This window comes from Scyliorhinus canicula, chromosome 12, assembly GCF_902713615.1.
Source record: "Scyliorhinus canicula chromosome 12, sScyCan1.1, whole genome shotgun sequence".
In the NCBI taxonomy this organism is placed as follows: domain Eukaryota; kingdom Metazoa; phylum Chordata; class Chondrichthyes; order Carcharhiniformes; family Scyliorhinidae; genus Scyliorhinus; species Scyliorhinus canicula.
In genome coordinates this window covers 68,287,431-68,431,609 of record NC_052157.1, presented here as the reverse complement: position 1 = coordinate 68,431,609, position 144,179 = coordinate 68,287,431, and the positions used below count along the sequence as shown (strand labels likewise).

The window sequence follows — 144,179 nt, the reverse complement described above, 5'->3', positions numbered from 1 at the left end:
GATGCCTTACAGATCAGATCCACTGGGCGATATTGGGGGAATTCTGAATATTTGAGAGGAATTCGGCTGGTTTTCCAGATATAAGTTAAACATCAAGACAAGGGGGCAGGAGAGGAGGTTGGGTGAGCTGCCGTTTAAGGTGGTGTGGTTGAAGTTTAGGTATTTGAGCATCCAGGTGGTGCGGGGATGGGAACAGCTACATAAATTGAATTTGGCGCGGTCGGTGGAGCAGATGAAGGGGGTTTTTAAGGGCTGGGACGTGCTCCCATTGCCATTGGTGGTGAGGGTACAGACAGCGAAAATTATGGAACCCCAAGGTTCTTATTTGTTTCCAGAACCTCCCAATCGTCACTCCAAAGTCTTTTTTCAGGAAAATTAATGCTCTGATTTTGGGGTTTGTGCGGGCGGAGAAATCGCCATGGGTAAAGAAGGTGCTGCAGGAACAGGGACGCGGGGAGGTGGGGGGGGGGGGGGTGCGGCGGGGTGGGGGGGGGCTGGCCTTGCCGAATATAATGAACGATGAACAGCGAATAGAGCCATGGTTAGGAAGTGGGTGGTGGGGGAGGGGTCGGTGTGGGAGCGGATGAAGGCAGCCTCTTGTTAGGATGCAAGCTGAGTCACTGTTGACGGCCCCTCTACCATTCTCGCTGGCCAGGCACTCCATGAGCCCTATGGTGGTGGCGGACAGTGGCAGCAGCTTCTGACGTTGGAGAGTGCCTCTCTTTCTCACCATCCCCCTTTCTATCTCCCCATCTCTCTCCCTCGCTCCTCTCTTTTCCTCTCTTTCCCTCACCTTCTCTTTCCCACTCTCTCTTTCATCCCCTCTTTCAAATTCTTTCTTCCCTTTCTCCCTCTACTTCCCCCCTCCTCATACCCCTTTCTCCCTCTTCCCTCACTCCAAGCTAAATTAGTTCCTTTCCCACATTCCATCTTCCTCGGCGAAGAATGTGGTGAGGGGTGGGGGGTGCGTTGGAGGTAGAAGGAATCCCCAGGCAGGGCTCCGAAGACAGAAGTCGGGACAATGATTGCTGTCGAGTAAAGGGTTAATTTTAATACGAGCTCACTGAGTATGCGCGAAAGAAGCTTTATCGTATCTCTGGTGCCAGCTCTTGCTGTACATTAACTTATGTAAATAGAAAGCTTCAGTAAACCTCTGAAGCGAAGCGAACAACTCCTGTGGTAAGAAACCCATGTTGTAAGGGTGCTTCCTGTTTGTTCCTGTTTATTCCCTTATTTCCCCTTTCTTTTTATTTTTGCCGTTACATTTTTGATCATGGTTGTTCAATGGACTTGTGACTTTATGGAAATGTGTCAAAACAAAGAACAAAAAACAGTGCAGCACAGGAACAGGCCCTTCGGCCCTCCAAGCCTGTGCCGATCACGAGTCCCATCTCATAATAATAATGAACTTTATGGTGAACACCACTAGTGGTATATTATATGTATTACGGCACTAGCTGTATATTAAAGGTACAATGGTAAGTCCCTGCCTGCTGGCTCCTCCCAGCAGGTGGCGTACAAAAGTGTATGCTCTCCTGCGCTGCAGCCATTCGGGTTGGGTTCGGCGTCGGGGCTGGCCGAAAGGCCGTCGCCGGTTCGTGCATGCGCCGGTGCATTGATAAGGGGGGCCGTGCCCCGGTATGGGGGTTCTCTTCTGCCTCCGCCATGGTGGAGGCCGTGGCGGCGGCGGAAGAAAAAGAATGCCACCACGGCACAGGCCCTCCCGCCGATCGGTGGGCCCGATCGCGGGCCAGGCCACCATGGGGACACCCCCTAGGGTCTGATCGCCCCACGCCCTTCCCCAGGACCTCGGGGGCCCGCTCGCGCCGCCAAGCCTGCCGCCACCAGAGGTGGTTGAAATGACGTCGGCGGGAGAGGCCTCTCAGCGGCGGGACTTCAGCCCATCGCGGGCCGGAGAATCACCGCAGGGGGCACGCCGATCGGCGTGGGGGACACGCTGATCGGCCTGGCATGATTCCTGCCCCCGCCAATTCCCGGGTGGCGGAGAATTCAGGCCACGGTGGGGGCGGGATTTACGCCGGCCCCGGGCGATTCTCCGACCCTGCCGGGGGGTCGGAGAATTTCGCCCCCTATCTCTGAGATTCTTTACCAACAATTTCATCATCACTGACGGCAAGCTCACTGACCTATAATTACCCGGATTACCCGGGCATTCGGAGAGGTGGCAGAGAGCATAGAGACTCGCTCTATGCGGATGACCTGCTCCTCTACGTGTCAGCCCCCCTAGCCAGCATGGGAAGATAACTGTGAGTTCTGTACCTTCTCAGGTTACAAACACAACCTGGGAAGGAGCAAAATATTCCCGGTGAACCCTGAGAGGACGGAGCGGAGCTGGAATATCTATCATTAAAAGTGACAAAACCAAGTTCAGGTACCTGGGGATCCAGTGGCCCAGACCTTGAGGCAGCTCCACAAATGGGACCTCTCCAGCCTGATGGAGGAGGTGAAAAGGGGCCTGAAAAGATGGGACTCACTGCCTCTTTTGCCAGCTGGAAGGGTACAGATGGTCAAAATGAACATGCTGCCTAGATTCCTCTTCATATCCAGATCACTCTAAATCTTAAACCCCAAATACTTCTTCATGGTCAACAGGTTACTCATGGCCTTTGTCTTGGGGGAAGAATCCATAGGTTATGTAAGACCATCTTACAGTGAGGACATACGTGGGAGGCCTGGTCCTTCTGATCTTCTATTCTACCACTGGGTGGCAAACACGGAGAGGGTGAGGGGATGGCTAAGGGAACCGGAGGTGGACTGGGCTTGAATGGAGGAGGCTTCCTGCACGGGGATGTCTGTCCAAACGCTGGCCACCACACCACTCCCTTACCTCCCACACACAAACTCCAGGAGCCCAGTGGTAGTAGCCACACTATGGACATGGAACCAGTTCAGGGGCCATTTCAAGTTTGACGAGACGCCCAGAGAGGCCTCCTTTCTGCAACATCCAGGTTCACACTGGCGAGGATAGACACCACATTTGGAGTATGGAGGGAGGACAGAGGAACACTGAGAGTGAAGGAAATATACGTAGACAGCAGACTGGTGACCCATAAGACCATAACACCAGAAGACATAGAAGCAGAATTAGGCCACTCGGCCCATCGAGTCTGCTCCGCCATTCAATCATGGCTGATATTTTCTCATCACCATTCTCCTGCCTTCTCCCCATAACCCCTGATACCCTTATTGATCAAAAACCTTTCGATCTCTGTCCTAAAGACACTCAGTAATTTGGCCTCCACAGCCTTCTGCGGCAAAGAGTTCTACAGATTCACCATCCTCTGGCTGAAGAAATTCCTACTCATCTCTGTTTTAAAGGATCATCCCTTCCATCTGAGATTGTGCCCTCTGCTTCTAATTCCTGGGGGAACTCGGAGAGAGGATCCAACTCCCAAAAGGGAATGAGCTTCGGCACCCGCAGCTGTGTGAACTTTCTCCCCAAAGAGACAAAAACATTCCCCCAGAGACATGGACACACATTTCTGGACACAATGGTGTGGCTGGACTGGTTAGGGGACGACAAATGTGCCAACGGACAACTCAGACAAAAGATCTGGACCCCACTAGGTGAGACAAAATGGAAATGGGAGGAGGAGCTTGGCATGGAGATAAGGCGAGGACTCTGGATCGAGGTGCTTCGCAGAATCAACTCCACCTCCTCCTGCGCCGGCTAAGCCTGATGCAGCTCAAGGTGGTGCACAGAGCCCACCTTACGAAGACACACATGAGCAGGTTCTCCCCGGAGGTGGAGAAGAGGTGTGAGTGGTGTCAGGGGGGCCGGCCAACCACACCCACAAGTTCTGGTCCAGCACCAGACTCGGGGAGGTCTGGATGACCTTTTTTGAGGCCATGTCCAGGGTTGTGGTGGTCGAGATGGAGCCGTGTCCGTCTGTGGCAGTCTTCGGCATATCAGAGCAGCCTGAGCTTTGGACAGGGAAACGGGCGGACGCCCTGATCTTCATCTCACTGATCGCCAGGCGGAGACTTCCGCTCGGCTGGAAGTCGGCAGCGCCACCCAGGATCATGGAGTGGCTCTCAGCTCTCAGACCCGGCAGGCTTCCTGAAACTAGAAAAAATAAAATTTGCAATAAGAGGGTCCGAGGAGAGATTCCACGACCCGTGGAAGAGTAGTTCACAAACCTCTTTGCAGATTGTTCGCAACCAGGGGGGCAGATAGGAAGGGAGGGGGCAGGAAACACCGCCAAGATGAAAGGGAGCTTGCCTATAGCAGAGGAGACATGGGGAGAGAGGCCATTCGCAAGAGGGTATACAGATTCCTCCCACAAAGCAGGGATCAGGGCATTCCACCCCCTCCCCCCACCCGCAGCAAAACAAATGTAATTAAAAACAATGTAAAGAGTTCTGGCAGTAATTGCAAATTCAAATGTAAAGTTGTATTTAATTCTTATTACTAAATGTTAAAAATCTCAAGAAGAACACTTTAAAAAATACATGATACACACTGATGTAAATAATGTGGGGAAATGATAGTACAGGAACTATTGTCACAGCCACGGTGGCAACATGTGATACTTGTGTTGGTATTGTGCTTGTTTTGGTATTATTGCTGCTTTTCTGTTGTTCCGCAAAGTTTTGACATTAAGTGCAAAAATTGAAATGAAAATATTTTAAAAATAAATGATGGGCGCGATTCTCCGCTGCCCACGACGGGTCGGAGAATAGCGAGAGGGCCATCCAGACATTTTTCCCGCCCTCCCGCTATTCTCCCCCCCCCCCCCCCCCCCCCCCCCCCCCCCCCCCCACGGCCTCCCCACGACACAAATCGCTGCTCACCGTTTTTTACGGCGAACAGCGATTCTCCAGGCCGATAGGCCGAGTTCCCAGGCCTTTACGAACGCAATCACACCTGCTCTCACCGTTCGTGAAAACGGCCGCAAAGTGCCGTCCCGGACAACCATGCCACCGATTGGCACGGCCGCACCACAGCCGTGCCAAGGGTGGCATGGGCCCGCGATCGGTGGGCACCGATCACGGGCAGCGGGTCCGATACCCGCGCACTATTTGTTCCTCCGCCGCCCCGCAGGATCAGTCCGCGGGGCGGCTGAGGGGCATGACAGCCCGCGCATGCGCGGGTTTGACGCATCTGCGTGATGACGTCATCCGCATATGCGCGGGTTGGAGCCGTCCAACCCGCGCATACGCGGTTGACGTCATCGTGCGCATCAGCCGCCGTGACGCTTAGCGCGCGGACTTAGCGACGGTCGCTAAGCCCGCGATGCCATGCTTCACGGGGCCGCACTGCTAGCCCAGCCCGGGGGGGAGAATCGGGTCCCGGGAGGGGGCGCGGAGGCTGCCGTGAAACACGGCCAGTTTCACGGCAGCCTTTACGACTCTCCGCATTTGCGGAGAATCGCGCCCAGATTGGTTAATTCACTTGTGTTGTGACTCTGGGAAAAGTGGTACTGGAATTGACCGCGCACTTGCCCAGGGTGTTATAGCAGTGAAAACACATGGTGGAAGCATTAACAACTTCCACAGCAGAACGGAAAAGCAACAGGAAAAACCTCAAGTGAAGCACAGCAATGGTGCAGCTCAGTGAGCGAGGAATTTGTGGCCAACCCAGCAACTGCATCAGAGACCATCGAGAGACCAGTGCAGCCCAGAGACTGCCAGGACAAGCAGTGCAGTTAAAGATGCCTTCAGTTTGCTGTTTTGGATAAGAATCTCTTTGACTCCTCACAATTATGTGATGATTAATTTAGGTAAAGCTGTAAAGGTCAGAGGTTAGAATAAGGACTTTGTTTGAGATGCAAAGGAAGTTTCCCAAGACCAGCATGATAAAGTTGTTCAATTATTGGGCGATAAAAATGAAAGTACAGCAAGGCAACAACCAGGGAAAGTCCCTGGAAATCTGTCAACCGCCATTGCCCAATGCCCCTGAGGTGGCGGGAAGAAATGTCACGAACCGGAAAAATGCCCAGCCCGAACTGCCTTGAGTGCCGCCATTTTAAACTGATCTGCCACTTCAGGAAATTTGTATTGATAAGACAGAGGGAATATTCTGTTAAAGGAACCTCTGCTCTTATTTCATATGTCCCTACGGTCGTAAACCTTTGGCCCATCAGTAGCTCTCATGTGGCAGATCCATTATGTAACAGTGTTGAACGATAGCTCAGCAGACAACACATAGGAACAAAGATAATAGGAGCAGGAGCACCAGCATTGTGACGTGTAAACGTTGTGGCCAAGCCCACCCAGTGAAAAAATGCTCAGCCTTCGGGTAAGTATGCACAAAGTGCCACAGACAGAATCATTTCGCTGCGCAATGCCAAACAGGAACTACATCACCACAGTATAAAAAGAGAAGTTCAGTTACCAAAGATATAACTGTATAGGTTGTAAATGCAAATAAATGTGCAATTAAAGTGATCAAACCCGACCCTGTTCCAGATGTTAACGACTTGGAAAACACTTTCTCTGTCACCATTGTAGAACAAAATTAATACTGTTCCAAAGGTTACTTCTACAAAGGAAAGCTTAAAGTCAATATTGATTGCCAATAGTAAAGATGAGTGGACAATTCTATTGAAGCTAGAGGAACGGGCGTTCAATTCAAATTGGATACCAGTGCTCATGTTAGTTTGATTAATAAATTAGACTTAGCCAAATTGAACCAAAAGCCTCAGATACATAACAATGACTGTCAATTGTGAGACTATAGTGGTAATCAAATTAATATGATGGGAACATGTTGGGCTGGATTCTCTGCCCAGCCGCGCCACATTTCTGTTTCAGCACGCCGGCAGGATGCTCCGTTATGCTGGCTGATCAATGGGGTTTCCCATTGTGTGGCAGCCCCACGCCGTTGGGAAACCCCCGGGCTTCCGGCAAAACGGAGCATCCCGATGGCGGAGAATCCAGCCCCTATCTCACAGTACAAGTTAAAGACACGGGGATACTTTTAAAATTCGAGATAGTGGGACCGAAGCGTTCATCACTACTAGGCATTCAGTCATGTGAGCTACTGCGGCTGATGAAGAGGATTCACAGCACAGACAAAATCTCAGTCCATGCACAAGATCAAATAGATGCCATAATTGAAAAACTTCCAAACATAGAACATAGAACATTACAGCACAGAACAGGCCCTTCGGCCCTCAATGTTGTGCCGAGCCATGATAACCCTACTCAAACCCACGTATCTACCCTATACCCGTAACGCAACAATCCCCCCCCCCAACCCCAACCCCAACCCCCAACCACCTTACTTTTATTAGGACACTACGGGCAATTTAGCATGGCCAATCCACCTAACCCGCACATCTTTGGACTGTGGGAGGAAACCGGAGCACCCGGAGGAAACCCACGCACACAGGGGGAGGACGTGCAGACTCCACACAGACAGTGACCCAGCCGGGAATCGAACCTGGGACCCTGGAGCTGTGAAGCATTTATGCTAACCACCATGGGTATGTTACCATTTAATTACAAAATACAGCTGAAGGAGAATGCCAAGTCGGTTATTCACCGACCAAGGAAGGTACCTGGTCCCTTGAGGGAATGCCTGGAACTGGAACTCAACAACATGCAGCAGCTGGGAATCATCACAAAAGTGATAGAGCCCACTGACTGGGTTAGTTCAATGGTATGCATCAAAAAACAGAATGGAGATCTCAGAATCTACATTGATCCGAAAGATCTCAATCAGAATATGAAAAGAGAACATTCCCCTATTCTAAAATGTGAAGAGATCACAAGTGAAATGGCACACGCCAAGATTTTTTCAAAACTAGATACCTCGAGAGGGTTCTGAAACTGGATGAAACCAGCAGAAAGGTATGCACATTCAATACTCCCTATGGTCGATATTGTTTTAACTGAATGCCTTTTGGTATAATATCAGCCTCAGAGATATTCAACGGTGCAATGGAGCAAATGATTGAAGGAATTGACAGTGTCAGAGTCTACACTGATGATATAATTATATGATCAGCATATAATTGTGAGGGACACAATGCAAGATATCTTCAAGTAATGCAATGCATAGACAAATTTGGTTTGAAGCTCAATCAGACCAAATGCCAATTTGGTATATCCAACTCACATTTTCGGATGACCAGATTTCTGTTCGAGGTGTGCAGCCAGATAGCGAAAAATTTGCAGCAATTAACAAGATGTCTTAGCGCAAGGACAAGAACAGACTCTAGGTGTCGTAAACTTCCTTGGAAAGTTTATTCCAAACTTATCCTCAAGAATAACATCTTTGAGACAGCTGATAAAAAAGAATGTTTTGTTCACATGGACGGAAGAACACAACAAGGAGTGGTCTGATTTGAAGACCGCACTCACAGCAGCACCCGTACTATCATTCTTCGACCTAATGAGCAAAAGAAATATATCAACCGATGCAAGTAAGGATGGCATAGGAGCTGTGTTACTTGAGAAAACTTCAGAAAACAGATGACTCCGACTGAACAGTGCTACACACACATAGAAAAAGAATGTCTCGGTCTTCTCTCAGGAATGGAGAGGTTCCATGACTATGTATATGGGTTACCAACCTTAACTGTAGAAACAAATCATCATCCACTTGTAAACATCATCAAAAAGAATTTGATGATGGTATGTCACCGAGACTACAATGAATCATAGTGAAACTGTGATGTTATGACTGGATATACTCCCGGTAAGGACCTTGTGGTAGCTGATTCACTGCCATGTGCAACTGAAGAAGATACTGGGATGAATGACATAGTTCAGGTATTAAAAGCTCAAGCTAATTTCTTCAAAGAAAATCTCCTGTCTTGGATGAAAAGATGAAATTAATAAAAGAAGAAACCACCAAAAATGACACATTACAGTATGTAATGGGTTATATGAGAGATGGTTGGCCTAAAGGAAGGTGTTCTAGTTATAGGAACATTTGAACTGATCTTAGCAGCATCAATGGATTCCTGCTTCGGCAAGACAGCATAGTGATTCCAACTATGCTCAGGCAGATGATACGAACCAAGGTTCACGAAGGACACTTCGGAATAGAAAAGTGCAAATGAAGAGCTCGACAGTCAGTCTACTGGCCAGGCATTAATGCAGACATCATTAACTTCGTGTCAGAATGTGAAACATGCCAACACAACCAGTGGCAGCAACAAAAAGAAACATTGACAATGCATGATCTTGTTAAGACTCCAAGGTCAAAGGTTCACATTGATCTATTCTACCTCCATGGTGAATATTATTTACTAATCATCAATTACTATTCGAACTACCCTGAGGTGATATGCTTACCCAATTCTAGTTCACAAGCAGTCATCAAAGCCACCAAAGAAGTGTTTGCTCGACATGGAATCCCAGTCACTGTCGTGACAGACAACGGAGCATGCTTCGAAAGCTGCGATTGGACGGAATTTTCACAGCAATATGACTTTAAACACATTGGGCGGGATTCTCCGCCGTCGGGATTCTCCATTTTGCCGGCAGCCCGGGGGTTTCCCGACGGCGTGGGGCTGCCCCACAATGGGGAACCCCATTGACCACAGGCGGAACGGAGCATTCCACCAGCAGGGTGAAACAGAAGCGTGGCGCGGAGGGCGGGGGTGGGGGGGGGGGGGGGGGGGGGGGGGGGAATGCGGAGAATCAAGCCCATTATGTCAAGTCCATTAATCCACAATCGAATGGAAAAGCGGTAATAGGTGTTCACATTGCAAAGAAATTCCTAAAGAAATGGTTTGATTCAGGAAGTGATCCATTCTTAGCACTGCTCAGCTACAAAGCTACACCATTAGCTATAGGTTTGTCACCAGCTCAATTGCTGATGAATCGACAGCCACGTACAACGTTACCATATTTAGAAATAGCAGTTCCTGAAGATGTAAACAAGATGAAGCAGAACAAGCAAATGCAATGACAGGACAGCTAAGGAACTAGCAAAGTTGAGAAGTAACAGGAGAGCACTTCTAAAAGTGAAAGCCACTCAGCCGATGTTTCCAAACATTGAGTTTAGCACAGAGCTACTCAAGTCAACTACTAAACCTTCAACATCATGAAAACGAGATGTAGTCACACCGGAAAAGACAGAAACATCTGTTGCTGAACAATCAAGATTGAGAGGGTCGACTCGAATCAAAAGAAAGCCAGACAGTCTCAATCTATGAATTGTAAAAAGTTAATAAATTGTGAACACATAACAATATTAATTTAGATATATAAAGCATACATTGCTGCCATGTATATATGTTTGCCGTAATATCCAAACACCTTCAAAGAAAGGGAGATGTAACAATATGTATATTGTAAAGAAGACAAAGTGTTAACAATTTCATATTAATATTCTCACCACCAGACTTTCGGTTGCAGCAATGAGTGAGTGAGCCGCACATTCGGGGGCTCTCACTCCGGCGGGATTTGAGGACCTGGTTCCCTGGTTTTGCGGGACTGTGGAGCGGTGAAAGGACGGCCACGGACGTGCGGAGGAGCGGGCAGAGCTGCATGGAACCGCGGGAGGGCAGAAAGCAGCGGAAACGGGAGAGGAAGGGACAAAGGCAAGGTGCAGGGGAAGCTGACCCGGGAGCAAAGATGGCGGACCTGCGGACCTCGGACCCAGCAACCCAGCAAGCGCTGGAAGACATGCAGCAGGTGATAAAAAGTAGTTTTGAGTCGTTGAAGCGGGATAACTTGGACCCACTTCAGAAGGCAGTGGATCAGCTGAACCAGAGGCTGTTTGCCCAGGATGAAATGTTAAGGAGTTGGGAGAGGCGGTGGAGGAGCAGGCGGACGCGCAGACGATTGCGGTGCTAGAAGCCGACGGGTTGAAGGAGAGACAGAGAAGACTGCTGGACAGAGTAGAGGAGCTGGAAAATAGAGCCCGCAGACAAAAATCTGAGGATCATCGGCCTCCCGGAGGGGGCTGAGGGTGCTGACGCCACAGCGTTTGTGGCGGACCTGTTGATGCAGCTGAATGGAGCTGAAGCCTTGCCGCGACTGCCAGAGCTGGAGGGGGCACACAGAGTGCAGGCGAGACAGGTGCGTCCGGGGGGTTCCTCCGTCCGATGGTGATTAGGTTCCACAGGTTTGTGGAGAAGGAGCGGGTGCTGCGGTGCGCAAAGAGCGCCAAGAGCAGCACGTGGAATAACAGTGTTCTTCGCATTTACCAGGACCTAAGCCAGGAGGTGGCTCGGCGGCGAGCAGCCTTTAAACAAGTTAAGGAGGTGTTGTTCAAGAAGCACGTGAAGTTTGGTCTGCTGTTCCTGGCCCGTCTTTGGGTTACGCATCAGGGCCAACACCACTACTTCTCCGAGCCCGAAGAAGCGATGGACTTTGCGAGGGATCAGGGGCTGGTCTCGAAAAAAGAACCCACGGGGGGGAGACTTTAATACTGTCCTTGACCCGGGGCTGGACCGGGCATGTCCCAGAACGCGTAGACTCCCAGCAATGGCAAGGGAGCTGAAAGGGTTCATGGAGCAAATAGGGGCAGTGGACCCATGGAGAGCCAGACAGCCGACGGGAAGGGGCTACTCGTTTTACTCACATGTTCATAAAGTATATTCTAGGATTGATTTCTTTATCTTGAGCAGGGACTGTGTAGGGGAGGTAAAGAATATGGAATATTCGGCAATCACTATCTCGGACCATGCCCCGCACTGGGTGGACCTGCAGGTCAGGGGGGTGAATTACCAATGCCCGCAATGGAGGGTAGACGTAGGATTGTTGTCAGAGGAGGGGACATGTGAGAGACTTCGGAAGTGTATGCAAAACTACTTGCAGGTGAACGATACGGGGGAAGTTTCAGCAGCGACCCGGTGGGAGACGTTGAAGGCAGTAGTGAGGGGGGAGCTGATCTCAATTCGGGCTCACAGGGTCAGGGCGAACAGAGCAGAAATGAACAGATTGGTTAGGGAAATTTATCGGATAGACGAGGAGCATGCGGAGTCCCCGGGGGAGGACCTACTCAGGGAGAGACGGAGATTGCAGGCGGAACTGGGGGTGCTATCCACGAGTAGGGCCGTGGAGTAACTTAGGAAGGCGAGGGGAGTGGTGTATGAGCATGGGGAGAAGGCCAGCAGATTGCTAGCACAGCAACTCAGAAAGAGGGAGGCGGCCAGGGAAATAAACAGAGTGGTTTATGGGGAGGGGAGCAGAGTGAAGGACCCAGCAGGACTGAATATGGTATTTCGGGACTTCTATAGTAAGCTGTACACTTCAGAACCCCCGGAAGAGCGGAGAGGATGAAAAGGTTCCTGGACAGACTAACCTTCCCAAACGTAGGCGGGGGACTAGTGGACGGGCTGGGGGCCCCGATTAGAGCAGAGGAGGTATTGGGGGGGCCTAAAGGCCATGCAGTCGGGGAAAGCCCTGGGGCCGGATGGATACCCAGTAGAGTTTTACAAGAAGTTCTTGGAGATAGTGGGACCGGTCTTGACTAGGGTTTTTAATGAGGCAAGGGACAGAGGGACCCTGCCGCCGATGATGTCACAAGCCACCATCTCGCTGATATTGAAGCGGGAGAAGGACCCGGAATCCTGCGGGCCATACAGGCCAATCTCCCTGATCAATGTGGATGCCAAGTTACTGGCAAAGGTCCTGCTGATTAGAATTGAGGACTGCGTACCGGAGGTGATTGGGGACGATCAGACAGGGTTTGTGAAAGGCAGGCAGCTGACAACTAACTTGAGAAGATTGCTTAATGTGATCATGATGCCCCCCGACGGGCAAGGAGGTGGAGGTAGTGGTGGCAATGGACGCTGAGAAGGCCTTCGACCGGGTGGAGTGGGGCTATTTGTGGGAGGTGCTTGGACGGTTTGGGTTTGGGGAGGGACTGGTGAATTGGGTCAGACTATTGTACCAGGCCCCAAAGGATAGCGTTAGGATGAACAGGGTAATGTCAGATTATTTCAGACTACATCGCGGGACCGACAGGGTTGGGAGGAGGAGCTTGGCGGGGAGATGGAGGACGGGCTGTGGGCAGAAGCCCTGAGTAGGGTAAACTCAACCGCAACATGTGCCTGGCTCGGCTTGATTCAATTTAAGATTGTTCACCGGGCCCACATGACGGTAGCTTGGATGAGCAAATTCTTTGGGGTAGAGGACAAGTGTGCTAGATGCGCAGGAGGGCCAGCGAACCACGTTCACATGTTTTGGGCATGTCCTAAGCTTAGGGGTACTGGGAGGGATTTGCGGGGATCTGAAAACAAGGGTGGTGACGAGTCCAGGGGTGGCAATTTTCGGGGTTTCGGAAGACCCGGGAGTCCAAGGGGAGAAAGAGCCTTTGCTTCCCTAATAGCCCGGCGGCGAATACTGCTGGCATGGAGGGACTCAAAACCCCTGAAGACCGAACTATGGCTTTCGGACATGTCAAGTTTTCTGGGTATGGAAAAAATTAAGTTCGCCTTGAGGGGATCTGTACTGGAGTTCGCCCGAAGGTGGCAACCATTCATCGACTTCTTCGCGGTAGAGTGAACCTCAGCGGGGGGGGGCGGAGAGGGGGGGGGCGTGGCGAGGAGGAAGAGGGGGGAGGGGATAGATTAGAGTAGGAAGGATAAATAGGCAGTTAGTGCCATTGGGAGAGGAGCAGGCATGTGCAGTATGGTTTGATTGAAGTATTGGTTTTACGTTGATTTTTGCACATTTCTGTTACCTGTAACTGTTTACAATGCCAAAAAATACCTCGATAAAATTGTTTGTTAAAAAAAAATATTCTGACCACCAGATGGGGATAAGGAGCAGACATATAAATATCATGTGACTCCTGGGATTCTGGGTGAAGGTGTTAAGACGTGAGAGAGATTAATTGTACAGTTGAGAGATCTGTAGCTTAATTTAATGACCTTTTATCTCAGAACTTGTTCAAATCTTATTTAAATAGTGTAAATAAATCAGCTTTGTTCATTTATTTAGCTCGATATTCTTTGTTCAACACTACGTACTCAAGACATTCTGATAAACACAGCAGAGAACATCACACTTATCCTAGGAGTGTTTTGATGAGAAGAGTGGAGAGGGAGCTTTACTCTGGATCTAACCTCATGCTCTAATTGTCCCAGGAGTGTTTGATGGCGACAGTGTAGAGGGAGTTTTACTCTGTATCTAACCCCGTGCTGTACCTGCCCTGGGAGTGTTTGATGGGGACAGTGTAGAGGGAGCTTTATTCTGTATCTAACCCTGTGCTGTACCTGTCCTGGGAGTGTTTGATGGTGATAGTGTAGAGGGAGCTTTACTCTGTATCTAACCCCGTGCTGTACCTGCACTGTGAGTGTTTGATGGAGACAGTGTAGAGGGAGCTTTACTCTGGATCCAAATGTTATTACCTGTCCGGATCCTATTGGCTGGGGACAATTGGTTACCCATGGTACTTGAGGAATCTGTGCTCCCAATGAAAGTGCGATGGGGTGGAGCAAACACTACCAGCACAGCTGTATAAAGAAGGCTGGCCAGTGTGGTATCAGCGAGAGGCTGAATCAGTCATGAACTACTGGCCCTGTGTGCATATTTTTGTGAATAAAATTACTTTCTGCTTGACCTCACAAAAGCGTGCTGGATTCTTTGTGGCGCTCACAAAACTAGCCTTGTGCTGGACCTGAACTGGCAGTGTTTGATGGGCACATTGTAAAGGGAGTTTGACTCTGTATCTAAGCCTGTGCTGTACCAATCCTAGGAGAGTTTTATGGGGACAGTGTCAAGGGAGATTTACTCTGTAACTAACCAGTGCATTCTTGCCTGGGGTGTCTGATGGCGAGAGTGTGGAGCAAACCTTACTCTGTATCTAACATTGTGCTGCAACTGTGCCGAGAGGGTTTGAGGGAAACGTTTAGTGGAGCTTTACTCTGTATCTAACCCCATGCTGTGTCTGTCCTGGGAGTGTTTGATGGGGACAGTGCAGAGGGAGCTTTACTCTGTATCTAACCCCGTGCTGTACCTGTCCTGGAAGTGTTTGATATGGACAATGTAGAAGGAGCTTTACTCGCTATTTAACCCAGTGGTGTGCCTGTCCTGGAAGTGTTTAATGGGGCGAGTGTAGAGTGAGCTTTACTCTGTATCGAACATGGCCTGGGGATGTGGGGTTTCATTTGGTCAAATATAAAACACAGATATTAAACTGTTGGAATGTTTACTGATGACCAGCTTTCAATCTTGTCTGGAGAAGTTGTACACACAGATTTATTGCTCCGACAATGGTGTGCTGAAATCTTCCTCACTTGGTATCTCCTCCTCGCTCCTTATACGCAAAGTGTGGAAGGTACTGACCGACACACAGTGGGACATTGCAGCGTCGCTTAGAGACCCTGGCAATTCCCATCCCAACCCCCCCCCCCCCTGCGAACAACATTGTAGGTCCTGTGAGGGTGATCCAGATGAAGTGGGGGTTGAGTTGGGTCATGTAGTCGACCTGTTGTGTGGAGGGTGCGTGGACTCCGCCTCATGTTCCCTTTCCTCCTCACTCTCCCTCCCGTGCAGCTGCTGCCATTGCTTTACCTGTTCTCAGGCCATCCCCCATGACCCAGGCTTGTCATCCAGTTCCCCCATGACAATAAAGATCACCCTTATTCTCTGGTCGCTCTGCTGAGGTGGAATAGCACTACACTTTCCAATTCATTCAATCCCATTGAGAATTTACAAAGTAAATGCTCCTTTTGTTATTGGTTGAAGTGCAGAGAAACAATTGTTTCTCAGTACGGAGGGAGTGCTGCACTGTCAGAGGGTCAGTACTGAGGGAGTGCTGCACTGTCAGAGGGTCAGTACTGAGGGAAGAGCTGCACTGTCAGAGGGTCAGTACTGAGGGAGTGCTGCACTGTCAGAGGGTCAGTACTGAGGGAGTGCTGCACTGTCAGAGGGTCAGTACTGAGGGAGAGCTGCACTGTCAGAGGGTCAGTACTGAGGGAGTGCTGCACTGTCAGAGGGTCAGTACTGAGGGAGAGGTGCACTGTCAGAGGGTCAGTACTGAGGGAGTGCTGCACTGTCAGAGGGTCAGTACTGAGGGAGTGCTGCACTGTCAGAGGGTCAGTACTGAGAGAGCGCTGCACTGTCAGAGCGTCAGTACTGAGGGAGTGCTGCACTGTCAGGGGTCAGTACTGAGGGAGTGCTGCACTGTCAGAGGGTCAACACTGAGGAGAGCTGCACTGTCAGAGAATCAGTACTGAGGGAGTGCTGCACTGTCAGAGGGTCAGTATTGAGGGAGCCCTGGACTGTCAGAGGGACAACATGGAGGAGAGCTGCACTGTAGGAGGGTCAGTACTGACAGAGTGCGGCATTGTCAGAGGGTCAGTACTGAGGGAGTGCTGCACTGTCAGAGGGTCAGTATTGAGCGAGTGCGGCACTGTCAGAGGGTCAGTACTGAGGGAGCGCTGCACTATCAGGCAGACATTAGTGAGGGACTGCTGACTGTCAGGGAGCCATTACTGAGGGAGTGCTGGACTGTCAGAGGGTCAGTACTGAGGGAGTGCTGCACTGTCAGAGGGTCAGTACTGAGGTAGTGCTGCACTGTCAGAGGGTGATTACTGAGTAAGTGCTACACTGTCAAAGGATCAGTATTGAGGGAGTGCTGCAATGTCAGAGGATCAGTATTGAGAGACTGCTGCACTGTCAGAGGGTCAGTACTGAGGAAGTGCTGCATTGTTGGAGAGTCAGTACTGAGGGAGCGCTGCAGTATCAGATGCATTACCAAGATAGTGCTGCACTGTCAGGTAGTCATTCCTGAGGGAGTGCTGCACTGTCAGGGAATCATTCCTGATGGAGTGCTGCACTGTCAGAGAGTCAGTACTGAGGGAGTGCTGCATTGTCAGAGGATCAGTACTGACGGAATGCTGCACTGTCATGAGGGTCAGTACTGAGGGTATGCTGCATTGTCAGAGGGTCAGTACTGAGGGAGTGCTGCACTGTCAGAGCGTCAATACTGAGGGAGCGCTGCACTGTCAGAGGGTCAGTACTGAGGGAGTGCTGCACTGTCAGAGGGTCAGTACTGAGGGAGCGCTACACTGTCAGAGCGTCAATACTGAGGGAGCGCTGCACTGTCAGAGGGTCAGTACTGAGGGAGTGCTGCACTGTCAGAGGATCAGTACTGAGGGAGCGCTGCACTGTCAGAGGGTCAGTAGTGAGGGAGTGCTGCACTGTCAGAGGGTCAGTACTGAGGGAGCGCTGCACTGTCAGAGTGTCAGTACTGAGGGAGTGCTGCACTGTCAGAGGGTCAGTACGGGGGAGCACTACACTGCCACAGGTGTAGCACTGAGGAACGTTGCCAAATCAGACACTCAGTAATGTGGGAAAGTTGCACTCACAGCCAGTTAGTACTGTGGGGCCTCTACACTGTCAGCTGGTCAATGCTGAGGAAGTGTTGCACTGTGAGAGGGTCAGCACTGAGGGAATGCTGCACTGTGAGAGGGTCAGGACTGAGGGAGTGCTGCACTGTTATAGGGTCAGTGTCGGCGGGAGCAGGGGCCTGTCCGGGAAGGTGAGTTTAACCTTTAAATAAACTTACTTTACAGCAGGAGCAGCCTCCAGATTTTCGGCGGGTGCAGGGGCCTGTCGGGAAGGTGAGTTTAACCTTTAAATAAACTTATCTTTAGAGCTGTAGAAAGTCGGCATTTCTGTCAAGATTTGTTAGTACCTGTATATAAGTTGGGCTGGTGCTAAACCCGAGACACTACACTTGTAGTGTCCCTCACCCTTCCACCTTCTCTAACCTAAGGGGTTGAGGGAATATCAGGTAAGTTCCTCCTTTCTTTTTCTTGTTTTATCCCGAGGGGATGGCAGGGAAGGCAGTTCAATGCTCCTCCTGCAGAATGTTTGAGGTGAGGGACGCCGTTAGTTTCCCTGCTGATTTCATCTGTGGGAAGTGCACCCAACTCCAGCTCCTCAAAAACTGCATTAGGGAACTGGAGCTGGAGCTGGATGAACTTCAGATCATTCAGGAGGCAGAGGTGGTCATAGATAGAAGCTTCAGGGAGGTAGTTACACCAAACAATAAAGATAGATGGGTGACGGTGAGAGGGGCTCGGAGGAAGCAGTCAGTACAGGGATCCCCTGTGGTCATTCCCCTTAGTAACACGTATACAGCTTTGTATACTGTTGGGGGGGGGGGGGGGGGACTTACCATGGGTCAGCCATGGGGTACAGGTCTCTGGCACAGAGTCTGTCCCTGTTGCTCAGAAGGGAAGGGGGGAGAGGACAAGAGCATTAGTCATTGGAGACTCCATAGTTTGGGGGATAGATAGGAGATTCTGTGGGAACAAGAGAGACTCGCGGTTGGTGTGTTGCCTCCCAGGTGCCAGAGTCCGCGATGTCTCGGATCGTGTTTTCAGGATCCTTAAGGTGGAGGGGGAGCAGACCCAAGTCATGGTCCATATAGGTACCAACGATATAGGTAGGAAAAGGGATAGGGATGTAAGGCATGAATTCAGGGAGCTAGGGTGGAAACTTAGATCTAGGACAGAGTTATTATCTCTGGGTAGTTACCCGTGCCACGTACTATCGAGATGATGTGCGGGTTAGGTGGATTGGCCATGCTAAATTGCCCGTAGTGTCCTAAAAAGTAAGGTTAAGGGGGGGGGGGTTGTTGGGTTACGGGTATAGGGTGGATACGTGGGTTTGAGTAGGGTGATCATGGCTCGGCACAACATCGAGGGCCGAAGGGCCTGTTCTGTGCTGTACTGTTCTATGTTCTATGAGGAAGAGGGAGAGAGAGCAGGGCTGCAGGGATGGTGCAGGAGGGAGGGTTTCAGATTCCTGGTGTTGCTCATTTTGGTGAGTGTGCTTTACACTCAATTGGCTCTGTTTTATTCCCTTGCTCTAGAGTCGCCAGGTATCTTCATGATACCACCACGAGGTTCAAGTTCAAGTGCTGATCAATAACTCAATACACCAGTTAGTAAGGTTCAAATCAAAACACATTTATTATATACACAGTCAATCGCTACTCATGCATAAATACTACAAAACTAAGCTACTTCTACCACTACAGGCCACTACTTATCTTTGGAAAAGAACCCACTGGGTCAGGGAACAATGGCCTCTTGTTCAATCCTGGGCTGCAGGCTTCCAACTGGTATAGACTAAGGGTCAGGAGTGCCTATCTCGTAGCGTGCGTTGACTGGACACTTACTTGGCGGTGCAGCTGCAAGGCAGTTCAGGGTCAAGTGTTGTTTCGGTCTGCTGCATGACCCTGCCGAGAAGTCTATCGAGAGAAACTGCCAAGAGACCGAATTGAACTTGGGATCTGTCTTTTATAGGCCCCAGGGGCTTCGCGCCCTTTTGGGCGGACCCCGTACCTGACTCCAATCGATTGGATCACGTACCAATCGATCAGTTTGAATTCCCCAATACTGGGGCTGTTTCCTGATCGCTGGGCGGTCCTTAGGTGCTCGTTAGCCTATTTTGTCTTGGACTCCTGCTGGCACCGAGAAGTCTGGTTTTACCTCGATTATCCTAACTGTTGCTATTGTGCCTGGGAATCGCTCATTAATATTCAGATTGCTGGTTTCAATGCTGTCTGCTTTCTGCAACTCGAATATACAGAAGAACTCTGCAAACTGCTTGTTTTCTCATACTGTCCAATTTTCCCTGCATTCTTTGCGAATCTCCATTTTAAGTCGGGAAGTGGCCAACCCAGGTGGCTACACTCCCTCCTTGTGATCCTAACGCGAAGCGTGAAGGATCACACAACTATGACGTCTTCATTCCCTGACCTCAGCGAGCACTCCTCCATGGCCTCTACACTGTCCTCAACTATGCAAGAAAATTTTTTACCTAACAATTTCTAAGTGGCGCTATGTCATAAAAGGGACATGCACTACAAAACAAAAACGGTACCTCTAACTATCCTCCATAAACTACACTCACTTACACATCCAAACATACTAGCTCCCTAACAATACACAAATAATAGCAGCAATTACATTTTTCTCTGGCTTGGCAGTCAAGCTCAGACGAATACATTCTTACAGTCGCAAAACGAAACACATTTCTTTATTTACAAAACGCAAACGGTGAATGTCCTTTATACATCTCTAGGGGTTCGGGGACTTGGTCAAAACTGAAAATAGGGGATCTCATCCTGTAAACTGGGGTGCGGAGAGCGGTAGGCTCTCCTTCACCATTTTCTCATTCGGATCGTCTGCACGATGCGCAGAATATCGCCAATACTAAAAGTGATTCGATACATAGGAAAGGGAGTACCATGTTATGAACTTCTCACACCATGATGGTGCGTCGCTACTGTTATTGGCTCCGGGTGCTATGGGAAGTGAATCATAACGGCGGGGGGGGGGCGGTTGGGGTGAGGGAGTTCGCGTTTCCCGTGCAAATGTACATAAATCACAACTAAAAACCCGAGTCGCTTTTTGTCATCTTTTCTTCTTTCTTCTGTTCTCTTCTCTTCTCTTCCTTTGATCTCTCCTTGGAGCTTCTGGAAATCTGTGGGATCAAGCATAGTGTCTGTTACTATCTTGTTTAATATCTCGTGCGTTTGCATGTCTGTCCTTTAGTGCCAATTTCCCTTTTACAATTGGTCACTCTCTGTGACTCCCTCATTTTAAAAAAAAAATGAATTTCAGGACCAGACATACTCCAAAATACAGTACCAGTGCTAGCCATCTCGCAAGCTTTGCGATCTACCATCCAAATGTTCGTAGATGTAAATGCCATGGGGAGTGGCAACCGAAGGGTCACCTGATAACAAAACAAAACTTTTAGAACCAAGAGTGACGAAATGAGGTGCGTATGGGCCGCGACGGGTAAGATTTGGATGGAATCCCCGGGTAGGGTGGGCTGTGCTCTACCCGAGCTTGGCTGACCAGAGGGGGGTCCTCAGACAGGGCGGGAACCATTGCCGTTTGTCCACTGCCTGGGTAACCAACAAGAACGGGCAAGAATGTAGTCATCGTGGTAGGTTGCTGTAACGGTTCTACCGTTGAACCAGAAGGGCAGTTATGAACAGAGTTCTGGCAAGCTCTCAGTGATTTCTACTGATAAGTGTATCCTCAAATCAGAAGAGCAGTTACGAATAGGAATCTGGCAAGCTCTCAGTGGTTTCTACTGAGAAGCCAGCTGGCAAGTTCTCAGAGGTTTCTGCGGAAAAATGGGGCGTGTTGCGCGAGCTGGTTTAACTGAAACAAAGAACACATACAAACACAAAACAAACAAACATGCAACGTAAATTGTGCAGGTTCCAGGAGTGGCGGCGTGGGGCTGTGAAAAGCTGTTTACATTTAAACACTGAACATTTAACAAACATACAAAAAAACATGCAACGAATATCGTACAGGTTCCATCAGAAAGAAGGATACCGTAAATTACATTTGGCTGGGGGTGTAACTAGCATAGGAGTGGTGCAGTGTGACCGAGAAGAGAAGAAGGAGGAAGGAGGAGAGGAACAAAAATGAATGGCATTGCTGAGGTATCCCTGCCATGAGAAGTGGTGGGTAAGCGCTCATAGTTTGCATGGGGCAGCTGGGACCTTGCAGTGCTGTGGGTGGTGTTCTCTTTCATATCTGGGGGTGGGTCTAGCTGGTGGTGGGGGTCTCCTGCAATCTCGGGCGAAGTGTCCTGGCTGCCTACAGTTGTAACATGATGCTGGGGCACATAAGGCGGAGCATTTCTCCCTTGGGTATGGTTCCCTAGGTGGGGGGGTCGGGGCTGTTGGTTTTGTTGCTGGTTCGGGGGCATTGGTGGGCTGATTCCGTTGCTGTTTCAGGGAGGCTTGACATTCTCGAGCGTACTGTCCTAATTGTCCGCAACTATAACACTCCTGGGATTTGGTCTGCTGTGGGCTGTTCCTTCCCTCATTTACACATGCGGGGTTTGATGTGTTTTAACTGGATGCATGTCTGCATCTGCCTGTCCTTCCTCGGGTTTTATAAATTCAGTTTTGCTTTGTACTGATTGCTCCCAACCGCGCGACAACCTTTTAAAACCCATTCTCATTAGAAGTTTCTGAGGGGTCGTAGTTAGCACAGGCTCTTTGTCCTGCTTCTGTGGCATGGGAGATAAGGGTGCGGGTCCATTTGGCCGTATTGTCTGGGGTCAAATGGGCGCGGTTTAAGTCGCCGAAAACTGCTGAAACATGTATCCACAGATGTCCTGCAAACGCTGTGGGGTGATCTGTTTTCTTTTGCCTGCACTTATTCAGGCCTTCAACTGGGTCACCTCTGTTATAACCGATCGCGTCTAGGATCGCCGTGTGCATCTCTGCAAGGGTGCCTCCCTATGCTCTGGGGGTCGGGAAGGGCCGCTACAACTGAGGGGTCTAAACTTAAAACGGTGAACTTCACCTGCTCACGCTCATCCAGGCCGTACATGGTCGCTGCTTTACTCTAGGGAAGAATTGGTGGGGGTCTGCGGTGGGGAGGAACGGTGGGATCTTCTCGCATGCGTCCCTTATTGGGTCACGGTTAAGGGGGTGGTGTATGTGAATTCCGCGTCTCCGTCCGCTGCGACTGTGCGGTGGGTGGTGACCGGATTCATTGGTGCCTGTTCTATCTGCTCTGTGGGGGGTTGGGGTGCTTTTCTTTTCTGGGGCTTTCCCTGCGCACATGTTCCTGAACATATCTCTGCGCTGTCTCACTCAGTTCCTGCCAATCAGGGCACCTCCTTCCTCTAACTGGGATCCAAAGGTGCTTTGAAACCCATTTTGTATGGAAAGCAAAGACTGCAGTTCAGCAATCTGCTTCCGACATTTCGCATGGTCTAAGGAGCTTTGTCTCTGCTCCGTGGTGGCAGCATGGAGTGCTCTTAACGCTGCCTTTAAGTCACTGCATGCTTTCGCAATGCCTCCACCTGCTTCTCTGTTTCCTCTCTTACCAGGACTGCACTGTACTGTGTTTGGAAGCTGCTCAGATGATGTGCCCTCTTGGCATCATCCACCTCTCTGTCCTTTGCTGCCAACTTCTTCCTTAATTCTATATTCTCGCTCTCTACTTTGCTAACATCAACCTTGCTCATTTGATGTTTCTCCTCTAACTCTCTGCGGAGCATCCGAACGACCTCCTTTGTGCCTCTTGTGCCAGTCAGGACACAATTGCCATCGGCTTACGGGCTTTTCCTAAACTCTTCTTGTGTATTTCGCTCAGGTTCTCCCACCAAGTATGTCCTATACTCCGAGACCATTTCCTCATTTGAGCAAAAGTCACTCCAAAGGGGCCATCCCTTCCCTTTGAGGTACTTTCTCAACTCAACTTCCCAAAAGGGACACTGACCTACCCTGCTGCTGGTCGCTGCACCACGAATTGTTGAGGGTTCATGAGGCGTTCCATTGCCTGCATAGCCATTTTTCCTATCTTAATGCTTTCTTTTAAATTTGGAACGGGGGATACTAAGGCTGTGTTATAGACACGGGTACGACTTTCGCTATTTTCCGGAATACAAATTCCCGACAGTTTTTCGCAACAAATCTATCAGTTTTAACTTATATCCCTGTTAGTACGCATGCATTAACACACTTCCGAATTATGAGGATTGATCAGAACTGCGTGAACACTTGTGGTTATCTCTGTTCCCAATTGGATTCTAATTTCAAATTTCTGGGTTCTCTCAGAGTGGAGGGGCCACTTCTAATTCGAGTCCCGTCAGAGTTCGCCACTAAATGTTGCTCGTTTTGGTGAGTGTGCTTTACACTCAATTGGCTCTGTTTTATTCCCTTGCTCTAGAGTCGCCAGGTATCTTTATGATACCACCACGAGGTTCAAGTTCAAGTGCTGATCAATAAAATACACAGTTAGTAAGGTTCAAATCAAAACGCATTTATTATATACTCATGCATAATACTACAAAACTAAGCTACTTCTACCACTACAGGCCAATGCTTATCTTTGGAAAAGAATCCACTGGGTCAGGGAACAATGGCCTCTTGTTCAATCCTGGGCTGCAGGCTTCCAACTGGTATAGACTAAGGGTCAGGAGTGCCTATCTTGTAGCGTGCATTGACTGGACACCTACTTGGTGGTGCAGCTGCAAGGCAGTTCAGGGTCAAGTGTTGTTTCGGTCTGCTGCATGACCCTGCCGAGAAGTCTATTGAGAGAAACTGCCAAGAGACCGAATTGAACTTGGGACCTGTCTTTTATAGGCCCCAGGGGCTTTGCGCCCTTTTGGGCGGACCCCGCTTCTGCCTCCAATCGATTGGATCACGTACCAATCGATCGGTTTGAATTCCCCAATGCTGGGGCTGTTTCCTGATCGCTGGGCGGTCCTTGGGTGCTCGTTAGCCTCTTTGTCTTGGACTCCTGCTGGCACCAGAAGTCTGGTTTTACCTCGATTCCTAACTGTTGCTATTGTGCCTGGGAATCGCTCATTAATATTCAGATTGCTGGTTTCAATGCTGTCTGCTTTCTGCAACTCGAATATACAGAAGAACTCTGCAAACTGCTGTTTTCTCATACTGTCCAATTTTCCCTGCGTTCTTTGCGAATCTCCATTTTAAGTCAGGAAGTGGCCAACCCAGGTGGCTACACACCCTCCTTGTGATCCTAACGCGAAGCGTGAATGAACCAAGACAGGTGTTAGATTTGGAGGTAGGTGAGCACTTTGGTGACAGTGACCACAATTCGATTACGTTTACTTTAATGATGGAAAGGGATAGGTATAAACCGCAGGGCAAGAGTTATATCTAGGGGAAAGGCAATTATGATACGATGAGGCAAGACTTAGGATGCATCGGATGGAGAGGAAAACTGCAGGGGATGGGCACAATGGAAATGTGGAGCATGTTCAAGGAACAGCTAATGTGTGTCCTTGATAAGTATGTACCGTTCACGCAGGGAGGAAGTGGTCGAGCGAGGGAACCATAGTTTACTAAAGCAGTTGAAACATTTGTCAAGAGGAAGAAGGGGGCTTATGTAATGATGACGTGAGGTTCAGTTAAGGCGCTTGAGAGTTACAAGTTAGCTAGGAAGGATCTAAAGAGAGAGCTAAGAAGAGCCAGGAGGGGACATGAATAGTCTTTGGCAGGTAGGATCAAGGATAACCCTAAAGTTTTCTACAGATATGTCAGGAATAAAGAATGACTAGGGTAAAAGTAGGGCCAGTCAAGGACAGTAGTGGGAAGTTGTGCATGGGGTTCGAGGAAATAGGAGAGGTGCTAAATGAGTATTTTTTGTCAGTATTCACACGGGAAAAAGACAATGTTGTCGAGGAGAATACTGGTATACAGGCTACTAGACTAGAAGGGGGGTTTGGTTTATAAGGAGGAGGTGTTAGTGATTCTGGAAAGTGTTAAAATAGATAAGTCCCCAGGGCCGGCTGGGATTTATCCTAGGATTTTCTGGGAAGCTAGGGAGGAGGTTGCTGAGTCTTTGGCTTTGATCTTTAAGTCATCTTGTCTACAGGAATAGTGCCAGAAGACTGGAGGATTGCAAATGCTGTCCCGTTGTTCAAGAAGGTGAGTAGAGACAACCCGAGTAACTATAGACCAGTGAGCCTTACTTCTGTTGTGGGCAATCTTGGAAAGGTTTATAAGAGATCTGATGTATAATCATCTGGAAAGGATTAATTTGATCAAAGATAGTCAACACGGTTTTGTGAAGGGTAGGTCGTGCCTCACAAACCTTATTGAGTTCTTTGAGAAGGTGACCAAACAGGTGGATGAGGGTAAAGCAGTTGATATGGTGTATATGGATTTCAGTAAAGCATTTGATAAGGTTCCCCACGGTAGGCTATTGCAGAAAATACGGAGGCATGGGATTTAGGGTGATTTAGCGGTTTGGATCAGAAATTGGCTAGCTGGAAGAAGACAAAGGGTGGTGGTTGATGGGAAATGTTTAGACTGGAGTCCAGTTACTAGTGGTGTACCACAAGGATCTGTTTTGGGACCACTGCTGTTTGTCATTTTTATAAATGACCTGGAGAAGGGCGTAGAAGGCGTAGAAGGATGGGTGAGCAAATTTGCAGATGACACTAAAGTCGGTGGGGTTGGGACAGTGCAGAAGGATGTTAAAAGTTACAGAGGACATAGATAAGCTGCAGGGCTGGGCTGACATGTGGCAAATGGAGTTTAATGCAGAAAAGTGGGAGGTAATTCATTTTGGAAGGAATATAGGAAGACAGAGTACTGGCTAATGGTAAGATTCTTGGTCGTGTGTATGAGCAGAGAGATCTCGGTGTCCATGTACATAGATCCCTGAAAGTTGCCACCCAGGTTGAGAGGGTTGTTAAGAAGGCGTACAGTGTGTTAGCTTTTATTGGTAGAGGGATTGAGTTTTGGAGCCATGAGGTCATGTTGCAGTTGTACAAAACTCTGGTGTGGCCACATTTGGAGTATTGCGTGCAGTTCTGGTCGCCGCATTATAGGAAGGACGTGGAAGCATTGGAAAGGGTGCAGAGGAGATTTACCAGGATGTTCCTGGTATGGAGGGAAGAACATATGAGGAAAGACTGAGGGACTTGAGGCTGTTTTCGTTAGAGAGAAGAAGGTTAAGAGTTGACTTAATTGAGTCATACAAGATGATCAGAGGATTAGATAGGGTGGACAGTGAGAGCCTTTTTCCTTGGATGGTGATGTCCAGCACGAGGGGACATAGCTTTAAATTGAGGGGAGATAGATATAGGACACATGTCAGAGGTAGGTTCTTTACTCAGAGAGTAGTAAGGGTGTGGAATGCCCTGCCTGCAACAGGAGTGGACTCGCCAACATAAGGGCATTCAAATGGTAATTGGATAGACATATGGACGATAAGGGAATAGTGCAGATGTGCTTTAGAGGGGTTCCACAGGTCGACACAACACTGAGGGCCGAAGGGCCTGTACTGCGCTGTAATGTTCTATGTTCTATGTGTCAGTACTGAGGGAGTGCTGCACTGTCAGAGGGTCAGTACTGAGGGAGTGCTGCACTGTCAGAGGGTCAGTACTGAGGGAATGCTGCACTGTCACAGGGTCAGTACTGAGGGAGTGCTGCACTGTCAGAGGGTCAGTACTGAGGGAATGCTGCACTGTCACAGGGTCAGTACTGAGGAAATGCTGCACTGTCAGAGCGTCAGTACTGAGGGAGTGCTGCACTGTCAGAGGGTCAATACTGAGGGATGCTGCACTGTCACAGGGTCAGTGCTGAGGGAGTGCTGCACTGTCAGAGAGTCAATGCTGAGGGAGTGCTGCACTGTTGGAGGGTCAGTGCTGAGGGAGTGCTGCACTGTCAGAGGGTCAGTACTGAGGGAGTGCTTCACTGTCAGAGAGTCAGTTCTGAGGGAGTGCTGCACTGTCAGAGGGTCAATACTGAGGGAGTGCTGCACTGTCACAGGGTCAGTGCTGAGGGAGTACTGCACTGTCAGAGAGTCAGTACTGAGGGAGTGCTGCACTGTCAGAGGGTCAGTACTGAGGGAGTGCTGCACTGTCAGAGGGTCAGTACTGAGGGAGTGCTGCACTGTCAGAGGGTCAGTACTGAGGGAGTGCTGCACTGTCAGAGTCAGTATGAGGGAGTGCTGCACTGTCAGAGGGTCAGTACTGAGGGAGTGCTGCACTGTCAGAGGGTCAGTACTGAGTGCTGCACTGTCAGAGGGTCAGTACTGAGGGAGTGCTGCACTGTCAGAGGATCAGTACTGAGGGAGTGCTGCACTGTCAGAGGGTCAGTACTGAGGGAGTGCTGCACTGTCAGAGGGTCAGTACTGAGGGAGTGCTTCACTGTCAGAGTCAGTATGTGGGGTGCTTCACTGTCAGAGTCAGTACTGAGGGAGTGCTGCACTGTCAGAGGGTCAGTACTGAGGGAGTGCTGCACTGTCAGAGGGTCAGTACTGAGGGAGTGCTGCACTGTCAGAGGGTCAGTACTGAGGGAGTGCTGCACTGTCAGAGGGTCAGTACTGAGGGAGTGCTGCACTGTCAGAGGGTCAGTACTGAGGGAGTGCTTCACTGTCAGAGAGTCAGTATTGTGGGAGTGCTGCACTGTCAGAGAGTCAGTACTGAGGGAACCGTGCACTTTTGGCGGTGTTCTGCAGTGTGTTATTACCCTTAGCCATTAAATGTTCTCTGCCGTAAATGATCCCACTGTCACTAGTTGATCAAGAGCGGGACACAGTTTCGGCTGGAATTCTGTGGCCAATATTTATCCCAAACCCAACATAATTAAAAACCTAATCTGGGTCTGTGATGCGGAGCTGTTTGTGGGATCTCCCAGTGCCCAATCCACCTGCCCCATTCCGCATATAGCAGCAGAGTCCAGTCTCACAAAGGAACACCTGAATGGCCCAGAACGTCCCTCTGGACGTCCTGATACTGTGAGAGGCGGTTCCGTGGGAAATGTAACTCACTGTGTCCCTCAAACCCCTCCGTGACTGTACATTTAACCCCACTCCTCAGCAAGTGACCTGTCAAAAACCTTTGGCTGTGAGGGAAGATCATTTGCAATTTAAATCACTTCATATATTTTACACCCTGTTACTCAGTCAGTTATCAGATTGTGGTTTGCAGGCTGTCTGTTCCGAGCCAGGCATTGTTCAGTAAGTTTGTAACACCTCCTTTGCTGTCACGCCTGAGGTATTTGATCTGCACTGCCCTTCGGTTTTGAAGCAGGAAGTGTCTGCTTGAATAATGATTTAGAGAGGTTGAAAAAAAACATGTATATAAATATATTTTGGACGGGGGACCATGGCGACACCTTGCAGGAATGAGCAGCCTGTTAATTGTGGGTCCCCTCCGTTCGTCCTGGAGTGTCCCGGGCTGACAGGCGATCCTTGGACCGGGTGTTTAAACTGTTGCAGAAGCTGGTGAAACTCTGCCAGAACCCTCGGCTCCTGCTCAAGAACAGCCCCCCATACATCTTGGAGATCGTGCCCGAGACCTGCTTGCACCTCCGGCTCGTCCTCTCCTGCTACGAGACCAAGACCGACTTGCTTTGGGGCAATGGGTATTTCACAGTCTGCCTGCAGAACCTGTCCAGCAAATCCAAACAAGCCATTAGGCTGTTCAAAGAAGCCAAGGAAAAGATGTTTGAAGAAGGCTCCTTGGCTCGGTGAGTGACAGAATGAAAATAACAAATTTTTTTTTGCCGAATGAAATCAAACTTTAACCTCATCCTTTCCCTATTTGAGCACAGCAGTCCCCCACACATACATGCATGGGCACACACAAGGACGCATTGACACACACAAACATACATGGACATACAAACACATGAACACACACACCAGCTCTCAGAAACAGCATGGGCACACAAACACACACACAAACCCATAGGCACACACACATGGACAAACACAAACAGACAGACACACACACACAAACACATGTACACACACACACAAACACATGTACCACACACCACAAACAACCATGGACACCACAAACACTCGCACACAAACATGCATGGACACACACAAAAACATGCATGGACACACAAACACACACACAAACCCATAGGCACACACACACATGGACAAACACAAACAGACAGACACACACAAACACATGTACACACACACACAAACACCCATGGACACACACACACACACACAAACACTCGCACACACAAACATGCATGGTCACACACAAAAACATGCATGGACACACGCATATATTTGTTACTTCCTCAATTATGTATTTTTTTGTTTTTCGATTGATATATGTTCAGATTGACATGTGATTAAGCCATGAGAGTTCGTTCGAATCACGCAGGAGGAGACCATTCAGCCCACTGTGCCTGTGGCAGCTCTTTGAAAGTCTGTCCAATTAGTTCTACCCTTCACCCCCCCCCCCCCCCCCCAACAACCACAGCTTCTCCACCCACCACAGTCTCTCCTGTAGCCCCAGGAATATATCAGGTTATATTAAATTACATTGGATAAACTGCACTGAACAGGCCATTCGGCCCAGTCACTCCTTGCTGGTGTTTGCGCCTCATTCAGGTATCTGAATCTACCAATGTTACCCTCTATTCTCTGCCCCTTCTTGTCAGACTAATTTCCCCCTTTAAATTCATTCAGACTATTTCACTTCAACCACTCTGGGGAAAGGTGTTTCTCTTCAATTCCCCATTGGATTGATGAGTGACTGTCTCACGCTGATATCCCCCTCGCTCTGCCCTTCTCCACACAGGGATCTCTGCAAACACCTTTCATCCTTTGAAAAGTTATTTAGACTTTTGGTTACCTTTCCTTCCTCAAGAGAGGATGCCTGGCAGTCCTTTCCCGAATTGTAATATGGCACATTCCTGCGATCCTCCTTGCGAATCTTCTCTGTGGCCTTCCCTGGTGCTTGCATTTCCTTTCTATAACAGGGCGACCTGAACTACAATGGGTGCTCCATCAGTGTGGTTTGACCAACGTTCATCACAGGGTTAATGTTACCTCTCTAACGTTCCAGTCCTCTCCCTCAGGAAACAAAGTCCACACTCTGCTTCACTCAGCATGGCTAACCGGTGGCGTTACTTTTTCTGATAGATGTATTCATATTCCCAGATCACTTTGTTCCTTAATGCCGCCAGGACCCGTACCTCCCTAAGAATGAGTGACCTCCCTATTCTCCGGATTGAAATGTACGGCCTCACATCTTATCTGTCCAACATCGTTTGCCCATTCTCTACATGTATTAATGCCCCCCTATCATTTATCACAGTCCTGCTCAGTATTGGAGCATTCTGCAAGTTTAGAAATTGCAATTTTGATTCAAAAGTTGTCGATGGGAACCGTGAGCAGTTGTGATCCCCGCCCTTATTCCTGTGGGACACTCAGCCATCCGGAATAATTGTCCTCTACTCCCGTTCTCGGAAATCTATGTCTGGAAACCACCTGGCCATTCATTCTGTGATTGACCGCCCACCTCCCACCCTCTCGCCACGTTCTTTGACCTTAAGTCATTAGTCTGTTGCATGTTTGCACCTGATAAAAGGCCTTTCGATTTGGGGCAGCACGGCCTCACAGCGCCAGGGACCTGGGTTCGATTCTGGCCTTGGGTCACTGTCTGTGTGGAGTATGCACTTTCTCCCTGGTATCTGTGTGGGCTTCCTCCGGGTGCTCCGGTTTCCTCCCACAGTCGGTAGCTCGGTAGTGTTACTGGGATGGGGCAGGGCAGTGGGCCTAGGTAGGGTGCTCTTTTAGAGGATCTGTGGAGACTCAATGGGCTGAATGGCCTCCTTCTACATTGTAGGAATTCTATGGAGGAAAGTGGGGCAAATGCACAACATGGGAGCTAAACTTTCACTTCGGTCCAGACTTGTTCCTGGGGGGGGGGGGGGGGGGGGGGGGGGGGGGGGGGGGGGGCAAGTGTTGGAAGCACCTCAAAACAAAAGAGGGTGAAAATCTGGAACTCTTTCATGGTCAACCCTCCCAGCAAATAAAATCTGTCTTCTTAAGGGGGGGAGTCAGTTGAAAATGTCAAAAGCTAAGATCAACACACTGTTGTTGGGGAAGAGGATCAGAGGCTACAGATCCGAAGAGGTTGGAAAGAGTTCAGGCTCAGGATTATGATTGGCTGCAATCCAATTAAGTGACGGGCTAAGTCCCGGTGGAGGTGAGGGTTAGCTCCCGGTGGAGCGGCTGAATGGCTTCCTCCTCCTCCTGCTCTTTTGTTCAAAATGCAGTGCTTGCAAATTTATCCCTGAGCAAAACCTTGATATTTATTTGAAAAACGGATGGTTACTCTGAGCACTGGAAGAGTAGGTTAGTGAAACCTGGGGCGAGTTCATACTCAAATGAAAAATGGAACGGAAATTTGATTAAAAGTATGTGGTTTTCCTGAATTTATTTTAAGGAACGTTCTGATTTAATTTGTGGGTTCAAGATCTTGTGTAGAGTTCCAATTAATCGCGCTCCTTCGTGTGAGGGCTGTTTCGTTTTCATATGTAGATATATTTCACAACAAGGATCGCGCTCAATTCTTTCGGATCGATTTTATGAATCTAGTCGTCAATTTTTTCTTTTTCGAAAGAAACTTTTTAAAAAAAAATAATTTTTATTGAAAAATTTTGTGTTTATATTACAACAACGAACCGCAATAAAAGCCAGAAAGTCCAGAAAAGGCTGCCACCATTTATAGAACCCTTGTACTGATCCTCTCAGGGCAAATTTGACCCTCTCCAATTTTATAAATCCCGCCATGGTCTCCACACTTGGGGGCCTCGCATCTTTCCACTGCATCAAGATCATTATCATTATCGAAAGAAACTTAAGGGCAGCACGGTAGCATTGTGGATAGCACAACTACTTCACAGCTCCAGGGTCCCAGTTTCGATTCCGGCTTGGGTCACTGTCTGTGCGGAGTCTGCACATCCTCCCCGTCTGTGCGTGGGTTTCCTCCGGGTGCTCCGGCTTCCTCCCACAGTCCAAAGATTTGCAGGTTAGGTGGATTGGCCCTGATAAATTGCCCTTAGTGTCCAAAATTGCCCTTAGTGTTGGGTGGGGTTACTGGGTTATGGGGATAGGGTGCAGGTGTTGACCTTGGGTGGGGTGCTCTTTCCAAGAGCCGGTGCAGACTCGATGGGCCGAGTGGCCTCCTTCTGCACTGTAAATTCTATTATCATTGGTAATGAGCTGCGGTGATGGCATTTGCCTGCGGGGCCGATTTATCAAGTGTCGTTGGTGGCCACACATTTTAACGATCGATGTTGATGCCGTTCTAAGTCGTGAGGGGTCAGGATGGAATGGGAACTGGGGAGGGAGTTGTACCCTTTGGTGAGGGGTTCGATGGTCAGAGGGAGCAGATCTAAGGTGGTTGGTGAAAGAAGCGACAGAGACACAGCAAGGGGGTCATGGTTGGGAACACGCTGCCTCGGAGCGCAGGGAATACAGGCTTATCGAAAGGGCATCTGTCCATTTATCTCTCTCTCTGCCTCCATGTCTTACTCATCTGTGTCCCTGCCCCCTCTCTTTCTTTCTCTTCATCTCTCTCTCTCTCTATCTCTCTCACTCTGGGTCCCTGCCAGGCCCTCTCTCTCTCTCACTCTGGGTGTTTGCTCTGCTCCCCCTGTCTCTCTCACACACACACTCTGAGGCCCTGCCATGCTCCCTCTCTCTCTCAATCTATCTCTCTCTCACTCTGGTTGCTGGCTCTGCTCTCTCTCTCTCACACCACACACTCTGAGGCCCTGCCCTGCTCTCTCTTTCTCCCTCTCGCTCTCTTTGCCTCTGTGTCTCTTTCAATGTATCCTTGCTGCCCTTTCTCTCTATCTCTTTCTGTCAGTTGTGACTCAGCCGGTAGCTCTCACACCTCTGAGTCAGAAAGTTTATAGGTTCTTACCCCCTCCACACCCAGTGTCAGTATTGAGGGAGTGCTGCACTGTCAGAGGGTCAGTACTGAGGGAGTGCTGCACTGTCAGGGGTCAATACTAAGAGAGGGCCTCCACTGTCAGGAGGGTCAGTACTGAGGGAGTTGCTGCCACTGTCAGAGGGTCAGTACTGAGGGAGTGCTGCACTGTCAGAGGGTCAGTACTGAGGGATTGCTGCACTGTCCAAGGGTCAGAACTGAGGGAGAGCTGCACTGTCATGGTGCCAGTACTGAGGAGTGCAGCACTGTCAGAGGGTCAGTACCTGAGGGAGTGTTCTGCACTGTCAGAGGGTCAGTTACTGAGGGTGTGCTGCATGTCATGGTGCCAGTACTGAGGGAGTGCTGCACTGTCAGAGGGTCAGTACTAAGGAAGTGCTGCATCATTAGAGGCTCAGTACTGAGGGAATGCTGCTTGTTAGAGGCTCAGAACTGAGGGAGCGCTGCACTGTCAGAGGGTCAGTGCTGAGAGAGTCCTGCATTGTCAGAGGGTCAGTACTGAGGGAGCGCTGCACTGTCAGAGGGTCAGTGCTGAGAGAGTCCTGCACTGTGTCACAGGGTCAGTACTGAGGGAGTGCTGCACTGTCAGAGGGGAGTGCTTGCGGGAGCGTTGCACTGTCAGAGGGTCAAGTACTGAGGGAGCTCTCCACTGTCAGAGGGGTGAGTGCTTGAGGGAACGTTGCACTGTCAGAGGGTCAGTACTGAGGGAGTGCTGCACAGTCAGAGGGGTCAGTACTGAGGGAAGTGCTGCACTGTCAGAGGGTCAGTACTGAGGGAGTAGGTTGCACTGTCAGAGGGTCAGTACTGAGGGAGTGCTGCACTTTTAGAGGGTCAGTACTGAGGGAGTGCTGAACTGTCAGAGAGTCAATACTGAGGGAGTGCTGCATGGTCAGTACTGAGGGAGTGTCGCACCATCTGTGGCAACCAACGTCTGTCCACTGGGGAGGATGTTCAACAGACCCCAATTGCCCCTATTTCATAGAAGATGGCAGAAGGGAGGGAGGTTGGAACGGGAATGGGGGTGGGGTCGGAGGGGTTCTCCAAATGTCCTCGAGTCCAATTTTAATCCCTCAGTAAAACATCCCTTCTCGATAAAAGACTGATATCTGGCCCATGGTCGTGTCCCGTTTTGTGGGATTGTGCTGCGTTGTGAATTGGCTGCCGGTGTCTCTTACATCCGACAGTCGAAGTGACTGCCCTTTGAAAAACTACTTTGTGGAGGAGAAGGCCCCTTGCAGCACATCCAGCGCGTGTGGGTGCCACTCTGAGGGTCTCAGCAATATTAAACAGGTTCCCACATCACTCCTTCTGGCTTAGCATGGCCCTGTTCGGAGAGATGGAGTGAGGGTAGTCAGACTGTGAAGGCGCCGGGCTGCGATATCTCTTATTCATTCACAGGATGTATCTAATCACTGGCACAGTCAGCGCTTGTTGTCCTCGAGGAGGTGGTTGTGACCAACGTCTCAGTGAATATCTAGGTCACTTCAGAGGGCCGGTTGGAGTCGGTTAGTGCGGGAGTCACATGTAGGCCAGGCATTTTTTTTGTCCATTTATTCGGAGGCATGTGGGTGAGTCGCTGGCTGGGCCCAGCATTTGTTGCCCATCCCTTATTGCCCTTGAATTGAGCAGCTCTTTCGGCCATTCCAGAAACCACCTCAATGCTGTGTGGGCCTGGAGCCACTTGGAGGCCAGACCGTGTCAGGGCTGCAGATTTCCCTCCTGATGGGACGTACAGTGAAGCAGATGGGGGGGGCTTTAACCTCAAACAGTTATTGACACCATCTTTCCATTCTAGAATTCAAATTCCGGAAGTTGCCCACAATGGGGATTTGAGCCTGCCCCGCCCCCATTCAAAACCTTACTCATGTCCAGAGCATTAGTCTGGCCTTCTGCAATCACAAATCCAGTGCGGTTGTGACTACCGCAGCATCATCTCATCTCCGCCCTTTCACCAATCCAAGGGACGTGGTGACCAGAACTGCCAGTGCTCTGTAACCGTGTGGCAGAACAAACCAGTCCCATCCCCCAGCGGGATTTTCCAGTCCTGCCGATTTGGATGGACTTTGGGATACTGCTGCATGTCCCGGCCCCATCATGCTCCCACCCCCCCCCCCCCCCCCCCCCCCCTTCCATCACCCCAACCCCCCCCAACCTGTCATCTCCGCTACAGGGCCCCAAAGTTCCACCACCATGGCCTCACTGTGTTTTGGTTCAGTTCGAGTACCACCTCCCAACTATCACACCTCTCCACACCGCACCCCCGCCTCCCCCACCCCTGGGCCCCTCACCATGGTCCCTTTCTCGACTGCATTATCGAGCCCCCCCCCGGCCACCCTCGAGGGGAACGTGTGGAGAGACACTCCCTCTACTCCTCCACTTGTCTCAGCTCGTGACTGGCCACTCTGCCTTGCCTTGCTCGTCCCTGCACGGGGAATTTTCTGATGCTTCAGGAGAGTGTAGGTCTGTACAGGAGTGGGGATACCAATAGCCCGCCCCAAAGCCACCCCGTGCTGGCTCTGATACTGCATGAGAACTTTTAAACCTTTCCATTGAACAGGGGTAATACCAAGTTGAACAGCAGACTGTTCATCCTGGCTGCATGGGAGGATTCTTTGATGCTCCAACCAGGGGATTGAGGATTGAAGGAGGCATTCAGCCCTTTGAGTTCTGTTGCTGTCCCTTTGAAAGATCCAACCCGTTTGTCCCCACTGCTCTTTCCCACCCTGTAATCCCTGCAAATGTTTCCCCTTTGAGTATTTATCTAATGACCCCCTTTTGAAAGTTCTTGTTGAACCTGCTGCCACTGTCCTTTCGGTCAGTACTTTCCAGATCACAACACAGTGTGTGGGAGAGACAAACTGCAGAGTGAAACCCGATGGTTCGCAGCCGCCTGCGATTGAAAGAGCAGCGGATACATAAGAAGCAGGCTGTGAGGGCTACTGCAGTCAATTGGCATTGTGAGCATTGTGAATGCTCGTTGCTGTGGCTTTTTTTTGTTGTGTGGCATTGCACTTGCTGTTCGGACTGTACGCTGGTGAAGGGTGAGGGGGGAAGGACCTGGTGCACAGAGCTTTCAAGAGCTGCAGCTATGGCTGACTGGTTGTAGAAGCGCTGCCAAGTTGCTCATGTAACAAACCGGTTTGTACAGACAAGCAGAGCAAACAACAGCTCACAGCAAACAGGTGCCCTCCCCTCCAATTTCCCCGTGTTACAACATGCCTTTCTCTGCCATTCTCTCTCTGATTCCTCTGCTTTCTCTCTCTCTGACACCTATCTCTCTCCCTCTAGACCACTCTCTGCCCCTCCCTTTCCCCCACTTTCCTCCCACTTTCTGCCCCTCTCTCTCTACCACTTACCTCATGCTCTGCCCCTCCCTCTCCACACTCCTACCCCACTCTCTGCTATTCCTTATACACAATTTCTCCCCACTCTCTGCCCTCTCCCCCATTTACTCCCACCACTCTGCCCCTCCATCTCCACCACTCCTACCCCACTCTGCTTCTTCCTCAACCCAATTTTCTCCCCTCTCTCTGCCCCTCTCTCACCAAGTCCTAGTCTGTGCCCCTCCTTACCCACTCTCTGCCCCTCTCTCACCCACTCGCTGCCCTCTTTCTCCCACACGTTCACCCACTCTCTGAATCTTGCCTCCTCAACCAATTATGGCCAATTCTCTGCGCCCTCCCACCACTATTTACCCCACTCTGTGCCCCTCTCTCGCCCCCACTTACCCACTCTCTGACCTTCCCTCTCCCCCCAATTAGCCCCCACTGTCTGCCGCTCTCTCGCCCCTAGTTACCACTCTTTGCCACACTCTCTCCCCAGTTACCAACTCTTTTCCCTTCCTCCCCTATTACCCCAACTCTGTCTTCCCTCTCCCACTTACCCCACTGTCTGCCCCTCCCAATCCCTTGCTTTCCCCACTCTGTCCCTCCCTATCCCCACTTTCCCCCACACTCTGATCTTCCCTCTCCATCCCTTACCCCCATACTCTCATCTCGCACCGTTTACCCCCTCCTCTCTGTCCCGCAAGTCTCCCCATTCACACACCTCGTGCTCTTCTCTTTTTCACTCAAAATCTATACTGACCCTCTGACAGTGCTGCACTCACTCAGTACTGATCCTCTGACAGCGCAGCAATCCCTCAATGCTGACACTCTGACAGGGCAGCACTCTCACAATACTGAACCCTCTGACAGTGCAGCACTCCCTCAGTACTGACCCTCTGACAGTGCAGCACTCCCTCAGTATTGACCCTCTGACAGTGCAGCACTCCCTCAGTACTGACCCTCTGACAGTGCAGCACTCCCTCAGTACGACCCTCTGACAGTGCAGCACTCTCTCAGTACTGACCCTATGACAGTGCAGCACTCTCTCAGTACTGACCCCTCTGACACTGCAGCAATCCCTCAGTGCTGACACTCTGACAGGGCAGCACCCCTCAGTACTGACCTCTGACAGTGCAGCACTCCCTCAGTTCTGATCCGCTGACAGGGCCAGCACTCCCTCAGTACTGACCCTCTGACAGCGCAAGCTCTCCCTCAGCCATGACCCTCTGACAGTGCAGCGCTCCCTCCAGTACGGACCCTCTGACAGTGAAGCACTCCTTCAGTACTGACCCTCTGACAGTGCAGCTCTACCTCAGTCCTGACCCTCTGACAGTGTAGCACCTCCTCACTACTGACCCTTACACAGTGCAGCCGCTTTTTCAGGTTTGACCCTCTGGCAGTGCAGCACTCCCTCAAAACTGACCCTCTGACAGTGCAGCACTCCCTCAGTATCGATCCTCTGACATTGCAGCACTCCCTCAGTACAGACCCGCTGACAGTGCAGCACTCCCGCAATACTGACCCTCTGACAGTGCAGCACTCCCTCAGTATCGATCCTCTGACAGTGCAGCACTCCCTCAGTACTGACCCTCTGAAAGTGCAGCACTCCCTCAGTATCGATCCTCTGACAGTGCAGCACTCCCTCAGTACTGACCCTCTGATAGTGCAGCACTCCCTCAGTACTAACCCTCTGACAGTGCAGCACTCCCTCAGTACTGTCCATCTGACAGTGCAGCACTCCCTGAGTACTAACCCTCTAACAATGCAGCAATCCCTCAGTACTAACCCTCTGACAGTGCAGCACTCCCTCAGTACTGTCCATCTGACAGTGCAGCACTCCCTGAGTACTAACCCTCTAACAATGCAGCAATCCCTCAGTGCTGACCCTCTGACAGTGCAGCAATCCCTCAGCACTGACCCTCTGACCGTGCAGCGCTCCCTCAGTACTGACCCTCTGACAGTGCAGCACTCCCTCAGTTCTGATCCGCTGACAGTGCAGCACTCCCTCAGCACTGACCCTCTGACAGTGCAGCACTCCCTCAGTACTGACCCTCTGACAGTGCAGCACTCCCTCAGTATCGATCCTCTGACATTGCAGCACTCCCTCAGTACAGACCCATTGACAGTGCAGCACTCCCTCAATACTGACCCTCTGACAGAGCAGCACTCCCTCAGTATCGATCCTCTGACAGTGGAGCACTCCCTCAGTACTGACCCTCTGAAAGTGCAGCACTCCCTCAGTATCGATCCTCTGAGAGTGCAGCACTCCCTCAGTACTGACCCTCTGACAGTGCAACACTCCTCAGTACTAACCCTCTGACAGTGCAGCACTCCCTCAGTGCTGACCCTCTGACAGTACAGCACTCGCTCAGTACTGACACTGAGACAGTGCAGCACTCCCTGAGTACTAACCCTCTAACAATGCAGCACTCCCTCAGTACTGACCCTCTGACAGTGCTGCACTCCCTCAGTGCTGACCCTCTGACAGTGCAGCAATCCCTCAGCACTGACCCTCTGACCGTGCAGCGCTCCCTCAGTACTGACCCTCTGACAGTGCAGCACTCCCTCAGTTCTGATCCGCTGACAGTGCAGCACTCCCTCAGTACTGACCCTCTGACAGTACAGCACTCACTCAGTACTGATCCTCTGACAGTGCAGCACTCCCTCAGTACTGACCCTCTGACAGTGCAGCACTCCCTCAGTATCGATCCTCTGACATTGCACACTCCCTCAGTACAGACCCATTGACAGTGCAGCGCTCCCTCAGTACTGACCCTCTGACAGTGCAGCACTCCCTCAGTTCTGATCCCGCTGACAGTGCAGCACTCCCTCAGTACTGACCCTCTGACAGTGCAGCACTCTCTCAGTACTGACCCTCTGACGGTGCAGCACTCCCACAGGACTGACCCTCTTCCAGTGCAGCACTCCCTCAGTACTGACCCACGGAAAGTGCAGCACTCCGTCAGTACTAATCCTTCTGACAGTGCAGCACTCCCTCAGTACTGACTCTCTGACAGTGCAACACTCCCTCAGTATAGACCTCCGATAGTGCAGCACTCCCTCAGTATCGATCCTCTGACAGTGCAGCACTCCCTCAGTACTGACCCTCTGAAAGTGCAGCACTCCCTCAGTATCGATCCTCTGAGAGTGCAGCACTCCCTCAGTACTGACCCTCTGACAGTGCAGCACTCCCTCAGTACTAACCCTCTGACAGTGCAGCACTCCCTCAGTGCTGACCCTCTGACAGTGCAGCACTCCCTCAGTTCTGATCCGCTGACAGTGCAGCACTCCCTCAGTACTGACCCTCTGACAGTGCAGCACTCACTCAATACTGACCCTCTGACAGTGCAGCACTCCCTCAGTATCGATCCTCTGACAGTGGAGCACTCCCTCAGTACTGACCCTCTGAAAGTGCAGCACTCCCTCAGTATCGATCCTCTGAGAGTGCAGCACTCCCTCAGTACTGACCCTCTGACAGTGCAACACTCCCTCAGTACTAACCCTCTGACAGTGCAGCACTCCCTCAGTGCTGACCCTCTGACAGTACAGCACTCGCTCAGTACTGACACTGAGACAGTGCAGCACTCCCTCAGTACTGCACCTCTGACAGTGCAGCCTTCCCTCAGTACTGACCCTCCGGCAGTTCAGCACTCCCTCAGTACTGAACCTCTGACAGTGCAGCTCTCCCTCAGCACTGACCCTCTGACCGTGCAGCGCTCCCTCAGTACTGACCCTCTGACAGTGCAGCACTCCCTCAGTTCTGATCCGCTGACAGTGCAGCACTCCCTCAGTACTGGCCCTCTGACAGTGCAGCACTCACTCAGTACTGATCCTCTGACAGTGCAGCACTCCCTCAGTACTGTCCCTCTGACAGTGCAGCACTCCCTCAGTACTAACCCTCTGACAGTGCAGCACTCCCTCAGTGCTGACCCTCTGACAGTACAGCACTCGCTCAGTACTGACACTGAGACAGTGCAGCACTCCCTCAGTACTGCACCTCTGACAGTGCAGCCTTCCCTCAGTACTGACCCTCCGGCAGTGCAGCAGTCCCTCAGTACTAACCCTCTGACAGTGCAGCACTCCCTCAGTACTGTCCCTCTGACAGTGCAGCACTCCCTCAGCACTGACCCTCTGGCAGTGCAGCACTCCCTCAATACTGACCCTCTGACAGTGCAGCACTCCCTCAGTATCGATCCTCTGACATTGGAGCACTCCCTCGGTACAGACCCGCTGACAGTGCAGCACTCCCTCAATACTGACCCTCTGACAGTGCAGCACTACCTCAGTATCGATCCTCTGACAGTGCAGCACTCCCTCAGTCCTGAGCCTCTGACAGTGCAGCACTCCCTCAGTGCCGACCCTCTGTCAGTGCAGCATTCCCTCAGTACTGTCCCTCTGACAGTGCAGCACTCCCTAAGTACTGACCCTCTGACAGTGCAGCACTCCCTCAATACTGAACCTCTGACAGTGGAGCACTCCCTCAGTAATGACCCTCAGACAGTGCAGCACTCCCTCAGTACTGTCCCTCTGACACTGCAGCGCTCCCTCAGTACTGACCCTCTGACAATACAGCACTCCCTCAGTACTAACCCTCTGACAGTGCAGCACTCCCTCAGTACTGACCGTCTGACAGTGCAGCACTCCCTCAGTACTGATCCTCTGACAGTGCAGCACTCCCTCAGTACTGACTCTGTGACAATGCAGCACTCCCTCAGTCCTGACCCTCTGGTATCACATCCCATTACCTAAAGTTGGGAACTTCAAATCAGTTAATGACATCAAAAATCAAAGTCAATTTTGGTATGAATGAACACGTATCCATTGTTGCCAACATCTATCTGGTTCACTAATGCCTCTTCGGGGAGGAATATCTGCCCTATTTACCTGGTCTGATCGACACTGACTGCAGACCCACGGCAATATGGGTGACTCTGATATGTCCTCTGAAATCATCCAGCAAAGTACTCAGGTACCTCACGGGCAATGAGCTATGCTGAATATGTGGCATTTCCCAAATCCTGTGAACGAATAATTGGACAAAAATTGTGTTGGTGAGTGAAAAAGGAAGCTATGAGAAGTTTAAGGTTAATTTTTCAGCACAGTATCATTCAATATATGTGAGGTACAGAGGAGATTTCAACAGAGAACGAGATGGGCAAAGAGAACATGAGAGAACACATGAGACATCAAATGATTCCCAAATATCTTTATAACGCATAACCCCAGTCTCAGCTCATCTGCTACTGAAGGCATCATCAATGTCTTAATTTCCTCGAGACTCGACCATTTGAATGCATTCCCAACTCATTTTCCCACACTCTCCCGAGATCAGCGAGAGCCAGCGCTCCACCACAGAAGTCACGGATGAACTTGTATTTGAGATCACCATTGCAGACGTCAGAGCAGCCTTCCTCAAAGGTCAACCCTCGGAAAGCCACTGGCCTGGATGGTGTACCCGGACGAGCACTCAAGTCTTGTGCGGATCAGCTGGCGGGGGTATTCGCAGACATCTTTCCACCTCTTTTTACAACAATCTGAGATCCCTATCTGTTTCAAGAAGACGACCATCATCCCTGAACCAAAAAAAAAGCCAAGCAGCGTGCCTTAATGACTATCATCCAGTGGCTCTGACATCCATCACCATGAAGTGCTTTGAAGGTTAGTCATTGCACGAATCAACTCCAGCCTCCCGGATTGCCTTGATCCACTACAGTTCGCCTACCACTGCAACAGGTCCACAGCAGACGCCATCGCCATGGCCCTGCACTCTACCCTGGAACATCTAGATAACAAAGACACCTATGTCAACTCCTATTTATCGACTATAGCTCAGCCTTCAGCACTGCCATTCCTATGAAATTCATCTCCAAACTCCGTGGCCTTGGCCTCAGCTCTTCCCTCTGCGACTGGATCCCAACTTTCTAACCCACAGACACAATCTCTAAAGATAGGCAACAGCACCTCCTCCATGATCATCCTCAACATCGATTGCCCCACTATACTCCTATATACCTATCACTGTGTGGCCAAATTTCCCTCCAACTAGGTTTTCAAATTTGCTGATGCCACCACTGTAGTGGGTCAGATTTCAAATAATGATGAGACAGAGTTCAGGAAAGAGATAGAGAATCTTGTGAACTGCTGAACCAACCGACTCAAGAACAGTTTCTTCTCTGCTGCCATCAGACTTTTGAATGGACCTACCTTGTATTAAGCTGATCTTTTCTCTACGCCTTGCTATAACTGTAACATATATTCTGGAGATTCTCCTTCCTTCCCTATGTACGGTATGCATATTGTACAACATGCAACAAACACTACTTTTCACTGTATACTAATACATGTGAAAATAATAAATCAAATCAAATCAAACCTCCCCTCTATAAACTTGAGGTCATCCAAGTTTTCCCCCCATTACCCATGTGTTGACTGTGCTCCATTGGCTCCAGTTTAAACAAAATCTTGGTTTCAAAAATGTCATCCTCATTTTCAAATTCCTCCCCAGACTCAGTCCTCCCTATCTCTGTAACCTCCTTCAGCTGCTGCAAAGCTCCTCTCTCTGTAACCCCCTCCAGCTCGTACAACCCTCCCTATCTCTGTAACCTCCTCCAGCCACTACATCTCTCCCCATCTCTGTAACCACCCCAGTCCCTCAGGTACCACATGGTCAAAAGCTGAGGGAATTTTCACGCATGTGGTTTTAAACTAATTCAGCAGGGGGATGGGAACCTAAATTGTAGTCCCAGTGTACAGGATGTTGAGAGTGAGGTCAGGGATAGGGTTTAAAAGTTCGAAAGAGGGCACCGGCAAGCAGGACGCTGGTTTGAAGTGTGTCTACTTCAACGCCAGGAGCATCCGGAATAAGTTGGGTGAGCTTGCAGCATGGGTTGGTACCTGGGATCTCGATGTTGTGGCGATTTCGGAGACATGGGTAGAGCAGGGACAGGAATGGTTGTCGCAGGTTCCAGGATTTAGATGTTTCAGTAAGAACAGAGGAAGATGGTAAAAGAGGGGGGGGGGTGTGGCATTGTTAATCAAGGAAAGTATTACGGCGGTAGAAAGGACGCTTGAGGACTCGTCTACTGAGGCAGTATGGGCCGAGGTGAGGAACAGTAGAGGAGAGGTCACCCTGTTGGAGTTGTCTATAGACCTCCGAATAGTTCCAGAGATGTAGAGGAAGGATTGCAAAGATGATTCTTGACAGGAGCAAGAGTAACAGGGTAGTTGTTATGGGGGACTTTAACTTTCCAAATATTGACTGGAAATACTATAGTTCGAGTACTATAGATGGGTCAGTTTTTGTGCAGTGGTGCGGGAGGGTTTCTGACACAGTATGTAGACAGGCCAACAAGGGGCGAGGCCACATTGGATTTGGTACTGGGTAATGAACCCGGCCAGGTGTTAGATTTAGATGTAGGTGAGCACTTTGGTGATAGTGATCACAACTCGGTTATGCTTACTTTAGCTATGGGCAGGGATAGGTGTATACCGCAAGGCAAGAATTATAGCTGGGGGAAAGGCAATTATGATGCTATTCGGCAAGATTTAGGATGTATAGGATGGGGAAGGAAACTGCAGGGGATGGGTACAATCGAAATGTGGAGCTTTTCAAGGAACAGCTACTGAGTGTCCTTGATAAGTATGTACCTGTCAGGCAGGGAGGAAGTTGTCGAGCAAGGGAACCGTGGTTTACTAAGGAAGTTGAAGCACTTGTCAAGAGGAAGAAGAAGGCTTATGTTAGGATGAGACATGAAGGCTCAGTTAGGGCACTTGAGAGTTACAAGTTAGCCAGGAAGGACCTAAAGGGAGAGTAAGAAGAGCAAGGAGAGGACCACGAAAAGTCGTTGGCGGATAGGATCAAGGAAAACCCTAAGGCTTTCTATAGGTATATCAGGAACAAAAGAATGACTAGAGTAAGATTAGGGCCAATCAAGGATAGTAGTGGGAAAGTTGTGTGTGGAATCAGAGGAGATAGGGGAAGCATTAAATGGATATTTTTCGTCAGTGTTTACACTGGAGAAAGACAATGTTGTCGAGGAGAACACTCAGGTTCAGTCGACCAGGCTAGATGGAATTGAGGTTCAAAAGGAGGAGGTGTTAGCAATTTTAGAAAATGTCAAAATAGATAAGTCCCCTGGGCCAGATGGGATTTATCCTAGGATTCTCTGGGAAGCCAGGGAGAAGATTGCAGAGCCTTTGCCCTTGATCTTTATGTCATCTTTGTTGACAGGAATAGTGCCGGAAGACTGGAGGATAGCAAATGTTGTCCCCTTGTTCAAGAAGGGGAGTAGAGACAACCCTGGTAATTATAGACCTGTGAGCCTTACTTTGGTTGTGGGTAAATGTTGGAAAAGGTTATAAGAGATAGGGTTTATAATCATCTTGAAAAGAACAAGTTAATTAGCGATACTCAACACGGTTTTTGTGAAGGGTAGGTCATGTCTCACAAACCTTATTGAGTTTTTGAGAAGGTGACCAAACAGGTGGATCAGGGTAAAGCTGTTGATGTGGTGTATATGGATTTCAGTAAGGCGTTTGATAAGGTTCCCCACGGTAGGCTATTGCAGAAAATAAGGAAGTATGGAATTGAAGGTGATTTAGTGGTTTGGATCAGTAATTGGCTAGCTGAAAGAAGACAGAGGGTGGTGGTTGATGGCAAATGTTCATCCTGGAGTTCAGTTACTAGTGGTGTACCGCAAGGATCTGTTTTGGGGCCACTACTGTTTGTCATTTTTATAAATGACCTGGAAGAGGGTTGTAGAAGGATGGGTTAGTAAATTTGAAGATGACACGAAGGTCGGTGGAGTTGTGGATAGTGCTGAAGGATGTTATAGGATACAGAGGGACATAGATAAGCTGCAGAGCTGGGCTGAGAGGTGGCAGATGGAGTTTAATGCGGAAAAGTGTGAGGTGGTTCACTTTGGAAGGAGTAACAGGAATGCAGAGTACTGGGCTAATGGCAAGATTCTTGGTAGTGTAGATGAACAGAGAGATCTCGGCATCCAGGTACATAAATCCCTGAAAGTTGCCACCCAGGTTAATAGGGCTGTTAAGAAGGCATATGGTGTGCTAGCCTTTATAAGCAGGGGGATGAGTTTCGGAACCACAAGGTCATGCTGCAACTGTACATAACTCTGGTGCGGCCACACCTGGAGTACTGCGTGCAGTTCTGGTCACCACATTATAGGAAGGATGTGGAAGCTTTGGAAAGGGTTCAGAGGAGATTTACTAGGATGTTGCCTGGTATGGAGGGAAGGTCTTACGAGGAAAGGCTCAGGGAATTGAGGTTGTTTTCGTTAGAGAGGAGAAGGCTGAGAGGTGACTTAATAGAGACATATAAGATAGTCAGAGGGTTAGATAGGGCGGACAGTGAGAGTCTTTTTCCTCGGATGGTGATGACCAACACGAGGGGACCTAGCTTTAAATTGAGGGGTGATAGATATAGGACAGATGTCAGAGGCAGTTTCTTTACTCAGAGAGTAGTAGGGGTGTGGAACGCCCTGCCTGCAATAGTAGTAGACTCGCCAACTTTAAGGGCATTTAAGTGGTCACTGGATAGACATATGGATGAAAATGGAATAGTGTAGGTCAGATAGGCTTCAGATGGTTTCACAGGTCGGCGCAACATCGAGGGCCGAAGGGCCCGTACTGCGCTGTAGTGTTCTATGTTCTATGTTCTATGGTTCTAGGGATGAGGGAACTTCAGTTGAAGTTGGAGAGACTTTTGAGAAGCTTTGATTGTTCTTCTCGGAGCAGAAAGGTTAAGGGGAGATTTAATCGAGGCATTCAAACTATTGTTTTAGCTCAGTGTTGTTTATAGCTTTGTTCTCACTGAGCAGGCTTCTGGCCAATCTATATCTGACAACCTGCTCTGAAAACTCTGCTCACATTTGACAGCTATGACAAAATTCACCACAGCAACTGGGACAATCACAACATTGGGAAACAGTCAACAACATTTAAGAAGAAGAAAGTTGAATTGTCCCATCTACCAACCTACAAGACCCTTTAAAAGATTCCGGGATCTGGGTCCAGATCTTCATCTGTGTCAAGTTTTCCTTTGGGTTGCAGGTTATCTGTGTTCTAGTTATATTAAAATTCATCCATTAGTTTTTGAGATATGTTGTTTCCAGACTAACAAAGAGGGATGAAACCATTACCTGTGCCCACCTCCAATGACAGGGGGTTAGTTTTAGGGTTAGGAACTTTCAAAAGGGAAATTGAATGAATACTTGAAGGTTAAAAATGTACAGGAACTATAGGGGAAAACGCGGGGGGGGGGGGGGGGGGGGGGGAGATGGGGACAAAATGGAGAGATCTTTCAAACAGCCAGCTGAGGGCACAAAGGGCAAAATGGCCTCCTCTCAAGCTGAGAGACTTGTCAATCCTTTCATGAACTCTTGATAATGCGGCGTGGGGTGTGGTTGTGGGGAGGGGGGAGAGAGATCTGGTTAGGGACCAATAACTTTTTTAAGGTAGAGAAAGTTTGACAATCAGGGCAATTGTCCGATGAATAAAGTCACAGATTCCACGGGGTTTGAACAAACAATAAAAATACTTTAATATATAAGGTCAGAAAAATAAAACAAGTTACTATATTTATCTTATACGCTAACATTCAGGGTACGTATGAGGCGCATGTGCATTAATAGGCAAACTATGTTCGGGCACATCACTCTGCACAGTAAATGGTAGATGCAACCAAGACAGAGTCCATGGGTTTCTAAACAAATCTCTCAGACATTAGTTCTCACTGTTAGACAGCCATTCTCACTGAAACATGGCCTTCCTCACAAGAGTTTCCAATCTCTGCCTTTGAATATCTTGCCTTAGAATTCCTTTGAAAAAGTTCCTCTAAAAAACGGATGGCTTTAACAACGGCTCACCTCACAAGTAACTCAAACAGTAGCTCACAAGCACACCTTCAGATCCATGGGCCATGCCAAGTAGAACACCACTGTTCCAAAGGGGTACCTTCCACCCCAGCATCCCCCCCGGCTCCTCCCAAACCCGCCTCTCCACCCCCAACATAGTCCACAGTACAGAGTCAGCCTGGTAACTCTCTCTTTAATTTGGAGCCCACTTCTTTGCATCCTGCACTTAACTTACTTAGCAGAGTCTGTTCCTGCCCCTTTGTCAGTGAAACGCCTTGGCTAGCAGACTTCCTCCAACCGATTCCTCAAAAAAAAGCTGTACACTGGACCTTGAGCTGACCTTGGCAACCTACCAAAAACACTTCCAGAGGGTCCCACCCTTGTTATGAGGCAGGAACCAGTGTAACAGCATTGGAACACCCTGTACCTTAAAATTTAAATGCCAATGGGCTGCGAATTTAAGATAGTAAATTTAAGCAAGACATAATGATTTTATTTCATAATAGACTGATGATTGGATCATGATGATACCCTGGGTCCTTCTCGCCGCCAATGTGTGTGGGCGGCTCTGATAGCTGTGGACAGTTTTTATTGTTGATATAATTGTCGGATATAATTCTGAGGTGAGATTCCGGATGTGCTGACTCGGAGAGATTTGTGTGCCACTGTGCCGTCCAGTGATGCATCTCTGAGGTAATGGAACCATTCTCAGACTCTTGAGGGAGCCCTCCATTCCCTCTCCATTTTTAGTTACATGGGATCTCTTGTGGGCAACAACCACCCTTTGCCCTCTGTACAACCCCAGCATTGTCCGGTAGGAAGTCCAGGCACTATCTGGTGTGAGCTCATCGGTGCATCACAGTGCTCATGTATGCCAGTTTACTGCACGTGTGTGTGTGTGCGTGAGTGTGTGTGTATATGTGAGACAGTGTGAGTGTGAGAGTGTGTGTGTTTGCATGAGAGGGTAATGGTGTGTGTGAGTGTGAGCTTTTGTGAGAGTGTGTATGTATATTTGTGTGAGAGAGTATGTGTGTGAGTGTGAGTGCCTGTGAGTGTGAGATAGTATGTGAAAGAGTGTGTGTGTTTGCATGAGAGAGTATTGGTGTGTGTATTTGTGAGCTTTTGTGAGAGTGTGTACGTATGTTTGTGTGAGAGAGTATGTGTGTCAGTGAGTGAGTGTGTGAGCTTTTGTGTGAGAGTGTGTTGAGTGTGTTTGTGTGTGTGAGAGAGAGTTTGAGTGCGTGTAAGTGTGTGAGTGCGTGTGAGAATGCATGCATGAGAGTGCTTGTGTGAGTGTGCGTCTGAATGTGTGCACAAGATTGAGCGAGTGCGAGTGTATGTGAGAGTGTGAGAGAGAAAAAGAGTGAGTGAGTGTGAGAGAGAGAATGTGTGTGAGAGAGTGTGTGTGTAAGTGTGTGTGAGAGAGAGAGCGTCTGTTCTCCTTGGAGCTGTGAACATTAAGAGATTTAATAAGTGCTCAAAATCAAGTGAGGTTTGTGAGTGACTGGAGGGTGGGTAACCAGAGGGACACAGATTGAAGAGAATCAGTAAATGAACCAGAGTTGTGGGGGGGAGATGAGAATTTTTGTTTTACATCTGGAAGGTGCTGCCTGAAAGGGTGGTGGAAGCAGGTTCAACAGGAAGTTTCAAAAGGGGGGACTGGAGAAATACAGGAAGGGAGGAAATTTGCAAAAACAATGGGTGAAGAGCTGGAGGGGGAGAGAGAGTGGAACTAAATTGAGAGATCTTTCAAAGAGACGGCGCAGGGCTCGGTGGGCCGAATGGTCTACTTCGGGACGTTGAGAACAAAAATAAGACTGTGAGCATAATTTATCACCACAGTGGTCAAGACGGACAGGTGATTGTTTTGCTCAGCTACGCTGTGCTAATTTTAGCATACATCCTGTGCAGATAGTGTTGATCTATCAAGTAGCTGTTGATATTACAGAGATCCAGTGGTTTGGGTCTGACGCTCTCCCAGTGACAAATTATGAAGAGAGAGGCCCACACCTTCCGGCTTTCAAGATGGTGTCCAGTCATTGTTAACCCACAGCGGAGGAACTTGTATTGACCAAACCGCTTATTCACGTGTCTACATTGGCCCCGGATGAGCAAAGGTCTCAAACCTGCATTTAACTATTCCATCCATCTTCCTCTCCTTTATGGCGGTTCTTAAAACCTGACCTCTGATGTGTTGGGTATGCTGGGTCTGTAAGGACTGCGTTTACCAGAGCAGTGAGAAAGACAGGCTACCAACACTTGTAGAAGTACAACTCTATTTTACTTAACTATGAGCTGTTAAACATACTTGCACTGTGGGTCGACACTATGTTAGGTTGACTGGAGACCTGAGGCTAACCTGACCAGACTATACTGCTAGCACATGGTAGATGTTCGTGCTACTGATTTCGGGCTCTGGCTGCCTCAGAGGCTGCATCCCGAATGAGCGGGAAAACTAGTGCCCTCTGGCTTTATAGTGACCGTGTCCTATCTGGTGATTGGCAGCTGTGTTCTGTGTGTTGATTGGTCTTTCAGTGTGTCCGTCAGTGTATGTCTGTGCATCATCATATACTAGTGTGTATATTATGACAACCTCTTTGTCTGAATTTTTGATCTATCCCCATATAGGGCTCAGGCTCAAAGTTTGGTTGGTTATTGCTCTGGTGAAATGGCTTGGGTGGTTCTGATTAGTTTATGGGTGCTATACAAATGCAGGTTATGGTCAACCTCAGGAATGGGCCCTGGAATTTGAAGTTGCTGGTAATTTACTACAGGCTGTGGTATTCAAGCCATCAATTTACTTCTCCCTGACACCATGCAACCGCGTAGCAACCAATCTAGCAACCATTGGTCGGGCCTTGCCAGAAAACCTGGAAATCCCTCACCCTTCACAGTGCATAATCAGGTTTGGTTTTCCATAATTGGCACAGTTGCCTGTCCATCACCACTGCTGTCTTTTGAATTCATTCTGAGCCACGGCAGCACAGTGGTTAGCACAGCTCCCTCACAGCACCAGGGACTCGGGTTCGATTCTAACCTTGGGTCACTGTCTGTGTGGAGTTTGTTTGTTCTCCCCGTGTCTGTGTGGGTTTCCGCTGGGTGCTCCGGTTTCCTCCCACAGTCCAAAAATGTGCAGGTTCGGTGGATTAGCCATGATAAATGGCCTCTCAGAGTCTGAAGGTTAGGTAGGGTTACTGATATGGGGCGGGGGCCGAGATGGGGGTACCCCTTTCAGAGAGTCTCTGCAGACTCGATGGGCCGAATGGCCTCCTTCTGCACTGCAGGAATTCGATGATTCTGTGAATTCTAAGTCTTCAAGGAGAAGGCCTTGAAACAAGATCCATTTTTCAAGGGCTTGGGTGAAGGGCAGGGGGTGATCCAGCTGGGTTCCGAAGTTGCCCCGCTTCCTTCCCTGGTCGCTGGCGTCAGTTAGACAAGTCGAGGGAGTGGGCAAAGAAATAGCCAGTGGAGCTTAACATGGGAAAAGCAGTCTTTCTTGGCTAGACAAATAAAAAAAGGCATATTTTCAAAATAAGAAGTGGGCAACGGGCGACTCAAGGGTGGGGGTTTGGGTTGGTGGGGGGGGGGGGGGGGATCACGCGCGGTCTATTTGGGTGGGTTATCAGTGCTGCCCATGAGACATTCTGCTGACCGTAGCCCACATTCCGCTGATTTACACCCATGTTGTTTTTGTTCCCACTGCTGTGACTTAAATGATTTGCACGTAAAGCAAGGACAAGTGATGTGAGGTAGGAGCTGCTTGCTCACAACATTGACTGTGGGAGCCGTGTGCTCCCTTTGTGACCAAAGTGTAAATATTTAGTTTAGTTTTTCCCGTTTGAACGTGTTGACGTTCGATCAATCTATAAATAATTCAGCATTTTTTACAGCTCGTCATGAAATACGAGTGCATTAAACGTATTCAGTCTGACCCATGGTGCCATGGTTAGTGAACAAGCCCGGATTTCAACCTTGCGGTCCACCGAGGTGAAGAAGGGCCAATCATGCAGCCCACTCACTAGACAAGGTTGCCCATCAGTCGTCATGAGTCTGTCAGACGGTCAGTACTGAGGGAGTGCTGCACTGTCAGAGGGTCAGTACTGAGGGAGTGCTGCACTGTCAGAGGGTCAGTACTGAGGGAGTGCTGCACTGTCAGAGGGTCAGTACTGAGGGAGTGCTGCACTGTCAGAGGGTCAGTGCTGAGGGAGTGCTGCACTGTGAGGGTCAGTACTGAGGGACTGCTCCACGGTCAGAGGGTCAATACTGAGGGAGTGCTGCACTGTCAGAGGGTCAGAACTGAGGGAGTGCTGCAATGTCAGAGGGTCAGTACTGAGGGAGTGCTGCAATGTCAGAGGGTCAGTACTGAGGGAGTGCTGCACAGTCAGAGGGTCAGTACTGAGGGAGTGCTGCAATGTCAGAGGGTCAGTACTGAGGGAGTGCTGCACAGTCAGAGGGTCTTTTCGCGATTCTCTTCAATCTGTGTGCCCTCTGTAGGGATGAGGAGAATTCTTTTTTTAGCTCAGCGAGGGAATTGGAGAAATGCTGGAAGGGGGAAAATCTGCAGAAACGATTGGGGGGGGGGGGGGGGGGGGGGGGGGATCTGGAGGAGGAGAGGGTGGGGTCTAACTGGAGAAATCTTTAAAAGATCTGACACAGGGCATGAAGGGCTTGATGGGCTCCTCCTGAGCTGCAACAGCCTCACCTCTGCCAAAATAGGGATGGGTACCTCAGTCATTCAAATCTAATCTCATTCCTGCTAATGTTGTGTCCCTTGTACTTCCCTTCCAGACGCAGTCTGATCAAACTATCCCTGATATTCAGTCACATGTTGGCCAATCTCCGAGCAATATTCCCCAAAGGACTCTTCCAGGGAGACACTTATCGGATCACCAAAATGGACGCTGCTGATTTTTGGAAGAAATCCTTTGGAGATCAGTGAGTAACATGAAATGAACATATGGAGTTATGGTCCATCTCCACTGTCCCCGTCAAACCCTCCCAGCACAGGTACAGCACGGAATTAGATACAGAGTAAAGCTCCCTCTACACTTTCCCCGTTAAACACTCCCAGGACAGATACAGCACGGAATTAGATACAAAGTACAGCTCCCTCTACACTTTCCCCGTCAAACACTCCCAGGACAGGTACAGCACGGAATTAGATACAAAGTACAGCTCCCTCTACACTTTCCCCGTTAAACACTCCCAGGACAGATACAGCACAGGGTTAGATGCAGAGTAAAGCTCCCTCCACACTGTACCAATCAAACACTCCCAGGACAGGTACAGCATGAGGTTAGATACAGAGTAAAGCTCCCTCTATACTGTCCCCATCAAACATTCCCAGGACAGATACAGCACAGGGTTAGATACAGAGTAAAGTTCCCTCCACACTGTACCAATCAAACACTCCCAGGACAGATAGAGCACAGGGTTAGATACAGAGTAAAGCTCCCTCCACACTGTACCAATCAAACACTTCCAGGACAGATACAGCACAGGGTTAGATACAGAGTAAAGTTCCCTCCACACTGTCCCAATCAAACACTCCCAGGACAGGTACAGCATGAGGTTAGATACAGAGTAAAGCTCCCTCTATACTGTCCCCATCAAACATTCCCAGGACAGATACAGCACAGGGTTAGATACAGAGTAAAGCTCCATCCACACTGTACCAATCAAACACTCCCAGGACAGATACAGCACTGGGTTAGATACAGAGTAAAGTTCCCTCCACACTGTCCCAATCAAACACTCCCAGGACAGATACAGCACAGGGTTGGATACAGAGTAAAGTTCCCTCCACATTGTCCCAATCAAACACTCCCAGGACAGGTACAGCATGAGGTTATATACAGAGTAAAGCTCCCTCTACACTGTCACCATCGCACTTCCAGCACAGGTACAGCACGGGGTTAGATATAGAGTAAAGCTCCCTCGACACTTTCCCTGTTAAACAATCCTAGGACAGGTACAGCACAGGGTTAGATACGGAGTAAAGCTCCCTCTAAACCATCCCCATCAAACACTCCCAGGACAGGTACAGCACGGGGTTAGATACAGAGTAAAGCTCCCTCTACACTGTCCCCATCACACTTCCAGCACAGGTACAGCACGGGGTTAGATACAAAGTACAGCTCCCTCTACACTTTCCCCGTTAAACACTCTCAGGACAGATACAGCACAGGGTTAGATGCAGAGTAAAGCTCCCTCCACACTGTACCAATCAAACACTCCCAGGACAGATAGAGCACAGGGTTAGATACAGAGTAAAGCTCCCTCCACACTGTACCAATCAAACACTCCCAGGACAGATACAGCACAGGGTTAGATACAGAGTAAAGTTCCCTCCGCACTGTCCCAATCAAACACTCCCAGGACAGGTACAGCATGAGGTTAGATACAGAGTAAAGCTCCCTCTATACTGTCCCCATCAAACATTCCCAGGACAGGTACAGCACGGGGTTAGATACAGAGTAAAGCTCCCTCTACACTGTCCCCATCACACTTCCAGCACAGGTACAGCACGGGGTTAGATATAAAGTTCAGCTCCCTCGACACTATTCCCATCAAACGCTCCCAGGACAAGTACAACACAGGGATAGATACAGAGTAAAGCTCGCTCTCCACTGCCCAAATCAAACACTCCCAGGACTGGTACAGCACGGGGTTAGATGCAGAGTAAAGCTCCCTCTACACTATCCCCATCAAACACTCCCAGGACAGCTACAGCACTGGGCTGGATGCAAAGTAAAGCTCCCTATGCTGTCTCCCAGAAAACACGCTAGGGGAGGTGGTGGCGTGGCATTGTCACTGGACTAGTAATTCAGAGAGCCAGCATAATGCTCTGGGGTCCCGGGTTCAAATCCCACCATGGCTGACGGTGAAATTCAAATTCAATTTTTAAAAATTTAGGATTAAAGTCTCATAATGCCCATGTAATCATTGCCAAAGTCATAAAAAATCCATCTGGTTCAGTAACCTACATGGAACCGCAAACCCACATGGTGATGTGGTTGACTCTTAAGTGCTCCCCTCCCACTGACATGGCCTAGCAACTCCCCAGGGCAATTATGGATGGGCAACAAATGCTGGTCCAGCCAGTCACACCCACATCCCAAGAATGAATTTAAAAAACCTTCCAGGACTGGCACAGCTTGGGGTTAGATACAGAGTATACCTTAGTTTTCAATGGCTTTATTTCATGCCGTATGGACTCGGCACATTTCAACTGTTAACTGGTGGATTCAGATGAGGACTGTGCGAAGATGAGGACAGACATTTTGTGTCCAGCTGTGAAGCACTTCAAAGTCAAATATTCTCCTGATGTGGCTCACACACATTGGTGAGGTACTGCTTCAATCCATTCATCGAAACAAAGATGAAATTGCAGTGTGTCCATTTAGGAGGTAACGAGGCCAACAGCCCCCAATAATTTCAGGCTTGTTTGTGTGAATGGAGGACGGGGATTGTCGGCCTACATAGATTCCCTGATGATGATATCAAGGGTGGGTAATATTTAAATTCCAAATTCATTGCTTAAGTATTTGAAATAATGAGTTCTTAAGGCTAACCCTTTTTCATCCTTTATTTTTCCTTTTCACATTCCCTCCACCATCGACCTCTCCCATCTATCCTCATCCCATTCTTCTCTCTTCCCATCCTTATTTTCCCATCCCAATTCCTCTGCCATTGCTCCACCTTCTCCCAATTGTGTGGCTTCTCCATCTCCTTGTCCCTCCTCTATTTTTCTCTGTCCCATACCTCCCTTCCGATTTTCATCCATTCCCCCATCCCTCCTCCACCGGCCCTCACTCTACTCTATTCCTCAGGAGCATCGTCCCCTGGAGGTATTTCCGTGATCAGCTGTATAAAGTTCACCGGTTCGGGAGCGGGATGGAGTCAATGGCGCTGAAATCGACCATCGACCTTACCTGCAATGACCATATCTCAATCTTCGAGTTTGATATCTTCACCCGACTGTTCCAGGTAACAGAGAAAGAGTGAGACAGAGAGAGCGAGAGAAACAGAGAGAGACAGACAGACAGAGAGCGAGAGAGAGAGGGAAACAGAGAGAGGAGACGTGGAGAGAATGAGACAGAGGGAGAGACAAACAGAAAGCAACAGACAGAGAGACAGACAGAGAGACAAAGAGAGAGCAACAGAGAGAGACAGAGAGAGAGACAAAGAAAGCGAGACAGAGAGAGCGAGACAGAGAATGCGAGACAGAGAGAGCAAGACAGAGTGAGTGAAAGAGAGAGAGAGTGAGACAGAGAGGAGCGAGACAGAGAGTTAGTGAAAGAGAGCGAGAGAGAGAGCGAAACAGAGACAGATAAACAAATAGAGGCAGAGAGAGGTACAGAAAGGGAGGCAGAGAAACAGAGAAAGAGAAAAAAACAGAGAGAGAAACAAACAGAGAGAGGTAAAAAAACAGAGAGAGAGAGAGAAATAAACGGAGAGAGAGCGAGAGATGGAGAGAGCGAGAGACGGGGAGAGCGAGAGGTGGAGAGAGCGAGAGATGGAGAGAGCGAGAGACGGGGAGATCAAGAGACGGAGAGAGCGAGAGACGGAGAGGACGAGCGACGGAGAGAGCGAGAGACAGAGAGAATGAGAGACAGAGGGAAGAGAGAGACAGAGAGCATGATTCTCCTGCCTCGTTACGCTCCTGCTCAAGCGAAACGAGGCCAGTGAATAGCGGGAGTGGCCAAAAACGAGAACCGCTCCAGACGGCAGTTTGCAATGTAACTGGCCCACTCCCGTAGGTAATATCTGTATCTCGCCGTAGTGTGGCGAGAAACCAGTTATCTTCACTAGAGCCCTATTTCCATACAATTAATGGGAGTGACCCCATAGCCAAAGACTTTCTGTCATTCATTGGCCTCCCCAGGAAGTGGTCATGCTGCCGCCGATTAGTACTCCTCTAGAAAAATGTGAACCTGGCAGAAGGGCTTCGGTGGGAAGCCAAGGAGGTGAGTAGCCATCTTTGCTCACAGGCAAATAGCCAGGGGGCACTGGGCTTACCACCTCAATGATCAGGGGTGGGGTGGGAGAAGCTCAGATGTGGGGGAGCGGGGGCCCTCCAGAGGGTTGGGCCGCTATGGGAGGATGGGTGAAGCGCTGGGGAGCAACCGCCTGGATCTTGTGCCCATTCCATGGGCGTTAGCGTATGAAGGCTAACGCTAATAGGTAATTGGCAATCATGGTTAAGTGGGCGCTTCACACATCCCAAATGGATTCCCATGGGTGGACGTTCCATGTAGCATGTGGGAGTTATTGCCTCGCATCCCGATCACACCTTGATGCCTGGACAGTGCACCTGAACACTGTGGGTGGCAACACCACACACGCAGCAGCCAACATCTGAACACCCAGGGGATGGGACACGGCTCTGGGGATATGTCCATGGCCGGAGGGTGGGTGAATGCCACGGGGAGGGGACCAGCACCCGATCCAGCTGACATTATATGCGGGTGTTTGGGGTACAGGGTCTTGGGTCCGGTGAGGGGCGCCCGTTGCGGCTGGGTGTCCATGGGCAGGGTGTTCCGGGTAGGGGCGGGGAGATTAGTGGGGGAATCGAGGGTCCTGGATGGGAGCCAATGCTGCTTGTCACTATAATACCCCCTCACAATTCTTTACAGATATTGAACACTATGGCAGGGATTTTGGACCCAGAACTTGCCGTAGTGGTGCTGCTGGTAGTCCGGGTGGCCAGACGCTGGAGACGGCTGCAGCAGCGCCAGCAGATGCACGAGGCAGCGGACGTGTGCCAGAAACCCGCCCCACACCCTGAGCACCCGGCTGCCCATCAGGCCAGGGAGGGACCCGGAGGAGGAGTCCCGCGACGGACCAACTGTGTAGGGACGTCACTGGTCATTCGAACAGATGACGGACAGTGCGTGCCGCAGGAGGCTCCACCTCAACAAGGAGATGGTACGGCCCTTGTGCCATGTCCTCGCGGACTTGGCACCATGTGGAGGGGGAAGAGGAGGAAACCCAATCCTGGTGGCCAACCTTTACACCTCAGGATCATTCCAGGGCTTGAGTGGGGACCTGTGTGGTATCTCACAGGCCACAGCCCACAGGTGCACGTGACAGTTCACAGATGCCCTACATGCCCAGGCAGAAAACTACATCACCTTTGACCTGGACCAAGCCCAGTAAGATGCCCTGACAGCAGGTTTCTCTGCCATCACTGGGATGCCCCAGGTCCAGGGGGTAATAGATGCCACACATGTTGCCATGCACTCACTGTGCCATCTGGGGGTGCCCTATCCAGGACATGTCCAACGGAACCCCATCAAGGTCGGCCTGGTACTGGGGTTGTCATCTCCCAGCGAACCAGACATTCCGTTGAGACCCTCAGCCATGGTTGTCACCGACTGTGCTACGCCTTGGACACCTTCACTCATGGTGCCAACATTGTGCACCAGGCTCTCCACAGCAGCTGCCACCGTAGCAGTGTTGGTCTCGGTTGCCAGCGACATAATTGCCGGCTACATCTCCTGCACCCATAGCTCTGGTTCTCCTCCAATCGGCCATGGATCTGCTGGAGTGTCGCGGAGATCTCCCCCGGAATGTCCTGACTGATCCCTATCATTTCCTTCAGCTCCGGGTATACCTGGTCCACAGGTTCAGCATCAGGCTGGAACCCAGCTGGGTCCTGAGATACAGCAGACCTCCAACTGCTGTCTCGACTGGGCTTCCTGCCTCCATCTGAAGTACATCAGCAACTGTATGGTGCTCACCAGATTGTGCCCCAGAAGCCTGACTACTAATATGTCCCACCGAAGTGTGTGTATCTGTGCTGGTGGAGGGTGGGGATGACAGCAGTAACACCTCAATCATATCTATCTCGGAGCTCCCCTCAAAGGTTGTCTCCTGGGAGGCTGGAGAGGGGGCCACCCGGGATGGGCCGGCGCTGTTGGCTGGAGGACCTGGGGGAGAATGGACATGTGGTCAGTGGGAGGGATGGGTCAGTCAGTAAGGCAATAACGACTCACTTTTGACAGGTCTCCCAGGTGGAGCCTGGTGGTTGTTCACCTCTGTGGCGTCCGCCAGCCTCCGTGTGGGAGACCACTCTGTCCTCGGCCACACCAGTCACCTTCAGAGCCCGCCCGAGACAGAGAGAGAGAGAGAGGCAAATCGAGAGAGAGAGAGAGAGACAGAGAGAGAGACATAAAGAGAGAGACAAACGGAGAGAGAGACACAGACAGAGAGATACAGAGAGAGGGAGACAGAGAGGGAGACAGAGAGTCAAACAGAGAGAGAAACAGAGAGACAGATACAGAGAGAGACAAACAGAGAGAGAGACAGAGAGGGAGAGGGAGACAGAGAGACAGATACAGAGAGAGGCAAACAGAGAGAAACAGAGAGAGACAAACAGAGAGACAGGGAGAGAGACACAGAGAGACACAGAGAGAGGCAAACAGAGAGAGAAGGGGAGAGAGACAGAGAGATAAACAGAGAGACAGAGAGAGTGAGTGACAGAGAGAGAGATGAGAGTGAGAGGCATAGAGAGAGAGAGAAAGAGAGAGAGAGTGAGAGACAGAGAGCGAGAGGCGTAGAGAGAGAAAGAGTCGGAGAGAGAGACAGAGAGCGAGAGAGACAGAGAGACAGACAGAGAGACAAATAGAGACAGAGAGAGACACAGACAGAGAGATACAAAGAGAGACAAACAGTGACAAAAAGAGAGGAACAGAGAGAGAGACAGAGACACAGACAGAGATACAGAGAGAAACAGAGAGAGAAGGAGAGAAATAGACAAACAGAGAGACAGAGGGAGAGAGAGAGAGACAGAGAGAAGAGAGTCAGAGAGAGAGAGACAGAGAGAGACAGAGAGAAGAGAGTCAGAGAGAGAGAGACAGAGAGCGAGAGACAGAGAGCGAGAGATAGAGAGATAGAGAGCGATAGACACACAGAGAGAGACACACAGAGAGAAACAGACAGAGAGATAAACAGACAGACAGAGAGAGTGAGAGGCAGAGAGAGAGTCAGAGAGAGTGAGAGGCGTAGAGAGAGAGAGACAGAAAGAAAGAGAGACTGAGAGTGAGAGACTGAGAGTGAGAGACTGAGAGTGAGAGACAGAGAGCACGAGACAGAGGCAGAGAGAGACAGAGGGAGAGAGAGATGGGCAGATAAACAGAGAGAGTGAGAGAAAGAGAGAGTGACAGGCGTAGAGAGAGAGACGGAGAGAAAGAGAAACAGAGAGTGAGAGACAGTGAGCAAGAGACAGAGTGAGAGGTGTAGAGAGAGAAAGAGACGGAGAGATAGAGAGAGGTAGAGAGCGAGAGACAGAGAACGAGACACACAGGGAGACAGACAGAGAGATAAACAGACAGACAGAGAGAGTGAGAGACAGAGAGAGTCAGAGAGAATGAGAGGCATAGAGAGAGAGAGAGACGGAGAGAGAGAGGGACAGAGAGTGAGAGACAGAGAGCGAGAGACAGAGAGACAGAGGGAGAGAGAGACAGACAGATAAACTGAGAGAGTGAGAGACAGAGAGAGTGACAGGTGTAGAGAGAGAGACGGAGAGAAAGAGAAACAGAGAGTGAGAGACAGAGAAAGCGAGAGACAGAGAGAGTGAGAGATAGAGAGCGGGAGACATAGAGAGAATGAGAGGCATTGAGAGAGTGAGAGGCATAGAGACCACGCGTGAGAGTGAAAGAGTGAGAGGCGTAGAGAGACGTGAGAGACAGAGAGGTGGGTGACAGAGAGCAAGACCACACCAGTCCTCGGCACACCAGTCACCTCAGGCCTAGCTGAGACAGAGAGAGATGCAACTGAGAGGGAGAGAGACAGAGCTGAGAGAGACATACAGGATATACAGAGAGAGAAAGAGAGAGAGAGACAGAGAGGGAGAGACAGAGAGCGATAGATAGAGAGTGATAGACAGAGACAGAGACAGAGAGATAAACAGACAGAGAGATAAACAGACAGATAGAGAGAGAGAGAGCGACAGAGAGCGAGAGCAGAGAGCGAGAGATGTAGAGAGAGAAAGAGACACAGAGAGAGAGACAGAAAGAGAGAGACAGAGAGAGTGAGAGACAGAGTGAGAGACAGAGAGAGAGACAGAGAGATAAACAGACAGACAGAGAGAGTGAGAGACAGAGAGAGACAGAGAGAGTGAGAGGCATAGAGAGAGAGAAAGAGAGAGAGAGTGAGAGACAGACAGAGAGACAAATAGAGACAGAGAGAGACACAGACAGAGAGATACAAAGAGAGACAAACAGTGACAAAAAGAGAGGAACAGAGAGAGAGACAGAGACACAGACAGAGATACAGAGAGAAACAGAGAGAGAAGGAGAGAAATAGACAAACAGAGAGACAGAGGGAGAGAGTGAGAGAGACAGAGAGAAGAGAGTCATAGAGAGAGAGACAGAGAGTGAGAGACAGAGCGAGAGATAGTGAGCGATAGACAGACAGAGACACACAGAGAGAGACAGACAGAGAGATAAACAGACAGACAGAGAGACTGAGAGGCAGAGAGAGAGTCAGAGAGAGTGAGAGGCGTAGAGAGAGAGAGAGAGACAGAAAGAAAGAGAGACTGAGAGTGAGAGACTGAGAGTGAGAGACTGAGAGTGAGAGACAGAGAGCAAGAGACAGAGGCAGAGAGAGGCAGAGGGAGAGAGAGACGGGCAGATAAACAGAGAGAGTGAGAGAAAGAGAGAGTGACAGGCGTAGAGAGAGAGATGGAGAGAAAGAGAAACAGAGTGAGAGACAGAGTGAGCAAGAGACAGAGTGAGAGGTGTAGAGAGAGAAAGAGACGGAGAGACAGAGAGTGAGAGACAGAGAGAGCGAGAGACAGAGAGTGAGCGGTGTAGAGAGAGAAAGAGACGGAGAGATAGAGAGAGGTAGAGAGCGAGTGACAGAGAACGAGACACACAAGAGAAAAGACAGAGATATAAACAGACAGACAGAGTGAGACAGAGAGAGTCAGAGAGAGTCAGAGGCATAGAGCGAGAGATACGGAGAGAGAGACAGAGAGTGAGGGACAGAGAGTGAGAGACAGAGAGTGAGAGGTGCAGAGAGAGAAAGAGAATGAGAACGAGAGACAGAGAGCGAGAGACAGAGAGAGACAGAGGGAGAGAGAGACAGACAGATAAACTGAGAGAGTGAGAGTCAGAGAGAGTGACAGGTGTAGAGAGAGAGACGGAGAGAAAGAGAAACAGAGAGCGAGAGACAGAGAAAGCGAGAGACAGAGAGAGTGAGAGATAGAGAGCGAGAGACATAGAGAGAATGAGAGGTGTTGAGAGAGTGAGAGGCATAGAGAGCGCGCGAGAGAGTGAAAGAGTGAGAGGCGTAGAGAGAGTGAGAGACAGAAAGCGGGAGTCAGAGAGCGAGACCACACCAGTCCTCGGCCACACCAGTCACCTTCAGGGCCTGGCCGAGACAGAGAGAGATGCAAACTGAGAGGGAGAGAGACAGAGCGAGAGAGACATACAGAGAGAAAGAGAGAGAGAAAGAGAGAGAGAGACAGAGAGGGAGAGACAGAGACAAACAGAGAGAGAAACAGAGGGACAGAGATGCAGAGAGAGACAAACAGAGAGAGAAACTGAGAGAGACAGAGAGAGACACAGATAGAGAGATACAGAGAGAGACAAACAAATAGACAAAAAGTGAGAGGCGTAGAGAGAGAGACGGAGAGAAAGAGAGACAGAACGTGAGAGACCGAGAGACAGAGAGCAAGAGACAAAGAGCGAGAGGTGTAGAGAGAGAAAGAGACGGGGGCCGGGATTCTCCCCTACCCAGTGGGGCAAGCAGTACCGGCACCGAGGAGTGGTGTTAGCCACTCCGGTGTCGGGCTGCCTGGAAGGTGCGGAATTCTCCGCAACTTCAGGGGCTAGGCCGGCACCGGTGGGGTTGGCGCCGCGTCAACTGGCACCGGAGGGCATGCGTGGGCGCGCCAGCATGTTCTGGCGTGATGCCAGCACATGCACAGGGGGTTTCTTCTCCGCGCTGGCCATGGTGGACCGTTACAGTGGCCGGCATGGAGAGAAAGAGTGCCCCCATGGCACAAGCCCGCCCGCAGATCGGTGGGCCCCGATCGCGGGCCAAGCCACCCTGGGGACCCCCCCAGGGCCAGATCCCCCCGTGCCCGCCCCCCCCCCCCCCCCCCCCCCCACGAGGACTCCGCTAGCCGCCCGCAGAGCCAGATCCCGCTGGTAAGGACCTTGTTTGATTTACGCCCGGTGGGACTGGCCGAAAATGGGCGGCCACTCGGCCCATCGCGGAGCGGAGAATCGCTGGGGGGGGGGGGGGGGGGGGGGGGCCATCCCCTGACCGGCGCAACGTGATTCCCGCCCCCGCTGAAAACCGGCGCCTGAGAATCCGGCAGCCAGCGTCGGGCTGGCGGGACGGGATTCATGCCAATCCCCGGCAATTCTCCAGCCTGGCGGGGGGTCGGAGAATCCCGCCCGGAGAGAGAGAGAGAGAGAGACAGAGAGCGAGAGATAGAGAGCGATAGACAGAGAGAAAGCAGCAGAGAGCGAGAATCAGCGAGCGAGAGACAGAGAGCAAGAGGTGTAGAGAGAGAAAGAGACAGAGAGAGAGAGACAGAGAGCGAGCGACAGAGAGCGAGAGATAGAGAGCAATAGACAGAGAGAGAGCAGCAGAGAGCGAGAATCAGCGAGCGAGAGACAGAGAGCAAGAGGTGTAGAGAGAGAAAGAGACAGAGAGAGAGAGACAGAGAGCGAGCGACAGAGAGCGAGAGATAGAGAGTGATAGACAGAGACAGAGAGATAAACAGACAGAGAGATAAACAGACAGATAGAGAGAGAGAGAGCGACAGAGAGCGGGAGCAGAGAGCGAGAGATGTAGAGAGAGAAAGAGACACAGAGAGAGAGACAGAAAGAGAGAGACAGAGAGAGTGAGAGACAGAGTGAGAGACAGAGAGAGAGACAGAGAGACAAACAGACAGACAGAGAGAGTGAGAGACAGAGAGACAGAGAAAGTGAGAGGCATAGAGAGAGACAAAGAGAGAGAGAATGAGAGACAGAGAGTGATAGGTGTAGACAAAAAAAGAGACGGAGAGAGCGAGAGACAAAGCGAGCGAGAGACAGTGAGAGCGAGAGACAGAGAGAGAGAGAGACAGAGAGTGAAAGGTGTAGAGAGAGAGGCATAGAGAGAGAGGCATAGAGAGAGAGGCACAGAGAGAGGCACAGAGAGAGAGACACAGAGAGAGAGGTGCAGAGAGAGAGGTGCAGAGAGAGAGGCAAAGAGCGAGAGACAGAGAGCGAGAGACAGAGAGAGCGAGAGACAGAGAGAGCGAGAGACAGAGAGAGTGAGAGACAAGAGAGCACGAGAGACAGAGAGAGCGGGAGACAGAGAGCGAGAGGGCAGCACGGTCGCACAGAGGACAGCACGGTAGCACAAGTGGATAGCACTGTGGCTTCACAGCGCAAGGGTCCCAGGTTTGATTCCCTGCTGGATCACTGTCTGTGCGGAGTTTGCATGTTCTCCCCGTGTCTGCGTTGGATTCCCCCGGGTGCTCCAGTTTCCTCCCACAGTCCAAGGACATGCAGGTTAGGTGGATTAGCTATGCTAAATTTCCCTAAGTGTCCAAACAAAAAGGTTACGAAGGTTTATTGGGTTACGGGATAGGGTGGAAGTGAGGGCTTCAGTGGGTCAGTGCAAACACGATGGACCGAATGGCCTCCTTCTGCACTGTATGTTCTATGAATGAGTTGCGTAGAGAGGGTGAGAGGTGTAGAGAGAGCGAGAGACAGAGAGAGCGAAGGACAGAGAGAGCGAGAGACAGAGAGAGCGAGTGACAGAGAGAGCGAGTGACAGAGCGAGAGACAGAGAGGCGGAAACAGCGAGTGGCGTAGAGAGAATGAGAGACGTTGGGAAAGAGAGAGACGTAGAGAGTGAACGCCAGAGAGAGTGAGAGGCGTAGAGAGCACGAGACGTAGAGAGAGTGAGAGGCGTACAGAGAGCATGACGGAAACAGCGAGTGGCATTGGGAGAGAGAGAGACATAGAGAGAAAGAGACAGAGAGAGAGTGAGAGGCATAGAGAGCGAGAGACAGAGAATGAGAAACGGAAACAGCGAGTGACGTAGAGAGAGCAAGCGACAGAGAGAGAGAGAAGTAAAGAGAAAGAGACGTAGAGATGTAGAGGCATAGTGAGCGAGAGACAGAAACAGTGAGAGACAGAGGATGAGAGACGTAGGGAAAGAGAAAGACGGAGAGAGAGAGATGGAGACAGAGGGAGAGAGACATAAAGAGAGGGAGCAAGAAACACAGAGAGTCAGCCAGAGAGCAAGAGGCAATAACAGTGAACCAAACAGATAGAGTCATAGAGAGAGGGAGATGGTGAAAAACAGAAAGACGTAGAGAGCGGGAGACGTAGAGAAGGTGGAAGTAGAGAGCGAGGGAGACGTAGAGAAAGAATCAAATAGAGAGAGGCAGAGAGAGAGACAGAAACAGACAGAGAGAGAGAAACAAACAGAGACAGAGAGCATGAGAGGCAGAGAGACAGACGGTTAGAGAGAGCGAAGGACAGAGAGAATGAGGCCGAGAAAGAGGGAGATAGAGAGAGACAGTGAGGCAAAGAGATAGAGGTGGAAAGGGAGAGCTGTACAGAGAGAGGGAGAGAGACAGAGAGAGCGAGACAGAGGAACGGAGACAGATAAACAAACAGAGAGGCAGAGAGAGAGACAGAGAAAGAGAGAGACAAACTTAGAGACAGTGAGAAATAGACGTAGAGAGAGAGACAGAGAGATACCTAGAGAGAGGGAGACAGACAGAGAAACATACAGGGAGAGGCAGAGAGAGGGAGCCAGGGAGTGGAAGACAGAGGGAGCGAGAGACAGACTGAGAGAGAGAGAGAGAGAGAGAAACATAGAAAGAGGGAGGCAGAGAGAGAAACAAACTGAGAGACAGAGAGTAAGAGAGAGACAGACAGAGAGAGAAAGACGTAGAGAGAAGGAGGCGTAGGGAGCAGGAGACATAGAGAAAGTGGGAGATGTAGAGAGAGAGTCAAATAGAGAGGGGCAGAGAGAGAGACAGAAAGAGACTGAAACAGAGAGAGAGAAACAAACAGAGACAAAGAGAGCGAGAGACAGAAAGAGCGCGGGACAGAGAACGAGACAGAGAGCAAGAGAGACAGTGTGAGAGAGAGACACAAAAAGAGAGAGACAGATAGATAGATGCGGAGAGGGAGATCTGTCGAGAGAGGAAGACAGAGACATAGAGAGAGACAAACAGACAGACAGAGAGAGACAAAAAGTGAAACAGAGAGAGCGAGAGACTTGGAGAGGGAGACGTAGAGAGAGGGAGACAGAGGGAAAGGGAGACAAACAGAGATAGGCAAACAGAGAGAGACAAATAGAGGGAGACAGAGAGAGGAACAAAGGGAGAGAGACAGAGAGACTTACAGAGAGAAATAGAGAGGGAGGGAGACAGAGAGAGAAACAGAGAGGGCAAGACAGAGCTACAACAGAAAGAGAGAGAGACAGAGACAAACCGAGAATGAGACTGTCATGTTATTCACTCTGAGGTAACAGGTGATGTGTTGGGTAGGCTGGGTCTATGTGGACTGCGTTTGATGCAGTGCAGCGAGAGACAGACTTCCAACACTTGATGAGATGCAACACAATTTTATTTAACATCTAAACTATTATACATATTCAACTGTGGGTTGACACTATGCTGACTTGACTGGAGACCTGACACTAGCCTGACCAGACTATCTTACTACCACATGGTATTTGCACTGGCTGCTGCTCACGAGCTCTGACTGTCTCAGAGGCATGATCCCAAGAGAACGGGAAAACTGGTGCCCTCTGGCTTCATAGTGGTCGTGTCCTGAGTGGTGATTGGCTGCTCTGTTCTGTGTGCTTACTGCTCTTCCTGTGTGTCAATCACTACCTGTCTGCACTCCATTATATACATAGATGTATATTATGACAACAGGAACTGCAACTGGATGCAGTTGTACTTGAAAGTAGACTCCAAACTTTGATGTTAGTTCAATACACTTTATTGAACTTGTCAAGTAATGCACACAGTTCGCTGTGGGTTTGACACTCTACTAATCTAATCGTGCTTAATATAACTAACTAGACTAGACTAGCTCTGAGTCACGTGTATAAGGTGCTAACTGATATATACACCCTGATTGTCACTAAAGTTGTTACCAGTGGAAAGAGGCAGAGTGTTGATGCCTCGTGTGTTTATAGTGGGAAACCACCTTCTAGTGTTCTGCCTGGTGATTGGGTGTGTTCTGTCCTGTGTGTTGATTGGCTGTATTGGGTGTCTGTCACTGCCTGTCTGTATCTCATTATGTACATGAGTGCATATCATGACAGAGACAGGGAGAGACAGACAGAGAAAGACTCAAAGAAAGAGACAAATGGGAGATACAGAGAGACACACCCAAACACACAAATGGAGAGAGAGACAGACAGAAAGAAAGAGAGAGCTAGAGTCAGAGAGAGCGAGAGTAACTGAGAGGGAGAGACAGAACGAGAGATACAGGCAGAGAGAGTGACAGGCAGATTAAGAGACAAACAGACAGAAAGAAAGAGAGAGCTAGAGTCAGAGAGAGCGAGAGTGACTGAGAGGGAGAGACAGAACGAGACATACAGGCAGAGAGAGAGAGAGAGAGAGACATCCAGAGAGAGGGAGAGAGACAGAGAGACAGAGAGGGAGACATCAAGAGAGAGGGTGGAGAGGGTCCCGAGATTCCTGGATAGCAAACCTACACCCTCACACTTACCCCCCTCTGGCCAGGTCCCCGCCTGCCCCAGTAACAGGTCCCTGGGCCGCCATTTTGAAGAGGAAGCCTCCCTCCACCTCTCCCCTCCACTTCCCATGGGCCTTGTGGAGTGAATACTTATCTCTGCACCGGCAGCCGTTCCGGGGAATGCAGGTCACTGGCTGCTTGTGGGATCTCGCTGTGCACGCGATCGGGCGTCACCCAACTCATGTTGTGATGGTGCAGCGTGCCATTTGCTGCCAGCCCTGCCAAGGTAGAAGATTGCCTCACCCTTGTGAAGGTCTCTCATGTGGGAGGGGTGAGGGTGCACAGATACAGCAGCAGGTGCACCAGTGAAGAAATCAGCAAAGAGGGTCTTAGCCGACATTCTGTGAAACCCAAAAAGAAACCCCACAAAACATTCAAATACCTGGACGGTTTTTCTCATGGGGTATTCTCCGGGAGGGAAACTTTATACTCATGGACATTCTGGAGCATTGAATTCCGTGAACACCATGATCAACCTACTTTGATGTTACAGGGCTAAGTCCAAATTGTATTGGCCTGAAGAAACAATAGGTTCTGGCTCGGTAACTTCCTCTGGAGAACATTTCTGCTTTAAATGCTTCAGGCTCCAGTTAATCTGATTAGAACAGTCAGGTATTCAGTGACTTGGGTCACTGAAGTTCAGAGAGAGTTGCTTCACGCCCAAATTTTGCCGCCCGCACACATCCCCTCCCCCACTGCCCGCCACTGGCCTAGTTGTACAGCACATGGAACTTGGTCACCTCAGTTGCCATGGAGACAGACCACACGAGTTCGAGAGCTACTTCCTCTGCCTGTGCTGCCTGAACTTTCCGTCTGCTTTGACTGACCAACGGCCTTTTTTCACCTTTGACCTGCCAACGGTTAGAAATCAAAGCAGTTTGTTTGTGGCAACTCTGTGCGACAGGTAAGCTAGCCACCCCACCACCCAAGGCACAAGCATCACACGCATCACTCGCCCCTGTGAGAGGCTTTTCACAGTATTCCTGGCTACGGGTTTAGAACTCTGCATCCGACCCCAGCCAGGTTTCTAGCACTCGACCCGCTGAACACGAATGTCAAGAGACAAGAATCAGTGCTGAGGGAGTGCTGCAGTTGGAGGGTCAGTACTGAGGGAGTGCTGCAATGTCAGAGGGTCAGTACTGAGGGAGTGCTGCAATGTCAGAGGGTCAGTACTGAGGGACTGCTGCACTGTCAGAAGGTCAGTACTGAAGGAGTGCTGTACTGTTAGTGGGTCAGTACTGAGGGAGTGTTGCACTGTCAGAGGGTCAGTACTGAGGGAGTGCTGCAATGTCAGAGGGTCAGTAGTGAGGGGGTTCTGCACTGTCAAAGGGTCAGTACTGAGGGAGTGCTGCACTGTCAGAGGGTCAGTAGTGAGGGGGTGCTGCACTGTCAGAGGGTCAGTACTGAGGGAGTGCTGCACTGTCAGAGGGTCAGTACTGAGGGAGTGCTGCACTGTCAGAGGGTCAGTATTGAGGGGATGCTGCACTGTCAGAGGGTCAGTACTGAGGTGCTGCTGCACTGTCAGAGGGTCAGTACTGAGGGAGTGCTGACTGACTGCGGGCTCTGTCTGTCTCAGAGGTTGCATCCCAAATGAGCGGGAAAACTAGTGCCCTCTGGCTTTATAGTGAGCGTACCCTAACTGTTGATTGGCTGCTGTGTTGTGTGTGTTGATTGGCCTTGCAGTATGTCAGTCAGTGTCTGCACCATCATATCCTGATGTGTATATTATGACAGCACTGTCAGAATCTTAGTACTGAGGGAGTGCTGCACTGTCAGAGGGTCAGTACTGAGGGAGTGCTGCACTGTCAGGGGGTCAGTACTGAAGAACTGCTGCACTGTCAAAAGGTCAGTACTGAGGGAGTGCTGCACTGTCAGAGGGTCAGGACTGATGGAATTCTGCACTGACAGAGGGTCAGTACTGAGGGAGTGCTGCACTGTCAGAGGGTCAGTACTGAGGGAGTGCAGCACTGTCAGAGTGTCAGTACTGAGGGAGTGCTGCAATGTCAGAGGGTCAATACTGAGGGAGTGCTGCACTGTCAGAGGGTCAGTACTGAGGGAGTGCTACACTGTTAGAGGATCAATGCTGAGGGAGTGCGGCACTGTCAGAGGTCAGTACTGAGGAAGTGCTGCACTGTCAGAGGTACAGTACTGAGGGGGTGCTGCACTGTCAGTGGGTCAGTACTGAGGGTGTGCTGCACTGTCAGGGGGTCAGTACTGAGGGAGTGCTGCACTGTCAGAGTGTCAGTACTGAGGGAGTGCTGCGTGTCAGAGTGTCAGTACTGAGGGAAGTTGCACTGTAAGAGGGTCAGTACTGAGGGGGTGCTGCACTGTCAGAGGGTCAGTATTGAGGGGATGCTGCACTGTCAGAGGGTCAGTACTGAGGTGGTGCTGCACTGTCAGAGGGTCAGTACTGAGGGAGTGCTGCACTGTCAGGGGGTCAGTACTGAGCGGGCGCTGCGCTATCAGAGGGTCAGTGTTGAGGGGATGCTGCACTGTTGGCTGTACTGTCTGTTTGATCTCACTGTCAGTGGGTCAGTCCTGAGGCAGTGCAGCAGTGTCAGATGGTCAGTACTGAGGGGGCACTCCACGTCAGTGGCTAAATACTGAGCGAGTGCTGCACTGACAGAGGGTCAGTACTGAGGGAGTGCTGCACTGACAGAGGGTCAGTACTGAGGGAGTGCTGCACTGTCAAAGAGTCAGTACTGAGGTAGTGCTGCACTGTCAGTGGGTCAGTACTGAGGAGGTGTTGCACTGGCAGAGGGTCAGTTCTTAGGTGGTGCTGCACTGTCAGAGGGTCAGTACTGAGGGAGTGCTGCACTGTCAGAGGGTCAGTACTGAGGGAGTGCTGCACTGTCAGACGATCAGTACTGAGGGGGTGCTGCACTGTCAGAGGGTCAGTACTGAGGGGGCGCTGCACTGTCAGAGGGTCAGTATTGAGGGGGGTGCTGCACTGTCACGGGTCAGTACTGAGAGGGCGCTGCACTGTCAGAGGGTCAGTATTGAGGGGGTGCAGCACTGTCAGAGGGTCAGTACTGAGCGGGCGCTGCACTGTCAAAGGATCTGTACTGAGGGAGTGCTGCACTGTCAAAGGGTCAGTACTCAGGGAGTGCTGCACTGTAAGAGGGTCAGTACTGAGGGGGTGCTGCACTGTCAGAGGGTCAGTATTGAGGGGATGCTGCACTGTCAGAGGGTCAGTACTGAGGTGGTGCTGCACTGTCAGAGGGTCAGTACTGAGGGAGTGCTGCACTGTCAGGGGGTCAGTACTGAGCGGGCGCTGCGCTATCAGAGGGTCAGTGTTGAGGGGATGCTGCACTGTTGGCTGTACTGTCTGTTTGATCTCACTGTCAGTGGGTCAGTCCTGAGGCAGTGCAGCAGTGTCAGATGGTCAGTACTGAGGGGGCACTCCACGTCAGTGGCTAAATACTGAGCGAGTGCTGCACTGACAGAGGGTCAGTACTGAGGGAGTGCTGCACTGACAGAGGGTCAGTACTGAGGGAGTGCTGCACTGTCAAAGAGTCAGTACTGAGGTAGTGCTGCACTGTCAGCGGGTCAGTACTGAGGAGGTGTTGCACTGGCAGAGGGTCAGTTCTTAGGTGGTGCTGCACTGTCAGAGGGTCAGTACTGAGGGAGTGCTGCACTGTCAGAGGGTCAGTACTGAGGGAGTGCTGCACTGTCAGACGATCAGTACTGAGGGGGTGCTGCACTGTCAGAGGGTCAGTACTGAGGGGGCGCTGCACTGTCAGAGGGTCAGTATTGAGGGGGGGTGCTGCACTGTCACGGGTCAGTACTGAGGGGGCGCTGCACTGTCAGAGGGTCAGTATTGAGGGGGTGCAGCACTGTCAGAGGGTCAGTACTGAGCGGGCGCTGCACTGTCAAAGGATCTGTACTGAGGGAGTGCTGCACTGTCAAAGGGTCAGTACTCAGGGAGTGCTGCACTGTCAGAGGGTCAGTACTGAGGGGGCGCTGCACTGTTTGCCGTACTGTCTGTTTGATCACACGTTGAACTGTAGGAGGATCAGTCCTGAGTGAGTGCTGTCGGGGGGTGAGTACCAAGGCAGTGCAGCATTGTCAAAGATGAATGCTAAGGGAGTACTGCAATGTCAGAGTGTCAGTACTGAGGGAGTGCTGCACTGCAAGAGTTTCAGTACTGAGGGGCTGCACTGTTTGCCGTACTGTCTGTTTGATCACACGTTGAACTGTAGGAGGATCAGTCCTGAGTGAGTGCTGTCGGGGGGTGAGTACCGAGGCAGTACTGAGGGGGTGCTGCACTGTCAGAGGGTCAGTACTGAGGGAGTGCTGCACTGTCAGAGGGTCAGTACTGAGGGAGTGCTGCACTGTCACGTGTCAGTACTGAGGGGCGCTGCACTGTCACGGGTCAGTACTGAGCGGGCGCTGCACTGTCAGGGGGTCAGTACTGAGGGGCGCTGCACTGTCAGGGGGTCAGTACTGAGGGGCACTGCACTGTCAGGGGGTCAGTACTGAGCGGGCGCTGCACTGTCAGTGGGTCAGTACTGAGGGGGCACTGCACTGTTAGGGGGTCAGTACTGAGGGGCGCTGCACTGTCAGGGGGTCAGTACTGACGGGGCGCTGCACTGTCAGGGGGTCAGTATTGAGGGGATGCTGCACTGTCAGGGGGTCAGTACTGAGGGGGCGCTGCACTGTTGGCCGTACTGTCTGTTTGATCACACGCTGAACATTAGGAGGATCAGTCCTGAGTGAGTGCTGTACTGTTGGACGGTCAGTATTGAAGGAGTGCAGCATTATCGGGGGGTGAGTACCGAGGCAGTGCAACGTTGTCAAAGGATGAATACTAAGGGAGTGCGGCACTCAGTGGCGGACTGGGTCTAAAAATATTGGTTGCCAGGAGACAAAGCGGGCCCACCCACAACTACAATGTTAACATTTAATTTTCATAACGAATAAATAAAATTTTCAAAAAATACATATGGAAATAAGGGTACAATTAAATTTTTTGTGGAAAAGATGTGCATTTCTCAGTAATTACAGTTTACATGTACTGTACATATTACTGGCAGTAGATACCAAATTTAAATACAGAATGTTATAATTGAATTTTTTTATTTTTTTTTTATTTTAAGTAATTGGTTGATATTTTTAAATAGTTTACTGCACAATTTACACATTAACAGATAGTTCAAAAGCACAATCGAGCATTGCATGCAGTCCACTATATTAAGAGCAATCGTTTGTGTTCGCTAGATGATTGTGCGAATCTGCCAATAATTGCTTCTGCATCCAATTCATCTAACAATTCCTTTTCAATGGATAGCAACATGTATGATTCCAAATTCTCCTCAGACAGCGAATTTCTTCACCTTGTCTTTATGATCTTTAGCTTTGAAAATGTCCTCTCACTTTGGACTTGAGTAACTGATAGTGTGCAGATGACTTTATAAAGTTCATGAAGGTTATCATATGCCTTGTCATGAAGTCTGTTGGATGCCAGATATTTTAGTACACACGATGGGCAAGTGCTGCAAATTGTACAATTGTTGCAACTGGAATCCATATTCTCACCATCATTAAGCAATAGCTTTAATACATCAAAGTTTGAAGCAAACGAAAACAATTCCAATATTACTTGATCTTTGCTGATTTGTGGAAACAGCTTAATAATACCTTCCAATACTTCATCTTCAATGCCCTTCTTTGCAATAGTTTTAAACTTTGCTGGGTCCAAGCAGGAGAAATCTTTATACAACTGTTTGTGTTGTACAAAGCGTGATTCTAGTGACTGGACAATGCAATCCATTATTAGGTTAAACACATTTACTCGAAAATCAGCTAGAGAATATAAGCTCATCTGCCATTCTTTTCTTCTTCCTCTGCCTCTTAACTGGCAATGCTGTTTCCAATGCATCAATTTCCAATGTTTGATTCCCATCCATATTCATCTGTGAAATCCTGTCATTACATTTATTTACAAATTCCAAAGCCTTGCTGCGAATGTTATCAAATGTTCTTGTCTGTTCCTTCAACTTTGTTGTAGCTGAATCTACCAAACTTCATGCAGTAAACATATCTAAACCACTTGTCTGTAGATAACTTGATAAAGGGGTTGTAGTTTCAAATATACACAAGTAAGTAAATGCTGTCAATATGGTTTCAAACTTTAGAAGACTTTGAAGTAAAACATTTGCTTCATGTTTTGTTTTTGCATCAAACTTTTCTGAATCTTGTATCATTGATAAGCATGTCAATAGATTTACGAAAGTACTGGCAGCAGCATCACCAAAACGTCCCAATATAGTTGTTGCTGCATTGTATTTTCCTGACCATCTGGTCTCACCAATTAGCTTAAATCATTTAATTTTTTCTTGTCCTAGATGTTTTCCAACAACTTCTATCCATACAGCCATTCTCTTGTATGATGCTTTCAGAAAAGTTGCTATATTCTGGAGCAAATTGAAAAAAGAAACTGCAGGCACACAACATTTTGTTGTTTCAGTTATCACCAAATTCAAGACATGGGCATAGCACCAGATATGAACATGTTGATCAGCCACATCAGCAATTTTACTTTGTAAACCATTATACTGGCCATGATAGCTTGCAGTGCCATCTGTGCTATCAGATAAACATTTTTGGGGGTCAATTTTAAGATGCTGTAATGTTTCAATCAATAGATCAAAAAGTCCCTGTCCTGTACCATCATTACTTGGCACAACTGAAAGTAGTCGCTCACAGATAATACCTTTAAGTACATACCGAATAATAATGCTAAACTGATTATCTTGTGTTGAATCAACCTGAATAGAATAATATTTTGCTTGAGAAACTTTATGACTAATTCTTTCTTGTAACATATTCTTCATAATTTTGATTAACATGTTTATAGTTGTTTTACTCAGGTATGTAACAAGTCCACCACGGTCTTTACTTTGAGCCTTTCCTTGTTTCTCTCATCGTTTGATTCTTTGTTTAGATTTGTTTTGCACTGCAGAAACGTGAGCTGCCATAATCAGGTCATATTTTGCCATCAACTGCACTGTAGCTAAAAAGTTGCCGTGATTCAGAACCTCATTATCTAGAGTGTAGGCCGATTCATTTCTGTGACCTCGAAAAGGAAGTGCTTGCTTGCCTAACATCTTTATGATGTCTATAATCCTCATGACAATACTTCTCTGCTTCAATACATCTTCTTTCCTTTTAATTAGTGATGCTGCAAAAAATCTATCTAAGGTGCCATCATTAACCACACTGATATATTGCTGAGCATTTCTGACATGCGTTGTTGTCGATTCATGTAAAGTCAAGCTCTGGCTAATATGCCTGTAGTCACTAAAGCCACTTACAAAGGGTGATGTATTACAAGTGTTGGAAACTCAAAGGCTAAGCAGTATGAACAATATAAGCATCTATTTTCTTTGTTATATGTTAGCCATTTTCTTGGGACTGAGTCATTCATAATTTTCCTCTCATACAAACGAGCATCAAATGGCAGATCATCAAGTGACTGAAGTGGATGTTCAGCAAAAAACTGTTTTAGCTTTGCTCGTGATGGATATTGGAAGATTCCAGTAATTGATCTTTCATTTTCTTCCATAGGTTCATTTACAGGATGTGCTTCAGAAACCAAGTCATTTATGCTTGAAGGAATATCTGATTCCCTGTCACTAGTTGAAGCTATGTGTTCAGATGTTGCAACTACAGGCAGTACAGATACCGGAACAAGGAAGCCAGAAGAAATATTGGGCCTGGGTTGATTAGTAATGGATGCACTTGTATTTGTCTCTACATTCAAAGTAGCTCTTCTCTATTCTTGTAACTCGCATGTCATTGCATCATCACCATGAGCATTGTTTCTTGCTCCTTGATTATTTGTTGCAGAACTGGATATTGATGTGGATTGTGCTTGTGGTATTATAAACTGTGTAATAGGCCTGCATCGCTTGGCTGATTCCTTCCTTTCTGCTTCTTTTTGTTCTTTGTGTTTTAGTGACCCAGATTTATGCTTTTTCTTTTCCATGCTGGTAGGGGTAATATTCCTGAAATAAAAACTTAATTAAAAATAGCCCACATTGGGAAAAATGAATATTGATGATTGCAAGAATAACTTGAAGGAACGCCAGATAAACCCCTACTTGATAAAAAATATAAAATAACTTACTTACATTTCAATAGGCTATGTTCATTAGTCAATACTACTGTGGCCTATGCAGCTTCAGAAGAGGAGACAATCCACTGTCCAGTTTTCACACCAGCAGGCAACTGAGACAACTGTTGAAACTTAGAAGTTTGGTCCGACTATAGTAAGACATTAAGAATGGTCCCACGGCCAAAGTTAACATGTCAAGTTTGATACCAGTGTAGTGTTACAAGCCGCAACCCTTTGAGTTTACCAATCATGGCGTATCACTTCAATATCTGTGACCTCATGATTCACGGTCAAAGGTACCGCTTCTCCTTTTCGGTGACCTCATGACCCTATGTACTGCTCGATATCCTTTCAAGTTGCCGACCATCTCAAATCACGAACTGTAACTTTATCTTTAACTTCACACACTCTTGCAGAAAACGTGGATTTCCAACTATGTCCGACCTGGGTGAACCAGCCCCCCCCCCCCCCCCCCCAACCACTCCTTTTCACATCCGTTTAACACTGCTTTGTTTCTTCATACACTGCGTGATTATTTGTTTATTTCTTTATTGCATTTTTATTTGGTATTGCTCTTTTTAAAAACAATTATATTTATTAAGTTAGAATACAAATCTCAGGAAAGAAGTTGGAGATTTATTTATCTAATTAATTATAATTTTAAGGGCCCTTCAGAGATTCACGGGCCCCTTCTTGGCTCTCCGGGCCCCGGACCGATGTACCGGCTGAACCAAGATTACTGCTTGATATCCTTTGAAGTTGCCGACCATCTCAAATCACGAATTGTAACTTTATCTTTAAATTCACACACTCTTGCTGAAAACATGGAATTTCCTTAATTATGCCCGACCCAGGCCCCCCTATTCCACATCCTTCCACTACCTCCCCTGCTTCGTTCCTTTTCATGCACTGCTCATTTGAGTCCTCTTCTCTTTTTTTTCTTATTCCTTTTTATTACTAAAACAGTTGTCTGTGTTTGTTTCTTTATTGCATTTTTATTTGAAATAGCAGGCCCACTTCATCAGGGGCTCAATTGCCAAGGGGCAAGCTGACACCCTGGCCAGTCCGCCACTGGCGGCACTGCCAGAGGGTCAGTACTGAGGGAGTGCTGCACCGTCAGAGGGTCAGTACTGAGGGAGTGCTGCACCGTCAGAGGGTCAGTACTGAGGGAGTGCTGCACTGTCAGAGCGTCAGTACTGAGGGGATGGTGCACTGTCAGAGGTCCAGTACTGGGTGAATCAGCACGTTCAGAGGGTTGCTACTGAGGGAATGCTGCACTGTCAGAGGGTCAGTACTGAGGGAGTGCTGCACTGTCAGAGGATCAGTACTGAGGGGGTGCTGCACTGTCAGAGGGTCAGTACTGAGAGAGTGCTGCACTGTCAGAATCTTAGTACTGAGGGAGTGCTGCACTGCCAGAGGGTCAGTACTGCGGAGGTGCTGCACTGTCAGAGGGTCAGTACTGAGGGACTGCTGCACTGTCAGAGGGTCAGTACTGAGGGAGTGCTGCACTGTCAGAGGGTCAGTACTGAGGGAGTGCTGCACTGTCAGAGGGTAAGTACTGAGGGACTGCTGCACTGTCAGAGGGTCAGTACTGAGGGAATGCTGCACTGTCAGAGGGTCAGGACTGAGGGACTGTTGCACTGTCAGAGGGTCAGGACTGAGCAGGTGCTGCACTGTCAGAGGGCCAGTACAGATGGAGTGCTGCACTGTCAGAGGGTCAGTACTGTGGAGGTATTGCACTGTCAGAGGGTCAGTACTGAGGGACTGCTGCACTGTCAGAGGGTCAGGACTGAGGGGTGCTGCACTGTCAAAGGGTCAGTACTGAGGAGGTGCTGCACTGTCAGAGGGTCAGGACTGAGGGGTGCTGCACTGTCAGAGGGTCAGTACTGAGGGAGTGCTGCACTGTCAGAGGGTCAGGACTGAGGGAGTGCTACACTGTTGGCCATACTGTGTTTGATCATCCGTTGAACTGCAGGAGGATCAGTCCTGACTGAGCGCTGTACAGTTGGAGGGTCAAATTTGAGGGAGTGCAGTATTGTCAAAGGTTGAATACTGAGGGAGTGCTGCACTGTCAGAGTTTCAGTACTGAGGGAGTGCTACACTGTCAGAGGGTCAGTACTGAGGGAGTCCTGTACTGTCAGAGGGTCAGTACTGAAGGGGTGCTGCACTGTCAGAGGGTCAGTACTGAGGTTGTGCTGCACTGTCAGAGGGTCAGTACTGAGGGAGTCCTGCACTGTCAGAGGGTCAGTACTGAAGGGGTGCTGCACTGTCAGAGGGTCGTACTGAGGTTGTGCTGCACTGTCAGAGGGTCAGTACTGAGGGAGTGCTGCACTGTCAGAGGGTCAGTATTGAGGGGATGCTGCACTGTCAGAGGGTCAGTACTGAGGGAGTGCTACACTGTCAGTGGGTCAGTACTGAGGGGGAACTGCACTGTCAATGTGTCAGTACTGAGGGGCTGCTGCACTGTCTGAGGGTCAGTACTGAGGGGGAACTGCACTGTCAATGTGTCAGTACTGAGGGGCTGCTGCACTGTCTGAGGGTCAGTACTGAGTGAGTGCTGCACTGTCGGAGGGTGAGCACTAACGCAGTGTTGCACTGTGAAAGGTTCAGTACTGAGTCAGTGCTGCAGTGTCAGAGAGTCAGTACTGAGGGTGTGCTGCACTGTCAGAGGGTCAGTGCTGAGGGAGCGCTGTACTGTCAGAGAGTCAGTACTGAGAGAGTGCTGCACTCTCAGAGGTTCAGTCCTGTGGGAGTGCTGCAATGTCATAGGGCTAGTACTGAGAGGGTGCTTCACTGTCAGAGTGTCTGCACTCAAGGAGTGTTGTACTGTCAGAGGGTCAGTACTGAGGGAACGGGGCATTGTCAGAGTGTCAGTACTGAGTAAGTGCTGCACTGTCAGAGGGTCAGTACTGAGTGAGGGCTGAACTGCCAGTGGGTCAGCACTGAGGCAACCCCTCACTGTCAGAGAATCAGAGCTAAGGGAGTGCTGGACTGTCAGATGGTCAGTATTGAGAGAGTGCAGCACTGTCATTGGATCAGTATTGAGGGGGAACTGCACTGTCAATGTGTCAGTACTGAGGGAGTCCCTCATTGTCAGTGTTTCAGTACTGAGATGGCACTCCACTGTCAGTGGCTAAGTACTGAGGGAGTGCTGCACTGTCAGAGGGTCAGTACTGAGGGTGCGCTGCACTGTCAGAGGTTCAGCACTGAGTCAGTGCTGCAGTGTCAGAGAGTCAGTATTGAGGTTGTGCTGCACTGTCAGAGGGTCAGCAGTCAGGGAATGCTGCACTGTCAGAGGGTCAGTACTAAGGGAGCGCTGTCCTGTCAGAGGTTCAGTACTGAGGGAGTGCTGCACTGTCAGAGAGTCAGTACTGAGGGATTGCTGCACTATCAGAGGTTCAGTACTGAGGGATTGCTGCACTGTCAGAGGGTCAGCACTGAGGGATTGCTGCACTATCAGAGGTTCAGTACTGAGGGATTGCTGCACTGTCAGAGAGTCAGTATTGAGGTTGTGCTGCACTGTCAGAGGGTCAGCAGTCAGGGAATGCTGCACTGTCAGAGGGTCAGTACTGAGAGAGCGCTGCACTCTCGGAGGTTCAGTCCTGTGGGAGTGCTGCAATGTCATAGGGCTAGTACTGAGAGGGTGTTTCACTGTCAGAGTGTCAGCACTCAAGGAGTGTTGTACTGTCAGAGGGTCAGTACTGAGGGATCGGGGCATTGTCAGATAGTCAGTATTGAGGGAGTGCTGCACTGTCAGAGGGTCAGTATTGAGCGAGTGCTGCACTGTCAACGGGTGAGTACTGAGCCAATGCTGCACTATCAGAGGGTCAGTGCTGAGGGAGTGCTGCACTATCAGAGGGTCAGTACTGAGGGAGTGGCGCACTGTCAGAGAGTCAGTATTGAGGAGGTGCTACACTGTCAGAGGGTCAGTACTGAGGGAGTGCTGCACTGTCAGAGTCAGTATTGAGGGAGTGCTGCACTGTCAGAGGGTCAGTACTGAGGGAGTGCTGCACTGTCAGAGTCAGTATTGAGGGAGTGCTGCATTGTCAGAGGGTCAGTACTGAGGGGGCGCTGCACTGTTGGCCAAACTGTGTTTGATCATACGTTGAACTGCTGGAGGATTAGTCCTGACTGAGCGCAGTTGGAGGGTCAAATTTGAGGGAGTGCAGTATTGTCAAAGGTTGAATAATGAGGGGGTGCTGCACTGTCAGTGGCTATGTACTGAGAGAGTGCTGCACTGTCAGAGGGTCAGTGCTGAGGGAATGCTGCACTGTCAAAGGGTCAGTACTGAGGGAGTGCTGCACTGTTAGAGGGTCAGTACTGAGGGAGTGCTGCACTGTCAGAGAGTAAGTACTGAGGGTGTGCTGCACTGTTAGCGGGTCAGTACTGAGTGAGTGCTGCACTGTCAGGTTCAGTACTAAGGGAGCGCTGCACTGTCAGAGATTCAGCCTGAGGGAGTCCCTCACTGTCAGACTTTCAGTACTGAGAGGGCACTCCACTGTCAGTGGCTAAGTACTGAGTGAGTGCTGCACTGTCAGAGGGTTGGTACTGAGTGAGGGCTGCACTGCCGGAGGGTCAGCACGGAGGCAACCCCTCACTGTCAGAGAATCAGAGCTGAGGGAGTGCTGGACTGTCAGATGGTCAGTATTGAGAGAGTGCTACACTGTCAGAGGATCAGTACTGAGGGGGAACTGCACTGTCAATGTGTCAGTACTGAGGGGCTGCTGTACTGTCTGAGGGTCAGTACTGAGTGAGTGCTGCACTGTCAGAGGGTGAGCACTAAAGTAGTGTTGCACTGTGAAAGGTTCAGTACTGAGTTAGTTCTGCAGTGTCAGAGAGTCAGTACTGAGGGAGTGCTGCACTGTCAGAGGGTCAGTACTGAGGTAGTGCTGCACTATCAGAGGGTCAGTACTGAGCGAGTCCTGCACTATCAGAGGGTCAGTACTGAGCGAGTGCTGCACTGACAATGGGTCAGTTCTGAGCGAGTGCTGCACTGTCAGAAAGTCAGTACTGAGGGAGTGGCACACTGTCAGAGGGTCAGTATTGAGGGAGTGCTGCACTGTCAGAGGATCAGTACTGTGGGACTGATGCACTGTCATAGTGTGAGTACTGAGAGAGTAATGCACTGTCAGAGGATCAGAACTGAGGGAGTGCTGCACTGTCAGAGGGTCAGTACTGAGGGAGTGCTGCACTGTCAGAGGGTCAGCACTGAGGGAGTGCCGCACTGTCCGAGGGTCAGTACTGAGGGAATGCTGCACTGTCTGTGGTTCAATACTGAGAGTGTGCTGCACCCTCAAAGTTTCAGTACTGTGGGGGTGCTGCACTATTTGATAACATGTTGAACCCAGACCCATTGGAGATCTAATTTTTCTCTAGAGATCACGTGATAGGCGTGTTTAAACGTTCCACGTGGTAACTGAAATATAATTTTACAACAGCCTAAGTGACCATTCTGCCCAACCTTTCCTATGCTAGCACTCTATGCAAGTGATAGACTTGTCTATCACTGTCAGACTTTCAGTACTGAGAGGGCACTCCACTGTCAGTGGCTAAGTACTGAGTGAGTGCTGCACTGTCAGAGGGTTGGTACTGAGTGAGGGCTGCACTGTCAGAGAGTCAGTACTGAGGGAGTGCTGCACTGTCAGAGGGTCAGTACTGAGGGAGTGCTGCACTGTCAGAGGGTCAGTACTGAGGGAGTGCTGCACTGTTAGCGGGTCAGTACTGAGGGAATGCTGCACTGTCAGAGGGTCAGTACTGAGGGAATGCTGCACTGTCAGAGAGTCAGTACTGAGGGAGTGCTGCACTGTTAGAGGGTCAGTACTGAGGGAGTGCTGCACTGTTAGCGGGTCAGTACTGAGTGAGTACTAAGGAAGTCCCTCACTGTCAGAGATTCAGCCTGAGGGAGTCCCTCACTGTCAGACTTTCAGTACTGAGAGGGCCCTCCACTGTCAGTGGCTAATTACTGAGTGAGTGCTGCACTGTCAGAGGGTTGGTACTGAGTGAGGGCTGCACTGCCGGAGGGTCAGCACTGAGGCAACCCCTCACTGTCAGAGAATCAGAGCTGAGGGAGTGCTGGACTGTCAGATGGTCAGTATTGAGAGAGTGCTACACTGTCAGAGGATCAGTACTGAGGGGGAACTGCACTGTCAATGTGTCAGTACTGAGGGGGTCCCTCACTGTCAGTGTTTCAGTACTGAGATGGCACTCCACTGTCAGTGGCTAAGTACTGAGGGATCGGGGCATTGTCAGAGTGTCAGTACTAAGTAAGTGCTGCACTGTCAGAGAGTCAGTATTGAGGGAGTGCTGCACTGTCAGAGAGTCAGTATTGAGGGAGTGCTGCACTGTCAGAGGGTCAGTACTGAGCGAGTGCTGCACTGTCAACGGGTCAGTACTGAGCGAATGCTGCACTATCAGAGGGTCAGTACTGAGGGAGAGCTGCACTATCAGAGGGTCAGTACTGAGGGAGAGCTGCACTATCAGAGGGTCAGTACTGAGGGCGTGGCGCACTGTCAGAGGGTCAGTACTGAGGGAGTGCTGCACTGTCAGAGGGTCAGCACTGAGGGAGCGCTGCACTGTCAGAGGGTCAGTACTGAGGGAGAGCTGCACTATCAGAGGGTCAGTACTGAGGGCGTGGCGCACTGTCAGAGGGTCAGTATTGACAGTCACTGCACACATCTTTTGAATATTCCAGTTGAAGTTGGCCTGGGCTCAGAGAAGGTGGTGTTGATCCAATTATGTGGTGGTTGGATGTTCTTATTTGCATGATGCCGTAGTGTTCCCTGTTTTCTGATGGAATGTCTGTTTTCCATTTGCAGCCATGGCCTTCACTGCTGAAGAACTGGAACTTCCTGGCCGTCACGCACCCTGGTTACATGGCCTTCCTGACGTACGACGAGGTGAAGGCGAGACTCCAGCACTACATTCAGAAACCAGCCAGGTAACGCGTCAACCACTCTCAATGTCCAGCGGTTACTCTGCCCCTCCATCCGCCTGCCCCACAGTCAGGAGGTTGTGGGGTCAAGTCCCACTCCTGGGGCGGAATTCTCCGACCTCCCGCAGGGTCGGGGAATCGCCCGGGGCCGGCGTAAATCCCGCACTCGCCATGGCTGGAATTGTCGGGAGCGGGAATCACGCCCCGCTGGTCGGCGTCACCGCCCCCCCCCCCCCCCCCCCCCCCTGCCCGCGGCGATTCTCCAGCCCGCGATGGGCCGAAGTCCCGCCGCTGACAGGCCTCTCCCGCCGACGTTGTTTAAACCACGTCTGTGCCGGCGGGATTGGCGGCGCGAGTGGGCCCCCGGGGTCCTGGGGGGGGCGTGGGGCAATCGGACCCCGGGGGTTGCCCCCACGGTGGCCTGGCCCGCGATTGGGGCCCACCGATCGGCCGGCGGGCCAGTGCCGTGGGGGCACTCTTTTTCTTCCGCCGCTGCCACGGCCTCCACCATGGCAGAGGCGGAAGAGACCCCCCTACCACGCATGCGCCGGTGATGATGTCAGCGACTGCTGATGCTCCGGCACTTGCGCGGACTCACGCTGGCCGGCGAATGCCTTTTGGCCAGCCCCGGCGCCAGCCCCGGCGCCAGCCGGCGTAGCGCCAAAGGCCGTTGCCGCCAGTCGGCGTAGCGGGAGCCACTCCGGCATGGGCCTAGCCCGTAAAGGTGCGGAGAACTCCACACCTTTGGGGAGGCCCGACGCTGTAGTGGTTGGCGCCACTCCGCTACGCCGGGACCCCCCGCCCTGCCGGATAGGTGAGAATTGCTCCCCTGATTCCTGACCTCAACAATTCAGAGCTGACACCCTCAACGCAATACCTTTTTAAAAATAAATTTAGAGTACCCAATTCATTTTTTCCTTTTAAGGGGCAATTTAGCGTGGCCAATCCACCTGCCCTGCACATCTTTGGGATGTGGGGGTGAAACCCACGCAAACATGGAGAGAATGTGCAAACTCCACACGGACAGTGACCCAGGGCTGGGATCGAACCTGGGATCTGGGTGCCATGAGGCAGCAGTGCTAACCACTGCATCCCCGTGCTGCCCTCCTCAATGCAATACAGAGGGGCCCGGCTTTCCCGTGAAATGTTAAGCCAAGCCTCCTGCCTGCTCTAGAGGTGGCTGTAAACGACTCCAAGAGCTTGTTGGGAATGATGGGAGGAGGGATTCTCACAGTGTCCTTGGGCCAATATTAATCCCTCACCCCACATCTTTAAATATCGATGAAGTGGATCATTATCACATTTCTGTTAGTGGGATCTTGCTGTGTGGAAATTAGCTGCCATGTTTCCCACTTTCCAAGAGGGCTCAATGGATGTGATTTTGTAATAGCTGCAAGTTTGTTGTACATCTGGATTGAAGCTTTTAAAAAAAATACATTTAGAGTATCCAATTAACTTTATCCAATTAAGGGGCAATTTAGCGTGGCCAATCCACCTACTCTGCACATCTTTGGGTTGTGGGGGCGAAACCGACGCAGACGCGGGGAGAATGTGCACATTCCACACGGACAGTAACCCAGGGCCGGGATCGAACAGGATCCCTGACGGAGAGCCTCACTCATGAACTGGGTCCCTGGCAGAGAGCCTCCCTCTTGAAACAGGGTGAGGCAGCAGTGATAACCATTGCGCCACCATGTTGCCCATCTGGATTGAAGCTGCCTGCATCTGTCTGCTTGTGTCTGCATGTCTCTCAGTGCATCTTAGTGTGTGCCTGGGTGGATCTGTGTGTGTCTGTGTGCAACTGAATGTGTGTGAGTGTGTCTGAGTGTGAGTGTGTCTGTGTATGAGTGTGTGTGTTTGATGCCTGAATGTGATGTGTGTGTGAGTGGGTGGTGTGTGTGTGTGTCTGAGTGTGAGTCTGTTTGTGAGTGTGTGTTTGAGTATATGTGGTGAGTGTGTGTGTGTTTGATGTGTGTGTGTATCTGAGTTTGTATCTGAATGTATGTCAGTGTGAGTTTGATGTATGTGTCTGTGTATGTGTGAGTGTTTGTGTTTGATTTGTGTGTGAATGTGTATCTTTTGTGTGAGTGTGTATCTGATGTGTGTGTGTGTGAGTGCATCTGATTGTGTGTGACTGATGTGTGTGTGAGTGTATCTGATTGTGTCTGATGTGTGTGTGTGTGTGCTTATGTCTGAGTGTGTTTGATGCATGAGTTTGTGTTTCTGTATGTATCTGAGTGTGTGTGTGTGTGGGGGGGGGCAAGTGTGTGAGAGAGTGCGTGTGCGAGCGTGTACAGATCCTTGCAGTGTGAACACACGGAGTCTCTTTTTGCCTTCACAGCTACATCTTCCGCCTGAGCTGCACACGGATGGGGCAGTGGGCCATCGGCTATGTAACAGACGACGGGAGCATTTTACAGACCATCCCCCAGAACAAACCCCTCTTCCAGGCCCTCATTGAAGGCTCCAGCGAAGGCTTGTGAGTAAAGATCGCAGCCAGAGGAACCTGCACACTTCTCAATATTGCCAAATGCAGCAGCATATTCACCATGAACCGATAGGTTATAACTTGTCGTTGAACGGGGTCCCTGACGGAGAAACTCCCCCTTTAAACAGGGTGATGCACGATCAATTGCACGAAAGACTCAGATTGGTACAACTGTGGCTTTATTACAGTCAGATGCGTGGCCTCCTACTGCAGCAGGTGAAATAGCTGATCAGAAGGAGGACACGCGTATTTATACAGCTCCTTGTGGGCAGAACCAGCCGGCAGGGGCTACCGGCGAACCTGTAGTACAGGTCCTAATACAGGTGTACAGTGGTTCACCACATTCACCCCCTGTTAAAAATGAGTCCGGCGGGAGTGGAGTGGAACTATATACAGTTTTGCAAATAATTTACAGTGGGGAGGGGAGAACAAAAATGTCCATTTTGATAGTCCGGTGCCCGTCAGAGGTTAAGTCGATCCGGTGCTTTGATGGTTCGCTGGGAGCAACGTAACGGTGGCGGCGAGGTCAGTGCTGGCTGTGCTTGTGTCACCGACGCTGGTGCTGGTGGTGTTGGTGCTGGTGTCACCGACGCTGGTGCTGGTGGTGCTGGTGTCACCGACGCTGGTGCTGGCGGTGCTGGTGTCACCGACGCTGGTGCTGGTGGTGTTGGTGTCACCGACGCTGGTGCTGGCGGTGCTGGTGTCACCGACGCTGGTGCTGGCGGTGCTGGTGTCACCGACGCTGGTGCTGGCGGTGCTGGTGTCACCGACGCTGGTGCTGGCGGTGCTGGTGTCACCGACGCTGGTGCTGGTGGTGTTGGTGTCACCGACGCTGGTGCTGGTGGTGCTGGTGTCACCGACGCTGGTGCTGGTGGTGCTGGTGTCACCGACGCTGGTGCTGGCGGTGCTGGTGTCACCGACGCTGGTGCTGGTGGTGTTGGTGTCACCGACGCTGGTGCTGGTGGTGTTGGTGTCACCGACGCTGGTGCTGGTGGTGCTGGTGTCACCGATGCTGGTGCTGGTGGTGTTGGTGTCACCGACGCTGGTGCTGGTGGTGTTGGTGTCACCGACGCTGGTGCTGGTGGTGCTGGTGTCACCGACACTGGTGCTGGTGGTGCTGGTGTCACCGACGCTGGTGCTGGTGGTGTTGGTGTCACCGACGCTGGTGCTGGTGGTGCTGGTGTCACCGATGCTGGTGCTGGTGGTGTTGGTGTCACCGACGCTGGTGCTGGTGGTGCTGGTGTCACCGACGCTGGTGCTGGTGGTGTTGGTGCTGGTGTCACCGACGCTGGTGCTGGTGGTGCTGGTGTCACCGACGCTGGTGCTGGTGGTGCTGGTGTCACCGATGCTGGTGCTGGTGGTGTTGGTGCTGGTGTCACCGACGCTGGTGCTGGTGGTGCTGGTGTCACCGACGCTGGTGCTGGCGGTGCTGGTGTCACCGATGCTGGTGCTGGTGGTGTTGGTGTCACCGATGCTGGTGCTGGTGGTGCTGGTGTCACCGACGCTGGTGCTGGTGGTGCTGGTGTCACCGATGCTGGTGCTGGTGGTGTTGGTGCTGGTGTCACCGACGCTGGTGCTGGTGGTGCTGGTGTCACCGATGCTGGTGCTGTTGGTGCTGGTGTCACCGATGCTGGTGCTGGTGGTGTTGGTGCTGGTCAGTAGTCGGACAACCCCGGGAGCGTGCCGAAATCTTCATCGTCCTCTTGCGTGGGCAGGGGAAGGAGGGATGGACCTGGTGGGGCTAATGTTGGGAGCGCCGGTGGAGGGGAGGGTGGCGTGTGGGTGGGGGAGTGTGTCGGAGTGGAACCTGATGGAGTCAGGTCCCTGAGGGAGACAGTATCTTGGCGGCCGTTGGGGAACTCCACGTAGGCATTGTTGCACGTTTTGCTATGGGTGTAAAACGCGTTTATTGGAGTGTATTAACTTGCCTCTGTTAAAGGCCGTGTGCTTAACACTACTAGGCTCTGTATATGTATTTTTCAGCTCAGGAGTCGCCAGATGCCGTATAGACACCTCACAAATATTCCAAGGTCAGGTTCAAAGTAATAAAACGATACACCGATTAGTAAGTTCCAAACGATCAATATTTATTATACAATTATAATAAATACGCATGCACACACTAAGGGACTAAGCTATGACTAAACTAAGCAATCAGAATACTTAACTACACAGGAACAGGCAAGGTCAGGGAGCGAGGCCTTCGTCCAGGTCTTGGTCTGCAACCTTCAGAAAGCGTGCTGGTCACTGGGGGTCTAGCGGGCTTGGTTTGCGTAGCGAGCGTCGTATTGGCACTTACGGTTCGGCGGCTGGTGCTCAACGGCTGGAGTCAGGATACACGTTCAAGGTCTTGGTCAAAGCCGGAGCACGAAACAACAGACAGGACCATGTGTGGGGGTCTACTTTTATAGGGGTCTCCAATGTCCGTGCCTTTTCCTGGGCGGGCTTTACCTTCAGGTATCGATTGGATCGCTTCCAATCGATATCTTTTGAATTCCTCCAATGTGAGGGTCTTTCTCGATGGTGGGGGCGGTTTCTATAGTGGATACTTCTGGTGCCGCTCTGTCTGGACATCCACTCAAGTATCTTATTCAAACCCAAATGTTGCCATTGTGTGTGCCTAGATCTGGACTGCCTCATTAGTGTGTAAAACGTTCTGCCATTATCACCTTTGGTTGGAGATCTTCCACCTGGCCAGAAACTGGTTTTGCTGCTTGCAAAATGCTAATGAGTGTTTGCAGGCTGCTTGCCTTGGCTAAACTGTTTTTCCCTGCAGTCTTAGCGATTCTCCATTTTGTTTGGTTCAGTGTCCATTTTAGGTGGCTACAGTGGCTACAGCATACTGGGGGTTGGCGTGGAGCAAGTGTACCCAGTCCACCAAGGGGTCCGCCTTGTGGAGTCAGACGTACCTATGGAGCAGGACCGGTCCTGAAGCTGCAAGCCAAGTCGGGAGCGACATCCCGGATGTGGACTTCCTAGGGAAGGTAAAAACACGTTCATGGGGTGTGTTATTTGTGGCAGTGCACAGTAGTGACCGTATGGAGTGTAGTGCATCAGGGAGGACCTCCTGCCAGCGAGAGGCTGGGAGGTTTCTGGACCGTAGGGCCAGCTGGACGGCCCTCCAAACCGTCCCGTTCTCCCTCACTACCTGCCCGTTTCCCCGAGGGTTGTAGCTGGTCATTCTGCTGGAGGCGATACCCCTGCTGAGCAAGAACTGACGCAGCTCATCACTCATGAATGAGGATCCCCTGTCACTGTGGATGTAGGCGGGAAATCCGAACAGAGCGAAGATTGTGTTGAAGGCCTTGATGACGGTGGCAGACGTCGTATCCGGGCATGGGATGGCGAAGGGGAACCTGGAGAATTCATCGACCACACTGAGGATATATGTGTTGCGGTCGGTGGAGGGGAGGGGCCCTTTGAAATCCATGCTGAGGCGTTCAAAGGGGCGGGAGGCTTTCACCAGGCGCGCGCGGTCTGGCCGGTAGGAGTGCGGCTTGCACTCTGCACAGACCTGGCAGTCTCTGGTGACTGCCCGTACTTCCTCGACGGAGTAGGGCAGATTGCGAGCCTTGACGAGGTGGTACAGTCGTGTGACCCCCGGGTGACAAAGGCTGTCGTGCAGGGATCCGGAGTCGGTCTACTTGTGCGCTGGCACATGTTCCTCGGGAAAGGGTGTCTGGGGGCTCATTGAGTTTGCCGGGGCGATACAAAATCTCATAATTATAGGTGGAGAGCTCGATTCTCCACCGCAAGATTTTATCATTTTTGATCTTGCCCCGCTGCGTGTTGTTAAACGTGAAGGCTACCGACCATTGGTCAGTGAGGAGAGTGAATCTCCTGCCAGCCAGGTAATGTCTCCAATGCCGCATGGCTTCAACGATAGCCTGGGCCTCTTTTTTGACGGATGAGTGCCGAATTTCAGAGGCATGAAGGGTGCGGGAAAAGAATGCCATGGGTCTGCCTGCCTGGTTAAGAGTGGCGGCGAGGGCGACGTCTGAAGCGTCGCATTCAACTTGAAAGGGGAGTACCTCGTCTGCTGCATGCAACCCGGCCTTGTCTATGTCTGCTCTGATCTGGGCGAAGGCATGTTGCGCCTTAGTCGCGAGGGGAAATTGAGTGAACTGTATGAGTGGGCGGGCCTTGTCCGCATAGTTTGGGACCCACTGGCCGTAGTAGGAGAAGAACCCAAGGCAGCGTTTGAGGGCATTGGGGCAGTGGGAAAGGGGAAGCTCATTGAGGGGGCCGAGGATGGCTAAGCGGGTAGTGCGGAACACACACTTCTCCTAGTTGTACATAAGGTTGAGGAGAGTGGTGGTGCGGAGGAATTTAGCGAGTTTGGCGTCGTGATCCTGCTGGTAATAGGCACAGATGGTGACATTGTCTAGGTACGGAAACATGGCCCACAAACCGTACCTGTCGACCATTCGGTCCATCTCCCTTTGGAAGACCGAGACCCCGTTAGTGACGCCGAAGGGAACCCTACAAAATTGGTAGAGCCGACCGTCTGCCTCGAAGGCAGTGTATGGACGGTCCGACTTGCGGATGGGGTGGTTGTAGGCAGATTTCAGGTCAATCGTTGAGAAGACCCGGTACTGCGCAATCTGATTGACCATTTCAGATATGCGTGGGAGGGGGTACGTGTCGAGCTGCGTGTACTGATTGATGGTCTGGCTGTAATCCACGACCATTCTGTGTTTATCCCCCGTTTTTACTACTACCACTTGGCCTCGATTATACCCTCCCGAAGCAGCCGCTGGACTTCGGACCTGATGAAGGTCTTGTCCTGGGTGTTGTACCGTCTGCTCCTGGTGGCGACTGGCTTGCAATCCTCAGTTAGATTGGCAAAGAGGGAGGGGGAGTCAACCTTGAGGGTGAGTGGAGTGGAGGTAGGGGCCCGCCGAATTTGAGGGTGAGGCTCTGGAACTTGCACTGAAAATCCAGGCCCAGCAATAGTGCAGCGCAGAGGTTGGGGAGGACATAGAGGCGGAAACCGCTGAATTCTACGCCCTGGACAGTGAGATTAACCACGCAGACCCCTCGGATCAGGACAGAGTGGGATCCGGAGGCCAGGGAGATCCGTTGGTTGGCGGGGTGGACCACGAGGGAGCAGTGCCTTACCGTATCTGGGTGTATGAAGCTTTCGGTGCTCCCGGAGTCCAGCAGGCAAGAGGTCATGTGGCCGTTTATTTTCACCGTCGTCGAAGCGGTGGCCAGGTTGTGAGGATGGGACTGGTCCAGTGTCATCGAGGCGAGCTGCAGGTGGTCGTCCGAGGTTTCAGATGGAGAGCGTCGGCGACCCAGATCTGGCGTTCCAGTCCCGTGGGGGAGACAAAATGGCGGCGACACGGAGCGCACGTTGCAGGGGCGGGGCAATATGGTGGCATCCATGGGCCGCACGTGGTGTGAGGGGGGGCTGGCAGCGCCCACTGGCCGCACCTGGCCCTGGGAGGAGAAGATGGTGGTGCCCATTGTGCGTTCGGCAGGGATAAGGGGGCATTTGCGGACGCGATAGCGGCGACTGCGCGGGCCTGGCACGCAGCTGCAAAGTGGCCCTTTTTACTGCAGGACTTGCAAGTGGCAGCGTTGGTGGGGGTGCTTCTGCTGACCGCAGAAGTAGCATGGGGACCTCCGAGGTGTGCCGATTGGCGGGCGGCACAGGCATATTGAGTAGGCAGGGCCCCAGCTGGGGGGGGTCGTTTGCGGGGTCCAGGAGGAGTAGGACGGTTGGGCTGCGTGGCGAGTGGGGTAGGCCTGGATGTTACGAGATGCGACCGTCATGGAGAGCGCTAAAGTTTTCATCCCCGTTAGGTCGAGTGTGGCCCCTTCCAGCAGTTGTTGTCAGATGGGGTCCGACGCAATCCCCGTTACGAATGCGTCGCGCATGAGGAGATTGGAATGTTCAGTGGCTGTAACGGCCTGACAGTCACAGTCCCGTACGAGTGGGATTAGAGCCCGCCGGAAGTCTTCGATACACTCACCAGGGAGTTGAGTGCGTGTGGCGAGTAAGTGTCTGGCAAAGAGCGTGTTTGCTTTCTGTGCGTAGTTCTCTTTTAGGAGTGTCATCGCTTCCGAGTAACTCGGGCCGTCCTGTGTCATCGGGAACACGTTGGAGCTCAACCTGGAGTATAAGACCTGAATCTTCTGAGCTTCCGTCGGCGTGGGGGTCGCAGCTTTGATGTAACCCTCAAAACAAGCTAACCAGTGATTAAAGTCCTTTCTGGTATCGGGCGAGTGTGGATCCAGCTGCAGACGATCTGGTTTGATTCTGATATCCATCTCTTAGTAAATCTGACTGTAATAAATTGATGCACGATCAATTGAAATGAAAATGAAATGAAAATCGCTTATTGTCACGAGTAGGCTTCAATGAAGTTACTGTGAAAAGCCCCTAGTCACCACATTCCGCCGCCTGTCCGGGGAGGTTGGTACAGGAATCGAACCGTGCTGGTGGCCTGCTTGGTCTGCTTTAAAAGCCAGCGATTTAGCCAAGTGAGCTAAACCAGCCTTTGCACGAAGACTCAGATTGGTACAACTGTGGCTTTATTATAGTCAGATGCGTGGCCTCCTGCTGCAGCTGGCGAAATGGCTGATCAGAAGGAGGACACGCATATTTATACAGCTTCTTGTGGGCGGAGCTAGCAGGCAGGAGCTACCGGTGAACCTGTAGTGCAGGTCCTACCTTACATACCCTAATACAGGTGCACACAGTGGTTCACCACACAGGGTCTCTGATGGAGAAACTCCCCCTTTAAACAGGGTCCCTGACAAGAGACTCCCTCTTTAAACAGGGTCTCTGGCGGAGAGACTCCCTCATGAAACAGGGTCCCTGATGGAGATACTCCCTCTTGAAACAGGGTCCCGGATGGAGAGACTCCTTCCTCTGCCACTAATACTGAAACACTGACTGATGTTTCTCTCTCTCTCTCACTCATTCACTTTCTTTCTCCACAGTTACCTCTACCCTGATGGTCGTGACTTCAACCCGGATCTAACCGGATTGCGCGAGCCTTCGCGACAGGATCATATCCAGGTCTCTCAGGTCAGTGACACGAGGCAGGAACAGGGTTAACCCTTCCATCAGAATCGGGGCACGCTTATTGTGGGGAGGGGGGGGGGCTTGAGGAACGTTTTGTCACGAACCAATCCCAGTGATCCTGCTATCTTTCTCAAGGGGAATACGGTAAACCTGTGTGAAATACTGATTCCGCCTCGACTGGATTGCATTGCCCAGTTCTGGGGACCACCCTTCAGGGAGGATGTGAAGGCGTTAGGGAGAGTGTGCAGAAAGGATTCACGGGAATGGTTCCAGGAATGGGGAACTTCAGCGAAGAGGATAGTCCGGAGAAACTGGAATTATTCTCCTCGGAGAAGAGAAGGTGGAGAGGAGATTCGATCGAGGTGTTGAAAACTGAGAGGGGGCTGAAGAGAATGGATCGAGAGAAACTGTTCCCATTGGGGGGAGTATCGGGAACTAGAAGGTGATTGACAGACGAGGTAATGACGTGCGAGGGAAAATGCTTTGATGCAGCGAGTGGTAGGGATCTGGAAGGTGCCGCCTGAGGGGTCGAGAGGGGGGGAGGCAGGTTCAATCGAGGCTTTCCAAAGGGAATTGGGTCATTATCTGGAGGGGGAGAATGTGTAGGGTTACAGAGGACAAATGGCAGGGGGAAGGATGGGGGTCAGCGAATCGTTCTTGCCGAGCACTAGCACGGGTACCGGTGGGGCCGGGGGGGAACAGGTTCCGTCTGTGTCGTCCATGATTCAAAGGGGTCCAATTGTAGTTTTTCTGAGGGTCTCGAGGGATGGGTGGCAAATATCAGCTTTAAGCTTCGAGGGGCTTGTTTTCCTGGGAGAGTTGGGGGGACCAGACACTGTATAACTGTGTAACTCCCTCTTCCTTAACCCCCACACCGGTTCTCTCTGCAGGAACAGTACGAGTTGTACTGCGACATTGGCTCCACCTTCCAGCTCTGTAAGATTTGCACGGAGCGCAATAAGGATGTGAAAATCGAACCCTGCGGTCACCTGATCTGCAATGATTGCCTCACCACCTGGCAGGTAGGTGCCTACCCCCCAAGCTCGCCAACCCTTCCTACCCCTCCTTGCACCATGGCACACCGGGAGATCCTGGGCAGGATTCTCCATTTCAGCGGCTAAGTGGCGGCTCAAATGGAGAATTCACGGGCGTTTTACGACCCAATAATCGGCGCCGAATCATCGCCAATTCTGGTACCGGTGAGGGGCATGCAGCGGCGCTGGGTGAAATTCCCGGCTCATGCGCCGAGAAAGGCCAGATAATGGCCTGCAGTGGTCGCGCCATACAACATGGCACTGGCCGTGCCCGGACTCGATCTGCCACCCATAACCCCACAGGCCACCCTTTGGCCACCCCCCCACCAGTCCCCCCCAACCCTCGTGGAAGCAACCCCTGCCACCGGTACGGGTACCCGGCCGAAAGCCGAGTTGCTGGACACAGTTACAGTCTGCAGCCGCCAGGCCGGATTCCTGACCGCTCAGACCACACATGTTTTGCGCAGTCAGGAACTAAGCCCATCGGAGGCGGAGCATCGCGGGAGGGCCTGCCGATGACTTGCCAACGCCATTGGAAGAGCGCGCGACATGCGACGCGATGATGCCATTTCGGAGGGCGTGGAGCTTGGCCTACCGGCGTCAAACCCACGCTGACTCAGATTTGGGCATCGGTGGCCATTCTCCGTTCGATCGCCAATTATATCGGCGTCGGGCAACAGAGAATCCAGCCCCCTGTATGTCCCACTGCCACTGGGATAGGGAGGCTGGAGAAAGGGAGGGGAGTGGTGGGTGAGTGGGGGAGACCAATCAGAGAATTCTGTCAAAGTGCGCGATGAGCTGAATGGCCTCCTCCTGTGTTTTAGGATTTTTACCTGTTGCAAAAGGGAATTTTGTTCCATTCCATCCACTGACCCTGCCCTTTGACCTGTGACCCTCTCCCCACCCGACCAGGAGTCAGACGGGCACAGCTGCCCATTCTGCCGCTGCGAGATCAAGGGCATGGAATCCATCGTGGTGGATCCATTCAAACCCCGGCACAACCAACCGCCAATTAGCAAGGACCAACTGCCGAGAAACCAGGTCCCAGAGGAGGAGGAGGAGGAGGAGGATGATAACTTTGAGGACATGGCGCTGCTGATGGACAAACTGGCTGCACTCAACAAGGTATGGACTATGTGACAAGGTGGGGGAGAGTGAGAGAGTGTGAGAGAGAGAGAGTGTAAGAGGGAGAGTGTGAGAGAGAGAGAGTGTGAGAGAGAGCGTGTGAGAGAGAGCGTGTGAGAGAGTGTGAGAGAGAGAGTGTGAGAGAGAGAGAATGTGAGAGTGTGTGAGAGAGAGAGAGAGTGTGAGAGAGAGAGTGTGAGAGAGAGAGTATGAGAGAGAGAGTGAGAGAGAGTGTGAGAGAGAGTGTGAGAGAGAGTGTGAGAGAGAGTGTGAGAGTGAGAGAGGTGTGTGAGAGAGAGAAAGGTGTGTGAGAGAGAGGCGTGTGAGAGAGAGTGCGTGTGGATGTGCGAGGGGAGAGTGTGCGAGGGGAGTGTGCGAGGGGAGAGTGTGCAAGGGGAGAGTGTTTGAGAGGAGAATGTGTGTGAGCGAGAGAGAGTTTGTGTTTTTGTGAGAGTGTGAGAGACAGTGAATCTGTGTGTGAGTGTGGGTATCTGTGTGGCCATGTGGGTGAGTATGTGAGAGAGTGTGTGTGTAATAGCAAGTTTGTGTGTGTGAGAGAGAGAGAGAGAGCGTATGTATGTGTGTGTTTATATGTGTTTGCATGTGTTTGTGTTTACTATCTATTTTTGTGTGATTTCCCTTGTGTGTGTGTGTGTGTCTGCGTGTTTGTGTGTATGTTTGGTTGTGGTGTGTGTGTGGTTCATTTTGTGTGTATGTCTTTGTGTGTGCGGGCATTCGTGTGAGTTACTGTGATTGTGGAGTGAGTGTGTATGTAAGTGTGTGCATGACAGTGTGTGTCATTTAATGTGTGAGTGAGTGAATGCTTGAGTATGAGTGAGTATGTGTGAGTGTGTGTGAGTGAGTGTATATGCGAGTGTCTGTGTGTGAGTATGTGTGTGTGTGACTGTGTAAGTATATGTTTTTGCGAGAGTGAGTGTGTGCATGACTGTGTGTGTGTCTGCGGATATGCGTGTGTGTTTTTGTGGATCTGTTTGTATGTGGATCTATGTGTGTGTGGATCTGTGCGTGGGTGTATGAGTGTAAGTGAATGTGAGTGAATGCGTGACAATGAGTGTGTGTGTGATTATGAGTGAATTAAATTGAAATGAAATTTTGCTTATTGTCACGAGTAGGCTTCAATGAAGTTACTGTGAAAAGCCCCTAGACGCCACATTCCGGCACCTGTCCGGGGAGGCTGATACGGGAATCGAACCGTGCTGCTGGCCTGCTTGGTCTGCTTTAAAAGCCAGCGATTTAGCCCAGTGAGCTAAATCAGCCCCTAGTGTGTGTGTGTAAGTGACTGTGTGAGTATCTGTGTGTGTGTGTGTGTGTGTGTGAATCTGTGGGTATGTGTGTGGATCTGTGTGTGTGCGCATGTTTGGTTGAGGTGTGTGGTTCAGTTTGTGTGTATGTGTTTGTGTATGGGTGCTTAATATAATATATATATTATATTATAATATAATAATATTATCATATAATGTATCTCTGATTTTATGTGTGCATTCGTGTTTGAGTGTGTGTGAGTGTATGTTTGGTTATCTGTTTGTGTGGTTCTGTTTATGTATGTATGTGTGTAATTTTACCCTTTTCTGATTTTATGTGTGTGTGTTTGTTTGGGCTTGTGTGTTTATCTCTGGTTGTGTGGTTCAGTTTGTGTGCTGTGTATGCATGCGTGGTTCTGTTTGCATAATTCTGTGTGCAAATATGTGTGTGCAGGTGTTGGAGTATCTGTGTGTGGATGTGACTGTGTAAGGGAGTGTGTATGAGTTTGAGAGTGTGTGTCTGTGTGAGTGTATGCGTATGCGTGCACATGATGGTCAGCGTGTTTGAGTTTGTATGTGAGTGAGTGTTGGTGTGTGTGAGGGAGCGTGTGAAAGTGAGTATTTGAGGGTTTGCTTGCATGCAAGAGTGTGTGCGTGAGCGGGCATGTGAGTGTGAGTGAGTGTGTGTCTGTTTATATGTGTGTGCATACATATGTGTAACTGAGCGAGTGAGTGTATGAATGTGTGAGAACCTGTGTGTGTGAGTGCGAGAGAATGTGAGTAAATGTGTCTGTGTATGTGTGTGAACATGGGAGCAAGTGTATGCTTTTGTGTCTACGTTTGTGTGTGTGAGTTTGTGTGTGTGAATTTGTGCGTGTGAGTTTGTGTGTGAGTTTTTGAGCGTTAGTTTGTGTGTGTAGGTTTTTTGTGTAAGTTCATGTGTGTGAGTATGAGGGAGTGTGTGAGGGAGTGTGTAAGTGAGTGTATGTGTATGTAAGAGAGTGTGTTATTGTGAGTGAGTGTGTGTGAGCGAGTGCTTCTGTGACTGTGTGTGAGTGAGTGTGTTTATGTGTGCCAGCCTGTGTGTTGGTTTTTGTGAGTGTGTGTGAGGGTGTTTGTGTGATTGCATGCATGTGTGTGTCTGTGAGAGTGTGTGTGAATGCAAGCATGTGTGTAAGTGTGTGTGAATGCGGGCATGTGTGTGAGAGTGTGTGAATGCGGGCATGTGTGTCAGAGTGTGTGTGAATGCGAACATGTGTGTGAGAGTGTGTGTGAATGCGAGCATGTGTGTGAGAATGTATGTAAATGCGAGCATGTGTGTGAGAGTGTGCATTAATGCGAGCATGTATGTGAGAGTGTGTGTGAATGCGGGCATGTGTGTCAGAGTGTGTGTGAATGCAAACATGTGTGTGAGAGTGTGTGTGAATGCGAGCATGTGTGTGAGAGTGTGTGTGAATGCAAGCATGTGTGTGAGTGTGTGTGAATGCGAGCATGTCTGTGAGAGTGTGTGTGAATGCGAGCATGTATGTGAGAGTGTGTGTGAATGCAAGCATGTGTGTGAGTGTGTGTGAATGCGAGCATGTCTGTGAGAGTGTGTGTGAATGCGAGCATGTATGTGAGAGTGTGTGTGAATGCAAGCATGTGTGTGAGTGTGTGTGAATGCAAGCATGTGTGTGAGTGTGTGTGAATACGAGCATGTCTGTGAGAGTGTGTGTGAATGCGAGCATGTGTGTGAGAGTGTGTGTGGATGTGAGCATGTGTGTGAGAGTGTGTGTGAATGCGAGCATGTGTGTGAGAGTGTGTGTGGATGTGAGCATGTGTGTGAGAGTGTGTGTGAATGCGAGCATGTGTGTGAGAGTGTGTGTGGATGTGAGCATGTGTGTGAGAGTGTGTGTGAATGCGAGTATTTGTGTGAGAGTGTGTGTGAATGCGATCATGTGTATGAGAGTGTGTGAATGCAAGCATGTGTGTGAGTGTGTGTGAATACGAGCATGTCTGTGAGAGTGTGTGTGGATGTGAGCATGTGTGTGAGAGTGTGTGTGAATGCGTGTATTTGTGTGAGTGTGTGTGAATGCGATCATGTGTATGAGAGTGTGTGTGAATGCGAACATGTATGTGAGAGTGTGTGTTTATGAATGCGTGTGTGAGAGTGTGTGTGAATGCGATCATGCGTATGAGAGCGTGTGTGAATGCGAATATGTGTGTGAGAGTGTGTGTGAATGCCAACATGTGTGTGAGAGTGTGTGTGTATGAATGCGTGTGTGAGAGTGTGTGAGAATGCGAGCATGTGTATGAGAGTGTGTGTGAATGCCAACATGTGTGTGAGAGTGTGTGTGAATGCGAACATGTGTGTGAGAGTGTGTGTGAATGCCAACATGTGTGTGAGAGTGTATGTGTATGAATGCGTGTGTGAGAGTGTGTGAGAATGCGAGCATGTGTATGAAGTGTGTGTGAATGCCAACATGTGTGTGAGAGTGTGTGTGAATGCCAACATGTGTGTGAGAGTGTGTGTATGAATGCGTGTGTGAGAGTGTGTGAGAATGCGAGCATGTGTATGAGAGTGTGTGTGAATGCCAACATGTGTGTGAGAGTGTGTGTGAATGCCAACATGTGTGTGAGAGTGTGTGTGAATGCGAACATGTGTGTGAGAGTGTGTGTGAATGCCAACATGTGTGTGAGAGTGTGTATGAATGCGTGTGTGAGAGTGTGTGAGAATGCGAGCATGTGTATGAGAGTGTGTGTGAATGCCAACATGTGTGTGAGAGTGTGTGTGAATGCCAACATGTGTGTGAGAGTGTGTGTGTATGAATGCGTGTGTGAGAGTGTGTGAGAATGCGAGCATGTGTATGAGAGTGTGTGTGAATGCCAACATGTGTGTGAGAGTGTGTGTATGAATGCGTGTGTGAGAGTGTGTGTGAATGCCAACATGTGTGTGAGAGTGTGTGTATGAATGCGTGTGTGAGAGTGTGTGAGAATGCGAGCATGTGTGTGAGAGTGTGTGAGAATGCAAGCATGGTTCGGAGAATCACCGGGGGCACACAATGTTCCCACCACGCTGCTCCGGCGCCGGGCAGCCGATTCTCAGGCGACCGGAGAATGGTGCCAATGGCGCCTGTGCGGTCGCCGTGGCGCTGATCGGTGACCACTGAAATCGGCCCCTGCGGCGATTCTCCGTAGGCGGGCGACGGGCGGAACTCCCGCTGAGTTCCGCCGGCATGGTTCAGACCTGGTACCAACCGGCGGGAGCTCGGACCCGCGGTCGTTGTGGATGTCCTGGTTTGGGGGGGGGGGGGCAGATCTGACTTGGGAGGGGGGCCTCCATGGGGTCCAGGCCCACAATCGGGGGCTACCAATCGGCAGGCAGCTGCGATCTGGAGAGGGCCTACCTCCTTCCGCGCGGGCCCGCTGTTCGGTCCTCGACATGTTGCTCCGCGCTGGCGCGGAGACGGCAACCATGCACATGCACCGGTGCGGAGATGGCCATGGCGCGCATGCGCCGACCCGTGCCGGCCGTGGCACGCATGCGCTGACCCGCACCAGCAGTGTAGGGAGCAGCGCGCAGCACACCGGCACCCTGCTGGCCTCCTAAAACACGGAGAAATGCTGGGCCAGGAGGCCCGTTGACACCATTCTGGTGTTTACGCCGGCATCAACACGTGGCCGGGATTTCAATCTCGGCAAATGTGTGTGTGTGTGTGTGTGTAGATCCAGTGTATGTGAATCTGTGTGCGTCTGGGGTGTATGGATCGGTGTGTGTGTGGACCTCATGTATTTGAATCTGTGTGTGTGGATCTGTGTGTGTGTGTAGATCTGTGTGTCTGTGTTGATCTGTGTATATGTGTGGATCTGTGTGAGTGTGTTGATCTGTGTATATATGTGGATCTGTGTGTGTGGGTCTGTGTGTGTGTGTGTGGGTCTGTATGAGAGTGTGTAGATCTGTGTGTGTGTGTTGATCTATGTATATGTGTGGATCTGTGTGTGTGTGTTGATCTGTGTATATATGTGGATCTGTGTGTGTGGGTCTGTGTGTGTGTGTGGGTCTATGTGTGTGTGTGTATGTGAGTGTATGGGTATGTTTGGTTGTGTGTGTGGTTCATTTTGTGTGTATGTGTTTGTGTGTTTGCAATTGTGTGGTTCAGCTGGTCCAGGTGTGTGTGTAATTGTGTCTGTCTCTGATTTTATGTGTGTGTTTGTGTTTGTGTTTATGTGTGGTTGAGTTTGTGTGTGTATGTGTTGTGGACGCGTGCATGGTTCTGTTTGCATATTTTTGTATTAAAATGTGTGAGTGCGGGTTTCGGAATGAGTGTGTGTGTATGTGGGTGTGTAAGTTTGAATGCACGTGAGTTTTTGTGTGAGTTTGTGTTTGAGTGCGTGTTGCTCATGTGTGCCTGAGGGAGTGCATGAAAGTAGTGTGTGGGTGTTTGTGAGGGAGCGTTTGAGGGTGTGTGTCTCCATGCATGCATGAGTGAGTGTGAGTGAGTGTTTGCGTGTCAGTATGTGTGTGTGTATGTTTGTGTGTATATGCATGTATATGTGTAAGTATTTGTGAGTGTGTGATTGAGTGCGTGTGAGTGTGAGTGAGTGTGAGTGTGTGTGCGAGTGAATGGAGTGTGTGCTTGACTGTGTGTGACTGTCGATCTGTGTGTGTGTGAGATTGAGTGCGGGTGCATGAGATTGAGTGTGGATCTATGTGTGTGGATTCAGTTTGTGGATCCTTGTGTGTGTGGATCTGTGTATGTGAATCTGTGTGTGTGTGTGGATGTGTGTGGTTTGGCATATGTGAACCTGTGTGTGTGTATCTGTGTGTGTGAATCTCTGTGTGTGTATGGATTTGTGTGTGTATGTGTATCTGTGCGTGTGTGTGGATCTGTGTGTGTGGATGTGTATGTGAGTGCATGTTTGATGAACCATCAATTGAACAAGAGACGAGTTGCTGTACAAAAGTAGGCTTTAATAAGCTAGATGTTAGCCCTGCGGTCGACTACAGTAAATGGACGACCGCCGGGCGTGCTGGGTATTTATACCTTTCCCTGGAGGCGGGGTTAACTCAGCCTCTCGACCAATCGGGGAGCCGTCACATGACTGGTCTCAACTAATCGGTCGAGAGGCACATGACCGACCAGGGCCAATGGTAAGCCGGTGTTCTGCACCAAATGCAGGCAGCTATGTTAATCATACCACCACATTCACCCCTTGCGGAGAAAGATGCCGGGGGGGGGGGGAGGGGTGGGTATCAACGAGAGCTGGGGGGGGGGGGGGGGGGAGAACTAGTGGTATGAGTAGTAGCCAGAGAAGGGAAAAAAAGGGTTTGGCTTCCCACTGGCTCAGACATTTAACAATAGTGCATATTGTCCATACAAGGTCCATGGTGTTGTTGAAAATTAAATAGACTCGATCAGCCTTTTCGTTGCCCGTGATGTCCTGGTAGACCGCCGCAGTGGAGCTGGTGACGCTGGTTCAGCCGATGGTGCTGGTTCCGCTGATGTCCTGGAGTCCGGGAGCGATGGTCCTTGAATTGTCTCCGTCACCCGGGCTGGTGGTGGAGACACCATGGATGGGGAAGGGGCGGCCTGGGTGGGGCGCTGGGGGAAGAAAAACAGGAGGGGGGGGTCTGTAGTGAAGGGGGGGAAGGCCGCATGCCGGCGGGTGCCAGGTCCCGGAGGGAGACCGTGTCCTGCTGACCGTCGGGGTACTCCATGTACGCGTACTGCAGGTTAGCGTGGAGTAACTGGACTTGTTCCACCAACGGGTCGGACTTGTGCACCCGCACATGCTTCCGGAGCAAGATGGGTCCGGGGGCGGCCAGCCACGTCGGGAGAGGGGATCCGGAGGACGACTTCTTGGGGAAAACAAGAAGACGTTCATGAGGTGTCTGATTAGTTGTGGTACAGAGGAGTGAGCGGATAGAATGTAGAGCATCGGGGATAACCTCTTGCCATCGGGAAATAGGGAGATCTCTGGACCGGAAGGCCAGTAGTATGGTCTTCCAAATGGTACCATTCTCCCGCTCGACCTGTCCGTTACCCCGAGGGTTATAGCTGGTCGTCCTGCTAGAGGCAATTCCCCTGTTGAGCAGGCATTGACGCAGCTCGTCGCTCATAAATGAGGACCCCCCGATCGCTATGTATGTATGTGGGGTAGCCGAACAGGGAGAAGATGGAGAGGAGGGCCTTAATGACGGTCAATGTGGTCAAGTCGGGGCAGGGAATGGAGAAGGGGAAGCGGGAGTATTCGTCGATTACCGCCAGGAAGTAAATGTTGCGGTTGCTAGAGGGAAGGGGCCCCTTGAAGTCAATGCTGAGACGTTCGAAGGGGCGGGATGCTTTGATCAGATGTGCGCGCTCGGGACAGTAGAAGTGCGGTTTGCACTCTGCGCAGATGTGGCAGTCACGGGTTACTGTCCTGACGTCCTCGATGGAGAAAGGCAGGTTGCGGGCCTTTATGAAATAGTAGAAACGGGTCACCCCTGGATGGCAGAGGTCCGCGTGGAGGGAGCGGAGGCGGTCTATCTGCGCGCTGGCGCAGGTACCGCGGAATAGGGCATCAGGAGGCTCATTGAGCTTCCCAGGACGATACAAGATCTCATAGTTGTATGTGGACAACTCGATCCGCCACCGTAAGATCTTGTCATTCTTAATCTTGCCCCTTTGTGCATTATCAAACATGAAGGCCACTGACCGTTGGTCTGTGAGGAGGGTAAACTTCCTGCCGGCCAAATAGTGCCTCCAATGTCGCACAGCTTCGACTATGGCCTGGGCTTCCTTTTCCACTGAGGAGTGGCAGAGTTCGGAAGCCTGGAGGGTTCTGGAGAAGAAGGCCAGGGGTCTGCCCGCTTGGTTCAGGGTGGCCGCCAGAGCTACTTCTGATGCGTCGCCCTCGACCTGGAAGGGGAGGGACTCGTCGATGGCGCGCATTGTGGCCTTTGCGATGTCCGCTTTGATGCGGCTAAAGGCCTAGCAGGCCTCTGTCGACGGCGGGAAGGCCGTGGTCTGAATGAGGGGACGGGCCTTGTCGACGTAATTGGGAACCCATTGGGCGTAGTAAGCAAAGAAACCCAGGCAGCGTTTGAGGGATTTGAGGGTATTGGGGAGAGGGAGTTCCATCAGGGGGCGCATGCATTCAGGGTCGGGGCCTATCACTCCGTTACGCACTACGTAGCCGAGGATGGCTAGACGGTCGGTGCTAAACACGCACTTATCCTTATTGTATGTGAGGTTAAGGAGTTTTGCGGTTTGGAGAAATTTCCGGAGGTTGGTGTCATGGTCCTGCTGGTCGTGGCCGCAGATGGTGACATTATCGAGGTACGGGAATGTAGCCCGTAATCCGTACTTGTCGACCATTCGGTCCATCTCCCGTTGGAAGACCGAGACCCAATTTGTGACACCGAATGGAACCCTAAGGAAGTGGTAGAGGCGCCCATCTGCCTCAAACGCCGTGTACTTGCGGTCACTCGCGCGGATGGGGAGCTGGTGATAGGCGGACTTGAGGTCCACAGTGGAGAAGACTTTGTATTTCGCAATCTCGTTTACCATGGCGGAAATACGGGGGAGAGGATACGCATCCAGTTGCGTAAACCGGTTGATGGGCTGGCTATAGTCGATGACCATCCGGTTTTTCTCCCCAGTCTGGACCACCAGCACTTGGGCTCGCCAGGGACTGTTGCTGGCCTCAATGACTCCTTCCTTCAGCAACCTCTGGACCTCGGACCTGATGAAGGACCGGTCCTGGGCGCTGTACCGTCTGCTCCGGGTCACAACGGGTTTTCAATCGGGGTTGAGATTAGCAAACAAGGAGGGGGGGTCCACTTTGAGGGACGCGAGGCTGCAGACAGTGAGGGGGGGTATAGGGCCGCCGAATTGGAAGGTCAAGCTCTGCAGGTTGCACTGGAAGTCCAGTCCTAGGAGTGCCGGTGCGCAAATGTCAGGGAGGACAAGGAGTTTGAAATTTTTTAAAACCTTCCCTTGGACCGTGAGGTCCGCGATGCAGCACCCGGTGATGCGGACGGAGAGTGAACCTGAGGCTAACCCTATTTTGTGTTTTAAAGGATGGACGGGGAGCGCGCAGCGTCTTACCGTGGCAGGGTGAACGAAGCTTTCCGTGCTCCCGGAGTCCAGCAGGCAGCCCATCTCGTGGACGTTGAGGTGGATCAGCGTCGTTGTTTTGGCGAGCGTGCGTGGCCGTGACTGATCGAGTTGAATAGCCACGAGCCGTGGATAAGAACCATCGTCGTAGTCGTCATTGGCCGAGTAGGTGCTGGCAGAACCTTGCATGCCAGTCCAGGATGGCGGCGCCCAGGACCCGCACGTGGAGTCGGGGCCCCAAGATGGCGGCGCCCAGGACCCGCACGTGGAGTCGGCGCCCCAAGGTGGTGGCGCCCAGGACCCGCACGTGGAGTCGGCGCCCCAAGGTGGCGGCGCCCAGGACCCGCACGTGGAGTCGGCGCCCCAAGGTGGTGGCGCCCAGGACCCGCATGTGGCGTTCGGGGCCCAAGATGGCGGCGCCAGCAGGGCTCTCGTGGTTGCTGGGGGCGGGGTTAGCGGTGCCGGCGGGCCGAACGGAGCGGCTGAGAGCGGGGGCAGAGAGGCACGCAGGCCAGGCGCAGGGGCCCGGGGGGCGGGGTGGGGGAGAGATTTGCGCGGTGCGCTGGAAAGGCCCGGAAGGGCCCGGAGGAGAGGGGGAGGCGCGCAGGCCGGGCACAGGGGCCCGGGGGCGGGGGTAGAGAGATTGGCGCGGTGTGCTGGAAGGGCCGGCAAGGGCCCAGAGGGGGGGATTTGGCCTGGCTGACCGTTGAAAAGTGGCCCTTCTTCCTGCAGCTCTTACAGAGGGCAGAGCGGGCCGGGCAGCGTGGGCGAGGGTTTGTAGCGAACCGACAGAAATAGCAGCGGGGCCCCGCGGACTTGTCGGGGCATCCCGCGGCGCAGGCCTGAGGTGGGTCGGGAGCGGCGGATGGTGGTGGGGAAGCATGCCAAGAGGCCCAGTGTGCTGCAGCACGGCTGGGGACATAGGCGCGGGCGTTTAAATTGGCGACCTCCAGGGAGGTGGAGAGAGTCCGTGCCTCAGTTAAGCTGAGGTCGTCTTTCTCCAGCATCCGCTGGTGGATAGCGGCAGACTGCATCCCAGCCACGTGAGCATCATTAATCAGAGGTTCCATGTGCTCCGTGGCTGAAATTTGGAGGCAGGAGCAATTCCTCCCCAGGACAGCGAGTGCCTGGTAAAAATCGTCTAATGACTCACCGGGGAACTGTTGTCTGGTAGCCAGCAGATGTTAGGCGAATACTCTGTTTACCGGTTTAAGAAACTGTCCTTTCAGCTGATCCATGGCCGCATCGTAATCTTTTTCCTCCGCAATCATCGCGTAGGCAGCCATGCCCACACTGGAGTGGAGGATATGAAGCTTCTGTGCCATGGTGGGGGGGCTGTTTGCAGACGCCAGGTATCCATCGAAACATGCCAGCCAATGTTTAAAGATTTCTGAAGCGTTCTGAGTTTGCGGGCTGATGCGGAGGCATTCGGGCTTGATCCGGAGCTCCATCTTCAAAATTCTAGCTTATTAAATTGATGACTCATCACTTGAACGCGAGACTAGTTGCTGTACAAAAGTAGGCTTTAATAAGCTAGATGTTAGCCCAGCGGTCGACTACAGTAAATGGACGATTTATACCTCGCCCTGGAGGCGGGGTTAACTCAGCCTCTCGACCAATCGGTGAGCCGTCACATGACTTGTCTCAACCAATCGGTCGAGATGCACATGATCGACCTGGGCCAATGGTAAGCCGGTGTTCTGCACCAATGGCAGGCAGCTATGTTAATCATACCACCACATTCACCCCTTGCGGAGAAAGAAGCCGGGGGGGGGGGGTATCAACAAGAGCTTGGGGGGGGGGGGGGAGAACTGGTGGTATGAGTAGTAGCCAGAGAAGGGAAAAAAAGGGTTTGGCTTCCCACTGGCCCAGACATTTAATAGTCATACATATTGTCCATACAAGGTCCATGGTGTTGTTGAAAATTAAATAGACTCGATCAGCCTTTTCGTTGCCCGTGACGTCCTGGCAGACCGCCACAGTGGAGTTGGTGATGCTGGTTCAGCCGATGGTGGTTGGTCCGCTGATGTCCTGGAATCCGAGAGCGATGGTCCTTGAACTGTCTCCGTCACCCGGGCTGGTGGTGGAGACACCATGGATGGGGAACGGGTGGCCTGGGTGGGGTGCTGGGGGAAGAAAAACAGGAGGGGGGGGTCTGTGGTGAAGGGGGGAAAGTGAGTGTGGGTCCAGGGTGTGAGAGAGTGGATGGGGTCCAGGGTGTGAACGTATGTGAGACGGTGAGAGAGAATGTGTGTGAGTGAGTGTGTGCATGCTTGTGTGAATGAGGATGTGCGACATTGCATTTGTGCGGTTGCGTTTGGTCTCCGTGTTGAGTGACCGGCAGTTAAGACTCTAATCTATAACCGGTGTGTTCTGTTCCCCAGACTGTGCAACCAGAATCGCCGATGCTTACCGCTGGCCTGGATCCTGCTCCACCAGCTGTCCCACCGAGGACAGACCTGCTTCAGTCTCGGAGCAACACATCCCCCGGCATCAGCAATCTGAGCACGAGGGTGAGCACTCTGCTGTCCGGCCTCCGTCCCCCTGATCTCTGGACCCCCTCTGATCCCCAGTGATTGACCCCTTCAACATTTCGACCTGGCCCCCGATGTGTAACATCCTGACCCCTGTGACAAGCCCCCCCCCCCCAATCATTTTCACACTTGCCGTCACAACTAACTTCTGGTCTCGACTACTGCCAGCAGCCTCATACAGCCCAAACCCCTATAATCCTCCAACATCCACCCTCCCCACATGTGGACGTGAATCAGCAACCAGTGTGTGTGGGCATGATGTGGAGATGTCGCCGTTGGACTGGGGTGAGCCCAGTAGGACGTCTGACAACACCAGGTTATAGTCCAACATGTTTGTTTAAACACTAGCTTTCGGAGCACTGCTCCTTCCTTAGTGTGTGTGGGGCAGGGGAAGGTGATGGGGGAGGGGCGGACTGGGGGTAGCCTCCTGAGGTGCTATCATTCAGGACATGCCAGGAACTGCCTTTCAGTTCTCCCCCTGCTTCTTGTGATGGGGCTCAAGTGTGATGCCTGGAAGGATCAAATATCAGAGACATTGGGCGCGATTCTCCGCTCCCCACTCCGGGTGGGAGAATCGCGGGAGGGCCGGGCGATTCATGCCACGCCGCCCTGGCACCCCCCGCAATTCTCCCACCCCCCCGCTCGGAGAATCGCCGCTCGCCGCTTTTCATGGCGGCCGGCGATTCTCCGGCGAGGATGTGCCGAGCGGCCTGACGTTCCAGACCGGCTCACACCTGGTCGCTGCTGTCGTGAACATGGCGGCAAAGTTTTGTTTGTGGCTTGTGGGGGGCGGAGAGGGGAGTGAGCACCACGGCCGTGCAAGGGATTGGCCCGCGATCGGTGCCCACCGATCATCGGGCCGGCGTCTCCAAGAGACGCACTCTTTCCCCTCCGCCGCCCGGCAAGATCAAGCTGCCACGTCTTGCGGGGCAGCGGAGGGGAAGACGGCAACCGCGCATGCGCGGGTTGGAGCTGGCCAACCTGCGCATGCGCGGCTGACGTCACTTAGGCGCCACTGTCGCGTCATTCTCAGCGCGCCGCCTTGACGTCAAGGCCCGGCGGCCGAAATTTACGGAGCACCGTTCCTAGCCCCCTGGGGGGGAGGGGGTTGAATAGGGTGCGAGGAACGACCTCCGAGGCCGTCGTGAATCTCGGCCTTCCCGATGCCACGCGGGAGCGGAGAATTCCGCCCATTACCTACCAGGGATAGCACAGGGGGGGCATGAGGCTACCAGCCTTCGTTCCTCTCCCTGGGGAACATTGCAAGGTTGAAGGTGAGAGGGAGGGAGGTGAGGAGAGGTTTCTCGGGTTGCTGGAGGATCAGGGATCATTAAACTGCTCCTACCCTTTCCTGTCTTGCAGCCCAAGACGTCGGCAATTCCTCCCCTGCCCGAGCGACCCATCAGCGTAGTCCTACTGGACTGGATGAAGAACCGGCCTCTCCCTGGCCTCCCCATGAAACAGACTGGGGGCTCCGGCACAACAAGGGGGCCTCCGCCACCCATTCCAGACCGGGTAAACAATCAGAGGCAATGCGAGGGGAAACTAACAGCGATGGACGTCATCCTCAGCCGGAAGGGAGCAGAGAGGCGGCTCACCAGCTCGGTAGGTCATGGCATGGAGCTGTACAATCATGGGAGTGCTACACTGTTGGAAGCTCAGTGCTGAGGGTCTGCTGCACTGTCAGAGGGTCAGTACTGAGGGTCTGCTGCACTGTCAGAGGGTCAGTTCTGAGGGAGTGCTGCACTGTCAGAGGGTCAGTACGGAGGGAGTGCTGTACTGTCGGAAGCTCCGTTCTGAGGGACTGCTGCACTGTCAGAGGGTCAGTACTGAGGGAGTGCTGCACTGTCAGAGAGTAAGTGCTGAGGGAGTGCTGCACTGTCAGGCGGTCAGTACTGAGGGAGTGCTGCACTGTCAGAGAGTAAGTGCTGAGGGATGTTTCACTGTCAGAGGGTCAGTACTGAGGGAGTGCTGCACTGTCAGAGGGTCAGTACTGAGGGAGTGCTGCACTGTCAGAGGGTCAGTACTGAGGGAGTGCTGCACTATCAGAGGGTCAGTATTGAGGGAGTGCTGCACTGTCAGAGGGTCAGTACTGAGGGACTGCTGCACTGTCAGAGGATCAGTACGGAGGGAGTGCTGCACTATCAGAGGGTCAGTATTGAGGGAGTGCTGCACTGTCAGAGGGTCAGCACTGAGGGAGTGCAACACTGTTGGAGGATCAGTGTTGAGGGAGTGCTGCACTGTCAGTGGGTCAGTACTGAGGGAGTGCTGCACTGTCAGAGGGTCAGTACTGAGGGAGTGCTGCACTGTCAGAGGGTCAGTACTGAGGGAATGCTGCACTGTCAGAGAGTAAGTGCTGAGGGATGCTTCACTGTCAGAGGGTCAGTACTGAGGGGGTGCTGCATTGTCAGAGGGTCAGTACTGAGGGAATGCTGCACTGTCAGAGAGTAAGTACTGAGGGATGCTGCACTGTCAGAGGGTCAGTACTGAGGGAGTGCTGCACTGTCAGAGGGTCAGTACTGAGGGATGCTGCACTGTCAGAGGGTCAGTACTGAGGGAGCGCTGCTCTGCCAGAGGGTCAGTACTGAGGGAGCGCTGGACTGTCAGAGGGTCAGTACTGAGGGAGTGCTGCACTGTCAGAGGGTCAGTACTGAGGGAGCGCTGCACTGTCAGAGGGTCAGTATTGAGAGAGCCCTGGACTGTCAGAGGGACAACATGGAGGAGAGCTGCACTGCAGAAGGGTCAGTACTGACAGAGTGCGGCATTGTCAGGGGGTCAGTACTGAGGGAGTGCTGCACTGTCAGAGGGTCAGTACTGAGGGAGTGCTCCACTGTCAGAGGGTCAGTACTGAGGTAGTGCTGCACTGTCAGAGGGTCAGTACTGAGGGAGTGCCTCACTGTCAGAGGGTCAGTACTGAGAGAGTGCTGCACTGTCAGAGGGTCAGTACTGAGGGAGTGCTGCACTGTCAGAGGGTCAGTACTGAGGTAGTCCTGCACTGTCAGAGAGTCAGTACTGGGACTTCCGGTGGTGGCCATGGAGGAGCAGGTCTCACATTTGATAGCTCCCGCCTGTGACGGACTTTTGGACCTTTTTCCCTCTTTTTTCTGGATTTTATGGGATATACCTGTGAACAGTGAGGAGAAATCACCCTCCAGTGTATGGAGAATTGGACCAAAAGTGGCCGTGTGAGACGACAATGTCCTACAAGGGAGACGGAAGCAGAGCTGGTAATGTGGGAAAGGATGGCGGAGAGCAAGGGCTGTGGGAAGCAGGCATAGTGGTCGACAGAGCAGCTAGTGAAGTTTTTCGAGGATTGCTTCGCCAAGCTGAAGAAGGACACGCTGGACCCGATTAAGGCTTCGATTGATCAATTGGTTCAGAATCAGGAAACCCACAGGAGAGCGATCCAGGATGTGGAACAATATTGTCCGATCATGAGGAGTATGTAACCATGTTGGAAAGCAAGGTGGGGATGATAAACGACCGCCAGAAAAGAATGCAGGAGAAGCTGGAGGACCTGGAGAATAGGTCCAGGAGGCAGAATCTCAGAATTGTTGGCCTCCCTGAAGGCAGCGAGGGATCTGATGCGAGGGCTTATGTGACGGACATGTTGGAGAGGTTGATGGGGGCTGGGGCGTTCCCTCGGCCCCTGGAATTGGACTTAGCGCACAGAGCCCTCGCGAAGAAGCCCAGAGTGAACGAGCCGCCAAGGCCCATGGTGGTACATTTTCCCCGTTACATGGACAAGGAACACGTTTTGCGGTGGTCCAAGAAAGAACAGAGCAGTAAGTGGGAGAACTGTGAGTTGTGCATCTATCAGGACCTGGGAGCGGATATGGCCAAGAAGTGAGCTGGGTTCAATCGGGCAAAAACGACCCTCTTTAAGAAGGGGGTGAAGTTCGGGATGCTGTACCCAGCCCGTCTGTGGGTCACACATGAGGAACGGGACTTCTACTTTTTTCAAGAAATGAAGCTGGAGGCGTATTAAAAGACACTGAAGCCTTGAATAAGTACTGTGGCGACGATTTGTGGTGCTGGATTGTATACATTTAAGTAGCTCTATATGAAATAATGGGCTGTGTGGATGGTTAAAAGTTGCTTTGTCTTGCAGGGACCTTGTTGTTGGGGGGGGGGGGGGGGGTGGGCTTTGAATTTGGTTCTGATTTTTGGGTGACTATTTTTCTAAAGTGACTGTTTCTTCACTGTTTGTTCTGTTTGTTTACTGGGGAATGTGATGCTTTTAAAATGTTTATTCATGTGTGGGGAGTGTGGTGGTATGATTAGCATAGCTGCCTGCCATTGGTGCAGAACACCGGCTCACCATTGGCCCTGGTCGGTCATGTGCCTCTCGACCGATTGGTTGAGACCAGTCATGTGACGGCTCCCCGATTGGTCGAGAGGCTGAGTTAACCCCGCCTCCAGGGCGGTGTATAAATACCCAGCACGCCCGGCGGTCGTCCATTTACTGTAGTCGACCGCAGGGCTAACATCTAGCTTATTAAAGCCTACTTTTGTACAGCAACTCGTCTCGCGTTCAATTGATGGTTCATTAGGGAGAGAGGAGAGAACAATGGGGAGATAGACTGCTCGGTGCCAGGGACAAGAGCTACCAAGTCAGCATGGGTCAGGTGACTCCTGGAAGCGCAGTGTGGGGTGAGCAGGTGTTAAGATGGAGCTTGATTGGGGGGGGGGGGGGGTTGGGTTTCTAGTGTTGTTGCTAAGGGGGGGAGGGAGGGGAGTAGCTGCTTTGCTGACATGGGAGGTACTGTTAATAAGGGACAAATGGGAGGTCGGGAACGGCGACTGCCCGAGTGGGGACACGAGGAAGCAGAGGGCGCGAGCTCGAGGCTGGCCTAAAAAGGGTGATGGCTAGTCGGCGGGGGGTTGGGGGGGTGGTTGGAAGCCCCTCATCCAGGCTGATCACATGGAACGTGAGAAGACTCAATGGACCAGTCAAGAGGGCTCGCGTGTTCGTGCATTTGAGGGAGCTGAAGGTGGAAGTGGCAATGCTACAAGAGGCACACCTAAAGGTTACAGACCAGACAAGATTGAGAAAGGGGTGGGTCAGCCAAGTGTTCCACTCAAGGGAGGACTCAAAGACCAGAGGGGTTAGCGATCTTGATCAGCAAACGAGTGGCATTCGAGGCAGGGAGAATCATGTCAGACAAGGGAGGTAGGCACATAATGGTGCGTTGGAAGCTGGAGGGGATGCGAGTGGTACTTGTGAACTTATATGCTCCGAATTGGGATGACGTGGAATTTATGAGGCGGGTGTTAGGTAAGATCCCAGACTTAGGGTCACATAACCTGATCATGGGAGGAGTCTTTAATACAGTCATTGATCTGGAATTGGACCGGTCAAAACCCCGGACTGGGAGGAGGCCGGCTGCAGCAAAGGAATTGAAGGGTTTTATGGAACAGATGGGAGGAGTAGACCCATTGAGTTTTGCACAGCCGGGCTGAAGGAGATTTCCTTTTTTTCACATGTCCACAAGGTATACTCTCGCATCGACTTTTTTGTTATGAGCAGTGCGCTAATATCGAAGGTGGTGGATATTGAGTACTCGGCAATTGCAGTGTTGGATCATGCCCCACACTGGGTGGATCTATGGATTAGTGTGGAGAGAGGGCAACGCCCGCTGTGGAGACTGGATGAGGGGTTGTTAGCGGATGAAGCGTTCTGCGGACAGGTTAACAAGTCCATCCAGAACTACCTGGAAACAAATGATGCGGGGGAGGTCTCTGCAGCGACGGTCTGGGAAGCTTTGAATGCAGTAGTCAGAGGGGAATTAATCTCGATACAGGCCCACAGAGAAAAGGTGGAATGGGCTGAGAGGGATAGGTTAGTGGAGAAGATACTCCGGGTGGACAGGAGATACTCGGAGGCCCAGGACGCGAGGCTACTGAGGGAGCGACGGAGGTTACAGGCGGAGTTTGGACTGTTGACCACAGGGAAAGCAGTGGAACAGTTGAGGAAGGCAAGGGGGGTGATCTATGAGTACGGGGAAAAGGCAAGCAGAATGTTGGCGCACCAGCTCAGGAAAAGAGAGGCGGCCAGGGAGATGTGGTGATCCTCGCCTGAGTCACCAGGGGGCAGCGCGGGGATACCCATAAAAGGAACGCCGAAGGCCCGCCTCCGCCACTTGGAACCGGAGGGGTTGGAGTGGCAAGAGGTGCAAGAAGCTGGAGGGTGCTAGTCTGTTTGGGGCCTAGTTGCAGAACATTGAAGAGCAGCCTTTTATCAAGTGTAATCTGTAATTTATTGTGGGACACAATAAATCATCCTTAACCTAAAGACGACTTCGAGCATTCTTTCAAGAAGCATAACATGGTACCAGGAGTGGGGTTCTCTGAACAGAGGGAACCAGCGCTACCAGCAAGACAAAGAAAGACAAAGACAGCAGACAAAGAAGAAGCACCAGCAACAGGCAGGCCACCAGACTTTGCAGCCTCTCAACTTCAGACGACTTTCTGCAACAATGGAACACACGGTACTTCCAGCGCCAATGAGAGCTACAGGTAATTTAAATTATAATTGGAAAATGTTCAAACAACAATTTGAAATGTACTTGTTAGCTCAGGACTTACATACAGCCACCGATGGAAAGAAAATTGCACTTTTAATCACATCGTGTGGCCAGCAACTGGTAGACACATATAACTCGTTCACATATGCGGATACTGAAGACAAAACTAAGTTTCAAGTGATAATGGCAAAATTGGATGAACACTATAAGTCTCAATCCAATGAAATCATTGAAAGATTCACCCTCCGTCACAGACTCCAAAAACAAGGGAGACTATCACCCACTTGGTCACAGAGTTACGCTTGCTGGCACAAGGCTGCAACTTTGGTGATTTAACAAACTCACTCATCAGAGATCAGCTAATCTATGGTCTTGCTGACAAAAAACTAAGAGACTCACTATTACTGCAAAACGATTTAACACTAAAAACTACCATAGAAAAAATGCTTGTTACAGGAGCAGAAAATGCAGCAGGTACAGGAGCTATTTGAAAAACATTCCTTACAAAACATCCACCACGAGGACGATATAAAGATGGTGAATTCCCTCACAGGTCGTCTCTTCCGTTTTCCAGGCCGTCTCTTCCGTTCTCTGGCCCGTCTGCGCATGCGCACCGTCCTGAAAGACGCGATCCCGGAAGTGATCGGTCCGCGCATGCGCACTACTCGCAATACCGGCCCTGGTCTGAAAACCGCAATGCGCATGCGCGAACGCAGCATACGCATGACGTCATGACGTGTCATTACTGCGGCTCCTCCCACTTAAAAGGGCAATGTCCTGCCCAAGGAAAAAGGTGCAGAAAGTGTTCAAAAATGAATCACTTTGCCTCCCAATGTCAATCCACAGCTAAATTTCACTCGTCCACTCAACGGCATGGCAACCTGAAAGTCCGCACGGTTGATGTCACGAACACTCAGGCTCCCGGCGACAATTTTTCCGACCATGAAGAATTCAACTCCTGGGAGCACACGTACAGCATTGGCATTATTAATGCCACAGCGGGACCACAGGAGCTGACGACACAACCTCGACACGTGCATGCCATCAACTCTGCAAGTGAATGGACTGCCACGGTGCACGTACAGGACTTCCCCATCACGTTCAAACTGGACACGGGAGCCTCAGCAAACTTGCTAACGAGCAAAGATCTCGCATCGGTCCCAGGGACGCACGAGGTGTTACCTGCAGCATGCAAGCTCACTGACTACAACGGCAACCCGATCATCTCCAAGGGATCCTGCCACCTACAAGTTGCCAACAAAACTGTCGTAACAGGCCTACGCTTTGAGATTGTGGAAGACAACAGGTCCTCGCTGCTCGGCGCTCAAGCCTGCAAGGATTTGCAGCTCATTCAGCGGATTTTCATGCACACGGCTGCATCATCACGCATTTACGAGGACATACAGCTGCTACTCACCGACTACCCCGACGTTTTCTCGGGCATGGGTACACTGCCCTACACGTACAGAATCTTGCTCAAAGAGACAGCCATACCGGTTGTTCATGCCCCACGGAGGGTCCCGGCTCCATTGCGGGACAAGCTAAAAGCCGAACTTCAGCGTCTCCAGACTCAAGGCGTCATCTCAAGAGTCACACAGCCGACCGACTGGGTCAGCTCGCTGGTGTGCGTCAAGAAGCCGTCTGGTGAACTTCGGATCTGTCTAGATCCCAAAGACCTGAATAAGAACATTCGCAGGGAACACTACCCGATCCCCAAGCGCGAGGAAATCACGAGCGAAATGGCAAACGCTCGCATCTTCACCAAGCTTGATGCCTCACAGGGTTTCTGGCAAATGCAGCTCGATGAGTCCAGCCGCCTGCTATGCACCTTCAACACGCCGTTTGGAAGGTACTGCTATAATCGGATGCCCTTCGGCATTATATCTGCATCCGAAATCTTCCACAGAATCATGGAGCAGATGGTAGAAGGCATCGAAGGCGTACGTGTCTATGTGGATGACATCATCATATGGTCGGCGACGGAGAAAGACCATATTGCGAGGGTGAAGCAAGTCTTCCAGAGGATACACCACTTTGGACTCAAGCTCAACCGGGCCAAGTGCACTTTCGCACAGTCCTCTCTGACATTCCTGGGCGACACAATCTCAGAGCACGGGGTGAAGCCGGACGCTGAGAAGATCGCTGCAATTCAGAGCATGCAGCGACCACAGGACAAGAAAGCGGTTCTAAGGTTCCTGGGATTCGTCAACTTCCTTGGTAAATTCATACCCAACCTGGCAGCACGGACAAAGGCGTTGAGGAACGTGACACGGAAGGACACGGAGTTTGCCTGGACCCAGGCTCACCAGGCTGAATGGGATGATCTAAGATACCAGCTGATGGCAGCTCCAACGCTTGCATTTTTTGACCCGGTGAAACCTACCAAGATCTCCACTGACGCCAGTCAACATGGGATTGGTGCTGTGCTACTGCAACAGGATGACCAGTTGGACTGGGTTCCAGTGGCTTACGCTTCACGGGCGATGACCGCCACAGAGTGCAGGTATGCACAGATAGAAAAGGAGTGCCTAGGGCTAATAACAGGAGTGACCAAATTCCACCACTATGTGTACGGTCTCCCCACTTTCATCGTGGAAACGGATCATAGGCCGCTGGTCAATATCATTGACAAGGACCTCAATGATATGACGCCGCGCCTACAGCGCATGATGATGAAGTTGCGCAGGTACGACTTCACGCTGGTCTACACCCCTGGCAAGGACCTTGTGATAGCTGACACGTTATCACGAGCCATGGACGCTGACAACCCGCCACTGGCGTCCATCAATGATGTGGAAGCTCATGCACAGTGGTGCAAGGAGACGCTCCCGGCAACGGATGAGAAGCTGCAGCAAATTCGTCAGGCGACACAGGAGGACGCCACCCTCCTTCAAGTCCTACACAACCTGCAGCATGGCTGGCCAAAGGGGCGGTGCCCACAGTTCCAGAATGTCAAGACTGAACTATCCGTGGTCGATGGCATTATACTGCGGAACGACAGGATCGTCATTCCAATGGCTCTCCGGGCGGACATCCTCCACAGGATTCACGAAGGGCACCTTGGTGCCGAAAAATGCAAAAGGAGAGCGCGCCAATCTGTTTACTGGCCAGGGATTAACGAGGACATCACCAACATGGTGCTCTCCTGTGACACGTGCCAAAGACATCGACCGGCACAATGCAAGGAGCCACTGCAGCAGCATGAGATGGCCACGTCACCATGGGACAAAGTGGGCATTGATTTGTTCCACTCCATGGGCCGCAACTATGTCCTGATCATTGACTACTTCTCCAACTTCCCGGAAGTCCTGCAACTCCCGGATCTCACAGCAGCAGCCGTCATCAAGGCCTGCAAAGAAACTTTCTCCAGGCATGGCATCCCACGGACGGTCATGTCCGACAATGGTCCTTGTTTTGCCAGCTGGGAGTGGACGGACTTCGCCAAGATTTACAATTTCCAGCACATAACGTCGAGTCCCCACTTTCCGCAATCGAATGGCAGGGTGGAGAAAGGTGTCCACATAGTCAAGCAACTCATCAGCAAGGCTGCGGACTCCAAATCTGACGTACACTTGGCCCTCCTATCGTACCGTTCGTCACCTTTGAGCTCGGGACTATCACCAGCTCAGATGCTTTTCAACAGGGATGTGCGGACAACTTTACCAGCGCTACACTTCACCAATCCTGATCACTCGCCTGTCCTGGATCAAATGCGTCAACAGCGCCAAGCGCAAAAGCAGCACTATGACAAGCAGGCCAAGGTACTGCCACCGTTGGCCATCGGCGACACAGTGAGGCTGCGAAACCCAGCTGGGGGTTGGTCCAAAATGGCGGTGGTCCTCCGCCTAACATCGCCACGGTCCTACGTCGTGCAGTCGGATGATGGAACAATGGTTCGACGAAATCGGCGAGACCTTCTGAAGGTCACACCTCGTCCACGGGTCCTTCCGACACTCGATCTGCAGGACACACTGGATCCACAGGACACGGTCATACATCTTCCTGACACCCCAGCAGCAGATGTCCGCACGGACACAAACGACCCTGGATCTCCAAGCCCACTCAGGAGGTCTACACGGATCAGACGTGCACCTGACCATCTGAACCTGTGAACATGGACTGACAAATGCATCGCCCTGCCCTGTTCTGTGTATATACATATATAAACCTAACTCTTTACCTTTGTGTTTTACTACAGCTCTGCAACTACGAAAAAAAAAAAAAAAAAAAAGTGAAGAAGGGGGATGTGGTGATCCTCGCCTGAGTCACCAGGGGGCAGCGCGGGGATACCCATAAAAGGAACGCCGAAGGCCCGCCTCCGCCACTTGGAACCGGAGGGGTTGGAGTGGCAAGAGGTGCAAGAAGCTGGAGGGTGCTAGTCTGTTTGGGGCCTAGTTGCAGAACATTGAAGAGCAGCCTTTTATCAAGTGTAATCTGTAATTTATTGTGGGACACAATAAATCATCCTTAACCTAAAGACGACTTCGAGCATTCTTTCAAGAAGCATAACAGGAGATAGGTAAAGAGTAGAGACGGTAATATTGTCCTGGACCCAGCAGGGGTGAACGAGGTGTTTAAGGGCTTTTATAGTAAATTATACGAGTCGGAATCCCCGGCTGGGGTGGAGGGGATGAGGCGGTTTCTGGATCAGTTGAGGTTCCCGAGGGTGGAGGAGAACCTGTTGGAGGGGCTGGGAGCCCCAATTGAGATTGAGAAAATAATCGAGGGGCTGGAGGGTGTGCAGTTGGGCAAGGCCCCGGGGTCTGACGGCTACCTGGTGGAATTCTAGAAGAAGTTTTCAGGGATATTGAGCCCACTGCTGGTGAGGACATTTAATGAAGCAAGAGAGAAGGGAGTCCTCCCCCCAACAATGTTGCAGGCCTCGATTTGATTGATCCTGAAACGGGAGAAGGATCTGGAGCAATGTGGGTCACACAGGATGATTTATCGACTGAATGTGGACGCCAAACTGCTGGCTAAGACACTGGCCACAAGGATAGAGGACTGTGTCCCGGGGGTGATAGGGGAAGACCAGACGGGATTTGTAAAGGGCAGGCAACTCAAGGCCAATGTTCGAAGGCTTCTAAATGTTATTATGATGCCCTCAGAAGGAGAGGAGGTGGAGGTGGTGGTAGCGATGGATGCGGAGAAGGCTTTTGATCGGGTGGAGTGGAATTACCTGTGGGAGGTGCTGGGAAGGTTTGGGTTTGGTGAGGGCTTTATTGACTGGGTGCGGTTGCTCTATCAGGCACCAGTAGCGAGTGGGCGTACTACACCACAACTACACCACACGAGGCAAGAGTTTCCCTTCTCCCCGTTACTGTTTGCTGTGGCCATAGAACCATTGGCCATGGCATTAAGAGCCTCTAGGAACTGGAAAGGGCTGTTCGGGCCGGGGGGCGGGGGGGGGGGGGGGGGGGGGGGGGGTGGAGCACCTGGTCTCGCTATACGCAGCTGACCTGCTTATATATTTCAAACCTGTTGGAGGGGATGGGGGAAGTAATGCGAATCTTGGGGGAATTTGGCAATTTTTCATGGTATAAATTGAACATGCGGAAAAGCAAGATGTTCACAATCCAGTCATGAGGACAGGAGAAGAGACTGGGAGAGCTGCCGCTCACAATGGTAGGGAAGAGCTTTCGATATCTGGGAATCCAGGTGACCCGGGAATGGGAGGTACTGCAGAAGTTAAACCTATCCCGGTTGACAGAACAAACGAAAGGGGACTTTAAGAGATGGGACATGCTCCCGCTATCACTGGCGGGGAGGGTACAGACCGTGAAAATGACGGTTCTCCCCAGATTTCTGTTTGCCTCCCCATCTTCACCGAAAAGTCTTTTCAAGCGGGTGAATTAGGTTATTTTGGGCTTTGTGTGGGCGGGTAAAACCACGCGAGTGAAGAAAGTGTTGCTGGAACGCAGTTGGGGGGAGGGTGGGTTAGCGCTGCCGAACTTCTGTAATTACTACTGGGCGGCTAATAGAGCCATGATTAGGAAGTGGCTAGTGGGGGAGGGGTCGGCATGGGAGCAGATGGAAGCGGCTTCATGTAAAGACAACAGAGAATCAGTACTGAGGGAGAGCTGCACTGTCAGAGGGTCAGTACTGAGGGAGTGCTGCACTGTCAAAGGGTCAGTACTGAGTGAGTGCTGCACTGTCAGAGAGGGTCAGTACTGAGGGAGTGCTGCACTGTCAGAGAGGGTCAGTACTGAGGTAGAGCTGCAGTGTCAAAAGATCAGTACTGAGTGAGTGCTGCATGTCAGAGGGTCAGTACTGAGGAAGTGCTGCACTGTCAGAGAGGGTCAGTACTGAGGAAGTGCTGCACTGTCAGAGGGTCAGTACTGAGGGAGTGCTGCATGTCAGAGGGTCAGTACTGAGGAAGTGCTGCACTGTCAGAGAGGGTCAGTACTGAGGGAGTGCTGCACTGCCAGAGGGTCAGTACTGAGGGAGTGCTGCACTGTCAAAGGGTCAGTACTGAGTGAGTGCTGCACTGTCAGAGAGGGTCAGTACTGAGGGAGTGCTGCACTGTCAGAGGGTCAGTACGGAGGTGGTGCTGCACTGTCAGAGGGTCAGTACTGAGAGAGTGCTGCACTGTCAGAGGGTCAGTACTGAGGGAGTGCTGCACCGTCAGAGGGTCAGTACTGAGGGAGTGCTGCACTGTCAGAGGGTCAGTGCTGAGGGAGTGCTGCACTCTCAGAGGGTCAGTACTGAGGGAGTGCTGCACTGTCAGAGTCAGTACTGAGGGACTGCTGCACTGTCAGAGGGTCAGTACTGAGGGAACGCTGCACTGTCAGAGGGTCAGTACTGAGGGAGTGGTGCACTGTCAGAAGGTCACTATTTAGAGAGTGCTGCACTGTCAGAGGGTCAGTACTGATAGAGCGCTGCAGTGTCAGAAGCTCAGTACTAATGGAGAGCTTTACAACCTCCTGAGTTGGTGACAGGTTTTATTGTTACAATATGGAAGAGGAAGAGGTAGTGATAATGGAATGCGCAAGAGATGGCAGCAAACTCCTGGAATAATCACCATTTCCTGCGTGTGTGTGGACGTTCAGTGTGGAATGAGCGATTCCTCACCCAGTTGGATAGCTAGCTCACTGCCTCAATAGTGGCCATGATTGTCAGTAAGGCAGGGAGCCCAGAGCAGTGAGTATATGTGTGTTGTGTTTGGGATGAAGGTGGCTCTTGGGTGCAGACGAGGAGGGTATTAACTTTCCTGCCTCCAGTCTGTCTGAACTTTGACCTTCTCTCTCTTTGTCCAGGGAACAATCAATGGGATCGTAGTGGACACCAAGTACCCGGTTCCACTGCCCCTTGCGACCCCGACAAGCAGTCACCCAAGTGGCTCAGGACCTACAACGCAGTAAGTGGCCCCCACTCCCCTAACACTTTATAACCCCTCCTCTCCTCCCCCTTTTGGCTGCTCGCTACCCTTCCCCCATCCCTGTCAATTACTCCCCCAGATAACAGCACCCCCCAAAACACCAAAAATGAACCCTTCACCCAAAACCACTCCCCCCCTCTCTCTGCCTCTCACTGTCTCTCTCTCTTAATTCTCTCTTCTCTCCTTCCACCCCCCCCCCACCCTACACACTCCCTCTGCTGACAGCTTCATCTCTCTGTGACCTTATCTCATATCCCTACAACCATGCCTCTCCCTCCCTCTCTCTGCCCCCTCTCCTTTCCTCTTGTTCTCCCTCTCTCTCTCCTCTTCTGTCCCACTCTTTCTCCTCCTCTTTCTATCCCTTTTCTCTCTCTTCCCCTTCTCTCCCCTCCTCTGTCTACCCCCTCCCTCCTCACACTTCCTCTCCTCTCTCCCTCCCCTCTCTCCCTCGCCTCTCTCCCTCCCTCTCCTCCCTCCCTTTCTCTACCAATCTCTCTCCCCTTCTCTCCCTCTCTTCTCTCCTTCTCCCCTTCTCCCACGTCCCCCTCCTGCTCTGCCTCCTCCCTCTCTGCCCCTCCCTCTCTTCCCCCTCTCTCCCCTCCCTCTCTCCCATCCCTCTCTCCCCCTCCCTCCCTTTCTCGTCCCACTCTCTCCACTCTCTCCCCCTTCTCTGCCCCTCCCCCTATCTGCCCCTCCCCCTCTCTCTCCCTCCTCTCTCTATCTCCCCCTGATCTGCCATCAGTGAACACACGACGAGTGGTGAACGTAACTGAGGCTTTAATACACTAAGCGGAAGGCCTCCTAGCCTCAGATCCCGAACTGAGGCAGCGGCGGAGACTAGCCACCTTTATACCGAGCCCGAGGGAGGCGGAGTCAGCAGGCAGTAGTTTACCACATTACTTATAATACAGTGGCAGTTTACCACAATACACTTAATATATACTACAGTGGTTCAGAGCCAGCAGGGACAAACCCAGGCATGTAACAATACAATAGTACAATATAATACAGTGGTTTACAACACCCCCTTCCCACTCCCCCTCTCTTTCTCCCCAACTCTCTGCCCTCTCTCTCTGTCCCCCTTTCCCCCCATCTATTTCTCCTCCTCAACCTTTGTCCCTTCTTCTCCCTCCTCGCTCTCACCTCGCTTTCCCCCGTCTCTCTCTCTCCCCCCATGCATCCTCCTCTCCCCATCCCTCTCTCCCCCATCCTTCTCTCCCCTTCTTTCTCCCAACCCCGTCTTCCTCTCTCTCTCCTTGAGCCCTTGCTCCCTCACCTGCACCTTTCTCTCTCCTGCTCCCTTCTTTCGACTAATCTGTCCCCTTTCCCTTTCCTGCCCCTTTCCCCCAACTCTCTCCTGTCTCTTTCATTACTCTCTCACCCTCCTGCAAACCCCTCCCCCTTTCTCCCCCTCTCTCTGAGAAAATGGGTGCTTCTCTTTCAAGGCGGTCCTGATTAAGGGGACTGGGTGTTGATTCCCCTTTTTGAGGGGATGCTGCTGGTGGGCTCAAGGTTCAGGGTTAGGGACTGTGTGGCTGGGCTGTGATAGTCACAGATGTTATCGAGCCCTGTGATCTACGACACTCCATTCCTCAATCCACGTCGATTGTGGTATTGCTCTGTCCAATAGGAATAGCTTTGTAAGCAGAATTTCTGCCTGCATTTCTTGCCAACTCCTCCCTGTAATCCTGGGATGCGAGGCCAGTCACAGATCCACTAGCACCAGATCCAGGATCTGCGAACCCGGGCCTGGATGTGCGAGGCCGGGGCCCGCCCTGCTCTGTAGTTGGGAACTGGGATCATCTCCTGGAGTCTGAGGCTTATCCTGGAGCCATCACTCCCCTGCTCCGTGTGATGGGCCCGGGGCTTGGAGCTTGGAGTCTCTAGCAATTGGAGCCTTGGGACCTTCACCGAGGTCTCCCCTCTGCATGTTGGGCCGAAGATCCCTCCTGGAGCCTGGGCCTGTATTCTTGGGCCTCCCCTGCTTTGTGTATTGGACCTGGGATCGCTCCTGGTGCCTTCCCCGGGGCCTGGGGCCTCCCCTGTGTGTGTAGGGCCTTGGGCCTTTCCTGGAGCCTGGCATCTCTCCGATCCTTGTGTCTCAGTTAGACACCAAATTAAATAACTGCCCGTCTATTCCTGCCAGCTCTGTGATTTTCACCTCACAGCTGAGCTCACCACATCCACCACCCAGAAACCCCTCACCTCCTGTGAGCTCGCAACAACTTACTAAATGCTGTCAACTGTCTATGTGGAGCTGCACCGCTCTGGTCAGAATAATATTGATCATTTTCTCACCCTGTACCTGTATCTGTGTGTATGTACCTTTGTGTGTTTGTGTGTGGGGGGTCTGTGTTCTCTGTTTCTCTCTGTCTTTCTTGTCCTCTCCATTTCTCCCTTGCTCTCTCACTCACTCATGCCCACACCTATCTCCTTCCTTCCTGTCTGTGTCCTCTTTCTGCACGTCCCTGTCTCTCTCTCTCTCCGTCCCTCCATGCTTTCCTTCATCTATCTCTATGTCTTTGTCTCTCTCCCCATGTCGCTCTCTCTCACTCTCCATGTCCCAATGATCCTCTTTCTCTCTGTGTCCCCATGTCTCTCTCTCTCCCTGTCTCTTGTCATGCCCCCCTCTCTCTCCTTATCCCTCTTTCTCTCTCTGTGTCAATGTGTTTCCCCCCCTCCCCCCCTTCATCTCCATCCCCCATCCTGTCCCGTTCTCGTTGTCTGGCGTCCATCAGAACCTATCCCAGAACACCCTTCACCTTTGAGGAGTGGTCGAGCAGCGAGGAGGACGACGAGGATGAGGAATATGACGATGATGACCCCGTGGTGACCTTGAGTACCGTTCGCTCCCGGCCCCCCTTCGTGTCTCTCGCTGTCACCCATCCGCCCCCCACTGGCTGGGCGCCATGGTAACTGTTTGACTTTCGTCACTGAGTGTTTGAGCTGAAATGTATGGCAGCCTGATGGGAGCAAACCAGGAGATCGATTTACTCAAAACTCAAAGGCAAACCAGGATTTGAACCAATCCCCAATGAACTCCGACAACATCAACTACCATTTCATATACAGAGATCATAGAGGCAGACAAGGCCATTCACCCTATCGTCCCCTGTGCTGTCTCTTTGAAAGATCTCTCCAGTTTATCCCCCCTCCAACCCTTCTCCATCATCGTTCCAGCAAATTTCTCCCCTTCCAGTAGTTCTCCAATTCCTCCCTATTGAAAGTTCCTGTTGAATCTGCTTCTTCCGCTCCTTCAGGCAGCACCTTCCAGACCCACAACAACTCACTGTATAAAAATTATTCTCCTAATCCTCCCCTTCAGTTCTTCTGCCGAATCTCTTCAATCTGTATCTGTCTGGTTACCCACCCCCCTGCCAAGTGGAAACACTTTCTCCTAACTTACGATATCCAAACCCTCCACCTCAGCATTTTGAATGGCCTCGATTCTACCCCACCCTGAACATTCTCTGTTCCGAGGAGAACAATCCCAGTTTCTCTCAGTCTCTCCCAACATTGACTGAAGTCTCTCATCCCCCTGGGACCAACTCTCCCTGTCCGATACCTTTTCCATCAGGATCCCAGGGATGGATCCTGACCAGATGATGAAACAAATGGAGAATTGCTGCGTCTTGAGGTCTGTGGTATTCTACCTGCCCCATCACCCTTCCCCCATGCCCCCCAGCCCCCCAATCACATTATATATCAAGGGACAGCACAGTAGGGGATAGCACAAATGCTTCACAGCTCCAGGGTCCCAGGTACAATTCCGGCTTGGGTCACTGTCTGTGCGGAGTCTGCACATCCTCCCCGTGTGTGCGTGGGTTTCCTCCGGGTGCTCCGGTTTCCTCCCACAGTCCAAAGATGTGCAGGTTAGGTGGATTGGCCATGATAAATTGCCCTTAGCATCCAAAATTGCCCTTAGTGTTGGGTGGTGTTACTGGGTTATGGGGATAGGGTGGAGGTGTTGACCTTGGGTAGGGTGCTCTTTCCAAGAGCCGGTGCAGACTCGATGGGCCGAATGGCCTCCTTCTGCATTGTAAATTCTATGATATATCAGAGGATGGAGAGAGCGTTGTAGATTAAGAACAATTCTCCCTATCTGCCCCCCACACACGGTACAGGAAGGTATGTTCTTACCCTCCACCCCCCCACCTCCCAGATCTGCTCCCAGACTGGCTACAATGAGGTAAAGTATACTCTCTCTCTCCTCCCCCCCCCCAACCCCCACACCCTCCGGCTGGGTGGCAATCTCGGGCTGGCCTGTTCCGAGAGAGTTAATTCCCTGACCGTCATCTCCAAATCCCCCACTGCACCCATCGGGGAGAGGGGGAGGGAGAGGAGAGAGGGAGTGTGAAGGGGAGGGGAAGAGAGGGGGTGGATGGGGAGTGGGGGAATGGAAGGAGGGTTTGCTGGAGGGAAGGGGAGGGGATGGAAAGGATATGGGTGACAGGTGGGGGGAGGGAAGGGGCAATGGAGAAAGGGAAGGGGGGAGTGGAATTGGGAATGGAGGGTGGGGAAGGGGAGAGTGGAGGCAAGGATGAGGAGAAAAGAGAGTGGAGGGGAGAGTAAAGGAGGGAAAGTGCAGGGAACGGGGGAGATGGAGGCAGAAGGGTGAAGGGTGATAGGTGATGGCAGAGGGCAGTGAGAGGCTGGCAAAGGACAAGGAATAGGGTAGACTGTTCAAGGCACTTCCAAGTGGATTAGCAGTGCTGATTGTACTCTCTGGAAGGGGACTGCAGGAGGGTTGCATGGGGGTGTACAGGGTATCCAGCAAACCCTCCACTTTCCTCATGCGACACTCCCCCTCCGTGTCTAACAGAGTCTCCCTGCTGTTCATAGGGTGATGCAAAGTGAGCAGCCAGTCGAGGAATCGCAGACCATCCAGAGGCCCAGGACCCCAACAGGTTAGTGTCCGCACCATGAAGTGGTGGTAGTGGGGGGACATTAATATCAGCGTCAGGGAACGGGACCAGCCAAGACATTCAGCAAGTGTCTCTCAGCAGTTTGCTGTGATCTATCTTTCTCTCTCGTTATTAATGGAAAGCAAGAGCAAGGAGGTTGTATAAAAGCAAAATACGACAGATGTCTGGAATTTGAAATAAAAACAGAAAATGCTGGATAAGTCCAGCAGGGTCTGAGAGAGAGACAGAGATAACAGGCACGATTTAATGCAAATGTTTCCAAGTGTGGTAGCGAGCGGGAGCTGCCGCAAGTTTCATGACGCTCAACCCAGCCAGGCTGTCATTGGTATCAAACGTTAATTAGTGCACTTTTTAAAAATAAGTTTAGAGTACCCAATTCATTTTTTCCAATTAAGGGGCAATTTTGCGTGGCTAATCCATCTACCCTGCACACCTTTTGGGTTGTGAGGGCGAAATCCACGTAAACACGGGGAGAATGTGCAAACTCCACACGGACAGTGACCCAGAGCCGGGATCGAACCTGGGACCTCAGCGCCGTGAGGCAGCAATGCTAACTACTGCGCCGGGCGTGCTGCCACATTAATTAGTACACTTAACAAGGCCCCATGGGCATCACGCCGCAAATGATGGTCCCAAATGATTCGCCAGGACCTTGCCCGCCAACAAATTTAAACCGACCCTGCAGAGTAAACACCACACAGCTCAATCAGCCCCCCCCACACATGCACACACACAGATACACTGACACTTACTCAATCAGCCCCCCCACATACACACACAGATACACAGACACTTACTCAATCAGCCCCCCCCCCCCCACATACACACACACAGATACACAGACACTTACTCAATCTGCCCCCCCACACATGCACACACACAGATACACAGACACTTACTCAATCAGCCCCCCCCACATACACACACACAGATGCACAGACACTTACTCAATCAGCCCCCCCCACTTACACACACACAGATACACAGAAACTTACTCAATCTTCCCCCCCCACACATACACACACACAGATACACAGACACTTACTCAATCAGCCCCCCCCCCCCACATACACACACACAGATGCACAGACACTTACTCAATCAGCCCCCCCCACATACACACACACAGATACACAGACACTTACTCAATCAGCCCCCCCCCCCCACATACACACACACAGATACACAGACACTTACTCAATCTGCCCCCCCACACATGCACACACACAGATACACAGACACTTACTCAATCAGCCCCCCCCACATACACACACACAGATGCACAGAAACTTACTCAATCAGCCCCCCCCACTTACACACACACAGATACACAGAAACTTACTCAATCTTCCCCCCCCACACATACACACACACAGATACACAGACACTTACTCAATCAGCCCCCCCCCCCACATACACACACACAGATACACAGACACTTACCCAATCAGCCCCCCCCCACATACACACACACAGATACACAGACACTTACTCAATCTGCCCCCCCACACATGCACACACAGATACACAAACACTCAATCATCCCCCCCCCACATCCACCCACAGATAAGCCAACACTTACTCAATCATCACCCTACACACACACCCACACACAGATACACGCATACTCACTCAATCTCACCCCCACACACGCACATACAGATATACACACACTCACTGAATCTGCCCCCCCCAACACAAACACATACTCACTCAAACTCATCCCCACACATGCACATACACAGATATACACACACACTCAATCTCCTCCAACACATGCACACACTCTTACTCAACCCCCCCAGATACAAACATACACAGATATACACACACTCAATCTCCCCCTACAGATACACACACTCATTTAATGTACCCACACACATGCATACTCACATGCACACACACCCACTTACTCAATTTCCCCCCACCACACGCACAGATACACATCTACTTATTCAATCTCCTCCCCCCACACACACAGATATATACACTCTCACACACACATATACACACACATTCACTCAATCTCCAACCCACACACACACACTCACACACACACTCACTTGATCTGCCCCCCACACACGTACACTCACACACACACTCACTTGATCTGCCCCCCACACATGTACACTCACACACTTACTCAAACTCCCCCCCGCACATGCACACACACAGATGTATGCACACTCACTCTCTCAATCTCTCACAAACACACACACTCACTCAATCTCACCCCCACATACGCACACACACAGATATGCACACACTTATTCAATCGCCCCCACACAAGCACACATACAAATACACACACACCTTACTTAATCTCCACCCACACACACATACACACAGGTATACACACACATTTACCCAAACTCCCCCCACACATGAACACACACAGGTATACACACACTCACTCAATCTCACCCCCACACACGAAAACACACAGATTTACACACACACATTCACTCAATCTCCCCCCACACACGCACACTCACAGATATACACATTTAATCTCCAACTCACACACTTGATATGTTGGGTAAACTGGGTCTACGAGGACTGCGTTTACTGCAGCAGTGAGAGAGACAGGCCTCCAACACTTGTAGAAATGCAACTCTATTTTATTGAACTACCAACTGTTAAACATACTTGAACTGTGGGTTGACACTATGCTGAGTTGACTGGAGACCTGAGGCTAGCCTGACCAGATTATCTTGCTACCAAGATGGTGGATGTTTGTTTCTGTCTCAGAGGCTGGATCCCAAGAGAGCGGGAAAACCAGTGCCCTCTGGCTTTATAGTGGCCGTGTCCTGTCTGGTGATTGGCTGCTGTGTTCTGTGTGTTAATTGGTCATCCTGTGTGTCAATCAATGCCTGTCTGTGCACCATCATATACTTGTGTCTATATTATGACAACACTCACACTCTTACTCAATCTCCTCCCACACACGCACACACATGGATACACACACTGACACAATCTCCCCTCCACACACAGATATACACACACTTATTCAATCTCCTCCAACACATGCGCACACACACAGATACCCGAACACACACAGATACACACACTCATTCTCACCCCGTACACGCGCACACACACACACAGATACCCGTGCACACACAAATACACGCATACGTTCGCTCAACCTCCCCATACTCATGCATGCATACAGACATACACACATTCACTTAATCTCCACCTCACAGACACACACTCACTACACACACTCTTAATCAATCTCCTCCCTCGTATGGATACACACACTTACACGGTCTCCCCTCCACACAGATATACACACTCAATCTCCCCAAACACAACGCACACACGTACAGATACACACACTCACTTAATCTCCTGCCCACACTCCCAAAAACACAGTTACTCAATCTCAACCACACAGACACAAACACACAGATATATACACACTCACTCAATCTCTCTCCCGCTCACACGCATGCACTCAATCTCCCCCACCCCCACACACACGCACACTCACACACACATAGATACACACACACTTATTCAATCTTCGTGCCCCCACACACACACAGATATTCATTCTCTCATTCAATCTCACCCCCCACGCACACACATAGATACACGTACACTTACTAAACCCCTCCAAACAAACAGATACACACATACACACACACTTACTCAAGCTCCCCCCCCAGACATGCTCACAGATACACACACACACACTTAATCTTCTCCCCACACCCACACTGACACAAACATACTTACTCAATCTCTCCCACACACAGATATACACACACTCACTCAATCATACACACACCTAATCTCCCACACACACTCACTCATTCACATTCATTCACAGAGTCCTACCCCCCACCGCAGACCCCACTGCACCTCTCCACCCGTCCCACTGCCCGGAGATGCACAACTTTCCTTTCCAGACTGCCCTGAGCACAGTCACCGCCACTGGTATTCACCGCTCCTCCAATCAGAAACTGTTTCTCTCTTTCATTTGCTGCTGATAGGCTCACTAGTCTCTTGTGAAACATTTCACTTCTTCCCTGCATAACTGGTGTTTTGAACAGTGGGGTGAGGTGGGGGGTGGGGGGGGGGGGGGGGAGTGGGTGAACATGGAGGGTCTTGGCAGACCCCAATGCGACCGCAGGCCGTCAGTTGGACAGTGCTGATATATTGACGTGGCAAAGGTGCAAAAATGAGCTTCCCCAGGATAGTCCCAGTACTGAGAGGCTAAATAGATCAGGGAAGATTCAACAGACTCAGATGCACTGTGGGTTGAGCTGAGTCATGTCTTTACAATTCTGAAAGGTTTCGCTAAGATCGATGGAGAGAAGATGTTTCCACTTGTGATGGGGAGGAAGGGGGGCCTAGAACAGGATGGCACAGTGGTTAGCACTGCTGCCTCACAGTGCCAGGCACCAGGGTTCGATTCCGACCGTCAGTGACTGGCTGTGTGGAGTTTGCACTTTCTCCCCGTGTATGCGTGGGTTTCCTCTGGGTGCTCCGGTTTCCTCCCACAGTCCAAAGTTGTGCGGACAAGGTGGATTGGCCATGAACAATTGTCCCCGATAGCGGGAATGAATCCAGAAGAATCACTCAACTCTCGGGTATGCTTCATCATCCCACGGTCCAAAGATGTGCTGGTTGGGTGGATTGGCCATTTTAAATTGCCCCTTAGAAATCATAGAATTTACAGTGCAGAATGAGGCCATTCGGCCCATCGAGTCTGCACCGGCTCTTGGAAAGAGCACCCTACCCAAGGTCAACACCTCCACCCTATCCCCATAACCCAGTAACCCACCCAACACTAAGGGCAATTTTGGACACTAAGGACAATTTATTATGGCCAATCCACCTAACTTGCACATCTTTGGACTGTGGGAGGAAACCGGAGCACCCGGAGGAAACCCACGCACACACGGGGAGGATGTGCAGACTCCGCACAGACAGTGACCCAAGCCGGAATTGAACCTGGGACCCTGGAGCTGTTAAGCAATTGTGCTATCCACAATGCTACCGTACTGCCCAAAGTGTCATGGGATGTGCAGGTTAGACTACGGGATTATAGGGATAGGGCAGGGTGGTCACGGATGGAGGCATTTCTGGGGTCGGTGCTGACTTGATGGGCTGAATGGCCTCCTTCTGCATTGGGATTCTATGAGCACTAATTGCTTAGCTCGCCGTTCATCCACAAACAAAAAAGTTTTACATAGAACATACAGTGCAGAAGGAGGGCATTCAGCCCAACGAGTTTGCACCGACCTACTTAAACCCACACTTCCATCCTATCCCCGTAACCCAATAACCCCTCCTAACCTTTTTGTTTGAACACTAAGGGCAATTTAGCATTGCCAATCCATCTAACCTGCACGTCTTTGGACTGTGGGAGGAAACCGGAGCACCCGGAGAAAACCCATGCAGACACAGGGAGAACGTGCAGACTCCGCACAGAGTGACCCAGCGGGGAATCGAACCTGGGATCCTGGCACTGTGAAGCCACAGTGCTAACCACTTTTGATTGTTTCCATTTTAATAAGCGGAGGTGCATTGTTCATAAGGCCATAAGCCGTAGGAGCAGAAGATGGCCATTCGGCCCATCTACTTTGTTCCATCATTTAATGAGATCATGACTGATCTGATGTGATAATCCTCAACTCCACTTTCCCATCTTATCCTCATAACCCTTGATTCCATTACTGATTAAAAATCTGTCTATCTCAGCTTTGAACATACTTAACGACCCAACCTCTACAGCTCTCTGTGCTAAAGAATGCCACAAATTCACGACCCTCTGAGAGAATAACTTCCTCCCCATCTCTGTCTGAAATGGGCGACCCCCTTACTCTGAGATTATGCCCTCTGGTCTTAGACTCTTCACACGAGGAAACATCCTCTCAGCATCTACCCTGTCAAGCCCCCTGAGAATCCCGTATGCCTCAGTAAGGTCGCCTCTCATTCTTCTAAACTCCAATGAGTATCGGCCAAACCTACTCACCCTCTCCTCATAAGATAATCCCTCCATACCCAGGATCAACCTTGTGAACCTTCTCTGGACTGCCTCCAATGCAGGTATATACTCCCTTAGGTAAGGGGACCAAAACTGTTCACAGTATTTACCAATCCCTCGGTTTTGGTGTGATCCTATTCCTCTTAAAACCCCACCCCACCGCAAACTCGAAATAGGATGAGCTCAAAGGGTTAGTTTATTACACCCATTGAAAAAACAGAAGATGGAGGATCCGCAGTGATGCCGCCCCGCCTCCCTCCCCCTGCCCTGGCCACACACACTAAAGAGGGAGAAGGAGGAAAGAAGGTTTTACATACAGTGGCCACAGAGACAATCAATTTTGCTTCCTGCATAATTGGTCCAGAATCAAAGTCCCACAAGTGATTTCTTCGCGGAGGTGGACGGGCTGAGAACCTGTGGTGTAAAATTTGCTTTTCTAGTGCTGTTGGCTTCACGATGTGAAATAGGCAAATGGAGATGAATCAGTTTGTAGATGATGGTGCAGAACCTTCAGCGAGGGCGGGGTAGATGGGAATAATTTATTCGGCTTGGCCAGAGCTCCTTCCGCATAGCCTGTTCGTTGTTTGTTGAGGGGTCTGGTCATTGTCTTCGTAGGCCCCCTTACTCCACTGGCAGCCCTGCTTCATCAAACACAATGTGGCCTTTCTGTAGCTCCCTTTGAAGTTGGACTGTGCAGTCCCTGGGAGTCTGTTAGGAGCTCCTCAGATATAATGTGTTGCAACTTTTCTGAAACTGCAAACTGGCTCCTTTTGTTCTGGTTACTCGGAGATGATAATTCACAGGCAGAGGGCTAGCCTTCTTAACGGCCTTTGAGACTCAAAAGGCACAGCTTAAATTTAAGTAATGATAATGAGGATACATTTTTATTAAAATATGCCGTCTTGGATTCTGTTCCGTCACGTGTTGATACATTTAAATGCAGATGAGGGGGCAGGGAGGGGTGCTGGATAAACATGAGGGAGAAAGAAATGGAAAAGTGTGGTGGTGGGGTGGGATTAAGTGAGTAGTGGACGAAGACTCAAGTCGAGCATGAAGATTAGCATGGGGCAGATGGGCCGAAAGGCCGTTTGTAGGTCTTGTAAGAGCCTGTGTATTTTTTTGCCCTTAGATTACGAGACCACCTCCCCGGATCTGCCAGCCAGTGATCCAAACGCCATGGTGACCCTACTCCGCGAGGGGTATAAGCTGCAGGACATCCACAAGGCTCTGGGCATCGCTCGGAACAACCTGGAGATCGCACGGACCATTCTGAATGAATTTATCTACAGCTCTAACCTCGCAAACCAGAGTTGAGGTTTGGGGGAAGGGGTAGGGAGGGAAGCGAGGGATGAGGCGGTCAGGCACCACCCCCCTCCCCTTCCTCCCGCCCCTCCACCACCACCCCTGCTCTCGGCACTCCTGAATGATAACACCTGCTTCTGAGAGAGAGGAGGGAAGAAAGAGAGAGGTGTGCTCGGGGAGGTAGAGGTATTGTTGCTGGGCTAGTAATCCAGAGACCCAGAGTCATGCTCTGGGGAGCTGGGTTCGATTCCTGCCTTGGAAACTGGTGAAATTTGAATTCAATAAAAACAAATCTGGAATTAAAACTCTAAAAGAATGACCATGAAACCATTGTTGATTGTTGTAAAAACCCATCTGGTTCACTTAGTTCCTTTCGGGAAGAAAATCTGTCGTCCTTATCTGGTGTGGCCTACATGTGACTCCCAATCCACAACAATGTGGTTGACTCTTAAATGCCCTCAGAGATGGGCAATAAATGCTGGCCCAGCCAGCGACACCCACATCCCATGAACAAATAAAAAAGAAAGATTATGAGGGGCATGGACAGGGTGGATAGGGAGCAGCTGATCCCCTTCGTTGAAATTTCATTTAGGAGGGGACACAAGTTCAAGGTGAGGGGTGGGAGGTTTAGGGGGGATTTGAGGAAAAACAATTTTACCCAGAGGGTGGTGATGGTCTGGAACGCACTGCCTGGGAGGGTGGGAGAGGCGGGTTGCCTCACATCCTTTAAAAAGTACCTGGATGAGCACTTGGAATGTCTTAACATTCAAGGCCATGGGTCAAGTGCTGGCAAATAGGATTAGGTAGGCAGGTCAGGTGTTTTTCATGTGTCGGTGCAGACTCAATGGGCCTGAGGGCCTCTTCTGCACTATTGTTCAGTGACTCTGTGATAACTGGACACCAATGGATTGATTCATTCTGGAGCCTTTGGTGGTGGCTCCACCCTCACCCACCATGCTTGCGCCCCATTCTGATTTTGCTGATCGGAATATTCCCATTGGAAGATGTCCCTGTTCGTCTCACCGAGCCGCAGGGGGTCCCAATCTCCTTCACAGACCCGCCTCCTTCATACCCATGTTACATCACTCGGTACCCTCACTGCCTCAGCTCATCTGCTACTGTAACTCCCATCCATCTCTCTGTGAGCCCCAGACTTGACTATTCCACCACATTCCTGCCTGGTCTCGGCGCATTGCCTCCTCTGTACCCTCCACCTCATTCAATAGTCGGCTGCCTGTGTCTCAACTCGAACTGAGTCCCTACCTCCTTTCATCTCCTGTTGCTCACTGAATTATATTGGCTCCCAGTCCATTGTCATGTTAAAATTCTCATTCATGTTTTCAAATCCCTCCACAGTCTCTCTCTCTCTCGCCCTATCTCTGGAACCACTTCCAGTCCCTACTCTTCCTATCTACATAACCTCCTCGAGACCCTACAACACTCCCTATCTCTGTAATCTCCTCCAGCACCTACAACCCTCCCTATCTTTGTCACCTCCTCCAGCACCAACAACCCTCAGAGATCTCTGTCTCCTCTCGCTTTAGCCTTTTGTGACTGTGTGTGTGAGAGAGTGACTGTGTGTGTGTGAGAGACTGTGTGTGAGAGTGACTGTGTGTGTGAGAGAGTAACTGTGTGTGTGTGTGAGAGAGTGACTGTGTGAGTGAGTGACTGTGTGTGAGAGTGACTGTGTGTTTGTGTGAGAGAGTGACTGTGTGAGAGAGTGACTGTGTGTGTATGTGAGAGAGTGACTGCGTGTGTGAGAGAGTGACTGCATTTGTGTGAGAGAGTGACTGTGTGTGTGTGTGAGAGAGAGTGACTGTGTGTGTGTGAATGACTGTGTGCGTGTGTGAGAGAGAGTGACTGTGTGTGTGTGAGGGAATAACTGTCTGTGTGAGAGAGTGTGTGTGAGAGAGTGTGTGTGTGAGTGAAAGTATGTATGTGTGTGTGAGTGTGTGCAAACGTGTTTACGAGTGAGTGGGTGTGGTTGTATGCGAATGTTAGCAAGCCTCTCGGTGTGTAGCTGTGCATCAGTGTGAATGTATATGTGTATGCAAATCCGTGAGTGTGTGAGCATGCATGAGTGCGTGTGTGTGAGTGTTTATGTGCAAGTGAATTTGAGCATGTGAGTGTGAGTGAGTGTGAGATTACCTCCTCCCTCTTACATTGAACTTGGTGGCATCTTCTGTCATTGTACCTGAGACATGATGATGGTGGGGTGAAGTACAGAGGTGGGGGAGGTGTGGGGGAAGGGCGGTGGTGTGTCTGTGTGGGGGAAGTGTGGGGAGAGTTGAAGGCACGTGTAGAAGTTTGGGGGTGGACTGTTGCATTGACAATCTCAGGCACTTTGTAAATACCTGGGGCACATGCAGTATAATTTATTTTTCAGCAGTGTAGGGAGATATGTTACACTCGCACACGGGCCCAACAGCAGTGTTATAGAATCATAGGATCCCTATAATGCAGAAGGAGGCCATTCAGCCCATCGAGTCTGCACCGACCCTTGGAAAAAGCACACTACTTCAGCCAATGCCTCCACCCTATCCACATAACCCAGCAACTCCACCCAACCCTTTGGACACCAAGGGGCAATTTAGCATGGCCATTCCACCTAACCTGTGCTTCCTCTGGGAGGAAACCGGAGCACCCGGAGGAAACCCACGCAGACACGGGGAAACTCCACACAGACAGTCACCCGAGCCCGGAATTGAACCCGGGACCCTAGAGCTGTGAGGCAACCATGCTAACCACTGGGCTACCATGCTGCCCAATTTACAGCTGTCAGGTTTGAGCCATCCAGCAGGAGATTTACCACTTGGGTACAAGATTCCAAGATGACCCTACTTGGGTGGTTTCAGACCCGATTGTATATTCTGTCATAATATCCACTCATGTATATAATGAGGTGCAGACAGGTAGTGATTGACACACAGGATGACCAATGAATACACAACACAGAACAACCAATCACCAGACAGGACACCACCACTATAAAGCCCACAGGGCATTAAGACTCTCCCTCTCTCGGGACCCAGCTACTGAGACAGTCAGAGTGCACAAGCTAGTGAACACTATCACCATGCGGTAGCTGGGAAGTCTGGTCAAGCCAGTAAGAGGACATCAGTTAGATTAGTAGGGTGTCAACCCACAGCTGAACATGTACAGCAGTCCACTAGTTAAATAAAACAGTGTTGGATCATCTCCTGTGTCAGACGTCTGTTTCTAGCTTCACTGCATCCAGTTGCAGTCAACGTCGAACCAACCTGCCGAACATATCATATTCTTCCCAGCTGATTCCGCAAATTCAGCTTCTTGTAAAACAAGTGCCCCTTCTGAGGCTCAAACTCACGACCTTCAGATTATGAGACTGACGCGATGTGTACTGTGCTAACTAGGCTCTCACTCACTACCGAGGGACATGCTGGCGCCCGAGAGGCTCAGTCCTCAACATATTTTTCAATTGTGTGGAATGCGAGGATGTAAATGTGTCCTGGTGAGATTGCTGTGTCACTGGTGCCCTGGTGACAGTGCAGTGTGCAATTATTCTGTGTTTGATTGTGTGCGCCTGGTAACTGATCTATGCTCACTGTGCTTGATTGGTTTAACCCGGCTGATTCCTCAGATCAAAGCAAACGGTCACCGCAGAAGCGATTGGAATCTGAACTGTAAGCCCGAATGTAGATGTTTTGTGATTGCGGAGATATTTTAAAGAACTGTAAATAAAACCTGTCACACATTACGAAACTGGTGTCATCCCTACGTAACTGCAAGGAAAATCAAAAGCTGAAAATATACAACAGGTGGAGCTGTGCTTGCGTCATTCGAGTAACATTGAGACATTTAACAAGATGAATCCCCTGTAGGTCTTGTATTGCACCTTCTTGCTGGCTGTTTGCCGTTCATATTTCAATCAAACGTATCATGGAATTAGAAAGCAGTACACCACAAGAAGAGGCTCTTCAGCCCACGGAATCTGTGCTAGCTATTTAGAAAGGCAGTCCAATCAGTCCCACTCCTCCCAACTCTCTCTCTGCCATTCCTGCCATTTGACCTCTTTTGATGATTTATCTGATTCTCCTTTAGAAAGCTTCTGTTTTGCATCGACACACACACACACACGTGCATTCATGCACACTCATGCACGCACACACTCATGCACTCACACACATGCACCTACCCACATGCACATACTCATGCACTCACACACACACTATGCCTTCTCACACTACATACTCACACACGCACTTACAACACTCACACACACACACACTCATTCACACGCACACACACTCACTCCCTCACACATACTCACATGCATTTAGACTCACACACGCATTCTCACACTAACATACTCACACACTTACACACACTCATGCGCTCACTCACTTACACTCATGCACTCACTCTAATACACACATACACACACACATTCATGCACTCACACACATGCACCCTTGCATGTGCGCACCCTCAAACTCACATGCTCTCCCACGCATCCACTCACACACTTATTCAGGCACACACGCAATCACTCACACGCAATCACACACACTCATACACACACATATGCACTCATAAACGCACTCCCACGACTACTTACACACGCTCATGCATGCACACACATCCATTCACACGCACTTCCACACACATTCATACACTCACACACACTCATGCACGTGCACTTGCACATACACTCACATATTTACATGCACTCACATACATGCACTCACACCCACACACATTCACTCACATCGCTCACGCACATGCACTCACACACACTCACATGCATTCATGCATACTCATGCACTCACACGCACTCATTCATGCACACATGCTCATTCACACACACATGCACCCACACTCACACATATTCACGCACTCATACACATGCACTCACACACCATATGCACTTGCACACACACACACACACTCACACTCACATACATTATCACACTCAGATATTCACACATATTAGCACTGATTAGCACTCATGCACATTCTCACACAATCACTGACACACACACATGCACGCGCACTCACTCATTTACTCACACACTCACACTTACAGGCACTCACACACATTCTCACACTCACTTACACACATACTCACTCATACACACTCACTCTCACACACACATATGCACTCACACACACATAAACTCACACGCACATGCTCACACACACTCGCACGCACTCACACACATGCAAACACTCACATGCACTCACACGCACACACCTACCCACGCACACACACTCACATTCATTCACACAGACATTCACACATGCACTCACACACATGCTCTCATATGCACTCACACACATTCAAATGTACTCGCGCGCACACACTCACAGACACTCAGTCATACTCAATCTCTCATGCAGTTACACTCACATTCACACACACTCACATACACTTACACATACACTCTCACACACTTATATGCACTCACACACTCTCGCACACTCCCACTCACATACACTGTCAGGCAGTCCCTTCCAATTGCCAACAAGAAATTGAGAAAATTCCAAACAGGGCGCGATTCTCCCAAACCGGGAGAAATCGTAAGGCTGGCGTCAAATCCGGGCGGGTTTGACGCCAGCCCCCCCCCTCCCCGACCGGGAACCGATTCTGGTCCCCGGTCGGGGCTAGTATGCCGCGGCCGTAAACTCCGGCATCACGGGCTTAACGAATTTCGTTAAGCCCGCTTGCCAGAGTTAGCGCCGGCTGACGCGTCACATGACGATCGCGGGCCCACCGATCGCGGGCCCATGGCACCCTTGGCACGGCCGTGGTACTGCCGTGCCAATCGGTGCCATGGTTTTCAAAATCGGCACTTTACGGCCGTTTTTACGAACGGCCAGACCAGGTGTGTTTGCCGTTCGTAAAAACAGCCGTAAAGGGCTTGGACTTCGGCCCATCGGCCAGCTGAGAATCGCTGCTGGCCGTAAAAAAACGGCAGCAGCGATTCGTGTCGGGAGTTGGGCGTGGGGGGGGGGGGGGGGAGAATAGCGGGAGGGCGTCAGACTAGCGTGGCCGTAACATTTTACGAACCCCGCTATTCTCCGCACAGTCGTGAGTGCGGAGAATTGCGCCCTGTATATTTCAAAGCCAAAACAATACCCATTATGTGACCCCTTTATCCACAGTCCGTCAAGGTCAAGAGATTTCCAACTTCTTTAAAACTGCTTCATAACCTTTTCTTGTACAAATGCTGGTTGCAATTTAATGGCCGCTTAAGCGAGAACGTGATAAGACCATTAAATCGCGGGAGAGGCCAAAATCAAAAACCACGCCGGGCGCCGATCTGTTTATGATCTAACCAGCCTATTCCCTTTCGCAAAATCAAATTCCCGCCTTAATGTGATAAGAAGCCAACTGGGGCCCAACCAGAATGAACCCCAGCTGAATGAATTCCAATATCCATTGTCTCACAGGGGCTGAAAGGATACCACGTTACCCTGGTATGTAACCCAACCGTGCCCAACCAGGCCCAACGGGCTACACTGGGGACAGCAGGCATCTTCCGGTTCAACTGGGCCTGGATGGGCTGCGGCTCGGGCGATGCAGATGGCATGGTGCCGTCCTGTACTGCCCGCTGCCCAACAGATGCGCCAGGGACAGGCGATGGGAGTCTGAGGTGCTGCAGTGTTCTGGCAACTCCCCTGTGAGAGTCACTAGCACCGGCTCCATCACCTCTCCACCCCCCCCCCTCCCCCCGCCCCCCATAGTGCCCGATGGCCCCTCGACTACTCCATGGGATGGGGGTGCAACGGATCTACCCCTGGGGCTCCCGTGCCAACTGCCACAGCCGGTCCTGGAAGTCCGCTGTTGTCTCGGCCAGGCTCTGCATTTTCGGCACGGTGGAGCACATAGAGTGGACGATCTCTGCCATTCGGTCCATCGAGCCTGCACCGGCCCTTGGAAAGAGTACCCTACTTAAGCCCGCGTCCCCACCCTATCCCCAGTCACCCCACCAAACCTTTCACCACTGAAGGGCAATTTAGCATGACCAATCCACCTAACCTGCACATCTTTGGACTGTGGGAGGATTCCGTAGCATCCGGAGGAAACCCACAGATACACAGGGAGAAAGTGCAAACTCCAGACAGAGAGTCACCCGAGGCCAGAATTGTACCTGGGATCCTGGAGCTGTGAGGCAGCAGTGCTAACCACTGTGCTACCATGCCTCCTTCAGTCTTGGATTGAGCCAACTGCACCTGCAGGTGCTGAATTCTCGCTGACAACCCCTCCTGTCCCTGACTCTGTGACTGCATCTCCACTATAGATGGGACTATCCATTCCAGAAGCCAGATACCCGTCTAGACGGCAGCTAGTCCCTGGGTTTGGCCTGCCCTCTGACCGTCCGCTCCCTCGGCAGTCCTTACCTCCACCTGCTGTAATGGAACATGTCTGTGGTGCGCACCATGGAGTGACCCAGTAGCCTCTTCACTGAAGTGCCCAACCGAGGTGAGTGTCTCTGGGATGGTGTTGAAGACAGCTGTGACGGGAAATGAATGTCATCATTGGCCTCGGGCTCCGGAGTGTCCTGGGTCTCTGGCCTATGGCTCGCTTCAGTGTTCTCATCGCTGTCCAGTGCCTGGGGCTCTGGCTATGGCTGGGGGCGGGGACACCAAAAGGGCCCGTCACATGAAGCAGCTCCTACAAGACAAGACAAGAAGCATGATTAGACCGTGGGCCGGGGGCAGTGGGGGTGGTGGAGCCAGGAGGGTGAGGGTGATGTGGGGGTGTGGGGGGGGTGTGAGGGTGGTGATTGCTGTTTTTGGTGTTCGATGTCAAGCCAGATTTCTACCAAACGACTTATGCCTTGTCCAAATCAGGATCTTTATTAAATCACACATGGTAAGATAGCGATCTGTTACAGAGCAAGTTATCATGGAGTTTCTTTGTACTCCCCTGGAACTACCCCTCAACTTGACTGCCTTTTGTACGTTATAAGCCACCTGCCGATCACTGGATATGCCCATGTGCCTTGTCACATGATCCCTGTCTGGAGACCGCATAGTGGATCTGTACTGCCACCTGCTGGTTGGAGGTCGCACCACCAGTCATCTACAATATTGCTTACATGCATATCACCACAGTATTGGGGGGCGGTGGTTGACACATGTATCATGGGAGGCCGCAACTCTGCAGGGTCTCACTTCCTCGCCCGAAGTTGATCTCCACCCCGGCGACTGCCCTTTCCTCGGGCCCGCCGACCATGTCCAGGGCTTTCTGCTCTGCCGCAGTGAGGGGCCATAGGTCCAGCAGCCCCCCTCCAGTCTTTTCCCACTCCCAGTGGTTCTGGATGGCCTTCTCCTGGGTGTGGGTGGGAAACAGAAAATGCACAATGTAAGGTGTTAGACAGTCTGACCCATGCACCCCAGGAGGTGGGTAGCTGGTGGCTTCCATGGTCAGCTCATGGGTGCTGGCATATGGTGCAAAGTGGGGGTTCAGCCGACCTCTGGGTGTTGCGGGAGGTTACAGGGGTGTGGAAGGGGGTTGGTGGCAGGGGCATAGTGCTCACCCTGGCCGTCCTGAGGAGGTTGAGCAGTTTCTTCTGGCACTGCTGGCCAGTCTGGGCGGTGTTGCTTAGAGCCTCTGCCACCTGCGCTCAGGCATGGTGAATGGCGATGGCTGGCAGCCTCCTTCCCTGACCGGCATACAGGGTGGCCCACCTCTCCTCCATGGCATCCAGCAGGGTCTCAATCTCGGCATCCATGAACCTTGGTGCCTCTCTCCTCGCTGCCATCTTGTCGGCTGGGATGGTGTGTGTGGGGAATGCAGTGTGTATCTGCAGCTGAAGCTTGTCAGCCTCCTGAGTGTCAATCGCGAATCCGGCGAATCTGGCGCCGTTTCTCATTGGAATTGATTGTTTTCCATGTGGCACCGGTGCTAGCCCCTCAATGGTCACTGAATCGGTCCAGGTGCGGCGCCAGTTTTGCTGTCAGAGAAGTCTGTGAATTCTGCCCCAGCGTCAACAGTTAGTCTCAGGAACAGAGATTATTTGTGGACTCAGCGTTAGCTGGATCAGAACTCAACTCACTCCAAAGCTTTCTCAAAATGTCTGTAACCTTACACGGGGGCACCACAGTAGCACAAGTGGATTGCAATGTGGCTTCACAGTGCCAGGGTCCCAGCTTCGATTCCCGGCTTGGGTCACTGTCTGTGCGGAGTCTGCACATTCTCCCCATGTCTGCATGGGTTTCCTCCGGGTGCTCCGCTTTCCTCCCACAGTCCAAAGATGTACAGTTTAGGTGGATTGGCCATGATAAATTGCCCTTCGTGACCAAAAAAAGGTTAGGCTGGGTTATGGGGATAGAGTGGAAGTGAGGGTTTAAGTGAGTCAGTGCAGACTCGATGGGCCGAATGGCCTCCTTCTGTACTGTATGTTCTATGTTCTTAGCTCCACCCAGCAATTACATCATTCCCCAAGCTGAAAACACATTAACTCCCCAGGGACCCTCTCAAGTCAAACAGCAGTGCATTAGCCCAGGCTTTTACGATGGTCAATTTCACCTCTGGCTCCTAAAGGTCCTCTGGTCTTGCAAAAGAAGACTATTTTAAAACATGATTACTTCAGTCAAACACACTCTAACCCAGAATGTTAACTCTTAAATTGCCAAATCTTTATAATCCAATATATCTAAAATCCTGCATTTGTCACATAAGTTTGTGACATTAGCAGCATGGCCCAGCTGCCTGATCTGTGGTGTTTGGCAGTCCCTGCGGCAAATTTGATGTTACCCAGGGCTGTTGCAATTTGCCCCCTTGTATCAGGGAAGGACATCTTCCCACAACCGTTTGGGGCGTTGGTGAGATTGCACCTGGAGTACTGAGTACAGTTCTGCTCTCCTTACTTCCAGAGGGGTAAACCCGCTTCGGAAGAAGTTCAGAGAAGGTTCACTGGGCAGATAGCCCCCCTGGTGCCAAGACCTCCCACAGGACATCTCGGGGTGGAGAGTAGGAGGGATGCGCTCGAAGGGGACGAGCACCAACAGCAGCTCCGAATGTTGGGTTCTTCTGAAGCAAGCAAACAGGTGGATTTGCTGAAGTCGGTACCGAATTGGCAACGCCGCTGATTTGCCATCGGACCCTCTCGATTGATGGCATGTGCTCCTGTTCCATCAGAAACACACAGCTGCCTAGCTACAGTGAAGTGCCAGGATGTGGACAGGGAAAGTGTCAAAGTCAGGGGGGGCAATGTTCAGCGAGCAGAGGCTGCAGTGGGCAAAGGACATTGGTCAGCAGGCAGGTTGCAGAGGGCACTGCTCAGCAGGCAGGCTGCAAAGGGCACTGATCAATGGGCATACTGCAAATGGCACTGGCCCGCTGGCGGGTTGCAGAGAGCACTGGTCAATGACCAGACTGCAGACAGCACCGGTCAGCAGGCAGGCTGCTGAGGACACTGATCAATGGGCAGAGGGCACTGGTCAATGACCAGACTGCAGACAGCACCGGTCAGCAGGCAGGCTGCTGAGGACACTGATCAATGGGCAGAGGGCACTGGTCAATGACCAGACTGCAGAGGACACTGATCAATGGGCAGACTGCAAATGGCACTGGCCCGCTGGCGGGTTGCAGAGAGCACTGGTCAATGACCAGACTGCAGACAGCACCGGTCAGCAGGCAGGCTGCTGAGGACACTGATCAATGGGCAGAGGGCACTGGTCAATGACCAGACTGCAGAGGACACTGATCAATGGGCAGACTGCAAATGGCACTGGCCCGCTGGCGGGTTGCAGAGAGCACTGGTCAATGACCAGACTGCAGACAGCACTGGTTAGCAGGCAGGCTGCTGAGGACACTGATCAATGGGCAGAGGGCACTGGTCAATGACCAGACTGCAGAGGACACTGATCAATGGGCAGACTGCAAATGGCACTGGCCCGCTGGCGGGTTGCAGAGAGCACTGGTCAATGACCAGACTGCAGACAGCACCGGTCAGCAGGCAGGATGCTGAGGACACTGATCAATGGGCAGAGGGCACTGGTCAATGACCAGACTGCAGACAGCACTGGTCAGCAGGCAGGATGCTGAGGACACTGATCAATGGGCAGAGGGCACTGGTCAATGACCAGACTGCAGACAGCACTGGTCAGCAGGCAGGATGCTGAGGACACTGATCAATGGGCAGAGGGCACTGGTGAGTGAACAGAGGGCACTGATCAAAGTGAAGTGGACACTAGTCAATGGGCAGAGGGCACTGGTCAGCAAGCAGGCTGAAAAGGGCACTTATCAATGGGCAGGATGCAGGGGGCACTGGTCGATGGACTGGCTCCAGAAGGCACTGATCAGTGGGCAGGCTTCAGCGGCCCATTACCCAGCATTACAATGCCAATGAGCCTTGCGCAGGAAATTCCCATTCACTACAGCTCGGAACACCAAGTCCAACATGTGCCACAATATCTCACCAACCAGGAAGCCCTTGACTGGCGCTTTCACCAGCCGGGTGGTTTCTATCCATCTTCCTAATGCCTCTGCTAATCCAGTTGCGGGGGAGGGGGGGTGGGGGGGGGGGGAGGGGGTGTGGGCAAGGGGAGGTGGTTTGATGTAGCCCACAATCTACCAGCCTCTTGTCACTGATTGGGCTCCAGCAGTGTGGGGTGTGTGGTGAATGTAATTCACACTGTATTGTATTGTGTCCACTGTATTGTATTGTGTCCACTGTATTGTATTGTGTCCTTGTGGGCTCTGTCTGTAAGCCGTTGCGCGGCTCTGCCCACAGGGGGAGATGAGGAGCTTGTATAGGGCTCCACCCTCGGCTCCGCCCATGGTCCCTCCCACTACCGGAAGTATAAAGTGCTGCAGCCGTGTGAGCCTGCCCTTAGTTCTTCTGGTCACAGGCAGGCTCAGTTGTAAGTCTTTTAAAACCACAGTTTACTTCCAATCGTGTTCCGAGTGAATTGACGGTCACATCAATTTAATTGACTTAAGAAAACTACTATGGAATCAGCCCTCAAACCTGATCGACTAGAACTCGACCCGCAAGCTGCAGAGGCGAAGGAAATTTTTCAACACTGGCTTTGGTGTTTCAAGGCCTACCTGGCTGCATCGACCACTTCCGAGACTACAGGGGAGCAGAAACTCAGCCTACCACATGCACGGGTGGGCCATTGCATCTCTACGCAACTCAATTGTACCAACTCCTATACTGAGGCCCTCGCTATGCTCGACCGATTGTACGTGCAGCTTGTGAATGAGGTCTATGCGCGGCACATTTTCACTACCCGCCGCCAGCGCCCCGCAGAGTCGCTATAAGATTTCCTGCGCAACTTAAAAGCCCTTGCTCAGGAATGCAACTTTCAAGTTGTAACTACCTCCCAGCATATGGAACTCGCTGTCC

At 51.2% G+C, this 144,179-nt stretch overlaps 1 protein-coding gene across 5 annotated transcripts; it reads left to right on the top strand.

Moving 5' to 3' along the window:
• Positions 1–28,361: 28,361 nt before the first annotated feature.
• LOC119974787 (E3 ubiquitin-protein ligase CBL-like) lies at positions 28,362–132,119 on the top strand. 5 transcript variants are annotated; one of them, XM_038814037.1, is made up of 14 exons: positions 28,365–28,894; positions 52,127–52,273; positions 55,171–55,327; positions 82,018–82,139; positions 84,475–84,612; positions 91,576–91,663; positions 92,551–92,682; positions 93,607–93,819; positions 105,547–105,675; positions 107,059–107,301; positions 119,480–119,580; positions 122,340–122,513; positions 124,444–124,508; positions 131,663–132,118. In XM_038814037.1, exons 1-14 carry the CDS (start codon positions 28,869–28,871, stop codon positions 131,845–131,847), a joined length of 1,920 nt encoding a protein of 639 aa, XP_038669965.1. In that variant the 5' UTR covers positions 28,365–28,868; the 3' UTR covers positions 131,848–132,118. The 5 variants fall into 5 exon arrangements, with proteins under 5 accessions (XP_038669969.1, XP_038669965.1, XP_038669968.1 ...); XM_038814038.1 differs by lacking the exon at positions 28,365–28,894 and adding an exon at positions 31,350–31,600 and having other exon boundaries at positions 131,663–132,119; XM_038814039.1 differs by lacking the exon at positions 28,365–28,894 and adding an exon at positions 31,409–31,538 and having other exon boundaries at positions 131,663–132,119.
• The last annotated feature ends 12,060 nt before the right edge of the window (positions 132,120–144,179 follow it).

Bases quoted from the DNA above. Each gene is read 5' to 3' on its own strand.
- LOC119974787 (XM_038814037.1), top strand. From the start codon at position 28,869: ATGTTTGAAGAAGGCTCCTTGGCTCG. The intron at 92,683-93,606 runs GTAGGTGCCTAC...CCACCCGACCAG, and splicing joins ATTGCCTCACCACCTGGCAG to GAGTCAGACGGGCACAGCTG. The intron at 105,676-107,058 runs GTGAGCACTCTG...CCTGTCTTGCAG, and splicing joins TCAGCAATCTGAGCACGAGG to CCCAAGACGTCGGCAATTCC.